Genomic DNA, 144,179 nt, shown 5'->3' on the forward strand with positions numbered 1-144,179 from the left:
AAGTGCTTTAATTGATATAGTCCCAGAGTCAAATGCCCAAACAGTGTTTTGCAGAATGGCAAATGCTATGCTGTGGTTAATGTCCCAGTTCTGTGGTAAAGAACAACTTCTCTCAGGAGGGGTACATCTCCTTTCTCTAGTTAAGAAATTCCTTGGAAGAGGCCCCAGTTTCTTTGAGGCTATCCTTGGTAATAGATGCATAACAAAGGTAATTCACTGAAGCCCACTTAAGAGAATTACGGTGAAAGAATAGAACATTCATCCAAATCAATTCTCTCTGCCCCAAACCTCTAAATTATAACTGTAGCTGTTAAAGGAAGCATTGGTGCTGAATGGATAAAACAGATTTTAACAGAGATCTTAAAAAGCTTTCAAATTCCAGGCACACTCCGCTTACTGGAAAGACTCCACACCATCCTGACTTCTTGGCTCTTGAACTCACTTGCTAAATTGGAATGTGGACTGAGCAGAGCTAAAGGTTGGAATCGTAGAAAATGGCAAGGTTTCCTGTTATTAATGGGTAAGTGGTCTTTCCTGAAAGAGAAACTAAACCTGCTAAAATCACAAGAATAATACTCGTAGCTGTTCAGCAAATCACTTATGATGAGAAATAATTTTTTAAGTATATTTTGGTAATAATATACTCACACATGAATTATGTTAATATTTTAAATGAGTCTTTCCAGCATAGAGGCCTATATAAAATACTTTTAATAGGCCCTGACTACTTCATACACACACACACACACACACACACACACACACACACACACACAAAAGAATACCCCAAAAACAAAGCATGTGATTTGTGGAAAACAGAGGGGGAGAGAGGAGGGAGGGGACTCCACATGTTACTCAGACCCAGGAAGAGGTGGGGGAATATCTTGACTATTCTCAAATAACCTAAAGGGTCTAAGCCTATGTTGCTGCTGGGCCCTTGGGTGCAGGGAATTACTTAGGCCACCTCCGTTTCTCACTGGTCTCCACATCTGTGCCCCATCATGTTTATAGGAACATATAGTGCTATGGATCAAACCCGAGGTGAGTTACTTTCGAGGCATGTGCCTCAATCCCTATAAAATCACTCTGTTCCCAAGAACTATAATAGAACTATAATTTTAGTGGACCCATACAATAACTAGGAGGGCCCGGCAAGCTACCGAGAGTATCCCGCCCACATGGCAGAGCCTGACAAGGTCCCCATGGCATATTTGATATGCCAAAGACAGTAACAATAGCAATCTCATTCTCCTGACTCTGAAACAGCCTCCAATATGGCAGCATTGGGAAAGACAAGTAAGGAGAAGCTGCTAAAATCTCAGGGCTGGGACGAATGGAGACATTACTGGTACCCGCTCAAGTAAACGATGAACAACGGGATAACAGTGAAACGGTGATACAGAATACAATAACTACCTGAAGTTTAAGGTAGCAGTGTAGCACTGTCCTCACATTATTCATCAATTTGCTCGAAAGGGCACCAGTAATGTCTCCATTGTGAGACTTGTTGTTACTGTTTTTGGCATATCGAATATGCCAAGGGAAGCTTGCCAGTCTCTGCTATGTGTGGGGGATTCTCTTGGTAGCTTGCTGGGCTCTCTGAGAGGAACGGAGGAATCAAACCTGGGTCGGATGCATGCAAGGCAAACGCCCTACCCACTGTGCTATTGCTCTAGCCCTAAAGTTTACAGTATAAAGATATATTTTTCTAAGGTTTAAAAAATTACAGAAATTCAGATGTGGGAAATATTAGCCATTATCTATTATTAGGGAAATGGAGACTATATTGGAAGAGACATTATCACTTACATCATTTGTATCAGTTTTTTCTTTCTTGGGACCCCTGTAAAATATGAGAGTTTTTCTGGATTCTGGGGAATTTTTTCCAAAGGTTTAAAATTTCCCATTATTCCATATGCTTTCAAGGACAAAGATGGCCTCTGAAGATTGTAATCTTGTATTTAGATATTCTAAAATTTGTCTCCCAGAGAGAACAAAAGGGAATACCCTGCCAGAGAGGCAGGGTGGGATGGGGGTGATGGGGGTGGGAAGGATACTGGGATCCCTGGTGGTGGGAAATGAGCACTGGTGAAGGGATGGGTATTTTATCATTGCATAATTGAAACCCAAGCACGAAAATTTGTAAGTCTACAACTTTACCTCATGGTATCTCACTAATAAAATTTTTTTAAAAAATTAAATGACTATCACATATTTAAAAAAATAAAAATAGTAAAATTTGTCTCCCTCCTCTAATACTTACTTTGTATCCTCAGACTGCGTGCCTGCTGCCTTCCTTGGATACGGTAGCCGTTTCTCAGGCTCCCTCTCCGGAATCGAACCCTGATTCCCCGTCACCCGTGGTCACCATGGTAGGCACAGCGACTACCATCGAAAGTTGATAGGGCAGACATTCGAATGGGTCGTCACCGCCACGGGGGGCGTGCGATCGGCCCGAGGTTATCTAGAGTCACCAAAGCCACCGCCCGCCCCGAAGGGAGGCTGACCGGGTTGGTTTTGATCTGATAAATGCACGCATTCCCCCCCCCCCCCCCCCCCGCCCTCGAAGGGGGTCAGCGCCCGTCGGCATGTATTAGCTCTCGTTTTCTGCATCAAATACGTTATCTTACCCATATCCTGACTTGGAATAACTGTTAATTAAATCTCTCCACCTTGAGTCTCATTTTTATGTTTCTATCACCCAAGACTCAATATAGTATTTAGATCATAGGAGAAGCTCAGTAAATGTGTCATAAAATAATCACTGTGTAATAAAAGTTTAGCAGTAGACACAAGTCTGTAGAAAACAATGATACAAACCAGACCTTTAGCATAACTATATGTGTCTGTCAGGGAAAAAAAGAACTGTGTTTTGTCTCTCACCACATTCAGATAGTGAATTTAGGTAAGTATATAAATGTAGAATGCTACGCAAAATGTTAGTTTATTTAAAACATTATTTCTCATACTTAATAAATATTCAATGAATGATAAAATTGGCTTCCTTAGGGGCTGGAGAGATAGTATAGCTGGTAGGGCATTTGCCTTGCATGCAGCTGACCTGGGTTCGATTCCCAATATCCCATATGGTCGCCTGAGCATCGCCAGGAATAATTCCTGAGTGCAAAGCCAGGAGTAACCCCTGTACATTGCTGGGCATAACCCAAGAAGCAAAAAAAAAAAAAAATCGCTTCCTTAGGTTTTAAATTGTGTATCTCATATTTTCCCTAAGTCTGTTTTTTTTAAATATAGGAGTATTGCTATTTATTCCCTAAGTAGTTTTACATATATTTCCACCACAAAATTTGGAAGAAGCTATTAGTAAATAAATTGTAATTTTTTCAAGGGTATAAAATATGTAATCCAGTCCAGGGACAGATTATAACAAAGAAGTGTGCTTAGGACTTCAGTCTATGAAATTCTAAAACCTTGTATGCTAGGGACTCAGTCTGGTGGCTGAAGAGTTAGGTCTACAGATTGAATCATTCAAATATAAATTCCAGTCAGATTAGACTAGAATGCCTCTTCCCAGGTAGCCAAAAGAAGCGTGTATATGAGGAAAGTTTCAAGGAGCAGATACTTTGTGGAGTTGCAAGTATCTGATATCTGATCATAAACATGTGTAATCCAAGAGTCAGAAGTTTGTGTTCAGAACTGAGAATCTACTTCTTGGGGCAATAAACCAACCAGTAAAATTAAAATCATAAGAGAAATTTTGTTTCTTTAATTTTTGAATAGGTTCTCAGCTACCCAAATTTCATTTTCAAAGAGATTTTCAGAAGAATGTGACAGAGACTGAGAAATGGGCTAAAAAAATTAAAAGCAATATGAACACTTGAAACAACAGGATAGAGCAGAAGAGATGTTACTTTCTTCTTAGCCTAGACAAATAAGTGAAGGAGATGTGATGAAGGAGATATAGTCCCAGGAATTGAGACCGAAAGGGCACTGGGTGTGGCCCCAAAACCTAAAATTTAAAATAAATAAAAGAATTAGCAAAGCGTGTGTATCATTCCCAACACAACACTGTAAGCTAACTTTAAAGCTAAAACATGAACCAGGGGCTGGAGCAATCAATAGTACATCAGGTAGGGCATTTGCCTTGCACATGGCAGATCCAGTTTTTAACCCCAGCATCCCACATGGTTCCCCAAACCTGCCAGGACTGATCACTGAGTGCAAAGCCAGGAGCAAGTCCTCAGCATAGTCACATATGACCCCCCAATAGAACAAACAAACAACCCCCCCCAAAAGATGAACCTTATGCCTAGTTTCCCAATCCACTGGTGTCCTATCTTGTGTTCGTGTTTCCATGCCACTGGCCTCACTTTATCTCTGATGTGTGTGACACTGACTTCTGGATAAAAACATATGCAAACCCTGACACTTACCTTTCAGCTAAGCAATAAAGTTTGACATTGTTAACTGTTAACCTTTTCTGGTTGCCCCATAGAGGAGGTGAGAGAGGGTAGCAGATGATGAGCCCTTAGGGTTCTGGCGCTCTGCCAATACAATTAGGCTCCTCCAGCTCTTTGAGCTGGCAGCTGGGTCTGAGGTTGACAGGAAGGGTGGGCGAGGCACCCTTGAGCAGCAAACTGTATGAAGACTTCACTCATCCGCCAGTCAATAGGGGCTGGCAATCTGACAATCAGCGTGACCAATTGAGCCAGTGACCCTTTCTCCAAGGGGTGAAAGCAAGACTGACTCACTGGATGACCTAGTCAGATGCAGGCTGCCTTTCTGCATCCCCCAGTCAGCGCTGCCCTCACCTGTCTTTCTTGATTATTAGGAGCAGTGCTCTGGGAATGACTAAGTAGCAATGGCAAGGTTGCCACTTCCATAATAGCCTCTTCTGACCTCTTGAGGGTGGCAATGATTGCAGATGAATTTCCACAACACATTAACATAATGCTTTCCCTTATTCAATGCTATCGTTCATTTACATACATATGCGTATTGAGAAAGATTAATAGGACATACAGATAAATCTTTAATTTTCCAATATGTGAAATTTGAACAAAAATTAGAATAACTTATGTGCAACCCCATATTTTATATTTGAACTCAAAACTGATATTTATATCCTCAGAATAGCTTCAAATAGAGGCAAATAATGTTTGCTAGAAGTTTTGACCTATTCTCAGTGCAGATTCAAAAAATTTATATGTGCTATGTATTTTCCCATATTTGTCATCTTGTAGTGAGTGAATATATTTTTTAAAAAGTGCTTTGAATAATAAAAAGTATTAGATCAATGACTTTTATGAAAACTACTCCATGAAGCACACTCAAAATATACCTATACTGGAACCTAGTATAGGTGGCCAGACACATACAAGTCATAACTAAAATATAACAACATTTTTAAAAGTTAAATACAATATTAAATTTAGTCATATATTCAAAATGCATAGTATTATGAACTAAAAGTAATGTTATAATTAATAACCCATATTTTCCTAAGAGCTTAGTGTAATTATGACCTCTGCTTAAGCACCTTCTCTTCATTAGGACTTCTAGGTAGTAAGACATTAGAACACATTTTTTAAGATTTCTGTCCTAAGAGAGGGCTGGAGTAATAGCACAGGGTGTAGGGTGTTTGTCTTGCATGTGGTCAATCCAAGTACAATTCCTCCAACCCTCTCAGAGAACCTGGCAAGCTACTGAGAGTATCTTGCCCACACAGCAAAGCCTGGCAAGCTCCCTGTGACATATTTAATATGCCAAAAACAGTAATAACAAGTCTCACAATTTGTTGTGAAACGTTACTGGTGCCCGCTCAAGCAAATCGATGAACAACAGGAGGACAGTGCTACAGGGATACAGTCCTAAGACAAATGTTCATGTTATGAGAGAGTGATAAATAACTTTCCACACTTTCCTGTAACTACAACATGATAGATTTTGAACAATATTTTAGTTGTCTGATAATACATCTCACAGATAAAGAATTGTTGTAGAAAGGAATTATGATAAAGGTTTATGTTGACATTGGAAGTTGAGAAAGTGAAATCAATCAACACATATAAAGCACATTTGCCCTCAGTCCATTGCTGTACTAAGAGTACCACAATGCATAAGGAGCATGACGAGTCTCTCCTGTGGCCTTCCCTGATTTGATTCTATATGCAGGGCACTCCAGGACATTATTGTCCAGGGTAGTAGTTTGCTTATTCTCCCTGACTTATTAATAGACTAGTTCACAAAGTGATTCTTAGACAGGTTCATACATTTTCAATGGAATATTTCCATGATAGAATAAAATCAAAGTTTTGAGACTGTTAGTAATATTCTTACTAAACCCCATGATGAAAGTACTATTAGGATGTGGAGAGAGAGAGAGAGAGAGAGAGAGAGAGAGAGAGAGAGAGAGAGATAATAAGAGATAAACAGAGGAAGATAGAGGGAGTAAAGAGAGAGAATATGGCCTATTTGTACATGGTAGGTTTGTAGTCAAGACCCTGAGGCTATAGAAATTCAGACAATCTTTTTTATACATACAAGAAATGCTCTGCAAGAGATGTGGAGTCTGGCAGCATGGCTATGGCATATCCTTCTGTGCTCTCTTCTGAGAGATTTATATTGAGTCTCCGGATCATGGCCATTAATGATTACATGGCGCCAGTGGCAGTCTGAGGGCATGACTGCCATGATACCGGAAATAGAGGGAGATGAGGATGAAACACAAGGCTATTTCATTCAGGGCAACCCAGGGGTGGGAAGGCGGGTGAGATCCCTCCCCACCCCAACAGAGTCAGCCCCAGCAACCGAAAATCTCTAGAACTTAACCACCACCAAGCTCAAGAGCACTCTCCACATGCTTGGACAGGCCTCACCCATGAGAAAATCTATTCCTGAACATCTCATGCTTTACACCACCAATATACCAAGAGTAGCATGCCACAGTTGATGGGGTTTAAAGTAGAAGTCGACCAATCTTAGAAGGAAATATGCTTATACAGAGATAGATAAAAGCACACTAGGCTCAACCTTTAACAACAAGCTACTAATCTCTTGTAGAAGGGCTTAATGGCTCCAGGGTGAAGTACAACAATCTTCACACACTTTCCTCTGAGAAACATTTTCTGTCTCAATTTTAGCTGATTATTCATTAACAAACAATACAAAATAAATTAGTTTGGTTCTGCTTTGGTTCTGCAGAGACTGGAGTTCGAGATGGAAATATGGTGGTGGGAAGGTGTGATGGTGATGGAATTGGTGTTTGAGCATTAAATATAATCAAATAAATATTGTGAATAACTTTATAAAAAATTAAAAAATAAAAATAAGATACATGTCTAGTTAAGTATCAAACTAGAAGCATCATTAGATGTGTATGAGCTGAAGAGCACTTTATGAAAGAAATGTGTATCTTGAGTGATGTGTGGGATGTGGAAAGAGGCCAGAAAAATCAAATTTAGAAGTCATGATGAATCTACAAAGAGTGACTTGTTGAGGTAGTGCCATATCAATTTTCAATAGTAATTTTAGATAACCAGGCTTATATTTTTCCCGGTAAAATATCCTATAGAAAGATTAAGGAACAAATATATTTATTTTTTTACTTTGACACATGAGTAGTTAGGCTGATGCTCAATTATCGAGCTGCAGACCAATTAAAGGGAGATGAGTTCTATGTGTTACATTTAACATCAGCAAAGGCCAACTGGGAGAGTAAAGTCCAACTCTAGAAGCATTCACTCCTTACATATGTGCTTTTATTTATGATTACTTCTAAATAAGGAACAAAGAGAAAGCAAAAAAAGGGACAAAGATAGAATATTAGTTTTATTAAATATTAAAAGATTTTTTAATATTTAAACAAAAAGTTCAATAATAATATGCTTATTTTAGTATTATCCTAGAGGCAATGATCACTCCCCTGCACTTAATACTAGTTGCAAAGTATTGCTACACAGCCCTTCTTCCCAAATGCAGAAGCCACAATCTCTTTTTGTACCATGCACACATTCTTGGCTAGATAGCTCCAAGAGCTTGTGGAAAATAGTTCTAAAGTGGAAAAATCAACCAGCAAAGGATTAATATTCTTTTTTTTTTTTTTTTTTTTTTTGCTTTTTGGGTCACACCTGGCGATGCACAGGGGTTACTCCTGGCTCTGCACTCAGGAAATACTCCTGGCAGTGCTCGGGGGACCATATGGGATGCTGAGAATCGAACCCGGGTCGGCTGCGTGCAAGGCAAACGCCCTCCCCACTGTGCTATTGCTCCAGCCCCCAGGATTAATATTCTTAACTACTTATAAGAGTTTAGACGAAGCAACAGCTTTTGGGTGTTAGTAAACACAGTTGTTGGAAAATTGAAATCTAAGAGATTTCCCAGCTTTAATATTTAACCAGGTTACCTGAAGGATTTAAGTTCCAAATAACTGAATAAATACAAAAGTGCTTTGTATATTCAAACAGGACAGGTTCAATAAATGTTATGAAAATCATCCCATGAAATACACTCACAGCATACTGAAAGGAACAAGATACTGAGAAAAGATTAACCAGATATTCTGTTGACCGCTACATTATTTGCTCCTTGGTCTCAATCACTTGACCTACCTAGCCACGTGTCTGTCTGCCACCCACTTCTGCTTTCTAAACATGCGGGATTGCGTTTCTATGCTAAGATCTAATGCAGCCACAGGGTCAGGCTCTGCCTCCAAAGAGGCCAGAACAGGAGCTCTAGTCACAGAAACCACCTCCTCTGCCTCAAAAACTGCAGAACCCTTCTCAATCTCATTTGCATTTAAAGACAAAAATATAAATTTAAACATCTGGCTACGAGGACCATCTTCCCGTGCCACATCCCACCTCGTTCAGTGCTATCTGTGTCTGTCTTGTCTGTCATTTCCACCATAATGAAGCAGGGCTAACAATACGGGCAGAGTGCCAGCTCCCATGGCTGCCTGGTGCTCCAGTGGGCTCTGGTTGTGTGCACATGTTGCAGGGACATGAAATGATGTTTGCATGCTGCACAGTCGGAGCAGCAACATTTCTGCACTGGTTCCTTTGATCTCCTAAAAGCTAGCTATCATAATACTGGAAGATTTTTAATGGATATAAATAAATACAGGTGGCTCTCATGGACCCTACGAGGCCTCATGGGGTTCCACTGGCTCATCCAGGTTTTTCTTTCTCCAGATATTAGTGGAAGCAGTGATCACATTTCAAGGACTCTTGGGTTCCAACCACAGAGTTAAAAACAAACAAACAGAAAAAATCGCCTCTCTTCCAGAATGGAAAGAGGTTAGTGTTAAGAGTTGAAAGAAAAAAGACAAGCTGAATCACCATTTCACCCATCTGAAAATCCAAGGAGTTTTCTGTTTTATGGATTATTAGCAGCTCCAGGGCAAAACAAAAGATGACCTTGACTTTAATCTGAATCTCATGGCAGTGTCAAAATATAGATAACAACAAGTTGTAAATCTTCCCTAGGTTGCCAAATGTACTTGAAGCAAATTGAGAATAATTCAGAAGGAATAAGAATCAGAAAGAGAAAAAAAAAAATCTTCACACAGGAGGCACTTGAGCTAAAAATCTTTACAGAGGAGAATTCATATGAGAAAATAAAGCAAGCAATATGAAACAAAGCAAGCTATGACATTTTCTTGGTGCTGTGAAAAGAACATAAACTCTGAAACACATCTTACCTGAAATAGGGTGAATAATAGAAAAGGAGGTCAAAAAGTCATACCTGAGTAATGATGATGATTTTAAATATGAAGTTGCTGGTAAGGTTGCAGATGAATTGTGAGAGAGGTATCTGGTGTCTATATGCAGGGTAGTATTAGTAGAACTTGAGTTTTTGTTTTGTTTTTGCTTTTTTAGGTCACACCTGGCGATGCACAGGAGTTACTCCTGGCTCTGCACTCAGAAGTTACTCCTGGCGGTGCTCAGGGGACCATATGGGATGTTGGGAATCGAACCCGGGTCGGTCGCATGCAAGGCGCGTGCAAGGCCCTACCCACCGTGCTTTCTCTCCAGCCCCCTAGAACTTGAGTTTTAAAAAACAAAGTTAAATATCTGGTTAGAAGTATTAAGTGAAATAAAGGACTAATTATACAGGAAAGAAATTGATTAAATGTCAATTTTAAATAAATTATATCTGCCATATACATAAAATGTGGATATAGATCATTGAGGCAGTAGTACGAGATAGAAACACAGATGGGAGGAGAGACAGCGAGGGTTGAAAATACGGCAAGAAGTGCAAGGACTCGACCTTAAAATTGGTAGAGTGTGAAAAGAATTGAAAAGTATTAAAGAGAGAGACACAAGAGAGAGATTGGTGCAGTAGGGGGAAAAGCAATTAGAAATGGAAAACAGGAGTATAGGCAATTAGAAAAGGAAAAGCAGTATAAAAAATAAAACAAAGATGCTTGATATTTTCACTGGACAATTCCCACTGTTGCCAAGAGTTCAGTAGAATTATTAACAAAGGACTATTGGTTTGATAGAGGCTGACTAGATAACAGAAGAAAATATTTAAGAGACATATTTTTAAAAGCAAAATCTCAGAGAGTGAATGGATGAGAACTAGTGAACAAGAGAATTTTATTATAAATAATATTGAAGCGATAGCACAGCGGGTAGGGCGTTTGCCTTGCATGCAGCCAACATGGCCGACCCGAGTTCGATTCCTCCGCCCCTCTCGGAGAGCCCGGCAAGCTACCAAGAGTATTCGATATGCCAGACACAGTAACAACAAAGTCTCCAATGGAGACGTTACTGGGCCCGCTCGAGCAAATCGATGATCAACGGGAGGGCCTTTACCTTTACCTATTACAAAGTAAAAAGAATAGTATGATTATATAACATTTATTATTTAAAGATGAGAGTACAGATGAGGAGATATGGCGAGTGAGAGGCATAGTCAACATATATAACAAGTGTCTATTCCAACCACCAAGTTCAAGAACATTCCTATTTGGGAAGAGAAAATATGAATATGAAGAGTGCTTCTGGATTCCAGTTCTCAGATTGATCCCTTTTTATCTGTTAGTAACTACCTAGAACCCTAGCCCTGGAAATGCTATGGTGAGCTTCTACCAGGTGTTAAAGAAAAGGAAATTATGCATTTTTTCCAAAATGCCCCAAGACAAAGGAGTGAACCAATATTTATCATGATACTTGAGATAATTTGTTATTACATCAGAATTGCCTTATACTCAACAGTACTGAGCGAAAACAAGCAAAAGAAAATAAATAAATCTAAAATGTAGGGAATAGAGTTTACACTAGAAAGGGATTCTGGATCCTAATAAAATATCAGGAATCAGGATGTCTATTAAGAGAGGACACACAGCCAAGATTAAAAAAAAAAAAAAACAAGAAGTAGGAAAAAGTGATGCTGATAAGACATGTAGGTTCTTAGAAAAGGTACAGGAACTAAAGAGAAAGTTGAGTAAGTATGATGCTTACTTTGCTGGTAGCTCACCCCTGTTCAATATCCAGCACTACAAGAAGTGATCCATGAATGTAGAATTAAGAGTAAGTCCTGCACTGCTGGGTCTGGTCCCCAAATATAAAAAAGGAAGGGATTAAATATATTAAAGATACTGACTAAATGAAGAAATAAGTATAAGATTTTTAGGCTTCCTTTTTTTTTTCTTTGTGGAACTGTGTTTGATCAAAACACTAGGAAATAATTTAAAGTTGAATTCAGGAAGTTTATAAAATGAAGAAGTCTTGTGATTCCTCTAGAAGCAATTTAAACTCACCCCAAGTGAGGCGAGAATGGTAGTAAAGACAAAATAAGCAGAATGTGAATTCAGATTGAGATGGATGAACTTCTAATAAATGTCTGTGTTTGTGAACAGTTGAAACAAACATACAATGAAGGCTAAGAGACATCAACTTTGCTTTGTATGTATTTTGTTTACTTGAAATAAAGGTCTTGAAATGATTGGCAAAACAGTTGAATCTGACCTCAATACCTTTTTTGGGAAAAGAAGTATATCCTATTTATTTAATTAAAACTTAAAAAAAATTGTTTAAGATTAAAGCAGTCAGATTGAGTAGACTGATATAAAAATGTATGTATTGCCTATATGTTTATTGTATTTACATATGTCCATACATATATATGTATTTACATATGTATACATTTTATTTGTACATGCATTGTATGTATGCAAACATATGTATTTCTGCATGTATGCATGCTCACATACATATATATATCTTGTTCTTTTATTTTTTCTTTTCTTGTTTCTTTTTTTAGATTAAAAATTAGACAGATTCAAAATTCTACATTAAAGAATAACTACTTTTATTCTCCCATCCAAACTACTTTATGAAAGTTTAAAGTTGGAAACAGAGAATTTTAATAACTGAAATAATTGCTTATGAGAGCTTGATTTGTTTGATTTTTCCATAAGAATTCTCTTCTTTGATCTTTAATCAGTCTAAACACAAGATTAGAAGCTAAGTCACCTCTCTCTTTTCAGTCTTATCTCACCTCTTTCTTTCTTCTGGAGTCTTTTCACTTTTAGGAAAGTAAAATAAAATATTGAAACATTCTATGTAAATGGGTCTGTAAATGTCACTGGTTTAGTTTCTTAGAGTAATAGATCTTCATCTCCGTAAAGGAAATAAGGTGTGAGTTTTGAGGGGAGGGATTGAAGAGACATTAAAAAAGACCAACTAAACCTCAGAGTTTTTTTAATTACTAAAACTAAAAGATGAAGGATAAAAAAAAATATATTAACTGGTCTTTAAATGGTGGAGCCGTCCAGGAGACCAAATAAGTCTTCTATAAACTGATTTGCCTTCCTGACCGTGATTTGCCAGACTGACACCTAATTTGTTCTGAGCACAGTTGATGCCTCAGACACAATGGTGGATGACAGCCCACATAACCTCTCTTTCAGCTTTCATCTTATATATTCCATTTGAAGTTGAGTTCCGACAAGAGAGAAGCACAGAATTAATATTACCTTGGATCAGCTCAGTCTCCAGAGGGAGCAGCAAAAGCTTTTCTGGAAACAATAAACCCTTTAAACATGACAGGGGGAATGGGACCTTAGGAGGTCTCTGAAAGTATCCATTATTAAAGAAAGAGGGAGGGGGGGAATCCTCTGTGGATGACTTTGATTTTTTTTTCTCAGCAATGCAATGATGAACTAGTGCCAGTTTTACATACAAATTTAAAGATTTGGGAAGGTTTGTGTGAAAAAAAAAATCTTTCACCTGACCCTTAACAATGGAGTAGAGAGAAAGAATTCATTTGGAACTGTATTTGTTATGACATTGATATCCCCTTCTTATTTAATCTTTACCAAATAAAATCTAAATAAAAATGATAACTTTAGTAATGAAAAAATACTGTTCTTAGGAAAGATAAAAATAAAATAAAAAATACAGGTTTGGTCATATATATGTAAGTTAATATTTAATTATCAGAAATAATTAAGATATGTGTAAATCTCAAATGTCAATTCAAATTGCATACATTTCCATATTAAAGAAGAAAATATACACATATGTCCATATTCATTGCAATTAAATATTGTATTAAAATTTAAACAAATATAGTTACTCTCTTGGTACAGAGATTTGATGTTTTCCATTCCTTTAGTGAAGCAACTTATAATAACTTTTCAATATTTAAGAGCATAAAATAAAGATAGTTTAAGTACAATATATTTTTATTATACATTATTATACACTGCAATTTGAAACTGGAGACAAAAATCCTAAAGTTCCTACTTTTATAAGTTGTTTTCTGGGTGACACTATAATTTTTTTTCTTTTTGGGTCACACTCAGCAACGCTCAGGGGTTGCTCCTGACTCTGCACTCAGGAACTACCCGTGGCGGTGGTGCTCAGGGGACCATATGGGAATTGACCCAGGTAGACCATGTGCAAGGCAAATGCCTTACCCGCTGTGCTATCGCTCCAGGCCCTGGGTGACACTATATTTGCCTATAAAGTGGTTATGGTAACTTATAAGTCGACATCAAGTGGAGCCATTGATGTGAGTTGTTACTTTATGGTTACCTCAGGAACTCTGGCTCAGGATTAGGGCAACGGGAACATAAATTTGAGCATAAAATAGAGCAAATGCTTATAACGAGATCTTGAAGTTCAGGAGATTGCAGTTGATGCTGGTACAGAGCCGCAAAGATGGGGTGGGGAGGAGTGTGTTTTATAAGTATGTATTGAAGCATAAATTTACTTCAAAGTTTTATGGCTTAGAACCTCTTGTAATTAGATAGAGCTATGTGGCTCTAACTCATGGTCTTCCATAGCTGTAATCCAAATAAAAGTCATAGCCACAGTCATCTCAGTGCTGAGTAGAGGGACATATATTTACAACTTTTATCACTTGAGCAATAGTCTATCTTAGAAGATTCACTTCTAAGTGTAATTATTCAGATGAAAGTAGAGACTTCATGTCCTCTATCAACTCAAAATGAAAACCTTAGATAATTATCTATATCAGCCTTTCCATAGGCCTCTCACAATATGGCAGATTGTTTCTCTAAAAGCTGTGGCACAGAGAATAAGGCAGGTTTTGCTAATGTTGGGCTGGAACGATAGCACAGTGGGTAGGGCGTTTGCCTTGCATGCGGCCGACATGGCCGACCCGAGTTCAATTCCTCCATCCCTCTCAGAGAGCCTGGCAAGCTACCAAGAGTATCTTGTCCGCCCGGCAAAGCCTGGCAAGCTACCCTTGACGTATCCATGACGTATTTGATATGCCAAAACACAGTAACAAGTCTCACAATGTTACTGGGCCCGCTCGAGCAAATTGATGAACAACGAGAGGACAGTGACAGTGACAGTTACTAATGTCATCTTCAAGCTGAGATTCGTTATTTCTTATGTATTGTTTTTGTTAGAAAAGAACCACCAGATATATCCCATCATCAAGGGAAGGGAGCTGTGAGGAACATTAAAACCAAGATGGGTATCCTAAAAACATACAAAATGAGGCATCTTATGGAACACATTTTACAAACTATAAAAAATATGCCATTTCAATGACACATGTATAGATTAGGAAGAAGGATTCATCAAAGCAATTTTAGAGCTGTCTGCCATATTGGTAGAAATGGAACCATTTGAAAGAACCTGATGGATCCCATCCCTGGATAGCCTAGAAAGGCTTACCCACAAAGGAGAAGGCAAATCATATCAATTCAGATGTTAGGACTAGAGCTTTTATTTGTCCCCTCACTACACAAAGGAAGGGAGATGATCTGGGCCTTGGAACTCAGAAAGAGCTCTTAAGGACCTCACATTTTCTAGAGTCTCTCACTGTAACTAGACCATGTTGATACTGGGAATGGAGAATGTTATTCAGTTTTTGTAAAATAAAAACCATGAATCTATGACCTCCCTAATTTATATATATATTTTTTTCTTTTACTTTTTTTGGTCACATCCAGCAATGCTCAGGGGTTACTCCTGGCTCTGCACTCAGGAATTTCTCCTGGCGGTGCGCGATGGAACATTATGGGATGCTGGGAATTGAACCTGAGTCGGCTGCGTGCAAGGCAAATGCCCTACCAGCTGTACTATAGCTCCAGCCCTGATCTCCTAATTTTAAGCGGAAGACAGTGTCCAAGTTGTTCAACCACCAGTCAAAATTCTTGGTCAGTGGTTGAGCTGGTTCCAAAAACCAAATGCTCTGATTTCTATATTCTGAGATTGCCACACTCACAAATAACAGTACTGAGCAGAACATTCCCTGTCATGTGCATCTGTGAAAATGTTTGGAGTTTATTTATTATGGAAATGGTAGAGGTGCTTTTAACATCTCACTACTTTGTTGTCCTCCTGGGACAGGTTATTCACTACAAAGAGTTGCTCTAAGAAAAACTGGAAGTTCACCTTCACTTACCGGCCCAAGGAAACTGCAGTGAACTGAAACAAAACTGAACTCAATTAAAGTACTCTTCTCCCTTCCCCCAGAATTTTCCTTTCAGGAAAAAGAAGCTGATTACTGTAAAGTGAGCTGATGTTAGCGATTTCTTTCAAAAAGCCACTTCCTTGGTATGTCCTGGGGTCAGGGCATACTGACTTGAATTTCTTACATACTGTTAATTGATGCCCCTGGGGAATCACAAGCTTACTCATTTATTCAAGAAAGATTCAGTGATATTCACCACATAGGAATTAATGAGGCAAGAACGTAGAACCACACACTGAAGAAAATGTCTATAACCAAATGGAATTACATGTAATTGGGATCTATGGAGTGGACCTCTGTTTTTCAGGATGAAACAAAATAACCATAGACTACCATAAATAAGGATTTACATGTGAATATATATTCTCTTTCATATTTCAAGAATTCAGCTTCTTTATGTTAAAGTGATACCATTTAGAATTCAAAATTTACCTCAATTAATTACAGTTTTTAAACCACTTAACTCATTTTACAAAATACTTTGATACATTTTCTCAACAAACTTTCATCAGAAGCATTTGTTCATTGTATCACTGCCAAAGCACATTAGAGCTTTCACTTGGTAAAAGGATTTGTCTAGATTTCTCTTATTTATTACCAAACCACCTAACCACATTCTAACATACCTATAGTATACTATACTTATATCTATACTTTATCTGACTAATTCCTTCTGCTATTCCAGGTCTCATCTTATCCCTCATTTCCCAAAAGTCATTCTCATCCTGGACTAAACCATAAAATCACCTGGAAAAAAACATTTCAATCCCAATTCTACCAGGTTTACTTCAGACATGGTCAAGAATCCATATATTTTGAAAGCATAATTTTAATAACTCATAGTACCTCTTGTGAAACATCTGCAGAATTGTTTATTTAGACAGTAACTAGGAAGCAAGGTTACAGTATGTATTTTTTAAATATCACTATAACATACAGTTCTTTTTTTTATTTTTTTTTATTTATTTTTTTTTTACAGTTGTAGATTTACAATTCTTTGTGCTTGGGTTTCAATTATACAATGATCAGATACCCATCCCTCCACCAGTGCCCGTTTTTCACCACCATGGATAATATCCCTCCCACCCCCATGCCCCCATCCCCCCCTGCCTCTGTGGCAGGGCAATCCCCTGTGTTCTCTCTCTCCGTTTGGGTCTGCAAAAGAGGCATTGAGTGGCAAACATGTTCAGTCCATAGTCTACTTTCGACATGCATCTCCCCTCCTGGGAGGATCCTCCAAACATCCTTTATTTGGTGCTCCCTTCTCTATCTGAACTGCCCTTTCCTCTAGGATACCCGGCTGGAACATACAGTTCTAACATAGCAGTATCACCAGCATTATTAGACTCTAATCAAGCTAACTATGGATTAGAGTCTGTGGAGAAATATATAAATTATATACATTCTTAGATTTGATTCTATACCTATGAAGTCAGAATTTTAAAATTCAGGTAAGTTGATACTGTTAAAGGAGGAGACATTGGGGCTGGAGCAATAGCACAGTGGGTAGGGAATTTGCCTTGCAAGGAGCCGACCCGGGTTCGATTCCCAGCATCCCATATGGTCCCCCAAGCACCACCAGGAGTAATTCCTGAGTGCATGAGCCAGGGGTAACCCTTGTGCATCACCGGTGTGACCCAAAAAGCAAGAAAGCAAGCAAGCAAGCAAACAAGGAGGAGACATTGACTTCAGTTTAAAAGGACTTACCTTAAAGTTAAACTCATCAAAATTTTTACTTGTGGTGTCCTCTAATCTAGACATTTTTTGAGCTAAAAAAAAATCACCCTTCTTTTCTGTTATATGAGTCTTTTTTTAAATGTTTGAATATTTATTAATTTTTTGAAACTTTTTTATAGAATCATTGTGAGATAGACCCTTACAAACCTGTTCATGATTGGATTTCAGTCATACAATATCCCTACACCCATCTCTCCGGCAGTGTACACTTCCCAGCACCAGTATACCCAAGTCAGAGCTGTACATAGTGTGGAATGAACTAAAATTTTAATTTAGTTCCAATACCTCTTTTTACTTAGGTGGTTTTAGCAACCCTTGGTGCCATTAAGCATATTCATTATTATATGCAAAATTTTGTTAAGTAAATATTGTTTTGCTATAGCACTGCACTGTAGCATTGTCCTCCCGTTGTTGTTCATCACTGATTTGCTCCAGCAGGCACCAGTAACGTCTCAATTGTGAAACTTGTTGCTATTGTTTTTGGCACATTGAATACCTCAGGGGTAGCAAGGTGTGGGGGCGGGATACTCTCAGTAGCTTGTCCGATTCTGGGGCAGAGGAATAAAATCTGGGTCGGTCAAGACAAACGCCCTACCCACTGTGCTATCACTCCAGCCCCCTAGAAGTCATACGGGGACACAAAGATGGTGACCTTTGACATGTGGTTGGTCTGGAAGGAGCGGTCCAAGTACTCGGACATGTCCACGTCCACCTCCAGCATCTGCGGTCCTGCCAGGGGCTGGACCAGCTCTCTCGTCAGCTAGTCTGAGCACTGCATCACAAAGTCGCTGCAACTGTTCCCACCCATGATCCCAAATCGAAGACTGTAGGGTCCAGGCCCGCCCGGCACAGAGGCCGTGGTGGTCATGCAGAAGAGCATAACGGGAGTTTGCAGCTTGGAGGGCAGGGAGAGGTAATGGAAGGAGATGGTCTTGGGCAAGTGGGTTTCGCTCACACTGAAAGGGAGACGTCTTCACATAGCTGACATTGCTACTACCCTCGGGACACTGTGGGCTGATGCACTGGAAGCCTCCTCCAGTGGTCCCTGGGGGCTGGGGGGCACACCTGCTGTGGACTCACACACTCATCAGTATCTTCACAACTCTTCTCCTCTCCCAGGATCCGGTACCCAGAGGGGCAGCTGCTGCAGTAAGATCCAGAGGTGTTACGCAGGCATGCATGCAGAGCCCGAGCAGCCCCTCCTGTTCATAGAGCTCGCACTTGTTCACATTCTGGCTGATGCAGTCACAGGTGGGGGGCACCGCTCAGGTGGAATCCAGCGTCACAGCTGCAGTGCTGAGTTCGCTCCACCTGCATGCATCTGGGCACACGGATGAAGGTGGGGCTGCTGGCCTCGGGGGCGGTACTCTGGGTCTGATGTTGACAGCAACTTCCTGTCCTTCCCTGAGGACAAATGCATTTGTACTGCCTGATTCCTTCCATACAAGTTCTGCCATTTTGGCAAGGCCGACAGGAGCATTTGCTGATATCTCTGTAGCGGGGCTGCTTCCTGTTCAGGTACTGTTGGGAAGTTTGCTGTATGAAAAAAAAAAACTTTTTTTTTTACTTATGGGAACTGGAGAGACAGTGCAATGGGGCGGACCCTTACTTTGAATGCCCCCAACCTGTATTTGATCACTGGTACCAAGTATATTTCCTCAAACTCTTAGAAGAGTGATCCCTGAGCAGGGAGTTAGAAGTAAATACTGAACACTGTTGGGTATTCCCCCAACAAACAAACTTATCTATAGCAAAAATCACATGCAAAAGTTCCTGGTGATTTTTTGGAAATTTCCAGGAACACGATCTTGCTGTTTTTCCTTTAAGACCACATCATTGCTTAGACTGTTTTGAGATTATCTCAGCCTTACCAATATTGGTTGAAATACCTTCTTTAATAATAATGTTTATATTTTTTGCTGTAATCTTTCAACCACTCAGTGAGTATTGGGTTATATCACAACACGTGATAGAATTGCTGACCATAAGGAACAAAACAGAAAAATAAATTAAGACACTATAAGTCTACAAGGGAATACTAAATATGGTGATGAATTGAATTTGCTGGATGGATCTATAATTTAGTCTTTAGGGAGTCCTGGGGAGGCATTCTAGAGAAACTGAGGGCCAAGACAAATCCTAAAGCAATAATAATGGTCATTCAGTTGAAATACGCATGACTAGAAGTGAGGAGGCATTGTGCAATAAGAGTACTATAGAACAATACACTAGACAAATGGTTTCTTTTAACCACCCATCCTGGTTGACCAGAACTTTCTTCCTGTTAGCACTGCATATATCAGTTCCGGTATACTCCTTCATTGGTTTTAAGGTTTATTGAGGAGATTTTAATCTCACTCCAAATTCCTGGGATGAAATATCTAAAATGATCTCACCAAATGGGATTGTTTACCACTGTTGCTTAGTTACCTATGTGCATGCAGAATTTAAGGAAGGACTTAAGAGAGTATGGAATGAAGAACTAGAATTATTATAAAAATACACTTGACCAACTTTATAATTTTTCCATGCATTATTCTGTTTGTGTTTCCAAAATCAGTGTTAACTTCAACATATGCCAGAGAGAGGGAATTGATTCCTGTGCTAGACAGGTACGCAGTTCTAGTCTCAGAAATGACCTGGGGGAGATGCTTAGGATAGGGAGCTCATTAAACTCAGAAACTCGCTTCACCAATCTCTCCTGACTTAAAAAAAAAAAAGTTAGTTAAATTGCTTAAGGTCAATTTCAACATTTAAGAGGAAAGATTATCAGGAAAAAGAATACTCTGATCTCAAACTCAGAGAGGAGGCAGATGTGATGTGAGAAAGAAGACAGATGTCATTATGATGCCCTAGAATTTCTTGGAACAGTTTAATGAAAAGCTCTCTTTTAAGTGGTCATGCTAGTGGGATTTTTAAAGTTGATTAGTTGACAAGACTACTTAGCATATTAGAATACTGGATACTCCAAAGTTAAAGATTAAAAAGACTTTTTTTTCTCCTACTGTCTCTGACTTAATTGCTTTCCGCAACTTGCTTGAAACAGCTGTCTTCTTATCCTATCCTAATGAGGCTCGACCACTGGCATGGAATATTCAATGCCATTTTTCACAAGGGATAGATAGAAAAATAAAATCCCCCTTTCTGTAACTTGCTAGGTGACACAAATAACTTGGGGACATTAAGCCATGAAGAAAACATGAGTTCATACAATTGGAAACTCTATGCCCTAAGAGAAAACTAGGTCTCCATTAGTTGGTTTAGCATTAAAGTTGTAAGTATTTATCCTATTATACCTTTTTTATGTGTTTTTATCTTAAGTGAGACTTGAAGAAAATTAAAATATTTAATAACTAGCAAGTTGGAAAGTTCTGGACAAGTTACTTAAACTGCATAGAGGAGAGCAGGTATGTTTTGTTTTGTTTTGTTTAATGGTCCAATACAAAAAGAGCTAAATCTAAATTCTGTTATATCTATGATGTCTTATTAATTAATGGTTATAGTTATAATATGCAATAATATGCATTAGTTACTATAATAATTATTAAAATATGAGCAAATTTTTAACCAGCTACCTTTCAAGGATGTAAGAATGCAAAACGAAACACAATACACTAGAGTCCATGTACTTACAAGTGTTTCTGTCTAATAGAAAAGTGACTATAAATGGAAAAATAATCTCCAAACCATAAAAATGCTATCTGGTAGTATAAGTTATAGAGGGGGACTAGATGGTTATTATTTTATTTTTCAAAATATTTTGGTTGCCATAACAAATGATCTTTTCCTTTGGATTCCACAAAGCAGAAAAACTGAAAATAAAGAACGTAATTACCTCAACATCCAAAAAATATTTTAAATTTTATTTGAGGCACTATGATTTATAATACTAATAATGTTAAGGTTTTGTGTAAACACATTCCAATACCACACCCTCCACCAGAGTGTCCATCGACCCCACCTTATCTCAGTTCCCCGGAACCCACACACAAGGCAGGAACCAGATCCAATAGCTTTATAGTGTTGTGCTTCAATGATTCAGATCTTATCTCCTTTGGAACTTATCCTGAAGCTTGTGGGAATAATATGAAACGCCTCTTTCCCCTTTATGACACTTACCATATGACTTACCATATTGTTCATTTTATAATACTTCTCCCACATCTTATTTTGACATAACCTGTCCTTTTAATCTTGACTTTATATATGGCTCTTACTCTAGATGTTAATTCTTAACAGAGATAGTTTTATTCTCCATAATTAAAGTGTTCTTCATGATAATAAATAACCTTGCAATTTCCCATTCCAAAATACAACTTTAAACTATTCATTTGCTCTGCTTTGTTGTCTAATAATGGTCAACAGTCTCTCTCCTAGCTTCTTAAACTGTTGGTTGCAGAACTCATTATGGGGGTCTTTCAAAAAATTTGTCAACACTGAAAAGTTACTGACTGCACAATGATTAAAAACTAATTCAAAATCAGTTGTGTAATGAATTCAAGTTATTTCTGTTACTGTTATCCCACGTTGTAATTCCCTTATTAAGAGGGATTGCAAATAGGATACATTTAAGAATCCCTCTCTAGGGGACCAGAGGAATAGTACAATGGGTATAATACTTGTAACGCCTGGCCTACCTGGGTGTGATCCCCAGCATCCCATATGATCTCTCAAAATTTCCAGGTGTGAACCCTGAGTGCAGAGTCAGAAGTAAGCTCTGAGCACAAACAAACACACACACACACACACACAAACAGACACACACACCAGATCCTTCTTCAACACCCCAGTCCCACATGACCCCATAAAGAACTGTCCTTATAACCCTGCAGGTTTCTGGGCACTCCAGGCAGCTCTGGAGGCCCCTGCTATGGCAGGATAAGAGCAGGAGCTTATGCTAGCTTATTCTAGCCTTTGCTTTGAATTGTAGATCTAATTAGCCAAGAACACCAATGGTATACCCCAATGTCTCTGAGCACATCTTAGCATCTCACACCCCACTCCCTGAAAAATAACTGGGTATACAGTTTTTTCCAATATCTAGTGATTTGGAAAATGTATATGATACACATATATTTATATAAGAATATATATTTCTCAAATATGTTTTTACATATTCCTGGAAACTCATCACCCCCTGAGCACTGAAAGGTGTAGCCTTGGAGGTCTATGAATACCACCAGAGTGATACTGGTGCCCCCAAGCCCCACACCCCGACCAACACTATTCTAGCCAGATGTGGTAGCAACAGCTTGAACTGTGTGGTCTAGTTAACCAAAGATTGCTGGGAATGGCATCCAGGTTCCAAGAGCACTGCTTGAGACAGACCACCCCCCCTAATAAATAAAAGATTTTGTCAGTGTTATTAGTATCCCAACTGTAAGATGTATGTGTATATATATGCATCTTGTGTATAAACATTTTGTATATAAGATATAAACACACTTCCAGTGATTGATTTGTTTCAAATACACTAATTATGCAATATTTTACCACTAAATATTAAATCAATATCACTGTAAATGTGAAAACATTTTTAATGTGTTATATAAATATGATAAGAAATTTGGCATCACTCATTTCATCACCTAGACACCGCTGTTTCAGTAAGATTGAGTTAAAGCTAATAGGAGGAAAGTGCAGAAAGAATATAAAGTTGATCCAAGATCACCACTTACCAAGAATGTTCATTCAGTGGCCAAATAGTGGCCTACATTGCTGCTTAAATTATCTTTATGGATCTTTTAAAGGCATTTATCTTTGTTTCCCTCTATTAAGTATAGAAACAGAATCCTTTAGACAAAGAGGAAATATTCTCCAAGGGAAAAAATTTTACAAACCTCATAAACTACTTATATCCCCTCAAACGCCTACTCAAGTGTATTAGTGATCTAATAACTTTGTCTCTCTCTCTCTTTCTCTCTCTCTCTCTTTCTCTCTCTCTTTTGTGCACCATTTCTGGAGGTACTGCAATACCAGGTTGATGTGTTAAGTGGGTAGAGAAAACTCTTATTCCTACTTCCTGGTCCAAAATTCAAAAATCCACTGAATATATTGTCCTCAGAGAGAGGATGTATCAGATATTACATTGACTAGAACAAATACTACACTTGATCTTAGATAATAGGTCAAGAAATGATAGTGATGACTAATTTCTTAAAAAACAAATAAACAGAACCCTCAGGTCTCAATTTCAGTCATCAACTGGGCTCAACATCCTGACTGAGCCCTTCTTATACCTGGTCTAGTGGCATGATTGACATTCACCTGAGGGCATGAGGGGCACCTACATAGATTTGTCTTTTCTTTTATTTCCTCCATTTTTTGACCATGTTGTAGCTCTTTATTGTGAATCTAATGCAGCAGAACAACTTTTCTTTTTTTTTTTTATTAGTGAAACACCATGAGGTACAGTTGTAGATTTACAAGTTGTTGTGCTTGGGTTTCAGTTATGCAATGATCGAGTAACCATCCCACCACCAGTGCCCATTCTCCAACCCCACCAATCCCAGTATCCCTCCCACCCCCCTATCATCCATCCCACCATGCCTCTGTGTCAGGGCACTCCCTTTTGCTTTATCTCTCCTTTTGGGTGTTGTGGTCTGCAGAAGAGACATTGGGTGGCAGTCATGTTTGGTCCATAGATTCCTTTCAGCAGCCATCTCCCATCCTGGGCAGATCTTCCCAGCACCCTTTATTTGGTGCTCCCTTTTCTATCTGAGCTGCTTTACCCCTAGAGTGTGTGGCTGGCCTCTAAGCCATGGAGTGAACAACCTGGTATTTATCACAGCTGTTCTCGGGTGTTAGTCTCTTATTTTGTTACTTTATGTTACCCAGATGAATGCAATCTTTCTATGTCTGTCCCTCTCTTTCTGACTCATTTCGCTTAGCATAATATTTTTCCATGTAGTACCACTTGTATGTAAATTTCATGACTTCATTTTTGCTAACTGCTACATAGTACTCCATTGTGTAGATGTAGCAAGGTTTCTTAATCCAGTCATCTGTTCTCGAGCACTCAGGTTTTTGTCCATATTCTAGCTATTGTAAACAGTGCTGCAATGAACAAACAAGTGCAGATGTCACTTTGACTATACTTTTTGGCCTCTCCGGGGTATATTCCCAGGAGTGGTATTGCTGGGTCAAATGGGAGCTCAATTTCTAATTTTTTGAGAGTTGTCCATACTGTTTTCCAATCCATAAGGTACATTGAAGACAAAGTTGGCAAAACCCTCCATGGCATTGAAGCTAATGTTATCTTCAAAGATGTCACGCCACTGGCCAAGCAAGTGAAAACAGAGATAGACAAATGGGACTATCTTAAACTAAGAAGCTTCTGCACCTCCAAAGAAACAGTGACCAAAATACAAAGACAGTCTACAGAATGGGAAAGGATATTCTCCAAATACACATCCTACAAGGGGTTGATATCAAGGATATACAAAGTACTTGTTGAACTCCACAAGAAGAAAACATCCAATCTCATCAAAAAGTGGGGCAACGAAATGAACAGAGATTTTCTCAAAGAAGAAATCCGAATGGCAAAAAGGCACATGAGAAAATGCTCTACATCATTAATCATCAGGGAGATGCAGATCAAAACAATAATGAGATATCATTTCACACCACAGAGACTGGCCAACATTCAAAAGAAAAAAAGCAACCTGTGTTGGCGTGCATGTGGCGAGAAAGGGACCCTCCTTCACTGCTGGTGGGAATGCCAACTGGTTCAACCCTTTTGGAAAACAGTATGGACGACTCTCAAAAAATTAGATATTTCCTCCATTTTTATTGAGGTATCATGATTTGTAAAACTGTTAATGATAGTTTTGTGCATACATGGTCCAGACATATGTTCCAACATCACATCTACCATAAGAGGGCTCACTTTTTTGCCAAAATGTCTCTATCCTCACCTCCCCACTCCATCACCCACCTAAGATAAGCTCGCTTTTTTAGACTAACAATCCATTTCTGTTTCCTTTGTCCATTTGTTGTTTCTTTATACATATATGTGTATATCTATATATGTACACACATATACACAGAAACACACATATATTTATATGTATATATTCCCACATGAGTTTTTTGTACATCATTAGTTTCATCTGTACAGCAGCAACTTGCAGGATTCCATTTTTTCTTATCACTGAGTAGAGTCCACTGTGCATATATACTAAAATTTCTTTATCTAATCATGTGTTCTTGGGCACTTGGGTCATTTCCAGATCTTAGCTATTGTAAATAGTGCTGCAATGAACATAGGCACAAATGTCTCTTTCAAAATAATGTTATTAGACCCTTGGGACAGATGCTGAGAAGTGGAATTTCTGGATCATACAGAAGCTCAATTCTTAGTTTTTTGAGAAGTGTCCATATTGCTTGCCAAGGAGATTAAGCTAGTTCACATTCTACATGGCTTTTTTTGACAGTGTATTTTTCTGGTTGAGAAAAAGACAGTAAGAAAGAAAAATACATATTTTGGAGACAACAGGTTTTGAATTAAAGTGTCCTTAAGGGAAAGAAATTAGATTTATTCACTGGTGTTTTATTGATGTCTGGTCTGATTGCTCAGACTATAAGTCCCTTATGAGGAAAACAGGCACAGAAAATGTGGATGTTATTAGAAGGAACCAGAGAATTGTGAGGGAATTGGTGAATTCACAATCCAAAAAACACAAGAATCAGCAACTTCCTTCAGGTGACATTAGACTGATTATGACATTTCCTAAATGCTTAATGTCACAGATGGGGCAATCAACTTATAAAACGTCTTAAAATGCTATTTTCACCTTCTGTTCATGACATGGGCAGAAATACCCAGATAGAAAATACGTCATTTAAAACACTGATCAACTTGGTGCTCTGTGGATTTATTTTTTTATGTTCATTTTAGAAAATGATTTCTAAAAAACAAAGAAAACAAAGTTTCCTGTGCAGACCAATAATCTAAATATATATTGTGTTTACACACCCACCTAAAAGGTAGACTAAAGGTAAACAAGAGAACTGTGTTGGGATGGGGATAGTTGAGGAGGGTCCAACTGTATTGTTACCAAATTTTGGGAAGTCTTGGGGATGTAGTGTAAGAGAAGCAATAGAGGAGGGATAAAAAGGGCTAAACTAGACTCCTAATTTTCTCTCATGTTCTGGGAAGTAAAAAGCCGTGAGATCTTCAGAAACTATGCAAAGTGAGAATAGTCTTAGGCATAAACATGGAGCTCTTATTTTTGATCAGATTATTAGCATCCTTTTATATCCTGCACTAATGTTGCAAATTTACCTGATTCCCCTGGCCTCCTAGAGGTTGAAGTACATTTAATTTGAGATTAGTTATAAAGTTGCTTTTTCCCATGGAGATTCTTAATTTATCCTGAAAAGGTGCTCTGACCTAGTCAGAGAGTCGTGTTAAATAGCTGCTTCTTGCTATGAGAAAAAGCATTCCATGGATAACTGCACAGTTTCCCTATAACCAGAAGCCAAACTACATCTCATCTTAATGTATTAAAGTTCAATTCACTCTGTACACTCGCAAAAATGAGTGTTCACCTTTGCTAAACATTGAAGATTGAAGTGTTTTTTTTTTTCTTTTTGTACCACTGACTAGTAAAGATGTTCAGTTAACTGGTTTGAAACTCTCTAAGTTTTTACAGCAGATCTTACTTCACTTTCTATATGCAAGAAAGATAACTGTTAGAAGCAGTGCGAGGTACCTCCCTGGGCAATACAACTGAAAAGCGTAACAATATACATCACATGGTTTTTGTGAACTGAGAAGCCTGAGGAATATCAATATAACACTTATAGATTGAAACTACTGCTCTTTCGTTTTTTTTGTTTGGAGACCCCACCCAGTGGTGTTCAGGGCTTACTCCTGGCTCTGCACTTGGGAATCAGTCCTGATGGTGATCAGGGCACTTACTGTTCTAAAATAAATTCTGAAATTGGTGTTATATTAAGCTCTAGAAAGCTATTAGACTGCATTGAACTTCAAACTTAGCCAGTCTTCAAAATTTTACTTTTAGCATTTAGGAGCAAAGGGAACATTTAGTTTACTTAGAAGGCAATAAATGAATGCAATGAGGTAGAGTCAAAATTATGTCAACCTTGGAACCTTATGATGATCAAAGATTTGATAGAACAAAAAAATAGTTGTTAGCAGAGATTAGTGATTAGAATAACGGAGACATTCAACTCAGGGAAAAAATTCAGAGATGTAACCTATATTGACACTTGTGTTTCTGATCAGTTTTTACTATTCTATTCTGTTTCTTTTGTTAACTAGTACATCTAAATTGTCATTGCATAAGTAAATTGACTGGTACTCTGCTACTTAAACACATACAGACACACACAGACACACATACACACAAACCTTTGTTGTTGAACCAGACAATTTGACTTAAGAGTAAAACTGACAGTTGTGTTTGTATTTCTATTTCCAATATATTTTGATTATAAAATAATGTATTACATTTGCTAGAATTTTCCCTGTGAGTGGCTAAGGGAGCTTTTTATCTCATTACAAATGGGACTAATTTGTTCCAAGGGCCGCTCTTGGTGAGTGAGTCTGTGTGAGTTTCTCCAGTATCTAATCCAACCCAAAATTGCAGTAATTTCGTTTGGGTCTCATCCCAGAACTACATGCCATTTCTAGAAGAAATGGAGAACCCATTTCGAGGAGATAAAATGCTTAGAAAATCCTCTTTAATTTATTCCATGTTTTCCCACTCAGCAGACTGGAAAAACCCACCTCCATTTGCTAGTATCATTCATCCTTTAATTACAGTGCACTAATTACCACTTCTCTGTGGTATACAAGCTTCTACCCCTCTCAAAGCAGACTCAAAGCTAGGTCAAGGCAGGAAATTTGACCCTGTAACTAAATTAGTCTTTTAATTAAGGGTGGAGTACTAAGAGGAGAAAGAGAGAAATTGCACAGACAGCCTATAGAGTATAAGCACACCCTATGGGTTCATTTGCATATCTAAATTTAGCCAACTTTAGGCTCCTAACAAGTTCTCCTCCTTCCTTTAACTCAGTAATCCATTAAAAGGATTTGCAAGAAGGTTCCCTGAAGTGAAATTTAACTTGCGAGTAAACAGTGAAATGTGCTTAAGTTTTCCCACTTGAATTTTCTTTAAACATATATCTAGCCTGGATTTTTAGCATATAAAGTACTCTACACAAGGATATTTAATAATTTGTATAAATTGATACTAAAATTTAGAATTTATTGCTAATAACGGGCCTGGCTGAAATATAGAAACCGTAAGATATATATCACTGGTATACAGTACATCACTGTGGCAACTGTAATTTAGACGTTACAGCCTGAATTCTTCACTAGCTTAATTACATAATATTTCAGACAAAAATGGCCTTTATTACAACACCAAAGTCGCAACCTATAAAAATTATAGTTAGGGCGAGAGAGCTAGTACAGGGGCATAAATCTCTTGTCTTGCTTGCAGCTGACCCTCATTCGATCTCTTGAGCATTACCAGGAGTCACCTCTGAGTGCAAGGTGAGAGTAGCCCCTGAGCTCTAGTGGCTATGGCCCGAAATCTCAAAATAAGTAAATTGAAACTGGACTTCAATAGAATTGAGAGTTTCTTCACTGTCAATGGTGCTGCCAAAGGAATGAAAAAATTTACTGATGACTGGGAGTAAACATTTGCAAAAACACATCTTGATGAAGGATGCTATTATCTGATACTTTCTGTACTTGGAAAACAAAAATCAAAATATGAAAAGAACTCTTAGAACCCAATAATAAGTCAAAAATAAAGCCACCCCAATTTAACCAGGGACTATATCAGGAATCTTACCATAGATATATAAAAATAATAAATCAGCTTGTGAAAAATGCTTCACAAACTACATACACAACCTATTAAAATGGTCAAGATCCAGAACACAGAGAGCAGGAAAAGCTATCAAGAAGGAGAAGCAAGAGAAATTCATTTGTTGCTGGTGTGAATGCAAGCTGGTGTAGTCTCTTTGAAAACAATTGGAACAATTGGCAGTTTTGGATAAAAGTATACTCTTTCCCACGATCCAACAACTGTACATTCTAGTATTTACGTAGTTTACATAGTTTTGAAAACTTGAGTCCACACAAAATCACACAGATGTTTATAATAAACATATGTAAACACATAGACATTTATTCATAATTGCAAAAGCTTGGAAGTGGCCAAGATATTCTTAATAATCAAGTCGATTAATAAACTGCAAAAGTAGTTTGACAATAGAATAGTTTTTAGTGTTGAAAGACATTTGTTATCAACTCATGGAAAGAAAGGGAGGAAGCTGAAACATTTGCCAAGTGAAAGAAGCCAATATAAAAAGGTCTCATATTGCATAATTCCAACAATTTAACATCTGGAAAAGAGAACTCGATGAAGACAGTAGAAAGATTAGTGGTTGCCAGGATACAGAAAATGGAGGGAAGGATAAGTTTATGAAGTAGAGGATCCAAAGAGATAATACAGAGGTTAAGTCACTTGTATACAGCCGACCCAAATGTGCTACTCAGCACCATGTATGGTCTTCTGAACACAAAGCCAGGATTAAGCCCTGAGCACTGTTGGGTATGAGCCAAAAATCAAAAGCAACACACAACACACACCAATGTGGAGCAAAAGTACAATTTATAGAATTGTATTTCAAATGGTAGATGGGGTATAGTATATACACATGCTGATTTTTAAAGACAAACCTTGAAATTTATTTTGCCTATATTTGACCAATATTACTAGTAAAATCTTACTACATTTTGTTTATTACAATTATTTTCAGTTAATTGAGTAAATAGTTTTTATAAAGTATCATAAATAGTCAAATATTTTATTTTTTATTAGTGATGCAAATAGGTTTTATTAAATAAAACTTACTTAGATGTGAGGGATAAGTCAATGATGCATGGAGGGATCTTTACCCATGGAAGGTGTGGGCTGAAAGTAGATAATGGACCAAACACGATGGCCTCTCAGCATCTGTATTGAAAACCATAATGCCCAAAAGTAGAGAGAGAGTAAAAGGGAAATTGTCTGCAGGGGGAGGGGTGGGATGGCGGGGGAAGGATACTGGGGACATTGGAGGTGGAAAATGTACACTGGTGGAGGGATGGGTGTTCAATAATTGCATGACTGAAACTCAGACATGAAAGCTTTGTAACTGTATCTCATGGTGATTTAATAAAAAAGAAGAAGAAGAAGAAGAAGAAGAAGAAGAAGAAGAAGAAGAAGAAGAAGAAGAAGAAGAAGAAGAAGAAGAAGAAGAAGAAGAAGAAGAAGAAGAAGAAATAATAAAGGGGCTGGAGTGATAGTACAGTGGGTATGGCATTTGTCTTGCATGCAACCGACCCGGATTTGATTCCCAGCATCCCATAGGGTCCCCTAAGCACCGCCAGGAGTAATTCATGAGCGCAGAGCCAGGAGTAACCCCTGTGCATCGCCAGGTGTGACTCGAAAAGCAAAAAAAGAAGAAAGAGAGAAAAAAGAAAGAAAGAAAGAAAGAAAGAAAGAAAGAAAGAAAGAAAGAAAGAAAGAAAAAGAAAGAAAGATTCAGAGAAAGGAAATACATGTTCAAGAGAGAACATGGGCTTAAGAGGGCAAGTCAGAGTAAAATCTTTAAATATAAAAGACCAATCCCAAACTATTCTATAAAAGATAAAGTTATTGTTTTAAATATCCCTTAATCGTGATTTTATAAATCATGGTGTAGGGAATTTATTAATAATGTTGTTGTTGTGGGGCTATACCAGGTAGTGTTCAGCCCTTCCACCTGGCTCTGCACTCAGTCACCTCTCTTGGTGAGAATTGGGGTACTCTATTGGGTACCAGAGATAGAATCTGGGTGGGCTGCATGCAAGACAAGAACCCTACTCACCATACTATCTCTCCAGCTCCCATACAGGATCTATTATATATGATAAGTTCACCCCCTCTGTTTTTTATCTTCTGAGAGCATCTAGAGAGATTTCTTTCATGGAATTATGATAAATAAACCACTGAGGGGAGTTCTAGCATCCTTGGTGCTTATTCTCTGCAAGTCAGACTAAAAATTAATGTGAAAGATGCTGTCAATTGAGAGTTACTGTCAATTGCAAGATGCTGTCAATTGAGACAGGCATCCTGATTGTAGGAGAAATGATGGAATTCCTGGGAGATAGAAAGGAGTAGCACTAAGTTGTCAAAAACAAGGTAGGAATGACAGTCAGAATGTTTTGACACATATAGCTCTTTGAAGACATCTCACTGATTATGAGATCTCTAGAAATAAAACCTAGTTTTTCTGATCTGAGACATATCTCTTGAACTAGTCTGTATCTATACCTTAAATAGAATAGATCAAATTTTATTGGATATTAAAAAGAAATGTTAGAGAAGCATAATGAAGATATTGTAATAATGTCACAGCTATATTTAAATATTTATTATTCCATGGTTATCTTCAGAGTATTTATATTTTTATTATCCTAGACATAACAGAATAACCATACTGGAATAATAGAAATAACCAGATACTTTGGGAATATTTCAGTCATTTAAAAAGAGAAACCTATAGTACTCCACAATCACAACTAAGATAGTAGTACTACTTTGGGTATAGCTATTAAAAGTTTAAATATATAATATAAACGTATAATATAACTTGCTCTTTGGCTTTTTACTAATTGAATAGATGTTCCCAAGCTAGCAACACTCAGTAAGATCTACAAAATATGTCATTTATTTACTTATCGGTCATGTGGCTCTTAAGATGCCATTGCAGATTAAAATAAATGCTCTGAGGAACCGAAGCCATCATAGCACTGCTACTAGGGCATTTACCTTGCATGCAGCCAGTCCAGGTCTGATTTGTGGCAACTCAGAGGTTGCCAGCACTGTCCTGTTGTTCATCGATTTGCTTGAGCTCAAAGTCAGGAGTAAGTCCTGAGCACAATGAGGTGTGACCCCCCAAACAAAACAAAAGAAGATCTCTGAAGTTCTCTGATAGAACTAAAGCATTGATTCCTAAGCGGAGAAAAACAGATGGTCTTTGGGTATGCTGTTACTTTTTGGTCTTAGGAGCCCATTCCAGTCCCAAAATATGCTGAATCCCCCAAAGATCTGTTTATAAAGAATGTATCTTTTTGATACTCCCTTTAAGGATAATCCATTCGTTTCTCCATTTATAAAATTGAAAAAATATTAACAATAAATGCAACAACAATAAACCTATTATATAACATAAATGCTGTATGTTTACAAAGAATAACTGCATTTTAGAGAAAAAGTAAGAGAAGTCTAACACTGCACTGTAGCACTGTCCTGTTGTTCATCGATTTGCTTGAGCAGGCACCAGTAATGTCTCCACTGTGAGACTTGTTGAGACTTGTTGTTACTGTTTTTAACATATTGAATACAACACAGGGAGCTTGCCAGGCTTTGCCGTGCAGGCAGGATACTCTAGGTAGCTTGCTGTGCTCTCTGAAAGGGGTGGAGGAATCAAACCTGGGTCGGCCACATACAAGGCAAATGCCCTACCCACTGTACTATCACTCCAGCCCAAGAGAAGTCTAATCCTTTAACATTTTATTAAATATTTTCAGTGAATTAATTAAGACAGTTGAACTATTGTTATTTTTTTCTATCCAAACTGTTGCAAATGAATCTTTTAGTAGAAATACGCAAACATGATTTTATCTCAGAGATATATGTAGTAGAGAAGATAAGAACGTTTTAATATCCATTTAAGACTACCATGATTGGAACTGGAGAGATACTATAGGAGGATAGACTTGCCTTGCACACAGCTGACCCAAGTTCAATACTGCAGTGGTCTCCTGATCATCACCAGGGCTGACCTCTGAGCCCAGAGTCAGAAGCACAACTGGGTGGGACCCCCAAACAAACAAAAGTGGACTTTCATTTTTATTCTTCTCTGATACTAAACCAAAATGCAAAAAAAAAAATAGGTAAATGCAATGTGGAAACTTAAACCATATCAATGAACAGCATAGCACAGCGGGTAGGGCATTCGCCTTCCACGCGGCCAACATGGCCGACCCGAGTTCGATTCCTCCGCCCCTCTCGGAGAGCCCGGCAAGCTACCCAGAGTATTCGATATGCCAGACACAGTAACAACAAGGTCTCCAATGGAGACGTTACTGGGCCCGCTCGAGCAAATCGACGATCAACGGGAGGGCCTTTACCTTTACCTTTACATTAAACCTCATTGTTTACTTTGGCTTGTTAATATACTTATTATTCATGTAAACTTTAATTAACATAAATATAGGATTGAAATTAATGCTAATTTTTAGGAAAATAATAAATTGATGAGACATGGGTTATTCCATTTGTCAGAGACATTAAGTGCATCATCATTGGTTTAAGAAAGACTTGCCTTATCTCAGGAGGTAGGTTGTTATTGTTCATTATCTGAAAATCAGTATGAGTAGAAATGTAGGGGATCATCTTAATACATACATAGCTTGGCATATGACACATTGGATTCTGTTGGTGTGTTAGAGAGATTGAGATTTTATGTATTCAACTATCAATGCAAGAAACTTGGAAATGCACAGTCCCTCGTTTACAAACTGAGTAACAATATAAACAGGATAAAGCAAAGCACAGCACGACTGTAGTCGAATTTAGGATTCCTTATTCAGCAGAAAGGCAAACTTGAACAGAGATTTTAGGATTCTAGCGACAGTGGTGAGACTATCAAGGGTATGCATCATAGTGTCTTCACATTCTATCTCTCTTCCTGTGGTGTCTGACTCCCTGGGTTGACCCAGAAGTCATTTGTATGGAGACTTTGATGACCCATCAGAGAGGCAGGCTAAATACTTGGGGCTAAACACATCTCACACTACACATTTTTCTCTCCAGCCCAAGTCACTCTTTCACTTTGATCAGTAGCAATGGGAGTAGGTCTATCAAGACTTTATGTTTTTTTTCTTTCTTTCTATTTTTTTTTTTTTTTTGCTACAAGGGTGGACCAGATCAAACCAGCTATGCCTCACCACTTGGGCTATTCTTAATTCAAGTTTAGAGCATAATTGGGGCTCCAGGAAATAGCAAATACTTTTAATTTGCTTTTGCTCTTCTCTGCTGCCTGCTGGAACAGAGCCTTGGGTGAGAAAAAGTAATTCAGAAATCACAGGGAAAGAAAAAGTAATTCCTATACACATGACTGTACAGGGCTGTCAGTTTGACTCTTATGCAGCATTTTAGGCATTATAAGAGATTTAAAGCATTTATTGTATAGCCACATGTTTCTGCTTCATGCCCTGACTTTCCTGATTGAAATGTACTGGGCTTGGGAATGAAGTAGGAGACTGACAGATTTGGATTGTTTTGATTTAACTCTAACAAGATATTGAGCTTTTCTTGACTGATTGCATAACATTATTTTCATCTTATTGAGACTTAATATGGAGTATGTTATTATTAAAAGTATTATTATCAAGATAATTATTTGCAAAATATGTATCGTAAAAGGATTGCCACAGGAATCTTTTTAATATTCATCACTTTATAGGTATATCGTTTTTGTGACAGAAACTTTTTTTTTCTTTTTGGGTCATACTCGGCGATGCTCAGGGGTTACTCCTGGCTCTGCACTCAGGAATTACTCCTGGTGGTGCTCAGGTGACCACATGGGATGCTGGGATTCGAACCCGGGTCGGCCGCATGCAAGGCAAATGCCCTACCCGCTGTGCTATTGCTCCAGCCCAGTGACAGAAACTTTTAAACTCATTTGCCAACAGCGCACTTGTCATTAACTTTCAAGTATGCAATATAGTACTGTTAACTATATAGTCAACATTGTGAATATAGCATGTCTAAAATTTATTTACTTTGTAACTGGAAGCTTATACCTATTGATCATCTTCACCCTTTTCCTCCAACCTTCACCAAATTGTTGATTTTAATATCATACCAAGTGATTCAAGATTTCAACAAAGAAAAATCTCAATGATCAAAACTATATGCAGACCTTAGGAAGGTGATAATTTTTTAACTTTATAATCACATAGCAAAATATTCTGTAAAAGGAATAAGGATAACCATCATTTTTGTTCTTAAATAATTTCCTACTAATAAGATAGAAAATGTAGACAAATAAAGTCATCATGACGCAGGGTATCAAAACTAGAAAAAAATATTAGAGAACATTTGTTCCTAATTTAATTGCATTTACCAAAGGAATGAACCCTTGTATAAAATGGGTCAGTATGTCCCAGAAAAAAAGTTATGTTAAATCAGAAATACAAATAATAATGATAACTACTGATACCCAACTATCTATTTTAATTTTTAAGGGATTTTTTAGAAGGACATCATAAGCTAACATAAGATTCTGTTTCTTATGATGGCTCCTCAGTAGCTGTATTGCAAACCATAATGCCCAAAAGTGGAGAGAAAGAGGAAAATTGTCTGCCATAGAGGCAGGGGGAGGGGTGGGATGGGGGTGAGAGGGACACTGGGAACATTGGTGGTGGAAAATGTAGACTGGTGCAGGGATGGGTTTTTGATCATTGTATGACTTAGACTCAAATATGAAATCCTTATTACTGTATCTCATGGTGATTCAATTAACAACAAAAAAAAAAGATTCTGTTTCTTGGTTTTATCCCAGGCACAGGCACTGCATGCTCCCTCAAGCACTATCAGGAGCAACACTCAAGTGAAAAGCAGGTAGAAGCTTCTTGAAACTCCATTTGCACCCCCTCCGCCACCTCCCTCCCTACACACATACAAGAAAAAATGATACATGTCTTTTTTATATATTGATCCCAGAGAAAATTGATTGACACTAAAGTTTATGGTAAATATTCTATAAAACATATAGTATTATTAGAAAATAAATAACATAAATATGTGTAAAATATGTTTACATATTATATATATAAATTCATATATAAAATTATATATCCAGGGATATATCCAGGGGCCAGGGGCTAGAGAGACAGTAGAGCATGTGTAATGCTTGCCTTATATATACAAACAGAGTTAGAGATCCTGACTCCATATGGTTCCATAGGTCCCTCAGGAGTGATCCCTGAACACCATCAGATGTGGAAAAAAAATAAAAACAAACAAAAGGAGCCAGAGACAGTCCAAGGATAAGGAAGGTTCTTTCCTTGCATAGCACCATGGTTTGACCCTCTCTACTACGTTTGGTCACTAAGCACTGGTAGGAGTGACCCCTGAGAATCGAGCAAAGAGTTAGCCCTGAACATGGCAGTGTGGTCCAGACCCCTAATTCCCAATAAATAAAAGTAAAACCAGAGACTATCTCCTCTTAAAGTTACCTAAAAACCTTGTGAACTTATACTATATGAGTTAAAATAAAGATAACTATTAAGTTTTCTTTTTTAGCATATAAAAGAATTTGCTAGTCTATGCTTGTTCTATTTCCTGGCCCCCAAAGCTACTTAAAAAATATCTAAATTATTTTGGTAAAGAAAAGAGAGATATACAAGCAGCATTATTTTTCCTCTAACAGCTGGGATTTTCACAAAGGGATTCAACTTCCTTGACTGATTTAAAATAATACAGGGGATGGACATGGACTTGAGTGAAATTGCAATGTTTTGCATGATTTCAAATCACATGCTAAGCCAAGTAATTCCCAAAATGCCACATTGGAATGTGATGTCTCTATTGTTTATGACTTTGTATAATAAGGAATGACACATAAAAAGACCTTGTATCATTCTGAACTTAGCTGGACATTGTTCAGGGGAAATAATATATAGATTTGAAAATTATTACTAGAATTCATCTAGGACTTAAAATAGAGTTTGGTAAAAAAACAAAAATACTGAAGGTAGAAAAAATTGAACTACAGTGTTTAAAATCCTGACACAGAAACTCAACATTCAATTATACCAGAGTTATAATAACATTTTAATTAAAATACGATTAATAGCATACAAAAATAGTTCCCTTGACAAAGAAAAATAAATGCTAAACGTATAAAGAAAATATACCTGAAAAATCCCCGAATATTTGGGGAAAAGACCCAGAAGACTCTAATTACTATTGGTTGAAAAATGACATGCATGAGGAAATACTAAAATATATTTAAAACTGCATTACAGGGGAAAAAGCTATGTCAGTTTTTCTTTGGAAAAAAATCCTTTACTTAGGGGACTGGAGTGATAGCACAGTGAGTAGTGCCATGCACGCAACTGACCCTGCTTTGATTCCCAGCATCCCATATGGTTCCCTGAGCACTACCAGGAGTAATTCCTGAGTGCAGATCCAGGAGTATCCCCTGTGCATCGCCGGGTGTGACCCCCCCCCCAAAAAAAGAAAAAATATTCCTTTACTTAGGAGAATTAGATAATAATTTGTCATGTAGGAGAAGAGGAATAATTAGGGTGTATTATTTCCCACCACTCAAGCAAGAATCTTCTGTTTTTTGACCCAACACACTGACAATCATGAATGTGTCCAGAAAGTATTCTGAAAGAAAGCATTATTCTCTCACCTGTTGTCAACATCAGACAAATTTCCTTCTATAGTTTTCAGTAGTTTCCTCCCACAATTCACTAAATAGCCTCCACTAAATACCTGAGGAAAGCTCCCTGTAGACCTCAAGAGAATTTTCTTGGAATTCTCTTTCATCTAGTGTGCTGACAACTTCAGCCACCTTATCTCTCTGGATTTAGTTCTACCTCCTAATCACAGAGAGTCCCTGGAGTCAGTCTATATATCCTTTCATATGGCCCAGCAACTCTCCCAAGGTAGTAGGTTAGGGCTTACTTCATATTGTTTTCTATATCATAGAATAATATCTTTCAGCACTAATACACAGTATCCTAAGAGCTATTATTTCACCTACTTACCCTTAAGGATGACAAAAGTATAGTTGCTTTAGCAGACAGGGTAAACTTAGTTCCTGTTACATTACTTTAAATTGGTCAGTAGCAAAACTGTACTCTTTTGCCAATTTTAACAAAGTAAAAAATAAATTTCTAAATACATACAACATTCTGTATCATGAGCTGCTGATGTGAAACAAGTTTAAGATCCAGTTGAAGAGCTTAATATTCACTTATAAGAAAAATCAAATAACTAAGGTAAATAATTGTAATAAAAAGTCCAAAAAGGAAAAGCACCATATCAATAATATAAAGAAATATGCAACTTTGATTTTTGAAACAGTAGGATTATTTTAAGATTGTTGCATTAAAGAACATTTAATAGAATGAAATACTTTTGTGTCTTATTAAAACTTTAGAATACCTAGGGGAGGGGAAATAACAGTAATTGCAAAGCAACAATATAAACAATAGTATAAAGCTATAAACAATAGTATAAAGCTAGACTCCTGGCAGAATCTCCTGCCCCCACACCAGGCTGTCTTCACTGGGACCTCTTAGGTGAGGAGAATTGAGTTTCCCTCCCTGCCCCAAGTAGAGCCCCAGCAGCTGAAGACCCCCGGAACCCAGCCACAGCCATGCTCAAGGCCACTCTCCACACACTCAGATGAGCCTCAAGCATGAAGGAACTGGCAGAGGAAACCAGGTGTGCAGGACCTGGAGCTGAGATCTCCAAGCCTGCTCGAATCAAGGACTGGGACTCCTCCAACCAGATCCCCCATTTTCCAGTAGCTAGGCAGTCACACCCACAAACTGCCCCCAAGCCATGCAATCCCATTAATGGCCAAGATCCAGAGACTATAAAACAAAGCTCCCAGAAGCGTATGTTCACGTTTGTGGTCGCAAGACCTCTTATAATCTAGTTCTCCCTCTCAGAGAACCGGGTAAGCTACTGAGAGTATCCTTCCCACACGGTAGAGCCTGGCAAGCTTCCTGTGGCATATTTGATATGTCAAAAACAGTAACAATAATGGGTCTCATTCCCCTGACCCTGAAAGAGCCTCCAATGTGGCCCCATTGGGAAGGATGAGTAAAGAGAGGCTGTTAAAAATCTCAGGGCTAGGACAAATGGAAACGTTTACTGTCACCCGTTCGAGGTTATTGATTAACAATGGGATGATAGTGATACAGTTGTTACAGTGATAAAGCTAGTATAAAGAATATTGGATAGAAGAATATAAAGGATTTTGGATAGAAGACAAAAGATCAGCAAACTATAAGAAACATCCATGAAAGAAATAATAGAAGTCTTTATCTTTAACAAACTCTTAGCAAAATTACAAAGAGATCTCTCAATTCATTTTATGACATGATCACAAACTGCCTACCAAAACTTGGCAACATCATTGCAACAAAAGAATGCTACAAATCTACATACATCATGAATATTGGCTCAAAACCCATCAACAATAGTAGCAAATTGAACCCAATGTGAAGAAAAGTCTGATTCCTCTACCTATTTTATGAGGCCTGGACTCATTTTAATGAGGGGAGATCTGATTCCTATGAAAGAGAATTCTTCCTGCCTTTTGTTCATTGTTGTAACACCATTATCAGGGAATCCTGATTTCTGCATGTTCTTTTACCTTATCTGTGTACTATGTCACCCTGACATCTTTGTGTATACTATATCAGCTTACCGTGTGTAACTCTGTCTGCTTTTTCCCAGGGCAGACCATTTCCAAACCCAGGAACTCTGTAGCACTGTAGCACTGTCCTCCCATTATTCATCTATTTGCTCAAACAGACCCAGTAATGTCTCCATTGTGAGACTTGTTGTTACTATGTTTGGCATATCAAATATGTCACGGGTAGCTTGCCAGGCTTTGCCATGTGGGTGAAATATTCTCGGTAGCTTGCCAGGCTCTCCGAGAGGGGCGGAGGAATCGAACTCGGGTAGGCCGTGTTGGCTGCATATGCCCTACCCACTGTGCTATTGCTCCAGCCCTTAGGGAAGCTCAAGCCCAGGAACTCACCCTGTATAAATGCAACCTAAATATTGGACTGAGCACTCAGACTTTGGAGTGACTGCTGGGCCAGCATTCAGTGCTTAATAAATTTGTATTTTTGTTTCTTATTCCTCCAAGTGCATGTCTTTGTCTCTTTCTTTTGTTGGGTTATTCCATAACATAGCAAAATGTCAGAACAATAGTTCATGACCAGTTTTATATAGCTCTGAAATACAAGATTTAGTCAATCTTTTAAAATCAATAAGTGCAATCCACTGCATTAGCATAATAAAAGAGATCTTGCCATATCCAGATAAAGCAAATGACAAAAGTGAACAAACATTCAATGAGGAAATTCCTAAGCAAACTATCTTGATTTTTTTAATTGATTTTTATTATTCTTTAGTTCAAACTTGAGTACCAAATGACATTTTTTGTCTTCCTTCTGCCATGCTTCCATTTCTATTCAAAATTTCAATCAATTATTATAATACCCTAAAGTCTAACTTTCTCATCAGCTTGTGTAGCTTTGTGCTTCTCTATTTTTAATAGATTATTGAGAGTAGACACAGCTAAGAAAAGGAGTACCAACTAATTAGTGATGCATGAGGAAACTTTTGATCAAGGAAGCAGTTATATTATTAGCACTCCTGGTTAAGCCTGTTTTTTAAGTTTTCTTCTAAGTATATGGCAAATATGTGCTTACTGGAATTTCATACTAGTACTCAGTAAACAAATAGGTATAAGAAGAAAAGAATAACTTGTGTCATAGTAAATGTGTTCAGTGTACAGTATTTAACCTCTATCTTTTTCATAGGCGTGTTTATTGAGTCACCATGATTTACAAAGTTGTTCATAATAGTTGTTCAAATATTTTGGGCACACAATGTTCCAACACCAATATCACCACCAATGTACCCATCTCTCCCACCCACACAGCCTGCCCCCTGGGAAAACATATAACAAATTTACTTAATATTATTTGGTCCAATAAAATGTAAAAAAATGGCAAGTTGAATTTTCCAAAAATAAATAAGTTTGATAAGATGAATTGCTATATGTTTTTAACTGTGCTTAACCTAGTAGAGGACAACTTCACTCGATCACTTGACTTCCCATTAATCATTGATTTGTTCAAGCGGGAGCCATTTGTCACTGTCACGTGCTAGTGTAGCCCAATGGTGTCTGTTCATTCTAGGAACATAAAGAGCCTCATACCGATCATTCAGGATCTTGATGAAGAAGTCTAACCATCTGGTAGGTGGGGGGGCCACGCGGTCTTTTAATTATCCATGGAATAGAGTCAGTAATGGCTCTAGTCCAGCAGTCATCTACAAATCTCATTATGTGTCCAGCCCATCTGATTTTTGATGCCTTGGCAAACGAGACAGTGTCCCTGATTCTTGATCATCAACAGAGGTCAGAACTCCGGATTCTTTCTCTCATTTGAGTGAAACGTGATACTCCACCCATAGCTCTTTCTATTCCTCTTTGGGAGACCTGAATAGCATCCTCATCCTGTTTGCGTAGGGCCCAAGTCTCTGAGGCATATGTTAATGCAGGAAAAACAGTGGAATCTAAGAGATGTGCCCTCGACGCTCTTGAAGGTGTTCAAAGCCGCGCTCTTCCTCCTGTGCAACTCAGGTGCCAGATCATTCGTCATGTTGACTTCTCAACCTAGGTACACATAACTGTTGCATTTAGAGATGGTCATTTCGTTGAGAGCGAATGGAGCATCAGTAACGAGGCTGTTTCTCATAAACATTGTCTTCGTAAGATTTAGCTGTAGTTCGACCTTTCCACACTCAGAATTGAAGTCGGCCAGCATTTGTGCTGCTTGGCTAATGTTTGATGTTATTAGAACAATGTCATCAGCAAAGAGGAGGTGGTGTACTTGCCGACCATCTATCTTCACTCCCATATGAACAATCAAAATATGAACAATCAAGGGAAAGGAATGATCAAAACTCAAGGAAAAGGAAAAAACAACCACATTTTTTTAATTACTAAAAATACGAAGAATCTGAGACTCTACCAATGGTAGAGTTGTAACTACAGGTAACAGAACCACTTTGGCAAGGGGTGTGCTTGTTTCTTAAGCAGTATTACTTACTCTATGAAACCAGCAATATCATTCACATATATTTATCATTGAGAATTGAAACTGTATATTTTCTGAAAGATTTGCTTACATATGTTCACAGCAGCTTTGTTTACAATAGCCAACACTGGAAAAAACTCAAATGTCCATAACAGAGTAACAGGGAAGCAATATACAGTGTATTCTGCAAAGGACAAATAAAAACAAAAATAAGAGCCTGGTGATAAATGAAACGTGGTGAATAAATACACTGAATGAAAGCATCTGGACACAGATGGTATGTATTTTTATAATGTATAAGTATGAAGTTTTGCACAACAAAACTAATTAATGATTATAGAATTCAGAACAGTAATGCTGATATTGAAAAAGGAGGAAGAAATTTCTGAGATGATGAAAATGGTATTTTGTTGGCAGTCTGGATTTTAGGCTGGAGGTATTTCTCAAACATGCATTGATTTATTTAGTTTAGATATAGTATCTCAGTCTTGAAAATTATAATTCAGTTTTTAAAAACAGTGTGAATGATGACACAAATATTTTCATGGGTGTGGCACAGATTTGATCTATTCTCTGGAAAATGAAGAAGCCCAATGTTCAACAGAAGTATGTGACAGTACTCTCCCGAAGTACAGAAATGTAAGAATGATAGATATTTTAATAAAAATTAAGAACCAAATACAGGATATATTTTTATGTATTACCAAAAAATTCACTGAGAATTTTTGAAAAGAAAGTATCACATCATCACATTATGACACTTTTTAATGTAAATAGATGTATTTTTGAGGGCCTATGTAGAGACTAGAATTATACTGAAACAGAATGTTTTCTTTATTCTATTAACCCACAGCACAAGGCTGGCAGAAAAGCAAGTCAGGCTGATCCACCATGGCAAGATGAAAAGTCAAAGGTCAAGAGAGCAGTACAGTATCTGAGCAGCACGGAGCATAAACAAGTCCAAAGATGTTTTTTCAGTGAAAGAAGTACTCTATTCATTACTGGAATATGGGGGAAAGGATGGGTAATGGACTAAAATCAGGCAGTATTCACACAGGAGCAGCCAGTTTATATCTTAACAACATAAGCATTGAATTAGCCTGAAGGCATTGAGTCAACACCCAATTACTAAGGAAAGTGCCAAGAGAAAAAAACTTTGCAGTGCAGTGAATTTAAATGCCTAATAAATAGAGATGTCCTTGCCTTTTCGAAAGATGCAATTAAGGGTCTTCAGTTCCACAAATCCCACACTTGAATTAAAACGGTGTATTTTTTCCCATAGATGGTAGATGTTCCAACACAAATCTAATGCAATATATTTGAAAAGGATTGCTATTTTCACCAATCTACTGGTAAGTATTGAATGTTTAAGACGACTCTATAGAGTTAATTCCAGGCTATTTGAGAATCAAAATAGTTCCGAAAATAATAGCAATAAAGATGGTAACTAGTTATCTCGCTCACTGATAACTAGAACTGTAGGTTGGAGTTGAAGTGTCAACTCATACAATGCTGCAATTTTCAGAACAAATCAGCCTCAACAAATTTATCTCTTGAAGTTGCATGTCTCTCATTATGAAATACCTTTAATCATTGAGCTTAGAGTTTATGACCTCTAGTGTTAATGAATATCACGAAGAGCAGTAAGTTTTGCTCTGTCCACCTCCCCCTCTGACTCTCCCTCCCTTCTTCCCTTCCTTCCTTTCATTTTTTCTCTTGTTCTCTCTTTCCTTCTTGTTTTCTTTCTTCTTTGTGTCTGTTCATTTGATCCCTTTTTTTGATCACCGAAAAATATATTTTTCTTTTTCCTTTCTGGTTTTGGGGTCATTCCTGGCAATACTCAGAGCTTACTCTTGATCCTGACTCTGTGCTCTGTGCCCATTCCTCACGGTGCTCAGGAGGTCATATGTGGTGCTGGGATCAACCCAGGTCAACCCATGTATGCAGCCCTGTGCTATCTCTCCAACCTCTATATTTAATTTTTAAATGAAACAATTGAGAGATTTTCTTTCAAATAGATATTTGCAGCAAAGAGTGTAGACAAAAAAAAAAGATGTTGACAGAAACCAGTTTCGTGATATGGAATAGAATACTCTCTCTCTTTCTCTCTCTCTCTCTCTCTCTCTCTCTCTCTGAAGAGGAATCCATTAAAAAGAATAAGGAACTACGCTATCAAATGTCTGAATGTTTCCAAATATCCAGCTGTTTGGCATTATGCAGTTCCTTTATCCTGCTGATTGAACAGTGAATGTTTCACTTTACATCTGCTTATTTGCTGCTGTGTAAACCCTACCATTAGCTTGTTATAATCACTGTAACAATCTGACCATATAAATAAATATTCTCATGCAGTCCATTACCATTTATCCCTTTCCAAGGGTTACTTATCTGCAAACTTGTTGGATGAGTGTGTCAGGTATGATATCCACTTTCCAAACGAGACACACTGTGAGAACCTCAATCACTGACTTCTGTTGACTGCAAAAGAGGCAACAAAGGCATTGTAGGTGGGGAAAGGAAGGAGGCCTGCCTTCTTTCTGGTTTCTATTTCTCCCTTGGACTGACATTTAGGGAAGATCATATCTGAGTGTATCCTTTCCCCCACTTGTGTTCGAGTATTGTTCTCCATCTGTTGACACCTGATCCTATTCTTTATAAGAACTACTTTTTCTCTTCGTGTGAGAAGGAGCAGGACACACAAAAAAATTTCATACCTGTTTCACAAAGGCAGTTGAGTTACTGATAATTTTAATCTCTAATTTTATGTGTCCTTTAAATCTCTCCTTAATTTTGTCATAAAATGGCAAAAAATTATTTTTGGCATAGGGATCCGAATGAACTGTTACTCACATCACTTTATTCTCTAGAACCTGATAAGATTTGAATTTTTGGTCCATTTTTTTATTCCTAACAAAAATTACATTTTCTCATCTGATTTTCAGACATTTCCTTGGGAGCCTCTAATCCAATACCTGATAGTGCTTTGTAAATCATTGTTAAAAGCAGAGATCTCCTGCATACAGACTAGTGGGTCATTATGTAGAAGAATACTCCTAAATCATTCTTATATATTGATTAAAAGATTTACAAAAATATCAATCCTTTTTACACTCCTACAAAAAAATTGTTTTCGGTGCTATTTTTCATGAAAAATAGCCATTCATAAATTAATAATTCACAAAATGTATTAATCTTATTACTTTTGTATGGATTTGACTGGTGAAATGAATAATTAGCATATGTATAGAAATACAAAACTTATGTGTTTATGTATTTAACCTGTGTATCCTGAGAATTCTTATTTATAATTTTTGTTTATTACTTTTTGCTATTTTTTTGCTACTGGCCTACAGAATGTCCATACAGAATCTGGACTAACACTTCATCTTTAATAGCTACTTCAAATATATATTTTTCTCTGTATTATCCATTTCCACATTGGTTTTAATTTTTTCTATCAGAAATTATTTCCATTTTAAGGTCAAATAAATCATAATACTCCTACGATTAGAGACTTGTAAGTAAACATTATGCAATTATTCTGAAATTATTTGATTCACTATATATTTTCTCAAGCTTTGATAATATACTTATACTGAGGATTTCACTCAACTAGATTTTACTTTGTTAAGGTGCAAATTTATTGATTTAAGGAGGAGAAAGCAAAATAGAAAGAGAATGCTGCATTTTGGTTAATTTTACATAATTTTACATTAATACATATCTCTGAGAAGATTTTTTTTAATCATGTTTTTGGTACCAGTATATATTACTTTTATTATTTTAATAAATGAATGTAAGATCTAAACATTCATATTTTTTCTCATTTTTTCTGTCTTTCTTTTTTTTCAGGGGCCGGGGGTGGTATTGTTTGGTTTTTTTTGGTTTTTTTTTTTTTTTTTTTTTTTTTTTTGGTTCACACCAGCAAGGCTCAGGGTTTACTGGATCTACACTCAGAAATTACTTTGGGTGTCGCTCTGGGGACCGTATGGGATTTGGGGGATTGAAACTTGGTTGGCCATGAGCAATGAATGCCCTGTCTGCTATACTATCTCTCCAGCCTCTAAACATTCATTTCTAACATGAGCAGCAATCAAATACATCAGATAGTTGATACTTGCTGTCCTGAATAGGAAAAAAAAGTCTAAATTTTTATAATCATTTCTAAAAATGTTATAACTGCCACAAAAACACTTTGAGAAATATCACTTATATTTCCACCACTTGAGAGGGGAGCAAAATCCATTAGTCTTCCTCAACTATCAGTGATAGATTAAATTATAATCAAAATATCTAAATAAGGGCTGAGAAGATAGCACAGGATTTTGGTTAGATTCCAGACACCACAGGCACCCAACCCCATTGTCACTGAAGATAGCCATAGAGGCCACCACGCATTTGATTCCAATAGTGCACAGCACTGCCAGGTGTGGCCCTGAAGGTCTCTGTGCTTGTAGAACCCAAGAAATGCCACATCCTTGGGACCTCAATCAGGGAAGTTCACTGAGTATCTGTGGGAGAGGTTCTGGGACTCCCTGGACTCTACTTGAAGACCTTTCCCACAAAATATGTAAAAAAATTTGGTAAAATACGGTATCATGTTGAAATGCATGCAATTTTACCAAATTCCTCTGGGTTTAGTGTGTGATGAATGTGTCTTGGAGAGGAATGATCCAGGCAGCTCAGTACTCTCTTCTAAAGGCTTAATTTTATTTTTTTTTATAATTGCCTTCACTATTACATTTCATTGTATTTGAGAATAGATACAACCAGTTCAGCATCTTTGGAAAAGCCCAAACTCAGAAAAATTGATTGTACAGTAAAGGTAAAATCCTGGGGAGCCATAAACATTTGATGTAGGAGGATTTGGACAGATAAAGAGTTATCTCAAACGAAAGTTATAAGAAATATAAGAAATGATCTATTGGGACTTGAGAAGTAGTATTGTGGGCAGGGCACTTAGCTATACATGTGGCCAACCAGGATTCAATCCCCTGCACCCCACAATTGATAACACAAACCCCACCAGTGGTGATCCCTGAGCATAGAACCAGAAGTAAGCACTTCTGGTGCACCTGAGCACTTCAAGGTGTGGACCAAAAATAATCTCCCAAAAAGTGACCTGTTTTTATTGTTTTATAAATTCATGTTTCCCCTTTGTGTATATTGGAGTTCTTTAAATTGGAAATACCTTCCCCACTTGATTTTCTCAATACATCTATAATTTTTCATTCTGAGATATTTTTTATTCATTTTTTACCTAAGCATGAAGGCTTGAAATTTACTGGAATGATGGATCCCCACATGCAGATGCTTGACTATCTCTGTTGTAAATACGAGCTCCTCCTATCTGTAACCTACAATAGGTAGAACAATTAGGGGAAAGTTAGTTAATTACACTAAGGTCTCCTGGATCTAGGGTTTGTTCTGCTTAGCAAATATTTTCCAATTACACGAGAAGAAAAAAAGAAAGATCTATTGATAACAGAATCTTTACACAATTAAAAAAAGAAAAGGGAAAGAGGGGGAGCTCACTGGAAATTCTAGTGGTGGTTTGATTGTGATTTGGTAATTTATCCTTTGAAGGCCTCATTTTACATATTTGTATGTAAGCAAAATCTGGACTATTTAGCATTTAAGACCATTTATAAAAATAATATTCAATTGTAGCCATTCATTTACTAATTTTCTCGATAATGATCTTGATGAAACATTGTACAAAATTCCGAGGGCAGCCAGGGGGTGGCCCCGACAGCTCTTCCCCTGGTTGCCCAGGTTCTGGGGGAACCGGCCGCCCACCCAGCTGGGGCGGCCCAGGACCTGGGGCGGACAGGGGATGAAAGGAGAGCCAGGCCGGTTGATTGATCAGATGCCATTTATTCCATTCTCATTCCCGTTCATTTCTGTCTCTCTCTCTCTCTCTCTCTCTCTCCTCTCCTGGGCCCCAATCTGGAGCGCCTCTTTCCTTCTGGCTCTGACTCTGGATCTTCATCTGATCCCCCAGCCCACTCTTACAGTCTGGTTAAGTCCCCACAACCTTTAGTGTCTGGGCTTACACTTAGTTGTGGTCACATTCAAAAGGGTTAAATTTCATGCCCTCAGGGGATGTTTCTTCTAGGACAGATTGTCTTTCAGCAGGACCATCCACCCAAGGATGGAATTCCATGGGTGTGTTTCTCCTCTCCTTGTCCAACAAACATAAAAGCATTCATAATATTAATCATTTTGTATGAACACAGTAAGAGATGCATTAAGTTTGTAGAATTGCTCACCTGGGGTCATCTCAATCTCAGACTACAGTGCTCAGGCCAGATTAGTCTTTCCTCTCCCTAGCAGGGTCCTAGTCTCATCATTACTTTTGGATCATGACAGCATTTGTCCATGATCAAACTCTTAACTTATAGTTAAGAATTTTGGCAGTTTGGCCAGGCCCATCTCGATGACAGAGTAGCACATAGCTTACCGCTTGCCCTTGTTGGACCCTGCTTTGGGGGGCACTAGGAAGTGAGGGCAACTGAGGCTTAAGTTGAGAAAGCAGATGCCCGGGAGTGAATAATATTTGAAGCCAATTAAATCCCATGTTACAAAAGCATATTATTAATTGTCTTCTTGTGTCTATAAAAAGTAAAATACTCAAAAGACATAAGGAGAGGAGAAAGGCAATATTAACTTACAATACAGGTTCAATGTTCTAGAAAGATCTGACCTTACAAATTAACAGAAACTGGTCAGGGGAATAAGCTGTTTAACTGTTTGGGGAAGAGAGCATAACGTGGCTACAGATAAACAAAAGAGAGAGCACTTTGATGGGTGTGACCCGATAAACCTAAGTTCCTTATAGCAAGGGAGAAAGGACAAAGCAATGTTATCCTACAAAACATGTTACATTTTATTGCTCTTTTCCTCAAAGGTGTCTCTTTAAAAATGGTTTCCATGATAAAGTATAGAGAGAGTAAGAAGGAAGGTGCCTGCTACAGAGGCAGGAGTTGGGATGGGGTGAGGATAGCAGGAGGGATACTGGGGACATTGGTGGTGAAAAATGCATACTGGTAGAGGATGGTCGTTCGATCATTATATGATTGAAACTCAATCATGAAACTTTTGTAACTGTATCTCATGGTGATTCAATAAATAAATAAGTAAAATGGTTCCCTTAGTAATATGTGCTATTACATGATTACTAATACTTTCATTTCTTAAAAAATAATACTTTCATTTCTTATAATATTATTTATATAGCCAAATAGAATTTTTCTTTCAAAAGTCAAACCTCTATTGAAAGATTATTTCATTTCACAAATATATTAGTATATAAGTTCATATATAGACAACATTACAACAGAGCTAAACATAACAGAACAGGATATTTACAATTTCACAGTTATTAAGAATAAGTTATCTGCTTTAGTATTGGGCATCTTCAGATGTTCTCCTATGAATTAGCTCAATAAATAATTTTATTTTAAATGTTGATAGCTGAATTTGAATTGCACATCAATTTATAAACAAAAATTGAATTTATAATATTTCTGCTTTTAAGTAGGTCACCATCCTCTGTAGAGTATAAAACCTTAGGGGAAGAAAAATAAACCAGGGAAATATTATACACAATGAAACACTTCCATAAAACACTTTAGGATTCCTTAGATATTTTTGGAAACATGGATGAAATGGATGTTTTTTCTATTTTATGGATTTGAATATTAAAATATATGATAATTTTTATGATAAAATATATCTCTGTATTTTATACTACTAAAGTGTTATAAAAAGTTCTACAACCTTTAGCATAAGAAAGTCTTTACTTTCTTTTTGAGACCTCCATTACCTCCACTACCTCCACTACCCAGCCGCCAACACACTCCAGGACACTTTCCGGACACTCAGGCCAAGATTCACACACGAGTGAAGCCCCACAGATTGAGGGAAGTGGAACTCTGTAACCTCAGACTCCAGGCTCAATGGACTTGGGAACAGAGATCCTCTGCCTGCTCCCAGCATAAAACACTTAATACAAGATTACTGCACTATATTTGATTGTATTGAAATATGGTCTGAACCATAGGAACATCTGCAAGGACGATTAGAGGCTTCACTAAAAGACTCTGTCCCTCTCGGAGAGCCTGGCAAGCTACCGGAAGTGTTCCTACCACATGGCAGAGCCTGGCATGCTATCCCTGGTGCATTCGATATGCCAAAACCAGTAAATACAATGGGTCTCATTCCCCTGACCCTAAAAGAGGTCCCACTACAGCAGCAGTAAGAAGTTATGAGGAAGGAGAGGCTGATAAAATCTCAGGGCCAACCTAGGCTGCCACAATGAAGAAAGACAAAAATAACTGTCTGTACTTTCAATGCACATATGCTGGTATTGGATGCATTCATCGAGGACCTGATGGTGCAAGCGCGAAAGATCAAGTACGACATCATTGGTCTGACAGAGATGAGAAGGCATCAATCACATCACGCCATTTTTGACACTAGGGAAGAACTGTTCCTTGGAACATGCGACAAAAGAGGCATCAGTGGTGTCAGTGTCCTTATCAACACGAACTTGGCCATAAACATTGATTCATTCGAATGCCTAACAACCCAAATTGGACAATTACACTTGAATAGATGTGGCTCACTGCTGGCAGTTTCTATCTTTATTGTCTATGCACCAACATCCAGTTATGATGAAGGAGAAATTGAGAAGTTCTACATGGAGTTGAAGAAGTTCTATAAAGAAGACCACACCTTCTTCAAGATCATTGTCAGTGATTTTAATGACAAGATAGGACCAGGAAGATCAGCTGAAGAACTCCACATCAGGACCCATGGCACAGAATGGAACGAACAGGGTGACAGACTGTCCAAGTTCATCATGTCGACTAAGACCATCCATGGTAACTCATAGTTTCAGAAGGCCGAATCTAAATGTTGGACATGGGAGTCTCCCGGTGGATGGTTCCCCAACAAAATTGACCATATCATATTCAATAGATGGTCTTGCCTGACCTATGTCATTGTTGTCCCAAAATTCCAAACAGGATCTGACCATCGTCTCCTTCATGCAAAATTCTACTTCACAGATCGGGGAGAAAAGGCTGCAAAGTTTAAGAAGAGAACTCCCAGAACGACCACCAACTGGGAGCTCTTTGGCACTATTGCAGCAACATGGGAAGATGCCAAAGTTGACAATATCGATGAGAAATACGATCAACTGGTTCAGCACCTTCAAGATTGTGTGAAGAGTGCCAAGAGAGAGATAGCCACAAAAAGACTCCTGTCTTCAAAAACTCTCTAGCTCATTAGCCAATGTGGCTTGGCGCAAGCCTCAGGCAACTGCAAGCGAACATCCGAACTCACAAAGCAGTGCAGGAAGACCTCAAAGAGAGAAGAGCAGCAGTGCTGGCAGATGCGGCAGAAGCTTGGAAAAGCGTTCGCAAAGCCCACCTGTCCTTTGCCAACTACAAGATCAAGATTATTGTCCTCTGACGTCCTTATGGATCTATCACATCTTCCAGAAAGGCAATGGAGAAGATTATCAATGACTTATACTAGGATCTCTTCAATTGCTACATCCACCTGCCCACATACCAAATTCCGCCAGATGGATATGTCATTTCCAAAGTTCTCCCTTCTGAAATCTGACACACCATTTTGTCAGTAAAGAGGTGAACAGCACCCAGCCCGGACAAGGTCAGACCCGAGCACCTGAAGAACCTGCCATCAGTACTCATCAATATGTTGACTTGGCTCTTCACGCGCTACTTGTCTGAATGCAAGGTTCCATCCCAGTGGAAACCCAGCTGGACTATACTACTGTACAAGAAGGGAGACATCCACGACATTGGCAACTATCGCCCAAACTGCCTATTGTCTGTCGTCTATAAGCTGTTCACTCGAGTCATCCTGAATAGGACTGGCAGAATAGTAGATGAAGGACAACCATGCAGGCAAGCTGGTTTCCAAAAAGTGTTTAGCACAATCAAACATATCCACATGATAACCAAGCTCATTGAGGTTTTTTCGGGAGTTCAAGATGTCACTCTGTCTAACGTTCATTGATTTATAGGCGGCCTTTGATTCTGTTGAGACTGAAGCAGTTATCAAGGCCCTAGCCAAACAGGGTGTTCAATGTCACTACATCAGGATCCTCCGTGAGCCGTATTGTGGATTCACTACCAGGATCTCACCATTCTACAAAGAAGTGATCATTGACGTCAAGAGAGGGGTTCGGCAAGGTGATACCATTTCACCAAAACTCTTCAGTGCCACCCTCGAGAACGTCATGCATTGACTGGAATGGGAAGGAATGGAAGTGAAGATAGATGGTCGGCAAGTACACCACCTCCGCTTCTCTAATGACATCATTTTTCTCTAATGACATCATGAACCAAACATCAGCCAAGTGGCACAAAGGCTGGCCGACTTCGACTATGAGTGTGGAAAGTTCGGACTACAGCTGAATCTCACAAAGACAATGTTTATGAGAAATGGTCTCATTCCTGATGTCTCATTCACTCTCAGCTGGATGAACATCTCCAAATGCAATAGTTATGCGTACCTAGGTCGAGAAATCAACATGACGAATAACCTGGCACCTGAGTTGCGTAGAAAGAAGAGAGTGGTTTGGGATGCCTTCAAGAACATCAAATTAATAGCTAAGAGGACAAAGAATCTCTGGCTCCGGGCACATCTCTTTGATTCCACTGTTCTTCCTGCATTAACATATGCTGCAGAGACCTGGGCCCTACGCAAACAGGATGAGAACACTATTCGGGTCTCCCAAAGAGGAATAAAAAGAGCTTTGCTTGGAGTATCATGTTTCACTCAAATGAGAGAAAGACTCCAGAGTTCCAACCTCCATCAATGGTCAAGAATCAGAGACACGTCTCGTTTGCCAAAGCATCAAAAATCAGATGGGCTGGACATGTAATGAGATTTGGCAATGACCACTGGACTAGAGCCATTACTGACTCTATTCCACGGGACATCAAAAGATTGGTTGGCCGACCACCTATGAGATGGTCAGACTTCTTCGTCAAGACCCTGACCATTCAGTTTGAGGCTCTTCATGTTCCTAGAAAGAGCAGGCGCTTTGGGGCTACATTAGCATGTGATAGGGACGAATGGAGACGTTACTGGTGCCCGCTTGAGCAAATCGATGAGTAACGGGATGTCAAGTGGTCAAGTGATCAAGTGACTTTCTTTTGACAGAAAAATAAAAGCACTTACTTCCCATGAATTTATCACATGAATGGATGAACTATACTGTGTTCAAAAATTAAAAATGTCTTAAAAGTTTAATCTTTATTAAACTCACATGTGGTTTTGATGCATGTCAATAACACTGATGGATGTATTTTTTTTTTAGTTTTTGGGTCACACCCAGCGATGCTTAGGGGTTATTCCTGGCTCTGTACTCAGGAATTACTCCTGGCGGTGCTTGGGGGACCATATAAAATGCCGGGGATCGAAGTCAGGTCAGCCGCATGCAAGGCAAAAGCCCTACCTGCTGTGCTATTGCTCTGGCCCGTGGACGTATTTTTAAAAGAAATCAAACATATGTACAGATACAAAATGTATGAAACATACAAAATAAATGAGACTTTCTAATGCAGAATTCTTTCTAAAACAATGCTAAAATTAGTGGGTAAAAGAAAAGTAATTATTTTAAATAGTCAGAACATATCTTTCTCAAAAACATTTATTAAATGTGAAGTGGGAGTAATTTTACTCACCCAAGCACAGTTGGGTGAGTCCCAAAAGAAATCCACACAAATACTGCTTTAAGCAAACTACCAAGGTTAACAACACTATTAATATATCCACCTCAAGAATCCCTTGATACTATATGTCAAAGACACATCACCCTGTAGCAGTGTTTTCAAAACAAAACAAAGCACGATTCTATTTCAATAATGACAAACAATTAAATTAATCCAAATTAAGGAAAATTTTTCAAAATCCTGGATGGTTCTTCAAAAAACCATCAATACTTGAACAGACTGAGGAGCTAGTATAGATTTGAAAATCTTGAGGAAAATTAGGAACTAGATACAGCTAAATACAATGTGGATTATTTAGTAGGACTCAGAAGAGAAAGGGGGAAAAATGAGGAAAAACAGGAAATTTGAGGTAAGGTCTAGAGTTGTAATTTTCCAAGGTTAACTATCTGGTTTTAATAACTGAATTTTGTGATGATTATATAAGATCCTCACAGGAAAGGAAGCAAGATCAATAGGCTCACTGTAGCACTGTCCTCCAGTTGTTCATCAGTTTGCTGGAGTGGGCCCAATAATGTCTCCATCGTGAAACTTGTTACTGTGTTTGGCATATTGAATACGTCATGGGTAGCTTGTCAGGCTTTGCCATGCGGGCGAGATACTCTCGCCAACTTTCTGAGGTCTCTGAGAGGGGCGGAGGAATTGAACCGGACTCAGCTGGGCTGGCTGTTTGCAAGGCAAACGGCCTACCGCTGTGCTATCGCTCCAGCCAAAAATATTTTACAATTTGCTGTAAATCTAATTATGATTTGACATTCAATTCTTAAAAATAAATAGAAAAAACAGTAACTTCTGTTACAATTAATTTTAATCTTTTTTATTAAGACAGAATGATTCACAAAGGTATCAGAGTTGCGTTTTTGACATACCATGTTCCAGCACCAGTTCCACCACCAGTGTGAACTTCACTCCACCAGAGTCCCCAGAGTTCCCAGGTTCCCTTCTACTACTCCCTCCCCTCCCCCACTTCCTAGTGTGTTCCCTTGAAAGGCTTGTGTTTGTTTGGTTGTCACATAATTGTTAGAGTTTTATGAGTAATATTTTTGCAAACCACAACACCCAAAATAAGAGAGAGAACAAAAGGGAATGCCCTGCCACAGTGGTAGGGTGGGATGGGGGGAAGGGAAGTGGGAGGGATACTGGGACTGGTGGTGGTGGAGAATGGGCACTGGTGGAGGGATGGGTATTCGATCATTGTATAACTGAAACCCAAGCACAAAAATTTCTAAGTCTACAACTGTACCTCATGGTGTTTCGTTAATAAAAATTCTTAAAAAATATTTTAACTTAGTAAAAAAAAATTGTTTGGTTTGGTTTTAGGTTCATACCTGGCAGTGTTCAGGGCTTAGTTCTGTCTTTGCACTCAGGGTTCGCTCCTGGCAGGGCTAAGGGAAATTATCTGAGATGCGGGGGATTGAACCTGGGTCATTCTATGCTATTATTCCAGCCTTATCCTGATTCTTATGTTGAGATATCTCTTTCCTCAGAAATAGGACTTTATATTACTCCATAACAATGGGGATTTTCCCCCCATATTCTAGAGGTATATTAGTTAAAACCTTTGATTCACTAATAAAAATTTTAGTTATTATTTCAGAACTTTGCTGAAATATCAAATTTTAATTATCTTTAGAAATAAATGCCATGGTATTAAACATACATATTAATAATAAAATATATTCTCCAAAACATCAGAAAAACTTTAAATAGTACACTAGAACTTTTGTATTGAAATTGCACTAATTATAAATATAAATTGAAAATTAACCATCAATATTTTGGGGGGGTTATACCCAACCTGCTCAGGGGTTACTCCTGACTCTGCACTCAGGAATTACTCCTAACAGTGCTAGGGGGAACCATATGGAATGCTGGGGATTGAACCAGGATTGGCTGTGTGCAAGGCAGACACCCTCCCCACTATGCTCTCTCCAGCCCAACCATTATTTTTTAAAGAGTCAACAGAGTCATGTAATAGTAACAAATATAACTGAACTTCTATGTATGTAGAATAAACCAGAACATTTGTTGAGCTATTGTAACTCCCAGGTGTAGTGATAGCACAGCGGTAGGGCATTTGCCTTACAAGTGGCCAACATGTCCAACCCAAGTTCGATTCCTCTGCCCCTCTCGGAGAGCCCGGCAAGCTACTGAGAGTATCTCGCCCGCATGGCAGAGCCTGGCAAGCTCCCTGTGATGTATTCGATATGCCAAACACAGTAACAACAAAGTCTCACAATGGAGACGTTACTGGGCCCGCTGGAGCAAAATCGATGAACAACGGGAGGACTGTGACCTGTGACACAATTGTAACTCCTACATGTTAATTTAAATTTCTCTCAAACCTACTAGTAAATTTCCTAGGTGGTACTAGCAAATAGATATTCCTTCCTTTCAAGTTGCCAGCTGTACATGATTGGAAACTCTACAAGCCCTACTAGACAATGGGATTCCTAAGCATATCCGTTTACAGTCTAAAAGCATTATATCTTGAGAAAAAAGAATGAACCAAAGCTTAAATATATGAAGTTTAGATATTTTCTTGGGCTTATAGAATTCGGTGACCCTTGGACAAATGAAATAATCTGGAACATATATGATTTAACATTCAACTCAGAATATGCCTATTATTACCTAATCATATCATATATGTTATGGATCTGTGCTTCAAAAAGAAAACAACATAAATAAAGATTCATTTTGTGGGGGGAAAAAAGAAAAAGAGAAAAAAAACAAGTCTAGACTTAGCTTTCCCTAGGCATTGAAATATACAGCAAATTACCAGATATTTCCGGTCTGATGGTCAGACTATAGTCCTCAATGCCAAATGGTTGCTTAAGTTCCTGTCTTGACATCAATATTTAAGGAAGCATAACAAAGTAAAAACTAATAAAAATGTGCAAAGTAATCCATCTATACTTTCATGTGGTTTCTCAGAAACTTCCACACAGATTTTCTGCTTACACTGTTCTGTCATTTTGCCATTCCATTTGCAATTAAATTTTGTACTCTTGGGGGTCACATATTTTACTGAAATTCAGGTATTCTTTCTCTAAGAAGGGAATAGGAGATCTAACTGTTAATAATGAACAGTGGCAACAATATGAAAAAAAATCTTAAGAGTGAGAGTAAGGTATAACTTCCACATCTCAGAGCTATAATTCTAAAATCTTTGTCTATACAGAACTGAAAAAAAAAACTCCTTACCATATGCACATGCACACATATATTTAACCTGCCTGTCAAATTTATGAATATGAAAATTCAGCATAAGATGCAATCTTTTTGATATGCACAGCTTTTTAAAAATAACATTTCCATGAGGCACTAAGGCTTTAATATCTACAACATTCCTAAAAGGGGGGAAAAAACCCATACACACACCACAGTGCTTAGAACCTGCTATCAATTCCATTCACAGTGGCAGAATGGCTCTAATAGCAAAGACATTTATGAGTCATAAATTACCATTTATAAATTCAGTGTTTAGTGTTCATTTCAATGGACGACATATGGTCGCAACATTTCCAAATAGCTTGAACTGATAAATAGGCCACTGAAGTGGTTCAATTTGTTAAAATGCTAACACATTAACTCCTGCAGGAGTCAGGCTGCAGGTTTGCATGTGAAATGCTGAGCTACTGACTTTGATATTGCAAGGTTCTACCTTCGGAAACTAGGTCAGGATATATGAAGTGGGCCTTACAGTCCATTTTTCATTATGATTTATATGATTCTAAGTGGAGAGACTTAGTGATCCATCAAGAAGAATCCCACTCATTCGCCTTCACATTTCAGAATCAAACTGCCCCTAATACATACTAGGTTCTACTGTTTTAAGTGGCTACCTCTGGGCTATTTATAGTAGTGATAACTGATTAGGGACAGGATGCTTTCAGATATTTTAATACAAATTAATGAAATTATTTAGGCTGGGGGGGAGGCAAGCGGAAGTGAAGAACAACAGAGAGATAGCTGGACTAATGTTAGCAGAATTATATTCAAAACATTATAGAGGGGGTGGCACATAGGGAACTTAAAAGTCAGTAATCAAACTGGGGGTGGGGGTGTGGAGTTTTTAGATTTATCTGAGAATTTAGGTCACAAGGAAAACTACTGACCTGTGTCAAGCAGATACAGATTTGCAAATTTTGACAGAGTTGAGAATGAAAAGTAGAAACCACCAAGAAAGCTGATTTGGAGGCGGAACTCCTGAGCTGTAGTTGACGAATGGGATGGCCTCTGAACCTGGTGAGCTGCAGACTCGCACAAATCTCACACACTCTTGTGAGCTTTACCTCAAAAACTTCTAACATATTCACAGTGAATTCCACTCCCTACCCCTCCGTGGGGGTGCCCTATAATTTGAACAGAAAGACAGGATTGTAACCATTCTAATATATCCTAAAACTTTCTGTTCTCCTTACTGAGATCTTGTCTAACATGGTCTACACTACCAGACTCTTGCCTATGTATGGTTTGTAGGAGTCCAGTCGATTCCGGCTTTGCACAAAGAGAAAGAACAAAATCCAAATAGGCTCCCTCTAGCCATTTTGTCCAATTTATGTTAGGGAAAACTGAAAAATACTTGTGAGATTTATCATCCAAGGTCATGAGCTCACAAAAAGACAGAGACCTAATTATAGGACAATAATATATTTGTCCTCTCCCCAACCCTAGCTTACATTTATATTACTAAAATCCTATTTACTGCAGTTCCTTTTAAACAATAATTATGCATGACTTCTAACAATAAATTGAAAGTCATACTAAAAATAAAAAACAGTTTGAAGAGACAGGGCAAACATCATAAATTAGACTGAGATACGGCAGAAATGTAATATCAGATGCATGTATTTTTAAATATCTGTGTTTCAGAAGCAGTATAAATAATAGCCAAATACACAGAATCAACCAAAAAGCACATACATAGATAGCTGGATAAAGAAGCCATGATATATATCCTCAATAAAATATCTCTGCTATTAAAAAAAAAGAGATTTTGCATTTGAGGGTCAAATGTTTGGATCTTGATATACCTGCTAAATGAAGTAATAAAGTGAAATAAATTACCAGATGGTTTCATTTATATGTGAACAATGGATAATTAAAATAAGCAAAGTGACACAATCTAACAAAACTCTGAGACAGTGAAAACTACAGTGGTCAACAAAAGGAAAAAAAGGAAGGTCATAAGCAGTGCACTATTTTAGTGGTGAAATTGCACTGGAACTTTGTTGGTGGGTATGGTATTATTTAAAGAAGTGTGAAACCAAACCTTTAAAATCCATAATATTTTAAGTAAAACATAATAACGATTTAAAAATACCTATTATTAATTTCTCTTTTTTTTTCTTTTTGGGTCACATCCGGCAGTGTAAAAGGTTACTCCTGGCTTTATTCTCAGGAATTGCTCCTGGTAGTGTTTTGGAGGTGACCATATGGGATGCTGGGAATTGAACCTGGGTCAGTCGTGTGCAAGGCAAACGCCTTACCCACTGCACTATTGCTCCAGGCCCCCTATATTATTTCTAAGTATACTGTTATCCCTCTCCCCCAATAGCAGTGCTATTAAGGGGGTTTGACGGTCACACAGTCCTCCCGTTGTTCATCAATTTGCTTGAGCAGGCCCAGTAACGTCTCCATCATGAGACTTGTTGTTACTGTGTTTGGCATATCGAGTACATCACGGGTAGCTTGCCAGGCTCTGCCGTGCGGGCGAGATACTCTCAGTAGCTTGCCGGGCTCTCCGAGAGGGGCGGAGGAATCCAACTCGGGTCAGCCATGTTGGCCGCTTGTAAGGCAAACGCCCTACCACTGTGCTATCGCTCCAGCATGAAAGGAGAGAAGGGGGTTTGACAAAGAAATAAATTCTAGGAAAAGAATCAAAAAAGGATTCTAGAGATTCAAAATACTATTTTTGAATCTCTAAAAGAAAAAAAATTCTTTAAGGGGCTTCTTTGTAGACTGGATTTTTGAAGTAGAGAATCTCTGACCTTAAGAACATATAAATAGGGCTGGACTAATAGTACAGCAGGCAGGGTGGTTGTGTGGCATGTAGATTTGATCCCCAACATGCTATATGATACCCCCAGCTGATCACCAGGAGTGATCCCAAGAGAGCCAATGAACACTGCTGGGTGTGGCACAAACACAAAAACACCACCAACAACAAAAATATCAATAGAAATTTTCAAAATTAGAAAGAAAATAGCAATAATAGCTGGGACTGATCACACTGCACAAGAGCTGAGCATCAAAAAGTAGGTAAAGCAATATTCCTGACAACCTTTCAGTATTTGTATTGCAAACCACAATGCCCAGAGAGAGAGAGAGAGAGAGAAAGAGAGAGAGAGAGAGAGAGAGAGAGAGAGAGAGAGAGAGAGAAAGAGAAGAAAAGCAGCACCTGCCTTAGAGGCAGGCTGGGGGGCCGGGGTGTGATGGGAAGGAAACTTGGGACACTGGTGCACTGAACACTTGTAGAGGGATGGGTGTTGGTACACTGTATGACTGAAATCTAATCATGAACAACTTTATAAGGATCTATCTCACAGTGATTAAATTTAAAAGGTTAAAAAAAAACAAATAGCTTATCCCTTCAATAATTCAACTTTTAGAGTGGAAAATAATAGCCAACCCCTGATAAAAAGCATATTAAAAACAGGTAAAATTGACAAGTATATCAAATAAACATAAGCAATATATAAAATATGTTGCATATGCATAGGGGCCACACCAGACATAAGAAACAAACAAACAAAAATGTCTTTTAAATACCAGTGTTTGAAAGTCTTCCCAAATAAATGGCTGATGTTAAAAAGTCACATAAAAGAGTCTCATGACAATATCAATAGGTGAGGGAAAGCACTCGTCAGAAGCTTGCTCATTTAAAATACTCAGCAAAGTTGTACTAAAAGAGGAAATACCTCAATTTGACAAAGAATATCAAAAGAACATCTATGCATCAAGAAGCTTAACCACTAAGATTAGGAACAGGTCAAGACTGTCCTTTCTCACCACTCATTGTCAACTTCATACTATTTAATCAGTGTAATAGGGCAAGAAGAGAAATAGAACTAATCAGATCAGAGTGTAAGACAGGACTGTCTTTCTTCACAGATGGCATGATCATCTATAAAGAAAATCTACATTAGTCAACAATATGCTCCTAAACAACTAAGGAATGATGACAAGATTAGAGGACACCAAATCAGTACACAAAATTCAAAAGCTATTTTTATACTATCAATGTGCAGGTATATCCCCAAATTAAAACCATATAAGGACCCAAAAATTAAAATGCCACAAATCTAACAAAATGTGTACAAAGTACCTGAAAAACAGTGGAATTTTAATCAAAATAAAAGAAGTACCAATAAATAAATATTCCCATGATCATGAATAGGAAGAATCAACATTGTCAATTGTTCAGTTCTTCCTAACTTTATTTATGGATTCAAAATGATACAACCAAGTTTCCATCAAGGTTTTTTATGAATGCTAACAACTTCATTCTCCAATAATTATGTAGAGTTAGAATACTCAGAGCAGTCACAATATTTATGACAATATATATTTAGAACAAACAAAAACACAGAAGACTGATGCTACTTAAAATCAAAATCTATTATAATCTATTGTGTTATAAAAGGGGACAAAGAAAAATCTGAAGTTGTCAAGCACGTGACTAGCATGTATGAAACCCTGTATTTTATCTATAGCAACAAACCTGCTTGTTGCTGAGTGTGGTACAATTAAGCCTCACTACTGTCAGCCAAAGTACCTAGTCATTAGTTATCTCCAGGAGTGCTCCTATTGTAAAATATAATACACTGTTTAAAAAACTCTTTTGGGGCTGGAACAATAGCACAGAGGGTAGTGTGTTTGCCTCGCACGTGGCCAACCCAGGTTCGATTCCCAACATTCCATATCGTTCCACTAGGAGTGATTCCTGAGTGCAGAGCCAGGAGTAACCCCTGAGCATTGTAGGGTGTGATCTAAAAGGCAAATAAAATAAAATAATAAAAAATAACTCTTTTAACTAATAAAGTGTCATATTGGTAAAAGAAAAGGCAAACAGAATGGGATGGAAAATTAAGATGCAGAAACATACAAATGTAGTTAACTGATCTTTTATAGAGTAGAATGAGGAGAAAAACCAATTTTAGTGCTGGGAATTGAACCAGGTTTTATGAACATAAAATATCCACTTTTACCACTTTTAGCCACATCCGAGGCTCTAACTTCTTTTAAAATTGGTGTTGGAACAATTGGAGATACGCCTGCCAGAAATAATTATCAGAGGTATAATCTTTCAATAAAATTAGTTCTAAATATGTCATAGATCAAAAGGTAAAATACAAAAATATGAAACTCCTAGAAAGTAACATAAGGAGAAGACCTTGGGTTTGACAATGACTCTAGAGAAATAACAAGTAGACTAAACATTAAATTAAAATATTGATTAAAGTTAAAACCACTGTCAAGAGAAGGAGATAAAAATTCATACAGCCAAAGAAAGTACTCATGCAAGATATATCTCACAACAGACTATATCCTAAATACACCACTCTTTAGAACCCATACAAATGGAAAAAATACAATTTAAAAGTGAGCAAACTATCTCAACAGACACCTAACCAAAGATGACGGACAAATGTAGACTATGAAGGCCAGACAGATAGTACATATGTTCAGGTGCTTGCTGTGTGTGTTAGTCAATCCCATTCTGATCCCCCAGAACCAGATATGGTACACTGAGACATTCCAGGAGTTTTTTATTTTAGAGTCAGGAAGTGTTGAGGTGAGTAAGGTGTGGACAACAAAAAAAGTATAAGAATAACAAGTTTGTACCAGAGATACAAAGCAGCAGGTATGGTGCTTGCTTTGAATGTGGTTGACCTGGATAAGATTCCTGACAGCACACATGGTCACCTGAGTATAGACAGGAGTGATCCCTAAGCACAGCTAGTAGTTAGTCCTGAACACTGCTTGGTGTCTACCAAAAACAAAACAAACAAATGAAAACCCAAGTGAGTGAAGAATGGAGAATATGCATATAAAAAGATACGCAATGTCTTTATCAGCAAATTGAATATTTAGTAAACAATGAGATACTATTTTCACATTTCTGAACAGCTGAAATTTAAAATACTGATAACACAAAATACTGAAAATGCTGTGGAGCCATGGAAAATGTCCTTAACTGCTGTGAATGAAAACTTTGAAGTCAGAGTGGGGAGGCATTTCCTCAAGCACTAATGACCAGGTGGGTCAAACAGGGAGGTGGATGCACTTTTTTCTTTCATCCAAACAACTTGTTCTTTACTTTACCAAGCCACCAGCAACAGAAACAACTGGTACCAGGTAATTTTGGTGATAATTATTAAGCGAGTCTTGCCCTATCACTGAAACAATTTACTCTCTCAGCTACAACTACCTCTCCATTTAGTCTCCCAGGGAGGTATCTGATTCCAGTTTATTCTACTTATTTAATTGTTTCTGTTCAAAAGCCTTCAGTCAACTTCACTGTAATTTTTATCATTTCTTATAAATGCCTATTTTTTTCCTTGTAGAATCTGTTTTTATCAAGACCTAGACTATGCTTCTCTTCCCATCCCCTTAGAGAAAGGTACAGAGAGGAGTGTTTAAGCAGAAAGAACTGATCAGATCAAAATTGTTCAGATTTGAAACCCAGCTTGAGTGCTCCTAAATGTTATGATGCTCAGCAAGGCATTTAACTTTTCTCTGCTTGTCTCATCTGTATGAGGAGAATGATAATAAAATCTGCATAGGAAGTTGTTGACAAAAGTGAGGTCATAATAATTGCCAAGTGCATCCAAGACTGAGCAGTATATAATCAGCCACAGAGAGAGATCTTAGCACATGGCCACAATAGAACCCTCCCCAGGAAAAGTTAGAATGGCATTTTTTCCTCTTTAGTGAAAAGGAAGGTCTTGTGCTCAGAGAAAAAGATTATATGTATGTGATGAAGAACATTTGTGAGGTAAAGGTCTTTCTCTACAATCTTGAAATCATTTTATAGGAAAGATGTTTCCTAGCTTCATTCTTAACACACAGACTCTATGCTCACCTGAAAATTTGAACAGAGATTAAATTCCTCGCAGCCTAGTATTCTTTTTATGTTCAACCGAAAGTCAAAATTGTTCATAATGGTCTCCTCGTGCAGCAAAGAAATCGCTTTATACGTTCTGATTTCATCAAGTGGATAGATATGGTTGCCTCCAGCTGTCACTGTGAAGCAAGAAAATAGTAGGGGAAGAGAAAAGCCTGCAAGGTTACAGAGCAAAGAAGCCCTTTAATAAAATATCGCATGGCTGCTGCTTTCAGACCTCAGGACTCAAGTCTTCAGATGACCATGGACAAACATAGCCAAGAAAGACAGCTCCCTAGGTCCAGGAGAGACTGCAGAGTGGGTAGGGGATTGCCTTGCGTGGGACTGATTGGTTCAATCCCTGGCACCACATATTGTACCCCAAGAACCACCAGGAGAAAGGTGAGCAGAACTGATTGTGACCCCAAAATAAAAACAAGTGAGATACGTCCCTAACAACAGGGTTTACAGAACGATCCAGGCTAGAAATGAAGATAATAAGTTGTAGTCTAGAAACAGTGCATATCAATTAGTCTTTGGTAAGCCAATTTAAATATTTGAAATGGATATGCGCAGAATGGATTTCCAAAAGGATCAATTAATGATGATATATATAGCAAACATATATATTGCAAATACATGTCAAATCATAATATATGTATATATACATATATATTAGGATTTATTAGCCATACAGAATAAATTAATCTTTCCCATAAGTAAGTAAAGTAAAAGTAAGTAAAGGCCCTCCCGTTGATCGTCGATTTGCTCGAGCGGGCCCAGTAACGTCTCCATTGGAGACTTTATTGTTACTGTGTCTGGCATATTGAATACATCACGGGGAGCTTGCCAGGCCCTGCCGTGCAGGCGAGATACTCTCGGTAGCTTGCCAGGCTCTCCGAGAGGGGCGGAGGAATCGAACCCAGGTCGGCCATGTTGGCTGCGTGCAAGGCAAACGCCCTACCGCTGTGCTATCTCTATCTAGAAAATGGGCAAAGATAACATTGTAACTAGATAGACCTTCTCTGCAGAAGAATAAAATATTACTTTGCCTTTTTTTCAGAGTTTTTTAAATTTGATTATTCACCCCACACCTATCTCAAATGCATTATGTTTCCATAAATATCATTTATACTGTAGGGTTACCTCTATCTATACAGTTGTGTTATCTGAAGGGATATGGGATAGTTTTTTTTAAAAGGATATTCTTACACAGCCTTGAGTTCCACTGGGTTTGGCCCCAAAATAAAACAAACAAACCCCTCCAAAAAAGTGTATTTCTGGGAATAGTGTTACATAGTGCCTCTAATTTTTAATCTGCTCCAGGCACTTTCATCATCCCTTTTTTTGGTGTTTCCTAAGTCCCAGTTTGTAGCCTGAAGGTAATTTGGAAAAATTTAACCATCCTGTCCATCAAGAAGCTGATCGTGTAGCCAGAGTTATGTTGTTGGCTAGTTTACTTCAAATGTTGTAATATTCTGGTGGTTAGAAATGTCTCATTTTATGAATAAGACCCAAGAGAGGACTGCTGTGCAAAATTTAGCTCTTCGTTTTCTCTTGAACGTATTACACTATCCTTGTATCTATAACCATCTTTGTAAAGGAATCAACAATTTAAAACCTGATAGATTACTCAGGTAATCTATCCTTGGGGACCAGGATGGAACTGGGGTCTATGCTGAGTCATCATGAAAAGCATGTGTCTTAAGCCATGTATTATCTTTCTGGTCCCAATACCATTGCTTGTTTATGAATTTCAGTAGCTTGGTTATAATATATCAAGATATAATGTTCTATTTGCTTACTTGCAGTGGCTGAATTTTTCAGATGAAAAAAGTGTCTATGACTTAATACACATGATTTGGGGGTATTCTGTTAATTTTTTTTTCTGTAATCTACCCTCTGTTATCACTATGCAAATTTTAGATCTTTTGAGGAATGTGGGCAGAGCCTCCAAATCAGTGCACAGGCAGCTAAGGGGTCACTCCCAGCACTTTTTAACTAATTAATTAATTAATTAAACAGACCTGATGGCTCAGTGCTGCTGGGCTCTCCCTTGCCTTCTCTTGGTAACTATAGCGGCCTCCAGAGCAGGATCCAATGATCTTTAGTAGCGACCCAGTAGTGCTGGGGATTGATCAAATTTGGGTTTTGTTGGGTTCATGCAAAACATGAATTTTGCTGCCTCTATTACCTCTATTTCGTCTCATGGGTCCTTGAAAATCTCTTCCTTTGTTTGAATATTTTTATCACTGCTCTTAATGAATCATTTATATCCATCAATCTTAAAGTTCACAGGTTCTTTCTTCTAGAGTTTTACTTCTGTTAAGTCATCTAGTGTGTGCTTTTAATCCAGTGTGTGCTTTTAATCCAATCTTTATAATTCCATTTCTTTTCAGCATTATTTTTGAGATTATTTTTCAGCATGGCAAAGATAGCTAGACTTTTACATCACTAAGCACAGTTTTTTCTTTGATAATTCCACCATCTGTATTATCTCAGAATTAGTCTTTATTGAACTGTATTTTCTCATCAGAATGTGTTGTGTTCTCTAAGTTCTTTGAATAAAATACTTTTTGACAGCTTATTAGTGAATGATATGCTCTAGATATTTTGTAATACTCCTCCCAAGAGGACTGAATGTTGAGTGTTGAGTAATCTTATTTTTCAGCAAGCACTTAAATTGGCTGGATTCATAGTGCAAACTTTCATTTTCCTCTCGCAATGGTCAGCTCAGTCCATCTGGATTCAGACATTTTATCTTCAGTTGTGTTGTTGTGTTCATGTCACTCCTGCAAGTTTCTGTTATCAGCAAGAGGCTGGGGGTGAAGGGTGACTTTCCACAATAGATTTGGAGATTTCTCTCTCTAGATTTCTTTTTTCTCTAATTTCCTACCTTTATTTCCCCAAAACATATCATCACACTGAATTAAATTTCAATAATAGTTAGTTTCATTCTTTGAAACTGCTGTTTCTTCCTTATTAGACATATATGATTATGCATCTCAGATGAGTTCAAGATATATGTAACTTTGCTATGTTCTTTCCATGATTAACATTATACAATAAATAACTTAATTTTTGAGCAGTTCTAGAATCCAGTAGAGCAAACATGTATACACAAAAATAATTGTAATGAAAATGTGTAAAGCATTAATTAAGATGGCATGCTTAGCGAATCAGAGGCACTAGGTAAACATAGAATTTTTCATTAAAAAAATGGAAAAACTCTAAATGAAATGAAATCTGAAAGACTGAAAATTAAAAAAGGAAGAATCCTACATCCCATCATTTTTCTCTACATGGAAAGTGATGTTGGTGGCCCCACGGGTGGCTTGTGTGAAGCAGGGAGGAGAGAGGTGGTCACTTTTTCCCAATCTGCTTCTGCCACCTAGGACAAAGGGTTTCAGGGTTCTTGTCTCTCCTCGCAAAAAAGAATTTCAGGAGTAGACGAGAAGTGAAATAAAACAGATTTTATTAGGAGGTTTTTGAAGAGGAATAGGGAGAGAAAGTGGGGGAGTGTGGAGAGTAATGCATTCAAGAGAAAGCTCAGATGTCTCCAGGGGGAGAGAGAACCCCTACACACACATGCCAGCATTAGATATGGAATCATGAAAGTACACATCTTGAAGATGCAGGAGACACCTGTGCTCGGGTGACACATGTGCTCAGCCACGTGGACACAAGCAGCACAAGGGCTTGGCTTGGGCAGCATATGCCCGCCCTTCTTTTTTTCAAGGTGGCTTGGTAGAGTTTCTCCAATCTGCCCCCTCGTGGGGCTTCTACCAACGTCAAAGTCCATTACTTGGGAGGTTGCCAAAAGGAGTTGAGATGGAAGTGCTTGATGTCTTTGAAATTTCTTTCCTGGCCTTTTGTTCCCGCTGGAACTTCTCCTTAAGGTGTTCCAGTCTTCTCTGGGTTTGTTGCAGGTGCCAGGTGAAGCCTTATCAGACATTAGTTCCTGTTTTCTGCAAAGTTAGCTTTTTGCAGCTTCAGGGCTATTGGTATTATTATTTTCCTGGAAATTCATTGCCATTGCCTGGGGCAGGGATGGGGAGTGGAGGGGTGGTGTTGGCTTCTCTACCTGCTGGCCTACCTCAAGAGAACTGCACTCTTTGTTCTTCTTGCCAGGTCTCTCTGTCTCTGTCTCTCTCTCTCTGTCTTTGTCTCTGCATCTGTGTCTCCCTCTCTCTCTCTCATACACACACATGCACACACACAACACATATTTGACAAGTACCATGCCGTTTTCGAACTTTTTTATATATTTTTATAAGCATCACTTTAATAATGAAAAAGTGCTAATTTACTATGATGTAATAATAAAAATGTATTGTACTCAATCATCCTGCTGTTGTCATTCAGTCAAATAAATATTCGCATAAATAAGTTGAATAATAATAAAAATTTTTAAAAATAAGTTGAATAATTTGAATAATTAATTTTACCCATACTTGTTTTTAATTTCTAATTATTAGCCTTATTTCTATAACCAGTATTACAGGGTTAATAGCAAATTAAATACAAAGATGCCAGAGATACTGGAAATTTTAGCTTAAATTTGGAAATAATTTTGCCTACATATTTTAAATCGCTGATGTGAAGATGCTGAATATTTTTTTTAAAAATTCCAGATAGTGTTTTTACTTCTTCTTTTATGTCCTTTACAGTGCTTTTTTTTTTTTTTTTACTTAGTTGCAAGCCAAACGCCTTACCCGGGTTGGAGCAATAGTATGGGCTGGAACAATAGTACAGCGGGTAAGGTGTTTGCCTTGCACATGGCTGACATGGCCAACCCAGGTTCGATTCCTCCACTTCTCTCGGAGAGCCCGGCAAGCTACTACCGAGAGTATCTCGCCCGCACTGCAAAGCCTGGCAAGCTACCCGTGACATATTTAATATGCCAAAAACAGTAACAAGAAATCTCACAATTTGTTGTGAGACGTTACTGGTGCCTGCTCGGGCAAATCAATAAACAACGGGAGGAACAACAGTACTACAGTGCTTTGCTTAGTGTCATCTGGGCTACCCTGACTTGGTGATCAGCAACATCAGCAATATATCTTAACCATTAGTTGACAGACCCTGCTAATGGGAGCTTCCACTGGACTCAAAGAAGAGGACTATGCTTCCTGCTCAATGATTCTAATACTCAGTTTAAACATTCTACAGCTCAGCATGGTATTATGCTATATCAGAGAAAAATATTATATAAATATATGTGATGGAGAATATATATATATGTATATGTGTGTATATGTATACATATATATATGATGGAGAACATTTCTGAGGTAAAGGTCTTTCTCTACAACCTTGAAATCATATTACAGGAAGATAGTTACTAAGGCCAGTAACTATTCTAATATTCACACAATGTAAGATGCTCTTTTTGTTTTCTAGATTGTTAGATTTAGTTTTCATAAAACCCTGCCCTTATTTCAGTGTTACAAATTAAACCACAGAGGAATTAAGAATTTTTTTCCAGACAATTATTTGGACTCTTCAGAAGAAAACATAACCTGTGTGCAGAAGTTGAAAAGGGCAGAGACATCTCACCTATTAGTAAAACCCAAGTATCCCCTGAAGAGAAAAAGGGGGAAAAAAAAAAGAATCACCAGGCAAATGAATGTTGCATTTCTGGCAAGAAAATAACAAAATAAACTTAATCCCTGTTTTATTTTCGAGGAAGTATATTTTGTTTATTAAAAAAAATTGGAAATAGAAACATCCCAGCATCCAGATGACTAAAGGAGAAGCTAGCATCTATCATCCTTTCCCCTGCCCATTGCCTGAGGCAGTGGAAGGTTTCTTGCTGTCCTTTTGCCTTATCTCCCCCAATTTTCTATCTCCATTCTCAATAGACCTCAAGGCCCACTGTAACGAATACAAATGTAGTTTGTGTATTAGGACTATGAAACCACACTTTACCAGTCCCCCTACACTCTCTGCCCCAGTGGAACATATCTCAAATCAAAACATTCATTAAAGAGTTATCTCTTTAATAGTTAAAAAAAAAAACAGCCTGGACTTGAGCCATCTTTCAACTACTAATAAAATATTTGTATATATTCTCTCCAATACTAAGGTGGTCTAATGAAGGTCTTCTCTGCAAAAGAGGTTAATTCCATTTATAATGTATTTGCTCAAGATAACAGCTTTCATCATTTCAAATAATGGAGCATGTTTATTACTTTGAAATTATAGAACTTTATTCATTGAATTTTTTCTGGACTTTTGATCATTTAATCATTAATTTTTTGCCAATGTATGTAGCACTGGAAGGTGAAAGAGGAGTATGAAATAAATCCCAAAAGAAGAAACACCAGGGGATGGAATGTACTTCTGTAAATTAATCTTCTAAGTAGGATTTTTAAATCTCATTCAAGTCCCCAAATCCATTTATCCATTCAAAAAAATTGAATGTTTCTAAATGTAATGTACTAGATCTTGAAAAAATAACACTTAAAAGACAAACACAACCATAAATGAATTTGTATGCTGATAAGGGACACATGTTATCAATCAGAAACCATCAATAAATTAAGTACTTTATGCTATCTTTATGATTAAATGTAAAATAAGTATGAAGAAAGTGTATAATAAGAAAAGTTTATTTGATGTAGAAATGTTGGAAATGAAATTCAAAGTATGTACACTTAAATGAGGAATATCATATCCGAAATTATAGCATAATATAGCATAATTTTATAGCAAAATCATAACATTGCACTGACCATAAAATGTTCCCCAAAAGCACAAATAATTCAAGAATGAAATGTCACAGAAACAAGAAAATGGGTATTCACATTTGCATTCTAGATAATTATTCATTAAGCACTGAGTGTTCATTAAAAAGTTTTAAGAATGTCAGTAATAGTAACATTTTTCTATCATCTCCATTAAAATATCATCCTACAGCTAGAGAGATATTATAATGGGTAGTGTGTTTGCCTTGCACAAGGCCAACTTGATCCCTGGCATCTTAATGGTCTCCTGTGCCCAAGAGGAGTGATTCCTGAATGCAGAGCCAGAAGTAAGCCCTGAGCACCACTGGGTGTAGTCCCAAAACAAAACAAAGAGCTAAAAACATTATCCTGATCATTTATGAGTAACAGAGTTTGATTAGTTAGACTCATTAAATTATGGCATGAGACAGAATAATTTATTTACATGATGATGGTGCAGGAAAAATGATAAAATGGATACATGGATACGCTTGACATAATTATTTAGAAATACTTGTGTTTCTTGGTTAAAGAGGGTGGAGAACTAGTATTTTGACTTTCATAGTCACATGAATGGAGATAGAAGTACTTACTTAATACTGTCATCAAAATGGTGTCATTTCCTATGATAGAGCCCCAAATCAATCATTAAAAGGTAGAATTAAAAATATTGGGACTACAAGGCAGTAATAATTAAAACAGCATGGTACTGGAACAAAAGCAGAGCTGCAGACCAATGGAACAGAGTTGAATATACTGACATTTCCTCCCAAACATATAATCATCTAATCTTTGATAAGGGGCAAGAAAAGTAAAATGGAGCAGGGAAAGCCTCTTTAATAAACTGTGCTGGCAAAATTGGACGGCTACATGCAAAAAACTGGGTTCAGATCTCTGCCTAACACCATGCACAAAAGTAAGATCAAAATGGATTTATGACCTCAACATCAGACCAGAATCCATAATGTTTATTGAAGAAAAAGTCGGCAAAACTCTCCATGATATTGAAGCTAATGGTATCTTCAAAGATGTCACGCCACTGGCCGAGCAAGTGAAAACAGAGATAGACAAATGGGACTATCTTAAACTAAGAAGCTTCTGCACCTCAAAAGAAACAGTGACCAAAATACAAAGACAGTCTACAGAATGGGAAAGGATATTCACCAAATACACATCCGACAAGGGGTTGATATCAAGGATATACAAGGTACTGGTTAAACTCCATAAGAAGAAATCACCCAACCGCATCAAAAAATGGGGTGAGGAAATGAACAGAAACTTTCGCAAAGAAGAAATTCGACTGGCAAAAAGGCACATGAGAAAATGCTCTACATCATTAATCATCAGAGAGATGCAGATCAAAACCACAATGAGATATCATTTCACACCACAGAGACTGGCCCACATCCACAAGAACAAAAGCAACCAATGCTGGCGCGTATGTGGTGAGAAAGGGACCCTCCTTCACTGCTGGTGGAAATGCCGGCTGGTCCAACCCTTTTGGAAAACAGTATGGACGACTCTCAAAAAATTAGAATTTGATCTGCCATTTGACCCAGCTATTGCACTCCTGGGAATATATCCCAGAGAGGCAAAAAGGTATAGTTGAAGTGACATCTGCAATTGTTTGTTCATTGCAGCACTCTTTACAATAGCCAGAATCTGGAAAAAACCTGAGTGCCCAAGAACAGATGACTGGTTAAAGAAACTTTGGTACATTTACACAATGGAGTACTATGTAGCTGTTAGAAAAGATGAAGCTATAAAATTTACATACAAGTGGTACTACATGGAAAGTATCATGTTAAGCGAAATGTGTCAGAAAGAGCGGGATAGACACAGAAAGATTGCATTCATCTGGGGAACATAAAGCAACAAAAAGGGAGACTAACACCCAGGAATGGCTGAAATTAGTACCAGGAATTTTGCTCCATGAATGGAAGGCCAGCCACACGTTCTAGGTGAAAAGGAAGCTCAGATAGAGAAGAGAGCACCAAATTAAGGGTGTTGTGAGGACCCTCCCAGGGTGGGAGAAGCATGCTAAAAGTAGTCTATAGACCAAACATGATTGCCATTCAATGCCTCTCTTGCAAAACACAGTACCCAAAAGAAAAGAGAGAGAACAAGGGGGAATACCCTGCCACAGAGGCAGGATGGGACGGGGGGGGGGGGGGGGATAGGGGGGGTGCTGGGACCCGTGGTGATGGATGACAGGCACTGGTGGAGGGATGGGCACTTGATCATTGTATAACTGAAACCCAAGCACAAAATTTGTAAGCCTATAACTGTACCTCATGTTGTTTCACTAATAAAAAAAGAAAAAAAAATAAAAAAATATGTATTGGCTTAAACAATTTTGAAAGAATACAAATAGAATCAGTTTTATGTTTGATTGGGAAACTATATTGTAACACACTCAAACATTTTTCTTTTAACTTTATCAATGACTGTCAAACTGTTGAGTTTATCTTTTTCTTGTAGCTTTTTTTCTTTTTCTTGTAGTTTTCCTCACATTGAAAGAGATTCAGTTAGTCATCTCATTAATCGAGAAAGCCTTTAGGCACAAGGATAAATTCTACCACTTTAATTAGGTAAATATCTGGAGAGAATTTCTCTATCTTTTTCTATTTACTGTGTTTTCTGTGTGTGATCAGAGGTGTAAAATAGATATCAGTGATAGAAATTAGCAGACAAGGCCACTGAATAGTCTCTTTCAAATTTAAAGTTACTGTATCATATTTTCAATGTAAGATTGGCAAAAGATTACATTGGAGAACTAGAGCTTTTGACTTCAGTAAATAATAACTTTTAGTTGCCTGTAAACATTTAATTGAAAATGCGCACTAGATAGATAATTAGGGCTTTAGCTCAAAGTTAAGATATAAACTATAGATAATGGGCTGAATAATAGGTGAACAACAACTGAAGCTATAACATTTATGAGATAACAATGATATATCACTTAATCACTTAATCACTTAATCACTTAATCCCCGTTATTCATCGATTTATTCGAGCGGGTGCCAGTAACGTCTCCATTCATCCCGGTTGCGTGCTAGCGTAGCCCAATGGTATCTGTTCGTTTTAGGAACATGTAGAGCCTCAAACCGATCATTTAGGGTCTTGACGAAGAAGTCTGACCATCTTATAGGTGGGCGTCCACGTGATCTTTTGATGTCTCGTGGAATCCAATCAGTAATGGCTCTAGTCCAGCGGTTGTCTGTAAACCTCATTACATGTCCAGCCCATCTGATTTTTGATGTCTTGGCAAATGAGACAGCGTCTCTGATTCTTGAGCGTTGACGAAGATCAGAACTCCGGATTCTATCTCTCATTTGAGTGAATCGTGATATTCCAAGCATAGTTCTTTCGATTCCTCTTTGAGAGACCCGAATAGTGTTCTCATCCTGTTTTCGTAGGGTCCAGGTCTCTGAGGCATATGTTAATGCAGGAAGAATAGTGGAATCAAAGAGATGTGCTCGTAGTTGGAGGTTCTTTGTCCTTTTAGTTATTTCTTCAATGCTCTTGAAGGCATTCCAAGCCGCTCTCTTCCTCCTGCGTAACTCAGGTGCCAGGTCATTCATCATGTTGATTTCTCGACCTAAGTATATATAACTGTTGCATTCGGAGATGGTGGTTCCGTTGAGAGCGAATGGAGCGTCAGGAACAAGGCTGTTTCTCATAAACATTGTCTTTGTAAGATTCAGCTGTAGTCCAACCTTTCCACACTCACGGTCAAAGTCCGCAAGCATTTGTGCCGCTTGGCTGATGTTTGGTGTTATTAGAACGATGTCATCAGCAAAGCGGAGGTGGTGTAGTTGCCGACCATCTATCTTCATTCCCATGTTTTCCCATTCTAGTCGTCGCATGATGTTCTCGAGGGTGGCACTGAAGAGTTTTGGTGAAATGGTATCACCCTGCCGAACCCCTCTCTTGATATGGATGATTACTTCTTTGTAGAATGGTGAGATCTTGGTAGTGAATCCGCAATAGAGCTCACGAAGGATCCTGATGTATTGAGTTTGTACGCCCTGATTGGCTAGGGCTTCCATGACCGCTTCCGTCTCAACAGAATCAAAGGCCTTCTTTAAATCAATGAACGTTAGACAGAGCGGCATCTTGAACTCCCGAGATACCTCAATGAGCTTGGTTATTGTGTGGATATGGTCGATGGTACTGAATCCTTTTCGGAATCCAGCTTGTTCACATGGTTGTCCTTCATCTAGTGTTCTGCTAATCCTATTCAGGATGACTCGAGTGAATAGTTTGTAGATGACAGACAATAGGCAGATTGGGCGATAGTTGCCAATGTCGTGGATGTCTCCTTTCTTGTATAGTAGTACAGTCTTGCTGGTTTTCCATTGGGATGGAACCTTGCATTCAGACAGGTAGCGTGTGAAGAGTCGAGCTAATGTATTGATGAGTACTGATGGTAAGTTCTTCAGGTGTTCAGGTCTGATCTTGTCTGGGCCAGGTGCTTTTTGTTTCTTTACCGACGAGATGGCATGTTGGATTTCGGAAGGGAGAACATTGGGAATGACATATCCATCATGTGGTATGTGGTATGTGGGCAAGTGGATGTGGCTATTAAAGAGATCTGAGTACAAGTCATGAATAATCTTCTCCATTGCCCTTCTGGAAGATGTGATAGATCCATCATGATGTCGGAGGGCAGTCATCTTGGTTTTGTAGTTGGTGAAGGACAGGCGGGCATTACGAATGTTTTTCCCAGCTTCTGCTGCATCTACCAGTACTGCTGCTCTCCTGTTTTTGAGGTCATCCTTGATGGCTTTTCTGCACTGTTTTGCCAGTTCGGACGTTTGCTTGTGGTTGCCTGAGGCACGTGCCACGCCACGTTGGCGAATAAGTTCAAGAGTGTTCGAAGAAAGACGGTTTTTTGTGGTTATCTCTCTCTTGGCATTCTTTGCACAATCATGGAGGTGCTGAATCATTCGATCGTATTCCTCATCAATGTTGTCAATGACGGCATCTTCCCATGTTGCTGCAACAGAGCCAAAGAGTTCCCAGTTGGTGGTTGTTCTGGGAGTCTTCTTCTTAAACCTTGCATTCTTTTCTCCTCGTTCTGTGAGGTAGAATTTTGCACGAAGAAGACGGTGGTCTGATCCCGTTTGGAATTTTGGGACAACAGCAACATCGGTTAGGCAAAACCGCCGATTGAATATGATGTGGTCTATTTCATTGTGGAACCGTCCATCGGGAGACTCCCATGTCCAACGTTTAGATTCAGCCTTTTGGAATTGTGAGTTACCATGGAAGGTTTTGGTTGACATGATGAACTCAGACAGTCTGTCACCTTGTTCGTTCCATTCCAGGCCATGGGTTCTGATGTGGAGTTCATCGACTGATCTTCTTGGTCCTATCTTGGCATTAAAATCACCGACAATGATCTTGTAGAAGGTGTGATCTTCTTTATAGAATTTCTCCAGCTCCATGTAGAATTTCTCAGTTTCTTTTTCACCATAACTGGATGTTGGTGCGTAGACAACAAAGATAGAAACTGCCGGTAGTGAGCCACATTTATTCAAGTGTAATCGTCCGATTCGGGTTGTTAGGCATTCAAATGAATCAATGCTTGTGACTAAGTTTGTGTTGACAAGGATACCGACACCACCGACGCCTCTTTTATCAATGATATATATAAAATAAAAATAATGGAGTGTAGATGAACCAAGCTAAAGGAACTTAGGAACAGAAGGCAGACTATACGGCCAAAAACCAAAGGAGCAATCCATTTTCAAATGTAAAGTCAGGGCTAGTGTTACAATACAGGGGGTAAGGTGCTTATCTTGCACAAGGCAGACCTGGGTTTGACCCACAGAATTCCATACAGTACCTCAAGCCTGGTAAGAGTGATCCTTGAGCATAGAGCCAGGAGTAAGTCCTGGGCACATCCAAGTGTTACCCAAAAAACAAAACAAACAACCAAAAAGCTCAAAAAAAATGTAAAGCATGAAACAAGTGAATGCTGGTAAATATTACAAAAAGTACATATGAAACATATCCATAGAAAATAGTAGAATGGACGGCATTGTTGACAATAAGAAGCATCATTTTGTTAGAGATGTAACAGAGATGTTCACAGGAAGTAGAAATATTGAGAGTAAACGAGGCAACAGGTGACTATATAACAGAATATGGAAAACTAGATTTAACGGAAGTTGATTAGAAATCAGGAGATGTTTTTGTGATTTTTTTTGTACTAGACATAGATGCTTGTTTATACTTTAAGGTAAGGCACATGTTTGTCATTGCTTTTAAGTTTGTATGTATTTTGTTCTTTATTTAAAAGTTTACATTAAGAGTGTCAATATTAAGTGGTACAATCAAGAAACTGGAGGAAAAATACAGAAAAGATTCACATAAGAGAAATAGATTTTTGTGTGATGATTCTTTGGGTGGGAATAAATGATTGAACACTTTAGTACAGAAAGTCTTCAGGTCTATACTTCTAAAATACAGAATAATCTTTAGAAATTGCAGCATTAGAGCTATAAAAGCTTAGAGGAGATTGCAGGTTGAGATTCAGGATAGAGTATAAGGATTAGAGATATAGTTAAAGATGTGTTGGTAAATGACATAGCTCTAAATTTTCAGTTATCTCTGGCATAATCTCCTTTATGGCTATATTGGTATATAGTAATATGTCAGTTAGGTAATACATCCAAAATATTCCCATCCCTATCCACTTACCTACACACACACACACACACACACACACATATATATGTATATATATATATAAAATTACACACTTATATTGAGACATACCCCAACCCCCACCATACACCATGACATAATGCAGTAGTATTTTAGGTTTGAAAGAGCAATTTAACATGAGTTAAAACAATATATCTACTATAGTATACAAATACATGTAATGCATATGGATGGCAGAAAAGAAGGTGGAGAATGTTCTGAGTGAGCCAGACTTCTTTATGTTGTTGAAATAATGAATAAGAAAATCATAATATTCATGAATACAGACAGGATATCATATGTTTTTATATAAACTACAGGGAAAGCATTTGAAGTATTGACTGCTAATTAAAAGTTCCTTTTCTGTAAGAATTTCAAAATCTCATAATCCTACTCCATACTGTTTCTTCCCAACACTCACCCCTTCATGAGCAATAAACAATAGAAACCAAATCAAACTTATAACAATCGCATGTTCCTTAAATCAAAATCTTTCCAGTGGCGTTTATTCAAGGCATTGGCTTGTGATACTTCCCACCTCTACAACTTGGCCTTCTTCCTTTAAGGTCTCTCCAGCTCTATTTGGAAACCTAAGTGTAAAAGAAATTCCAAAATTTCCACAAGACACTGAAGTTCTGTAAAAGAAGTGTGTGAATTATCCTCAGCCTTTTCTTTGGTTTCTTGGTATTCAGAAACAATAAAGAAGAAATCAGAATATATTCGGATGACAGAGTTATCTTAGCCTCTGTCAACTCTATTCCCACTGATATATAAGCCCATCCCTTCCTTCAGAGAATACATTTGGCTAGGAATATTTCTCTTCTGAATCTGCGTGGTAGAAAGGATGCATCTTATCATTTCTAAAATAGATATAAACTAAAATGATATGTATGAGGAAGGATGAGGGAAGTTTTCAAAGAAAACAGATTATATAATCACAAAAGATCAAACTTAAAAACACCAGATTATATAATCACAAAAGATCAAACTTAAAAACACTGACACTAAAATTTTACACGAGACGCAAATATAGAACAAAGGTAGAATGGAAAAAAGTGTGGGGAGGGAGTAGGAGGTTAGAGCAATAGTATAGAGGGAAGTTGCTTGTCTTGAATGTAGGTAACTTGGGTTCAATTCCTGGCACTTCATATGACCCCCCTGAGCCCACCCGGAGTGATCCCTGAGCACCACCAGGTGTGCCCTCCTAAAACCCCCAAAAGTGTGAGGCTGAGCAAGGAAAGTTTTTTAATAATGTGGAAGCAAAATTATTACCACTTATTGCACTGGAAATATTGAAAAGGAAGTTGTCAAATTATGCAAGTTGACAAGCAGAATTACAAAGAATGGTTAGAATTATAGGGAGTTGTTCTTGCCATCGGACCCTTCTCAAACATAAGAGCTGAAAAAAATTGTAGTGGTTTGGCTGCTTCTTCAACCTTAACACCTGAACTTGAGGCTAAAGCCAGAAATGGCAGGTAGGAAAAAGAATGACAGGAAACAGGCATCGTTGGAACATATGTCACGTACTTGTTTTGCCAGCACATATACTATCACTGGAAGATATGTCAATCTCTTACCCAACCAACGCATGTTGGCCTTGTCTCATCTCCAAGGCTCCAATTTCATTGCCACGAGAACTTGCAGAAATAACTGGCACCTTTTTAGTGGAGCAACACTGGTACCCGGCCAGAGAGTGGAGAAAACTAGCTCTCAAGGAAAGTGAAGGGCTCCTGTTTCCTGCTCTTTCTCTCACATGCAAACAAACCAACCAATAAAGCTGCAAAACCAATATGGGAGCTACAAAGTGGCCTCATCTACCTCCTGTATCCCACTAAGAATAGACATGACAGCTATTGACTTTTGCTTTGCTGTGCAAATTATCTCTTGTGGTCATTATGGAAACAAACTCTGGGAAACATTGTTCAGCTCAACCAAATTGAAGCCTCACACAGGCTATGTTGGCATCGTACAGAAAACAAATTTCACCATCATGACTTGTTTTCATTATTTTTGTTTTAGTTCGGGGGCTGCTCCCAGCTGTGCACAAAGTTTTCTCCTGAACTTGCTAAAGGGAACATAAATATGTCATGCCAAGAATTTGAACTGGGCAGGCCTCATGCAAAGCAAGTACCTTAACCTCTGTACTATCTCTCTAACCCCCATGGCTTAGATTTTTTTTGGTGAAAAAACAAGATCAGTTCTTTCCTGCATCATTGTTTCAAATGCATATAGGACCCAAAGTCCTCCTGCCTTGACCTCCCTAAGCAAGTAAAGTCTTGAGGATTTAAGGCCAAGATAGGAAAACAAGTCTCTTTTAGGGATCCTATGTTTTTCTAGTTGTTATTGAATTACCTTGAGACACACAGTTACAAAGCTGTTTATGACAGGATTTCAGCCATACAATGTTCCAACATGCATCCTCCACCAGTGTACATTGTACATTTTCCACCATCAATGTCGAATGTCCCCAGTTTCCCTGTCACCCCCCCCCACCTGTCCCCTTGGAAGGAACTTTCCTTCCTCCTTTATCTCTCTCTCTCTTCTTTCTCTCTCCTCTCTCTCGTTCTCTCTCTCTATCTCTCTCTCTCTCCCCCTCTCTCCCTCTCTCTCTGGTTTGCAATACAGATACTGAGAATCATCATTTTGTTTATAAGGATCCTATCTTTAGGAGACATTTCAATGACTAGCTTTGTAGTTTACTCAAGAGGAATTCAGTTTTTGAAATCTTTAGTTATTTTTTTAATGTTTAGAAATATTAGAATAGTAGGTATTTACCAAACTAGACTATTTCATGTTGTGACTTTATAATTTTATTTCCATTTTACCTTATGATAAGAGTTTTAAAGCATGCAATAAAATTGTTAGAGAGATAATTATGTAGCAAGTTCATAACTATACAATAACGGGAAATGGCAGTCAGTAGGAAAACTAGTCTTATCTATGAATCTTCTGTAGTTTAAAGTTTCTCTCTATATAAGTCTCTTTTTTTCCCTAAGAACATTATTTCTTCAACTTTCTATCAAAATATGAATGGGTTATACAACAACTTAGCAAAGTAGTTTTGTTTGTTTGTTTTTGCTTTTTGGGGTCATACCCAGCGGCTCAGGGGTTACTCCTGACTCTGCACTCAGGAATTACTTCTGGCAGTGCTTGGGGGAACATATGGGTTGCTTGGAATCAAACCCTGTCGGCCGCATGCAAGGCAAAGGCCCTACCCATTGTGCTATTGCTCCAGTTCCAGCAAAATAGTTTTGAATATTTCATTATATGAATATTTTGGGACTGGAGCCATAATACAGCGGGTAGGGCATTTGCCTTGCCATGCAGTTAACCCAGGTTCCATTGCTCCATCCCTCTTGGAGAGCCCGGCAAGCTACCGATAGTATCCTGCCCGCAGGGCAGAGCCTGACAAGCTCCCCTGGCATATTCAATATGCCAAGAACAGTAACAGCAAATCTCACTTAGTGTTCCTAGAGCGAGCAGATGTCATTGGGCTACAATAGCACATGACAGGGACGAATGGAGATGTTACCGGTGCCCACTCGAGCAAATTGATGAACAACTGGATGACAGTGCTACAGTGCATAAATATTTTGAACTAAAACTGAAACAAAAATATAAAGCCACTTGTGTAAGGGTGGAGGGAGAGATAAAATTTAATGATGTTAAAGCTACATTTTCCTAAATTCAGATATTTCCTATGCCAAGTGTTATGTCATCAGTAATTAAAAAAAAAAAACTTTAGTGTTCCAGCATATAATCAGTTTACTACCAGTAGTAGTATTCAGTCCTTGAGATTACTTAAGATGTGCTGGGTACTGGAGCATCATTTGGCTTTTAACTCAGTTATTACTTGTACCAACCCTTAAAAAAACCACTGTAATTTGCCTCACCTAATAGACTACAAAACTAAGTCAAAAAGTGGAGTATCTTAGATAATTTTATATGCTGGTAACATGTAGAAGTGGAATTTAAGTTTAGGAGAGTCAAAGATTGATTAATAATTTGTGTAAGCAGTAGTAAACCAAGTAAATTTATACGATCGCCTTCAAAGAATATAAAATGTTTAGTTCAAAGCAATTAGAAATGAAGTAAAGCGTTTTCATTTCACAATGAAAAGATAATGAAGAGTCGCATGCAAATATAAGTGAAGGAGCAGGGAACCAGTAGAATGGTTAGGACATATGCCTATATCCTGGGTGCTGAGTTTCAGCACTACATGATCCTCCCAGTATCCCTGGGTTGGCCCAGGTATCTCCTGTACCACAGGTTCCAACAGCTATCTCATCCTCAGGTGTTTGAACACTGAACCCATACCCTGGTTAACTGATAATTGCTGGTGGGGATATTCTGGGGTTCCTGAGCACTGCTTGGGAGACTCTATACATGTTAGGAAAAGTAAGTTATTCTCAAATGTTTATGAAAGTAAGCCATCAAGTATAAGGGATAGGGATTTCAGTGCCATGTATTTGACCCTTAGTCTTTCTACTTGAAATGTTTTAACCTGTTCCTAAACCTTTCCAAGTTTCTTTCACTTACTAACGTCTAGTTTGCAGCTGTGGATGCAAGCCCAATCATAAATATACTGGCCATCTTAACAAAGTGAAAAATAAGCAGAGTTCCCAGTTCTAAAAATTAAAATAGAATAAAGATAAAAAGAGATAGATATTTGTCTAGAAATATAGTGTCAGTACTGTTAGTTCATCAGTCATTTTCTCTTCCAGACAGTAGAAATCCACTTTGTCCCAGGCTGTTTTATGCCCAATACCCTATAAGGTCAATTTTTCCTCAGATCTTTGCTAGACAAGAATGTTGTATGTTTTCTTATAGTCAAGAAGGTATAAGCAGGCATCTACCAGGTGGTCTGTATTTGATTTTGTGTCTGTTATTGTTAATTCAGGGAAGAAAGAAGACATTTCAGTTTGTAATTGTCACTTTTTCCTTGTCTTGTCTTGGAGCCAGGCATTCTATCTGAAATGGCAACAACCTTATTTTGATTACGTGGCAAGGAAAAAATTCCAATATGTTAACAGCTGCAAAAATGAAACATAGAACTTGTATTGCTAATCAAACTAATTAATATCTAAATCAGTTCCTACAGTATTTGAGGATTATTTAAAAGGAAAAACATGGCTCCTATTTCAAACTTATTTTGTTAATATTTAATGGCAGTACTAATGAAGGCATGCCCAGCTTCTACTTTCAAGGAGTTTCAGACTGAACTGAGGCTTTCTGGAGGGCATAGTCCTGGGATGCTAGAAATGTTATTTTCCACCCTAATTTCACTCCCAGTCATTTTACTGTGCAATAGTTGCATTTTACCTTTTTTATGTAATTGTTTGTCTAAATGTCAGGTTTACTGATTAGAAACTACTTGAAAGCATTTAATGGCTGATTTCTAGTTTCCCTTCCAGCTTTAAAAATCCCAATTTCTAACACCTTTCCTGAAAGCTCTCCTAAGTGATCTTTATTATCAACAGAGCACTGTACGTATTTTCTCTATGAATTTTTGGTAGCTCTTAAATTTAATAATTTATATTACACTTTTCTACTGTATCACCGTATCACTGTCATCCTGTTGTTCATCGATTTCTTTGAGCAGGCACCAGTAAAGTCTCCTTCATCCTAGCCCTAGGATTTTAGAAAGTACCACATTCGAGGCTATTTCAGGGTCAGGAGAATGAGACTCATCATTGTTACTGGTTTTTGGCATATTGAATATGCCACGGGGAGTTTGCCAGACTCTGCCGTGGGGCAGGATACTTTTAGTAGCCTGCCAGGTCCTCCAGAGTAAGAACTAGATAATAAGATTCGCAGCCACGCGCACTTTCAGGAGCTGGGTTTTTACAGTCTCTGGGTCTTGGCCACTGATGGGATTACACGGTGCCCCCAGGAGCAGTTGGTGGGTGTAACACCTACATCCTGGAAGATGGAGGAACTGGGTGGAGGAGGCCCAGTCCCAATCCAAGCAGGCTTGGAGATCTATGCCCTGGTCACTTTTTTTCACAATGTCTCAAATAGGCATTCTTCAGACTTTGAAGTAGTTCTAGGCATGAAGTAGGAATCTGTATAAACACATACATTGAGAAGGTACACTATATGTGAGTCCAGTTAAATTATTTGCTTTCTGACAACCTCTAACCTTCTTAGCTATAATAGCTATAAGCAAAAGATTTCAATAGAATTATTTTTTTTGTTTGGGGGCCACAGAGGTTACTCAGGGGTTACTTCTGGCTCTATGCTTAGGATTTACTCCTGGCAGTGTTCAGGGGACCATATGGGAATCAAACCCTGGTTGGCCACATGCAAGGAAAATGCCCTACCCACTATACTATCTCTTTAGCCCCCTGAAAAAATTATTTATCTCTTCAGTGCATGTACATCCAGTGAAAATTACAAACATTTGAGAAAACATTTCCTACCAATTAGATGAGGCTCCTCCTTGAAGAAAACACTTCTCCACAAAACCTTTATCTAGATATCCTACAGCCATTAAACTGACCTTGTGTTTATTCCTGACATACTAGGATTTTTACGCATAGAAATACTAAGAATATTCTAGGAGGCTGACTTTTTTTTTTCCAAATTGCAAGCTTAGTGTATCTTTTCTCCTCATAGTTCCTGACAACTTCTATTTCTGTTGTTATCATTTTACAAAGAAATTCATCTTAATGAGTTAATGGGTTTCCACCTTTTTGCTGATAGCACAGAAGTCAGGATCAGATAGGCAATGTCAAGTATTTGTAATAAGCAAATAAAGAGATCAATACACTATGCAAATAGTTGTATGCAGCATTTTATTGTATATGTATCTTTTCTTTTGTTGCTGAGTTAGTGCAAGCAAAATTGTAGGTCACTACAAAGCCATTTACAGTTAGTATGATTCATAATATCATTTTGGAAAAGATGCTCAAAGTTCACAATATCCCTCCTCTCTTAGAGTTTACACTTTCATTCGTTTGTGTATCCGAAGAATGTTTGCAGAACGCCTGCAAGGTCACAGCTTTGATTGGTACAATTTTGGAGAGACAAAATTGATATTGGAGGAAACAATTCTGCCTTCTAAAAATATGCAGGGAGAATAAATCATGTTATAAAATAAGGCTTTTACTGAGGTAATGTGTCCAACACAGTATAGTACATGATAAAAATTTCAATAAAGCCTACTTAAATGTATTAAATAGTAGCCAAAACAGACCAAACTTTGTCCACCCACCGAAATCTACAGATGTAGTCATCTTCTTTCAAAGAAGAAAAAGCTCTAATTAGTATGCAATGTGTTTCTTAGACTTCCAAATATTATAAATGACTAATTAAACAGAAGAACATAAATAGAGTCACAGACAAGAAAGGTGGAAAGATGAGAAAAAAACTAACAGCAATGGGATATAAAAAATTTACAAGTCTGCAAAGCAATAACAATAAACAAACACAGAAAATACTAGAACATTTCAAATCTCTTCAGCTTGGGGAAAAGAGGACTGCATAGTCTATGCAAAGTAGACTAAAAGGTGAATACATAATAGAGAAGCATCAACCAATATATGAGCTCTGTAGGGTTTTTGTTAAACATTTCATTTATTTATTCTTCACAAAGACCTTGCTGAAGTAACTCGTTCTAGTTAACAAATGAGAAGATGAAGTCTCCAAGTAATCAAGAAACATATTCAACATAAATCATGAATATGAAGTTCAAGATGTTAAATTAATTTAAATATCTAATTTTGATTGCATCTTTGAGTTTCAGAACTGTTTGGGAGCCACTCCGTTGAGAGGATACATGATTATAAATCTCTAAATGGCATTAAAGAGTTTCCTAATGCACTAATCTTATTAGAGGTAGATACTTGTAATTGAGGGAATAGATAATATGGTCAAATTTGAATGCATAAAGAGACTAAGAACTTTCTTCAACAACAGTTACGTCAAATATATTGCCAATCTGCTCAAGGGCAGAAAATTCTACTGATTTCTCACCTAGATCCTTAAGACTCAGCAGAATACTAACTAAAATTTTAATATTCAATTAACATAATTTAGAAATGGCTGATTACTTTACATTCTGTTTTTGGTTTAATTGTCTCCACACCCAATTGCTTAAAGTAATGAAAAGCGATCATGATAGATTTCCCCCCCCCTTTTTTCTTTATTTTAAACACTTCCTCTTTTTCTGCTTTTTCAACGCTCACCCACCAGACTGAGTGAGAGACAAACATTGTATTTTCCTGGTGACTTTTTGGTACCAGCACACTACTATACAGTGTAGTCACAGTGAGAAAATCGACAACCTACTGCTATAGGCAGCAACTAAACTTTGGACATCTTTCCACCCATTCTTTTTAAAAGTTTAATCAGAATAATTTCTCAATGCTTAACATGACATGATGAAATGTTTCTTCTGATGCAAAATATCATCTATTTTTAATGGTTTAGTTTATTAAACATTGAAATTCAAGTGAACACGACTGTGTATGGATCTTCTCTATTTTTGCCTTGTATCTATTTTATTCCTTACAACTTGCAATGAGATATGGACTAGTTTGAAATTCATATGTATATCTTAGAAACCAAAAAAAGTAGGCACAAATCCTTTATATATTGAAACATTTGCCTCTGCAGTTAAGAGCAAGGGCATCAGAGGTTAGAATGATTTATACTGTTTATTAGACTAAGACCTGAATGTATTCTTGTCATTTCAAGTCTCCTATTTTCATTAATGAAAAGAGAATAATACTTACCTCATAGGGTGGCCACATAAAACAACTCAGATAAAACAGATATTGAGACTTAAATAAAAGTATTAATTTTATCATATTTTATTATCTAATGGACAAACTTGCAGGCTATCGAATGTAGCCTGCCCACAGGGCAGAGTCTGGCAAACTCCCCGTGGCGTACCAAATATGCCAAATACCAGTAACAATGATGGGTCTCATTCTCCTAAAGAGCCTTGAATATAATCTCAGGGCTAGGATGAACGAGACGTTACTGGGGCCTGCTCGAGGCAATCGACGAATAACAGGATGATGAATGAATGAATGAATGAATTATCTGATGAAGTAGCTACACTAATAAAAATAAAATTTTTACTGACGATAAAATATCAGTGTTTGCTATTTGATTGATGATAAAATAGCAAAACTAAAATCTCATGATTTCATGATTCTTTCCATATAAACCAGAAATTGTCTCAATTCCACAGAACATTTTAGATTTACTTTTTAAATTCTATGTGATCAGATTGGTTAAGTTTTAAAAAGGATGACAGAATTCAGCTCAACTTATGTTTCTCATTTCATCTACTTGTATGTTTCTTCTATACTCCTAACAGCTATCTTTCTGAAATAAGGTGGTTGCCTAAGGACCACTCAGGCATCATGCGTAAAAACGATATTGAGTTTAAAATAAAAATAATGTTTTTGATTGTCATCTCTGCCATAAACTGCTTTATAACTTTAGGTAATATTTGTAGCTTCTCTGTGCCTTAATTTATCTAACTACAAAACAGATGTGGGGGGGAAAATTCCTATTTTACTCATGAGAAACATGTTAAAGATTGAATGCAGCAAATTTGTGTGTGTTTATGTGATGAAATTTACTTGACCTCTCTATTCACATGTAAATTGTTGGTATTTTATAATATTTCATGTTCCCAGTAATATCTTTGAAAATATCCTTTCAAAAATGAACAATTATTTGAGAATTTCTCTCATCTCCATTTGTTTTGTCTTTAGCATGTTAACTTTACATTTACTTTTAGTGAAACTAAGATAAAATATTGATTTTGATAGGTTTCAAGCACAATAGTTACTATTAGGAATGACTTGTGAAAACAATAGTTATTTCTACGCTCATATTCAGAAATTCTGGGAACTACATTAGATATAAATTGAACCATTGGTCTTATAACATAGTTTTATTGTCAGTTTTCTGTAGACAGGATTACTTTCCTAATAGGAATAAATTCTGAAACATTCTCCCTTAAAATTAACCTTTATATTTTTCCATCATCCAGGAATAGGCTTCTGATTTCATGGTTGTCTGTTTTATAATAGATGTAGTAAGAGGCACACTGTGACAGAAAACTTCAAATCTGACAAATACAAAGTATAAAAAAAAGTTGAATGTTTGGTACATGGTAATTTATTGAACATGTTAATTGAAGTGAATTGAGTGGTAGGCAACACAGCCACTAGGGGTCAGAATTACACAGCACACTCAGAGAACCTGGACACTGGTGGGCCCAAAAGGAGGGACCAGAAATCCCCATTTGGAAATGGTTTTGAACATTGTGTGCAGAGTGTACATTGAAAAAGCCTTTGCCATATGCCTGCCAGGTCTAATTATATGTTAAAGGGTAAGAACATGCAATTGGCACATCGACTTGCTCCAGTCTATTTTTCTCATTTTTTTTTTTTTAACTGCATAAAATAGTGCTTGGGATTAGATTTGAATGAGGTTCTCCCAACTCTAGGGGTCAGATATTTGACAACCACCATGGCAGGACAATTTAACATTGAAGAATTTAAAACCTTCTGTGGAAAATAGGATTAAGAGAAGCAATATGTGTGATTAACTTATGGACAGTTTTCTAAATATATTCCTGCTCCTAAAAGCAAGACAATAAAATATCATAGCCAAGAACAATTAAACATACACAATAACGTTTTATAAAAAATAATACTGGAAAGAGTAGTATAAATATCTAACAATTATCCTCTAGTTCCTTAAAAGCTTTCCTTGACTCCCTACAATTTCTAAGAGGTCCATATTACTGATTTTTATTTTTTGCAAGTAAATTAGACATGATGGCGTGAGGCATACTTGTTTGCCTGATGCCCAGTTATCTTTCGGTTTTAACTGCTGTTGAGTAATTCACTGCGGAGTCTAACTCTTGGCTCCCACATGTTTATCCAGTTCTCTCTCTCCCCTCACACACATCACAGAGAGCCTTTTAAGACTTTATTTCCACCATCTTCTTCTCCCTTTTCCAAAACTTTTTTGGTAAAATTTAATTTTTTTGGCATTTGCTTTACCTCCCTTTTCTACTAAGAACTAATAATTTCCTTTTTTTCTAACTGCATTTAAATGAATCATATTTTGTGTATACTGAACCAGAAAATTTCACAGTGGCCAAAAAGTTTTTCAGGCATAAAGTCATATAAACAATTGGGTGGTGCTGTGACTGGGAATAAATTTGTTTCAAAAATTTATGTAAAAAAATTTGGAGCGTATTATGTTCAGTGAAATGAATCAGAAAGAGAGGGACAGACATAGAAAGATTGCACTCATTTGTGGAATATAAAGTAACAGAATGGGAAACTAACACCCAAGTATAGTAGAGATAAGGACCAGGATGATTGCTCCATGGCTTGGATGCTGGCCTCACACTCTGGGAGAAAAGGCAGTTCAGATAGAGAAAGACCACACTCTGGGGGAAAATGCAGTTCAGATAGAGAAGTAAAGGATGCTTGGAGAGCCCTCTCGGGATGGGAGATGTGTGTTGAAAGTAGACTATAGACCGAATATGATGGCCACTTAATACCTGTATTGCAAACCACAACACCCAAAAGGAGAGAGAGAGAGAGAGAGAGAGAGAGAGAGAGAGAGAGAGAGAGAGCAAAAGGGAATGTGCCTGCCACAGAGATAGGGGGTGGGGTGGAGAGGGGATTGGGTGGGGGTGGTGAGAGGGATACTGGGATCGTTGGTGGTGGATAATGAGCACTGGTGGAGGGATGGATACCCCATCATTGTATGACTGGAACATAAGCACGGAAGTTTGTAACTGTACCTCACGGTGATACATTAAAAATAAGTAAATAAACAAATAATAATAATAATAATAAAAGAAAAAGAAAACTAACATGACTAAAAAAATCATGTAAAAAATATGTAAAAGTGTTGAGGCATACCAAGTGTGTCATTTTAGACTAAACAATGTGATCAGAGTGTGAGAAGTTTATAGAAAAATGGAGAGAAGAGGCTTGCAGTTTAGACCACACCCTATCTCTTCTATCTGCCAGAGATCTATATAACCATCTTGGAAATGTGGAGGTCACTAAATAAGCCACTCCCAAGAAGGCAACTTAACCAGAAACCACAATGGTGATTTCATGTAAATACATGCACATATATACAACTAGATATATACCTATTTGTATATGTATATGCATGTATCTATATATCATGTGCTATTATATATCTGTCATATGTTACCTATATAATATATTATGCATAAATAGATATATATGCTTTGTATATAATTTTACATTAATGACTGTTTTATGTGATCTTCACTATAAACCAGTAAATATGGATGGGAAAACTGGAAACTATTTTTATTTTCAGATAAAAATAGGACTTTAAAGAGTCAGTCAACACCAACAAGAATAGCATTTTTATAGATACATAGGCAATGAGCTACCATGTGGTGGAGGTATGTTCTCTCTATGTGGGAGCAGGTAAAAAAAATCAGGTTAAAAAAAAATCCCCATAGACTTTTCCACACTGCAAAAATGTGTGGAGAAAACTTTTCTCCAGAGTTGTAGAAAATAAATAGTTCATTATTTTGCTTCACTAAAAAAAAAAGTAATCTATTTTGCTTCATTAAAATAAATAAAGAAAAATTTCAAAATTTATCATGAAAAAATAATCCCCTGAAAATCACTAGTACAAAAAAATCTAAAAAGAAAAAAATAGCCCAGTAGTCATGGGGGGGAGTGGGGGGAAGGTATATAGATGCAATATATGTCAATATATTCCTTGCATAGTATTGTAAAAAAATAACTTTATTGATAATTGAGAAAAATCAGAGAAACCATTTAATAGAACTATTAAGGATTTTCTGTGATTCCAATTACTGAAGTAATCACCAAACACTCCAAATACAAAATAACATATTCTACAGTTTTTCCCAGAGTTAACTGCTTTAGTAGCACTGTAGCATTGTAGCACTGTCCTCCCATTGTTCATCAATTTGCTCCAGTGGGCACCAGTAGCATCTCCATGGTGAGACTTGTTGTTATTGTTTTTTGGCATATCGAATATGCCACAGGGAGCTTTCCAGGCTCTGCCATGCAGCCGAGATATTCTCGGTAGCTTGCCAGGCTCTCCAAGAGGAACAGAGGAATCAAACACGGGTTGGCTGTGTACAAGGCAAATGCCCTACCCACTGTGGTATGGAAATTATTCTACTAGACACCTATGTCTAGTAGAACATGGATCTTCTATGTCTATGAACAAAAATATATACAAGTACACATGCATATCACCAAGGATAATGGAATTGTGGTGATGGTAGTTATTCTTTATCTAGGGGAAGTCTTTGTTTCTTTTCTTCTCTCCAAGGTAATAGAGAGCTTTCTACCCTGGGCATTTTATGTCAACATATACAAATATTTTCACTTTTTTCTAAAGCTACAAAGCACTATTCCATCTATAACAAACTGTTTATTGATATTTATGTTTTTCATAACATTTCGTTGTAACATACTGAGAAAACAACTTTTATATGTTACCACTTCAGATAATTTTTTTTACCCTTAAAATTGCCAGTTAAAGCAAGTAATTGATGATGTCTGGCATTACCTGAACATAGACAAACAAATACCTTCTTACACTACTAGTAGGAGAATAATTGGCACAAACCTTTTTTTAAGGGCAATTTGGCAGCATCTAGAAAAAGAACAAACTTGGAAGGGAATACCAAACTTTTAACTGAAGCTATTTCTGGGAAGAGGAGTTAAGTTATAGGAGAGGGACTAATTTATGAAGAACTTAGCTTTTCATTCTGTATAATGTCATATTTCTGAATTTTTACAATAATTATACAATCTTTGCAAATATAAAGCATAATTACATGCTAAAATATCATTTAGTCCATATATTCCATGTATTATACTTCCTATTTGTAAATTTATAATGTTCCCTACCTACCATATTTAATTACTAAAATTTTCCAATTATATCAATACATAGTTTATCAAACAATTCCTATTAATATGATCTTAACCAAGTACTTATATAAACTCCATCAGAAAACCAAACTGATCATTGAAGAATAATAAAGAAGGTTTACAAATAACATATTGCTCAAAACTAGTCACACTGAAGATTTTTTGAATATCAGGTTTGTGTCTATAGATTCAAAGTCAAACAACCTCTCTGGGCAATGTCAGTTCTCAGGCAGACTTTAATAATTCAATCTGTGCTCAATGAGCTTTATAATTCAGAGAAATGTGTATGACTAAATGCAAGTTTGTGGTTCCTACCTGAAGTCAAAAACACCCAGAGTCTACTACAATTAAAATTACATATTCAAATACATTTAAATGTGGTTTATATACAGTTTTAAAAATGAATAAGATAATTCATTCATTTTCTCAAACCACACTTCCTTTTAGCTTGCCTCCCCTACCTCAGCTGCTGACATTCAAATTGACTTTTCACATTTATAAGAGCAGTTTCTGTCTTGTTTTTACCATTGTCCATTGACACTACTGCTGTGATTTTCTGCTGATGCACAAGATGGGAGAAAGTGTCCCGGAAAATGCACCACTTATTCCAATCATTTTGCTAAAGGACACTCAAGTGTGGGCTAAATCGTCAGAGAAAATGACAGAGAGATGTAGTGCTGCTGTCAGGAATTGCTTCCTCATCAGTGGCCCAATTTTCAGAAACTGGACCCCAAACCCACGTGGTCTCCAGCTTTCAGACAAGTGAAAAAGTGAACCTAAACTAAAGAAATGAGCATGATTTTAAAGATAAAAAATAAAGAAAAGATAAGGAAGGAAGGAAGGAAGGAAGGAAGGAAGGAAGGAAGGAAGGAAGGAAGGAAGGAAGAAAGGAAGGAAGGAAGGAGAGAAGGAAGGAAGTAAGAAACGAAGGGAACTGATGCTAAACCCCAGTCAGAAACATCAATGTTTTAAAAGTCAGTATTAAACTTGATACAAATGTCAATCAATACTACTGAAGTATTCACAAGTGCTTTGATCTCAATTTGTTTTAGAAAATAAGAAAAGATGGAAAATGGACGTAGGAAGCATAAGCAGAATAAAAGTTATGTTGTTCAAATGAGAATTGTCACCCAGAAGATAAACACAAATAAGAGAATATGATAGGGAAAAAGATAGCTCTACCATTTTCAAACTATCCTTGAAATGATAGTTTCATGGATTCTAATAGTTATCATAGTCCCCCAAATAGAACAAAATAGAACCAACCAAAAAATGAGAAATAATTGCACATTAAACTTCTTAGAATTCACACTGTGGGCTTGTGTTCCCTGACTCATCAAGGAGATATAGTTTACTTCCTTTTAGAATGGAAATTGCTTTCATTGACAGCAAGTTTATTGACAATAGAAAACTCTCCTTTTGAGTGGGTTTTTTTTATGTTTGCTTGTTTGGAAGATTTAGTTTTATTTTGTTTTTGCCTCTGAGACATCAGAAATCTCTAATTCTGTTGCTATGTTGTCTGGTTATATTATGTTGGACAAATCTCCATTATTTTCCAAACTTCAGTTCTCCTATCTGTGAAACAATGAAGTTGTCCAAGATAGTCCCAGAGGATTCACTACCCTAAAACTCAAGCATGGTAGTACATTCCCAGACCCTCATGCTTGTTAAACACTACAGTAGTACCTTTCTGTTTAGGTAATTAATGCTTTTCTAGGCCACACTTTCATAAGGGTTATAAGATCATTTATATGCAATTTAAATTTAAATATAATTTATATGTAGAAATAGCAAAAAGGACACACTCTGAATTGTAATTCTGTGAACTTGAATTTTCAAAAAAAAATCAACGTTTCATATTTGATGGTCTTTAAAGTCTTCTGGTTGTACTTGTCAGAAATCTCTGTTCAAATCTTCTGTACACAATAGGTCATACTGAGGCCATGTAAACGTCTAAATGTTTTGAGCCTCTTCCTGTAGGGCATACATTTATCTTTACTCTAATGGGAAATGTCAGCATAAAACATTTGGGACTTCAAGTTTTAGATTCAAAATATAAAGACCTTGCAAGTTTTTACCCCTTTCCTTACAAGAAAAGGCTCTATACATAGAAAATTATCTTTTGAATTCATCAGAGAATTGATTTTGAAGAACAAGTTGTCACCAGGAAATCTGTGGTTATAGATAGGCTCAACTAGAGAAGCAAATTAGCTGTTGAAGTTGCTAGACTCGTAAACTGGTAAGAATACTATAATAATTTTTGACAAATTATAACCTGACAGTTGAATTTAAACCGGGATCAGTAAATAATATGTGGAGTCCTAGTCATCTCCACATCTTCATTTGCATCACCAGCAGAAACCTATTACCAGCAAAAACAACACAAACAAACAGGCCACTCGTGGTTCAAAATGAGTCCTTCAGGTTGACCTGAAAATGAGCCTCCATAACACTGGTATAGAATAAGGAAGAAGAATCATTAGGAAACACAAGAAGAGATTCTTATGCACAAACAAACAAACAAACAAAATTCTATTCTTTACGGGGGAAAGAAATGATCTGCTTTATTATTTACCTGATTTTATATATATATTTTAGATTACACAACACCAGGTTTTTTTAAATTCTCTTCCATTCCAACTCAATCCAGGCTTCAAGTGATGAGTTGATGGTAGAAGGGAGAGTCAACAAGAGACAAAATTTCAAGGATAAAGGGTTGGAACCCATAGTCCAAAAAAATCAGTAGGTGGTGGGCATGGGGTAAAATTATGCCTATTTAGAAACACTTGTGAAAGAATAAAACAGTAATAATATAAGTGGGGGGAGCAATTAATAAAGCTGAAATTTATTACAAAGATTATTAGGAGCTGGAACTATAGCACAGTGGGTGGGGTGTTTGCCTTGCACGTGGCCGACAAGGGTTCAATTCCCAGCATCCCAGATGCTCCCCCGAGCATCACCAGGAGTAACCCCTGTGCATTGCCGGATATGACCCAAAAAGAGAAAAATATATTATTAAACACTGTCCTTATTCCACATGGTGCAACCAATGGGAATTCACTATAGTAGCATTACACTAGGCTACAGTACAAAGGTCGGCAAGGGCTTTATATGAGGAGTCTTAGGGAACCTCAAAGATAAGAGGTGAGATAATGTAAGTGCAGTACAGGGATTTGAAACCTGCGTAAATCTAATTATAATAAACATTAAACACAATTCCTTTATAACTATATTTAAACATTAAACCTTACAGTAAATTGCATATTTTACTTTATTTCCTATTATCTGATACATTTTTTGTTCCCCCCACTCCGCCAAAAATTAAGCAGAAGCATTTCAAAAGATAAGGAAAACATAGCCTAAAGAAACAAAACCAGTAATGGAATCAGACTGAAATATAAAAGCAATGATGCAGTGATTGGACTGGGAATTTAAATGACTATAATAATGTTTCAGTTTCTACTGAAAAAAGTAGAGATGATACCAGACAAGGTGGCTAATACAAGCGGAGAAAATGTGATTTGTGAGGAATAAATTTAAAAAATTAATGCTCAAAACTTAAGTACTATTAAAAAAATAAAGAATGTCTTGGGCTGGAGCAATAGCACAGCGGGTAGGGTGTTTGCCTTGCATGCAGCCAACATGGCCGACACAGGTTCGATTCCCAGCATCCCATATGGTCCCCCAAGCACCTCCAGGAACAATTCCTGAGTGCATGAGCCAGGAGTAACCCCTGGGCATCGCCGGGTGTGACCCAAAAAGCAAAAAAAATAAATAAAAATAAAAAAATAAAGAATGTCTTTTGGTATAAATAACATATCAGTTGATTGTGTAAAAGAAACATGTCAGCTAATTGAACACAATTAATAAAAAATCAGGAATTTATAAAGATTTATCATAGAAAATACTCAAATTGAAACAGAAGAAAAAGATAAAAATGACAGAAAGGAACGTATAATAAATCTGGAGCCTCTGGAACTGGGGCTGGAGAGATTGTACAGAAGGTAAGGAACTTGCCTTTCATGCTGTGCTTTGACTGAGCCTGGTTCGATCCCCGGCACTGCATATTGAAATTCCGAGTACCACCAATGGTGACTCCTGAGCACTGAGCCAGGAATAGCCCTTGAGCACCACAAAGTATGGCTCTCCCTCCCAAAAGAAGTCAGGCAATGAATCAAAAAATAACAATACAAGAAAAACAGTCACAAACGATATATTAAATTAAAGATGGCTCTGAATGTTCTAAAATTGGTAGCACACATCATGGATTCACAACTTTTAGAGAATATGAAGCAGCAAAACTACCAAAGATTCTGCTCTTGCAGTATTATATGTATTCTAGCTTCTAGCTATAGAAAACAAAAGAGAGAAAATTGCAAAAGATGTTGGAGGATTGTTTTCAAAAAAGAAACAAGGATACTAGAGTGATCAATAGAATTATGTAAGCACAGTTAGACTATAGCAATATAAAATGTTGAAAGTAGGAAGTAGGAATGTGGGGGGGAGGAGTCCTTCAACTCTATCCAGATAAATAATCCTACCAAAAAATTAAAATAAAGACACACTGAAGCCAAAACAAAAGGAATTTGTCATCAGACTATTTTGTTACCTATGAAATGTTAATGGAACTCTTCAGGCAGAAGAAAATTGGCATAAATCAGAAATTTGGACCTATGGGGCTGAAGAGATAGTATAGTGGGTAGGTTGCTGCAGTTGATCCAGGTTCAATCCTTACTACCCCATATGTCCCCTGAGCCCATCAGGAGTGATCCCTGAGCACAAAATTGGGACTAAACCCATGAGCACTGCCAGACATGCCTTTCCGTGTGTGTGTGTGTGTGTGTGTGTGTGTGTGTGTGTAGTGGTTGGGTGATGGAATTATGTGTAAAACCATCATTGAAAGAAAATTTTATTTATAAAATGAAAGGCATATTTGAGAAAATAAAATGTAAAAATAAAATAAAATGAAATGTAAAAGAAAATAAAATGTAAAAACAGTAATGTAAGCTTCCATTTTAGGAAATTAAAGAGAGAAGAGTTTAAATTTAAAGTAAATGAAAGATCTACTCCATTACATCATAAGTCAGTGAATTGAACACCTGAAAACAGAACAGAAACATAAGCAACATCTAATGTGTTCAACAATTTAGTAGAATTGACATGACTCTACAGATGGATAGATGTGGTAATTAAGTAAAACAAAATTATTTAAAAAAAAACCCACAACCACCCATAAAATAAGGCCTATAAATGTAATCCATAATTTTAGACAATATATTGAAGATTACGTTCCTCTATTCTAAAGTCTGAACTTAACCATTACAGGTAAATATGTCAGTATAGTATAATTAACATTCATTAATTCAGTCAGGGAGAAGTTGACTACAAGTTAAGCATTGCACCTTGAATAAAAATTGTTTAAATATTTAAGAGATTTATAATTTTGTGTATCAACATATTTATAAAGAAATGCTAGGTGTGGTATTTCAGGAATGTGCTTTGTTGTTGCTTATTTGGATCTATGGTCATTCATATGTAGTTTCATTCTTTAGCATCAGGTGACTAAAATTAGATAAGATAATCATATAACTAATTATAAAAACAGAGGGGGAAAAGGGCCCTAAAAAATAAATCTCACTGAATTAGTTAAGAACAAAAAACTTTTTCTAGAAACATCCTAGTATCCACTGTTGCTGCTTTGGGCAGAATTGAGTTATATGCCTATCCTAAACCAATTACCAGAAAGGGGAAAGGAAATTAGATTACATGACTACTTTAAACTAACTCATTTTGAGTATTGTGGTTTTTAAATACCACCTTGATCACGACAAAACTACTTGCCTTTTGTCCAAAGTACTCACTATATTATGAAAAAGTTCAGACACCAAAACTAATGAAAACTGGTGAAAATGTATGGAATTTTTTATGCATGATTGACACAACTATATAAAATAGAATGTTTGCTATTTATACACAATCATGTTATCTAATACTTGGAATACTCATTATAATTAATGTTTTTGAGGAAAACCTGTCAGTATAATACCATTCTAAACATCAGTACTATACTCCATTGTTAAAATGTCTCTTATGAAGTATCTGACAATTAAACTATAAATACATATTAATATGAGAAATTTCATTATTTACCTCAGTATTCATATTTTGAAAATGATGTGCTCCTTACTGCATTAAGAAGTTACTGTGGTTGATAGAACAAAACTACTGAAAAACAAGGAACAGTAGCAATAGTACAGTGGGCAGTGAGCTTGTCTTGCATGAGGCCAGTCTGGGTTCAATCACTGGCATCCAGTCTGATCTCCTGAGCTTGCCAGAAAGGATCCTGAACTCAGAGCCAGGAGTAATCCTGGAGCATCGCCAGGTGTCCTTCCCACAAATAAATACATAAAATATAAAACTTTTAAAATAAATAATAACACTAAATATTATGTGGCATGTAGTAAGTAACAAGTGACATAATGTACTAAAGTCTCTGTCAAAAGTGGGAATCACATTCAAAATGAAATGATGCACAAAATTTTATATTTGCTGTATTATAAATATCAGGTAAGGTGTGATGTTAGGTTAATCACACATGCAATAAAGAAAAATTCTTACATCTGTTATTTTGCCCTGTAAACTATTCCTTGTGCTATTTTCCTTGGTAGCTAGAACTGCTTATAACCTTTTTTTTGGTTATATAATTTAAACATGTCCGATTTAGAGAGGTATAGCTTCAAGGGCCAAACAATGTCCCATAGGAAATAAGAATAGGTAACTGTTAACAGACTGAAATTCTAGATAACATTCATGATCATTCCTGATTTCAAAAATTAAAAAAAGGCTATATAAAAAGAAATTTATGAGATGAAATCAACATGGTAGGAAGCTGAGTAATTAGGCAAAATATCTATCCTCTCAGGATGGTTATGAAACCATGTTCACAGTCTAGAGAAGAGGTCTGAACAAACAAACCATGGCTTATAGCTACATTTACCAGAATAGATTACATCTATTTTTTCCTTTTGACATTCCAGAATCCAAATTTGGAGAAGATATGCCACAAAAATGGTTTTGGGCAGGTATCTAGAGTTGAGCTGTGATGAAAAATGGAATAGTGAATACTATGTGTATTGAATCTTTGCCATAGGAAGCAGGCTTAGCTGTTTACCTGGGGAACCCTTCAAAAGAGTGGAGTTGAATTGTTTTATGTCCAAGAGCACTGCAAGTTGCCACATATATTGTAATTTTCATTAAGTATATAATTACTTTCAAAATGGTTAGATTAGCAGGCTTTGGGTGTAGCTCAAGCTGTAGAGAACACGCAGAACATGCTTGTGTTGCCTAGGTCCATATATTCGGTCCCCAGCACACAAGATCCCAAAACATTACTGGCATGTCTACATGTGATCTAACCAATACAGGGTCTGAATGGTATGAAGCTGAAATGAATATGGTTAGGAATTCACTCTTTCCCAAAATTAAAATATCTAAATCACCTACTTATATTAAAAATGAACGACAACTATAACACACTGTCTTCCTGTTGTTCATCGATTTGCTCAAGCATGCCCAGTAACATCTCCATTTTGAGACTTGTTGTTACTGTGTTTGGCATATTGAATACAGGTAGCTTGCCAGGCATTGCCATGCGGGCGAGACACTCTTGGAAGTTTGTCAGGCTCTCCAAGAAGGGCAGAGGAATTGAACTCAGCTTGGCAGGAGTGGACAACTATAACACAAATAGAAAATTATATAAGTTCATGAAACATATATCTAACTACATCCACTTTGGGCTGGAGCAATAGCAGGGCAGGTAGGGCATTTGCCTTGCATGTGGCCAACCTGGGTTCAATTGCTCCATTCCTCTCGGAGAGCTCGGCAAGCTACTAAGAGTATGCCAAATACAGTAACAACAAGTCTCACAATGGAGAAGTTACTGCTGCCCACATGAGCAAATCGATGAACAACAAGAGGACAGTGCTGCAGTCCTACATCCACTTAATATTGACATAGATAATATACATAAACTACTAAATTTATATGCATTATGTACACCTGTGTATTGCATGTAGGTTACCATACAGATAACAGAGCCCACTATCGTTGGAGCTAGTTGAGTTTTGTTCTTGCCCAAGCTAGAAAAATTCCTGTGAATATGAAGAACCAGATACCTAATGCTAATTAATCAGTTAGCATTTAAGATAAAATCTACTTGCAAATATTAAACTACATTATTGTATGAATGGGAAATCAGAGATCTTAAAGAACATTCTCAAGTTACTTACCAGGACAGAAAGTTAATGGAAAACTCAGGACTAATGGCTAATAGCTATCGTTTATCTGACTCTTCAATCTACCAGTAAGTCACTGTTCTGAGAGCTTTCTGTGTAGTAATGCATTTAATCCTCATAACAACCATGTAAGATAAGCATTATTATCATTCTCATTTTATAGATGGGAGAACTGAAGCAGAAAAATTATTTGCAGATACAGAATATGAATTCAGGTGATTTAGATCCAGAATTCATGCTATGCCATAGGCTAAAATTCACAGAAAATACTTAAAACAATACTTAAATTTAGACATGCTGACTTTTCCCCACACATACACAAATGATAGTATCTTCTGGTACTTGTTTCTTGCTTGATTTTTCTAGTATTTTTTTTTTTTTTACTAGTGAACCATATTCAGTTTTTACAAGTCACTTCCACAACAATCCCAGGTATATTATTTCATTTTGCTTTCACTATTTACAGACTACTGGATACACAAAGTACAAAATAAAGTTTTTCTTCTATCTCTGAATTGACATGACATTTCTGCTCCTTTTTAATTCTTACAAAATCTGGCTGCATTAAAGAAGAAAAAGAAAACTTGTGACATAAAACTATGACTTGTGTTACCTTTGGTCATTTTTTTTTATTTGTAAAATTAGAAGACATGCTTCCAAAATACTTCACATTTTGGGGCTGGAGCAATAGTACAGTGGGGAGGGCATTTGCCTTGCATGTGGCCAACCCGGCTTGATTCCTGTCATCCCATATGGTCCCCCAAGCACCGCCAGGGGTAATTCCTGAGTGCAGAGTCAGAAGTAACTCCTGAGCATCGCTGGGTGTGACCCAAAAAGGAAAACCAAACAAAAAAAAACCCCAAAATACTTCACATTTTATAAACATGCTCTTAGAAAAGACAGAGTGCAAAAATTCCATTTTAGATGATCGAAACTATTACAAAGTAATTCAATATTCGGTGAGAGTATAGAAAACATCCAGGACAGCATTGGATGCCAAGAGAACTCTTCAGAGGTGGTGTGAGTTTCAAAATAAAAACCTGCTGGGGGAACCGGGGCATTCGGTGGCCGGTGGCCAGTGGCCAAGAACCATTCCCCAGGCAGTTTATTTCTCTCTCCTCCCCTGCTAGTTCCACCTTCTTCCCTTGCAGCGTAGGAATTTCTCCTCCTTTCTCCCCAGCCTAATTCCTTCTCATCCCTTGTCCCTGGCCTCCTCCTTTCTTCCCCCATAGTACCCATAGTTAGTAGCCGCCGTCTCCGCCTTCAGCGTCGTCCCTGCCTCCGTAGTCCTCACCTTCCTCGCTGACTTTGTCGCTGTCGTCCTCACCTTCGTCGCCGTAGCCACCATCGCTGCCGTCTCCGTCTGAGCTGCCACCACTGTCCTGGCTGTGGCCGCTGTCGTAGCTGCTGCAGCTGTCGTGACTGTTGTCGTCGCTGCCGTCGCTGCCGTCGCTGCTGTAGTTGTCCTGTCTGTCGTAGCTGTCGTAGCTGCCGTCGCTGTCGTAGCTGTAGAAGTTGCCGTAGCTGTCGTCGCTGCTGTCACTATCGTAGCTGTCGTAGCTGTCGAAGCTGCCTCCGCTGTCGCTGCTGACGCCGCCACCGTCCCTGCTGCCGCTGCCACCGTCGCTGCTGCCGCCGCCGCCGTCGCGTCCACTGTTGCTGCCTTCGCCTTCCTCGTCTTTGCCTTCATCATTGACACTGCTGTGGCCGCCGCCGCTGTCGTCTTCGCCTTCGTCCGCATCCCCTTCTTCACCGCCACTGCCGTCACTACCATCGCCACCGTCGTCTTTATCCTCGTCTGCAGCAAGCTTTACTCTTTTTTGTAGAAGCTTGCTGCCGCTCGTAGGAGCAGAACGTTTTCCAAATGCGCTCAAGAGCCTCACATCGTCGTCCTCCTCGTCGTCTTCTGTCTCCGCGTCTTCCTCTACGGGGACCAAGTGCTGCGCAGAAAGATGCACAGGCCCCGAACCGCACCTCAACCGCAGAACCAGTGGGGGGGTGATGGCAAAGGCTCCGAGGGAAACCGTTGGCTGCACGGACCTTTTCAAAGTTGCCAGTGTCACTTTAATCCGTCGTCCTTCATAATTCGTGGCTTCTGCTTCAATAACGTGCAACTCATCCTTTGCACTAGCCCCCAAGCTGAACGTTCTCAAAGACGACCGGTGCTTATTTTCATCATTGTCCACTTTAAAATGATAATCTTTGCCCGCCTTTAGCTCATAACCGTAAAGGTAGTTCTGGGGCCTCAGGGGGTTCATGTCCATGTCCATCGAATCTTCCCTGGGGTGGTGGTACGGCACTTAGGTGGCTGAGAAGGAGAGCATAGACATGCAGCAGCAGAGCTGGGCGGAGGGTGGAATCACACCAGGTAATTCTCCTTTCTCACCAGAGTAGTTACTTATCTTCCCTTGATCCCTTTACATCATAACAATTGCTCTTCCCCCATCGTTGTCTTGTCGTAGTTGTCATCATAGTGGAAGTCCCCTTAATCCCCATAGTCTTCATAGCCTTCATAGTCCCCTCTCTTCCCCTTACAGTTATATAGAAATCATGAAGGGTGGGAGCCCACATAGGTGGGGTTGAACGTTGTCATAACAACAAACAAATGCAAAGCCACTTCTTCAGGGGAAGTTCTAGGAGATTAACTCAAGGACAAAATCTCATCTCAGCACTCTAGATTACTAGCAGATTCCCTCAAGCAATACATCCCACCCCGGGTGTATTGCTTTCTCCTTAGCTAGTAATCCATTTAAACAATCATAGTAAATTTACTTCTCATAATATTTCTAGTCATTTTGTATAAACACTGTAAGAGATGTAATAAGCTTAGAGGTTGGCTCTTCCTGGGGACATCTCACTATATAGGCCACCAGACTATAGTCCTCAGGCGAGTTAGTCTTTCCTAACCCCAGTTTGATTCATGAGAGTTTGTTCCATGACCATGCTCATAACTTACTTCTTATGGCTCTTAGCTTGTCCCTTTTCCGATGCCAGGGTAGTTTACAGCTTGTCCTGGGTCTATCTTTGTCCCTTGCTGGGACCCTCCTTTTGGAGGTGTTAGGAAGTAAGGGCAACTGAGACTTAAGTCAAATAAATAAGATGGATTCCCAGGAGTAAATATGATTTGGAGTCAATTAACTCCCATGTTACAAAAGCATAGCAAGAACTGTCTTTTTGGGTCTATACGAAAAGGCCATTGCTGAATAAACCATGCATATGATGACATAAAGGAAAGAAATAAGCAATATACAATTATTATTGCCTGATGGAATTGGGTGTGCCTCAGAGTCACTGCTGTGGGAGTAACTCAATAAACCTAAGCTCCCTGTGGGAGGATCAAGGACAGCCCAATGTTATCCAAAAAGGTGGCAGTAGGTTATTTGAGTTCTGAGGGAGAGCTGAAGGACAGCACATGATTGTGTGGAATCATCATAAAATGTGGGTTTGTAGGTGAAAGCAACATTAGAACGTGTAAACGCAACAGTAGCCAAATCTCACAGTGGTCAGATATAGTAATTTTTTCCCCATTTCAACATAACATATCTCATAATTCAAAGGAATTTGGCTGAAAATTTGTAAGGTCTTGCCTGGTAATTGAACAATAATTATGCTTTCACTAAATGAGGAATTTATATTGCTTAAAACATAAAAGACCCAAGATTCAAATTGTTTTCAGATAACTTGACTGTGTACCAAAGCAAAGTTCAATAATATTTAAAGCCATATAAAAATATCCAGTACTATGTACAATAAAATTTGCAATGACTATTTTTGACTCAAAATTTATTGGACACAGAAAGAAAAAAATATTTACTCATATTGAAGGAGAAAATCAATCAAATCTGACCCAGATGTGAGAATTAGAAGACTGATATTATTATTGCTATATTTAATATTTTTCAATAAGCTATGAAAGATTAAATATGTAAAAGAGATACAAATATGAAAAATACTTAATTAAACCTCAATATATGAAAATAAAATATCTAATATAAAAAATACACTAGATGGAATTAATACAGATTAGGGATTTCCAAAGAAAATATTGGTGAATTAAAAAATAAGTGATTTAAATAAAAAAAAATAAGGAGAATAAAGAAAATATAACACTATTAAACTCTGTACAGAAAAATTTCAACCACTTGTAGGAAGGCACGATCACGACCACGATCATCCTGTTGTTCGTCGATTGCCTCGAGCAGGCACCAGTAACGTCTCCTTCGCCCTAGCCCTGAGATTTTAAAAAGTGCCACATTCAAGGCTCTTTCAGGGTTAGGAGAATGAGACCCATCATTGTTACTGGTATTTGGCATATTGGGTATACCACGGGAAGTTTGCCAGACTCTGCCATGTGGGCAGGTTACATTCGGTAGCCTGCCAGGTTGTCCAAAGTAAGTCAATTCAACAATGTGGGTATATAAATGTAAAATAATCACATAAAATGATGTCCAGCACCATTAGTAGTTAATCAAGCTCTGTGCTCAAAATCATTCCTAGTAGGTCTCAGGGAACCATATGTGGGGTGTCAGTGCTAGAAGTCAGGTGAGCTTGACGTAAGCAGGTAGACAGGGAAGGAAGCTCGGCAATGAAACTTAGGTCAACAAAACTTCTTGGAAGGAAAATTTTACGACTGATCCACTCTGTGGATATAGAAAACAAAGACGTGATAAGACCTGCAGGGGACCCTGAGGAGATTGGACCCCTCCCCATGGAGCTGAGCTCCTCTCGAAAGTCCTCAGACTTCTCCTTTAATCCGATTAACTTTAGTGATTCAGCTCTGAGAAGATACCAGGACTTCCAGATCAAGACAACCAGGGAAGAGCCTGTTAAATCTACCATGAACAAAGAACTGTGTGCATATGCTGCCCAAGTCCATGTGCTGTTTGTGCCCACATGGCCGAGCACATATGGTGCCCAAACACATGTGTCACCCAAGTATCCCCTCTTGAGATGTGTACTTTCATGCTTTTGTGTCTAATGTTGGGGCTCTCTCCACCCTTGGAGAAGTCCGCATTTTCTCTTGAGGGCATTACTCTCATTCTCACCCCTTTCACACCTTCAAAAATCCTCCATATAAAATCTGTTTTACTTCATGCTTGTCTACTCCTGAAATTCTTTATGCGAGGTGAGACAAGAATCCAGTAACCCTGGGTCCTGGGTGGCAGAGGCAGATCTAGAGAAATTGACCGTCTTTCCTCCAGACTCACACGAGCCACCTGTGGGGTCCATAGACATCAAGCTATTTGCAAACCCAAGTTCCCTACACACTGAACTTGCCAGCCAAGAATGTAATGTGTGTATATGTGTATGTATATGTGTGTGTTTGTGTGTGTTTGTGTGTTTCACATGAATCAAGACCTATACTTTCATCTTAGTTCTATGAGTCATCAGTCGAACATGTCAATGTTTCTATCTCTAATGACTTTTATCCTCTTGGGTGTTTCCCAACCCCTACTGCTTACCTTAGTGGCTTAAGTCAATGAAGTTCAATATGTAAGAAGTATACAGGAGTTTAGAGATAATTCATTTTACTGAGAAAATCCTTCAAGAAAAACAACAAAACAATACACTGAGATGTTTTGTTGTTGTTTTGCTTTCTTTCAGTCAGGGTGGGGTAGGTGACTCCTAGATTATTCATTTAAGATTCCTCTGACAATCCCCATGATAATTTTAGTAACTCTTGGAGGAGAATTTGAAAAAAAACATCATAGAATATTAGTAAGTAAGTAATTTTATAAATTCAAATAAGTGACTTTGTTTGTTTGTATGTTTGTGTTGGGGCCACTTCCAGTGATGCCCAGGATTTACTTCTGGCTTTGTACTCAGGAATCATTCCTGGTGGCCTCTGGAGACCATATACAGGATCAAGTTATGGTTAGAAGATACCCTACCCTCTGTTCTATTTTTTTTTTTTTTGGCCTGGTAAATGACTTTTAAATGCTTGTGTGCTAGTGAACACTTTTCTAACAGATTGTTTCTGTAACCAGGATTTCAGCAGAAACTTTCAGTACGGACACTTGCTTCCTACATAGACTTTCAAGATTCAGCTCTCTTAGCTCGGTTTCTGAGTGATTCCTGACACCAAAATAACATATGCCTGCCCCTGTAAAACAAAACACCCAATTTCAAAATAAAACATAAACAACAGCAACAACAACAAAAAAACCTTCACTCAAGTTGTGTTTAATAAAAGAATCTCCCTACCACTCTTTTTAACAAAGGGAATGTTGGGATATTCGCATTTCTAATATCCACATTATTATTGAGAAGAAAAACAAAGCTGAAATATATTTGGTTCAGTAATTTTATGAAGGATTGTAGGCTTAACTGTCTTTTGTTACAGTTGAAACCAAGAATGTAAGATATATAGGGGAGAAACAAGACTTGATAGGAAAGGGGGAAAATCCTGAGAAAAGAAATTAAGGCAGAAGATACTGACTGAGTTCAGGGCCGTGTATGCCTGGGCACTGCATAAAGACCATGTAGTTAGTTCCCCTTTGGCCTGAGAAGTTCCAGGACCAAGCCATCAGAGAAAGGGCCATGTGAGTAGTGCCCAGACACTTGGTCTCATAGATCAAGACAAATCTGTCACTTTTTTTTTATTAGTGAAACACCATAAGGTACAGTTGTAGACTTACAAGTTGTTGTGCTTGGGTTTCAGTTATACAATGATCGAGTACCCATCCCACCACCAGTGCCCATTCTCCACCCCCACTAATCCCAGTATCTCCCCACCCCACCCCCGTCCCCCATCCCACCCTGCCTCTGTGGCAGGGTACTCCCTTTTTTTCTATCTCTCCTTTTGGGTGCTGTGGTCTGCAGAAGAGACATTGGGTGGCAATCATGTTCTGTCTGTAGACTACTTTCAGCATGCAACTCCCATCCTGGGTGGACCTTCCCAGCACCCTTTATTTGGTGCTCCCTTCTCTATCTGAGCTGCCTTTGTCCCTACAGTGTGTGGCTGGCTTCTAAGCCACGAAGTGAACAACCTGGTTTTTATCACAGCTGCTCTTGGGTGTTAGTCTCTTATTTTGTTACTTTATGTTACCCAGATGAATGCAATCTTTCTATGTCTGTCCCTCTCTTTCTGACTCATTTCGCTTAGCATGATATTTTCCATGTAGTACCACTTGTATGTAAATTTCATGACTTCATTTTTTTCTAACTGCTACGTAGTACTGATCCTGTAGGCATCCTAGACTTCACAGAGCTGGGAGTTTACTGGTCTTCACAATCTAAAGGGTGGAGAATGGCACCTCTGCCGCCACCTCCTGCTTGCATTAGGGAAGCCTGGGAGGGCAGACCTCAGACCTCAGGGTCCTCTGAGGAGCTTGGCATGGCCAAAACCTGGGGAGATGGGCGCTTGACACAGGAAAGGAATTTGCCATGAAGTGATCTATTTTAAAGGTCGGATTGGGGAAAAAGGGTAAGGAATGGATCTGCTCTATTTTGGTCTTGATCCTATTCTGTGTCTCCACCCCAAGGATAATGTTGGATATAAACACTAAATACTAATTGGATGATCTAAACAACAGTAACATTAACTGGGGATTCTTATAGAGCTAGTCATTCCCACTTCTGTAAGGGGACCCGGAGCCATTTGAGTCCCCTGGGGCTCCCACCCCATCTCCTCAAGAGGCTGAGGCTAAAGAAAAGAATCCCCCTCCTCTAAAACTGAAAAAGAGAAGTCACTTATATCCATTTCTCCCAAATTCCCAGGTCTCTGGACCAACTCCAGTGGGAGATGGAACTATAGGGCTTGGTCCCTGGCTTTAATCTTGACCTCAAGTCTGCCTCAGTCTTTTGTTGACAGTCTCTGAGGACCACTGACCCTTTCTGCCCCATCCAGAAACTTCAGTTTCTGGGTTGGAGACTTGAGAAACCATGCCATGATAAGCCAGGGTTTGAACCCAGGGTGTGAGGCCTTGGGTTCTATTACAAGCACTGCAAAATGAAAAAGCAGAATAATCTGATACTTCAACGCTGATGGCTGCCTCAGGATGATCAAGAAGGGGAGGGTGAAGCCCCTTGTGGAAGGTCCTGCTTCTGTGAACAAGATAAAACTAATTTCTTACTTGGAAAAAAATCTAATAAAAAACCACCAGTTTCTTTTTATTTATTTATTTATTTATTTTTATTTATTGAACTAGCGAGTCTCCTGCCTCAGCACCTGGCTGTCCTCACCGGGGCCCATTGGAGGAGGGTGGGTTGAGTTTCCCTCACCACCCCGAGTAGAGCCCCGGCAGCTGAAGACCTTCAGTTCCAGCCACAGCCATGCTCAAGACCACTCTCCACACGTTCAGACGAGCCTCACGCATGAAGAAACCCGCAGAGGAACCCAGATGTGCAGGACCCGGGGCGTAGATCTCCAAGCCTGCTCAGATTGGGACTGGGCCTCCTCCACCCAGAACCCCATCTTCCAGTATGTAGGCGTTACACCCACCTACTGCCCCTGGCGCTAAATAATGTCATCAACGGCCTAGACCCAGAGACTGTAAAACCCAGCTCCCGGACATCTTATTATCTAGTTCTTACTCTGGAGGACCTGGCAGGCTACCAAAAGTATCCTGCCCACACGGCAGAGTCTGGCAAACTCCCCGTGGCGTATTCAATATGCCAAAACCCAGTAACAATGATGGGTCTCATTCTCCTGACCCTGAAAGAGCCTCGAATGTGGCACTTTCTAAAATCTCAGAGCTAGGATGAAGGAGGCATTACTGGTGCCTGCTCGAGGAAATCGATGAACAACAGGATGACAGTGACAGTGATTGAACCAGCAGTTTCTTGATCTAAACCACTTGGTTTCCCATTGAAGCCACCGACCCTGTGGGATATACACTCAAATATGTGTATGCTAGGGACTATACTAGGGGTTGAATATAAGATCTTGCATTTTCCTTGACAAGAATGGAGCACCTTAGGTAACCTTAAGTTGACAATAGAGGACAGTGCTCCCTCCTATTGGGAGAGGTGAGCTAACTCTGTGTGAAAACTATTCTGAGGGCATTTGGCCAAATCAAGCAAACCTCATCATGCCAATGATCTCACTCTATAGTTAGGCTCAATGCAAGTAGAACCTTTGAGTAGAAGGGTAGCTATACTTAGGTGAATAGTTATCACTTGAAGAGTAATATATAGACATACAACGTGTGTGTGTGTGTGTGTGTGTGTATGTGTGTGTGTTGGAGCGATAGCACAGCAGTAGGGCGTTTGCCTTGCATGCAGCCAACATGGCTGACTCGAGTTCGATTCCTCCGCCCCTCTCGGAGAGCCCAGCAAGCTACCGAGAGTATCTCGCCCGCATGGCAGAGCCTGGCAAGCTACCCATGATGTACTTGATATGCCAAACACAGTAACAAGTCTCATGATGGAGATGTTACTGGGCCCGCTCGAGCAAATCGATGAACAACGTGAGGATCGTGACCGTGTGTGTGTGTGTGTGTGTGTGTGTGTGTGTATCAAGGGTTCAAAACTGACAGAGTTATATTATTTAGGCAGCACAGTATTCATGGCAATTGTGTGGGGACCTATTCTAACAAGCATTCTAAACTCAGTTTGGTCTTTTTCTATGACCATAATCAAATTCTCAATAGTTTTCAAACAAATGAAAAATGTTCATTTTCTACTGGACCTAACAAATACCAAAGCTCACAATTCTTTTTTTTTTTTTTTTTTTTTTTTTTTTTCCCCTTTATTTTATTTTATTTTTTTTAAAGTTGTAGATTTACAATTTTTTGTGCTTTGGTTTCAATTATACAATGATCAGATACCCATCCCTCCACCAGTGCCCATTTTCCACCACCATGGATAATATCCCTCCCACCCCCATCCCCCCATCCCCCCGTCTCTGTGGCAGGGCAATCCCCTGTGTTCTCTCTCTCCTTTTGGGTGTTGTGGTCTGCAAAAGAGGCATTGAGTGGCAAACATGTTCAGTCCATAGTCTACTTTCTACATACATCTCCCCTCCTGGGAGGATCCTCCAAACATCCTTTATTTGGTGCTCCCTTCTCTATCTGAATAGCCCTTTCCTCTAGGATACCCGGCTGGCCTCTAAGTTATGGAGTAATCCTCCTGGTGCTGATCTCAGCTATTCTTGGGTATTAATCTCATACTTTGTTACTTTATATCCCCCAGATGAATGCAATCTTTCTATGTCTATCCCTCTCTTTCTGACTCATTTCGCTTAGCATGATACTTTCCATATTGTACCACTTGTATGTAAATTTCATGACTTCATCTTTTCTAAGAGCTACATAGTACTCCATTGTGTAGATGTACCAAAGTTTCTTTAACCAGTCATCTGTTCTTGGGCATTCAGGTTTCTTCCAGTTTCTGGCTATTGTAAAGAGTGCTGCAATGAACAAACAAGTGCAGATGTCACTTCGACTATACATTTTTGCCTCTCTGGGATATATTCCCAGGAGTGGTATTGCTGGGTCAAATGGGAGCTCAATTTCTAATTTTTTGAGAATCGTCCATACTGTTTTCCAGAAGGGCTGAACCAGTGGACATTCCCACCAACAGTGAAGGAGTGTCCCTTTCTCGCCACATCCACGCCAGCATCGGTTGCTTTTGTTCTTTTGAATTTGGGCCAGTCTCTGAGGTGTGAGATGGTATCTCATTGTGGTTTTGATCTGCATCTCCCTGATGATTAATGATGTAGAGCATTTTCTCATGTGCTTTTTTGCCATTCGGATTTCTTCTTTGAGAAAGTTTCTGTTCATTTCATTGCCCCATTTTTGGATGGGGTTGGATGTTTTCTTCTTGTGGAGTTTAACCAGTATTTTGTATATCCTGGATATCAACCCCTTGTCAGATGTGTATTCGGTGAATATCCTTTCCCATTCTGTAGACTGTCTTTGTATTTTGGTCACTGTTTCTTTGGAGGTGCAGAAGCTTCTTAGTTTAAGATAGTCCCATTTATCTATCTCTGTTTTCACTTGCTCGGCCAGTGGCGTGGCATCTTTGAAGATACCATTAGCTTCAATGTCATGGAGGGTTTTGCCAACTTTGTCTTCAATGTACCTTATGGTTTCTGGTCTGATGTTGAGGTCTTTAATCCATTTTGATCTTACTTTTGTACATGGTGTTAGGCAGAGTTCTGAGCCTATTTTTTTGCATGTAGCCGTCCAGTGATGCCAACACAATTTATTAAAGAGGCTTTCCTTACTCCACTTCACATTACTTGCACCTTTATCAAAGATTAGATGAGCATATGATTGAGGAGAGATGTCAGTGTATTCAACCCTGTTCCATTGGTCTGCAGTTCTGCCTTTGTTCCAGTACCATGCTGTTTTAATTATTACTGCTTTGTAGTACAGTTTGAAGTTCGGGAGGTTGATTCCTCCCATTTTCTTTTTCCCAAGAATTGCTTTAGCTATTCGTGGGGGCTTATTGTTCCATATAAATTTCAAGAGTGTTTGCTCCATTTCTTTGAAGAATGTCATGGGTATCCTTATAGGGATTGCATTGAATTTATACAATGCTTTCGGTAGTATTGCCATTTTGACAATGTTAAGTCTCCCGACCCATGAGCAGGGGATATCTTTCCATTTCCTCATGTCCTCTTTTATTTCCTGAAGTAGCGTTTTGTAGTTTTCTTTGTACAGGTCCTTTACTTCCTTAGTTAAGCTGATTCCTAGGTACTTGATTTTCTGGGGCACAATTGTGAATGGGATTGTTTTTTTCATGTTGCTTTCTTCTCTCTCACTGTTTGCGTATAGGAAAGCCATGGACTTTTGGGTATTGATTTTATAACCTGCAACTTTACTATACGAGTCTATTGTTTCTAAGAGTTTTTTGGTGGAAGTTATTGGGTTCTCTAAGTAGAGTATCATATCATCTGCGAATAGTGAGAGCTTGATTTCTTCCTTTCCTACCTGAATGCCCTTAATATCTTTTTCCTGCCTAATCGCTATTGCAAGTACTTCCAGTACTATATTGAACAGCAGTGGAGAGAGTGGGCATCCCTGTCTCGTCCCTGATCTTAGAGGGAAGGCTCTCAGTTTTTCCCCATTGAGGATGATGCTTGCTGTAGGCTTGTGGTAGATGGCTTTAATTATGTTGAGGAAGGTCCCCTCTATACCCATTTTGGCTAGGGTTTTCATCATAAAGGGGTGCTGGATCTTATCAAATGCTTTCTCTGCATCTATTGATATGATCATATGCTTTTTATCTTTTCTTTTGTTAATATGGTGGATTATGTTGATTGATTTCCGAATGTTGAACCATCCTTGCATCCCTGGGATGAATCCTACTTGGTCATGGTGTATGATCTTTTTGATGAGTAGTTGGATTCTATTTGCTAGTAGTTTGTTGAGGATCTTTGCATCTGTGTTCATCAGGGATATCGGCCTGTAATTCTCTTTCTTTGTGGTATCTCTGTCTGCTTTTGGTATCAGTGTGATATTTGCTTCGTAGAAACTGTTTGGAAGTGTTTTTGATATTTCAATTTCGTGGAAAAGCTTAAAGAGTATTGGGAGTAAGTCCTCTTTAAAGATTTGGAAGAATTCACTAGTGAATCCATCCGGGCCAGGACTTTTGTGCTTGGGGAGACTTTTTATTACCATTTCAATTTCCTTGATGGTGATAGGTCTGTTCAGGTATTCCAGGTCTTCTTGGTTCAGCCTTGGGAGTCTGTAGGAGTCTAGGAATTTATCCATTTCCTCGAGGTTTTGATGTTCCGTGGCATAAAGCTTCTCAAAGTACTCCCTGAGGATCCTCTGAATTTCTGTGGTTTCTGTTGTAATGACCCCCTTTTCATTTCTGATTCGGTTTATTAGGGTTTTCTCTCTCCCTTTCTTTGCACTCACAATTCTTAAAGATAGTGAATTAGGAAATTCTAGTCTGACAGTCAAGCCCAATCATCATAGGATTGGAGCTTTGAGCAGTAATCTCATCCCAGTACAACACAAAGTAGAAGAGATTTATTAATTTTTAAAACTTGACTTGCACAATAGCACTGTAGCACACTGTCCTTCCGTTGTTCATCAATTTGCTCGAGTGGGCACCAGAAACGTCTCCATTGTGAAACTTCTTGTTACTGTTTTTGGCACATTGAATATGCCACGGGGAGCTTGCCAGGCTCTGCTATGCGGGTGGGATACTCTCGGTAGCTTGCTGGACTCTCAGAGAGGTATGGAGTAATCAAACCCGGGTCAGCCTCACGCAAGGCAAATACCCTACCTGCTGTGCTCTCATTCCAGGCTTGCACAATAAGGTCAAATAATAGGATATATTTGGTGGCTTTAGGATATGAACAAATTCACCCAGGACTCATTACACAAAAGACTAGATGCTACAAAATGAATTCTTGGTTTTCTCTGCTGGGAAGATGACTTGTGATAAATTATCTTTTCTGGTTAGACTGCTATAGAAATTTCATATGGCTTTGAGTACAGATAATAATAGTATAAAGTCTTTGAAAATGAGCAATATGTCTTAATGTTCTATAATGATCACTGATATAAACCTTTACAAAATTTTAGCTAGACCATATTTACCTATAAATCCATAGGTTAACATAAAAAGTCTATCCCAGAGAAAGTCAGCCATAAATGGAAATAATGTGAACTATAAGGTATCTTCAGTGGCTATAGCTCTGTAGTTCGTGTGTAAGCAGCAACTTGCTCAATAGACAAGACAAATCTTATTTATTCCAGTTATATAAATAGGAAAATTAGGCTTTGACTAATTATGGATCCAGTAAAAGCACCTTCAATGATATTAGCTGGCACCAAAATACAGTTTTCTCGATTCTGAACCAATTTTGTCATGCTACTCTTAAAGTAATGAGTTTTTACTGAACTGAATCTCATCCACACAAGACTCATTTATTGTGGTATTGTGGCTGTGACCACTAACATTGGCTCTCTGAGAAGAAACTCAATGAAAGCTAGAGTCATGTATCAAAACCAAGAAAGGTTTTGGGGTCTTTATTTCTGATGATTCCAGTATCTAGGATATAATGAGCAGGGAAATGAGCTATATGATGTTGTCTTCACTTCATTTCTTTCATTATTGAGCAATTGAAACTCATAAACTTCTCTAGGTCAGAACATTTCCAGGATATAGGAATAGCTGTGAACATTTTTAAAAGTCTAGGTTTCATCATTTTGTCATATTAATCAATTAAAACAATAGTTTCACTGCAATTTCTTTTTTCCTTATTGTACATTACCAATCTTTTAAAAATATAGCCTTTCTTCTAAATGGCTTAAGATCCTGTCTAGTGAATTGAACAACTGAATAATTATTCAGTTAGTTGAATAAGGATAGACTATTGATCTACTTAATATTGCCTGAAATGTATATTATATTAAAACTGATTGAGAGTCTGAAAGCAATTTGGCTATGTGAGAACTGTGGTAAAATTTATACCTCTAAAATTTATATCTCTACCAAAGATAAAGTGTAATTTTTGCTCGAGGAGATTCGTTCTTATGAAGAATGGGAAGAGAATTAATTGGAGTTGGCCTTCCTTCCTTCTAGATTAGACCTTGGCTTCATTTTAGAATTGCCAGGAAAGATCTTAACAAACGAGAATGTTCAGACCACATACAAACCAATGAAATGAGAATAATTTTAGACTGGGGCCAGGAGTAAGCACCTGTTAAGGTCTAACGCTGATTCTAAAAGACGTAGCTAATCACTGTGTAAGTTTCATTGAAGAAAAAAAAATCTTGTAATTTTTCTTTCTTCTCGTAATGAGTGTTCCAACATAAATATACTGAGTAAGAAACATTTAGTGCTGTAAATGTGGGGTTTTAAACAATTTTATTGAATCACCGTGAGATAGTTACAAGCTTTCATGCAGGGGGAGAGTGGGAAAGGGGGGTCATACTGGAGATATTGGTGGTGGGGAATGTGCACTGGTGGAGGAATGAGCGTTTGATCATTGTGTGTAAATGTGTTTAGTAAAGTACATAAGCATGTACACTTTGTTGTTATTGCTATTTATAAAAATCAATGAATTTTCAGCTTGGTAGTCTGTGAATAATTGCTTAGACCTATCCAATAGGATTATAAACCAAGACAGACGAAACAATGACACCAAAACTCAGCTTTATTTTTAGTTCCTCTTTACTATTTGATTTGATCTCTTTTCAACCTGCTTTTATATTTTCTCCACTAGGACTCAAGGTCCATATCCTTTAAAAAGCCATGGTCACCACCTTTGCCCTAACAAGACTTGCTGCCAGCTCTGCCCTTTATAGCATGGACAAGCTTTTGTGCTCTGGCATTTGTTGCGATTCCAGTCACCTTAATCTATTGTCACCAAAGATACAGATCCTTCTCAGTTATGTAACAATGAGAAAGTCATAAACTGAAACATATTTCAAGTCAAAAACTTTCAACTCAGAACACTGACTACCAACTCAGAGTACCTTTGTGATTGCACAACCAAGTGGGAACTGTTGCTCACTGCTGTTCCAGTATCAATAAGTATCCAAAATTCAAAATTTAAGTAGGATTTATACAGAACTTGTATCCATTTCACACCACTTAACGTAAAAAAGAATAATTCAATCCACTGTAAATTATGGAACACCTGTAGTTTTTTATTTCTTCCCTGTTTACCAGTAGAGACACCTTAACCACATAATCAGCATTTATTTAATTCCTTTGCCTAGAAATTGTTCAAATTCAATCCAGTCCAAAATCCAGGCACTCATTTATTTATTTATCTATCTATCTATCTATCTATCTATCTATCTATTTGTCTGTTGGGGTCACACCCGACCATGATGGTCACACCAGGGTTACTTCTGGCTCTGCACTCAGAAATTACTCCTGGAAGTGCTCAGGGAACCATATGGGACACCGAAAATTGAGCCCAAGGGAGCTGAGTGCAAGACAAAGGCACTACCTGCTGTACTATCACTCTGGTCCCTTACAGTCAATCTTTAGAGAAGAGAAAAGTAAACAGAAGAGTAAAATTAGTTTAATAGATGACTCCTAGCAAAGTAACTTTGAAATCTCTTTGGAGTTCTTACTTAGATAGAAAAAAAAAAGTAAATCCCGCTATATCATCAATGATCACTTAGTATAAATTTAGATCTGGAGGGTTCTTGTTCCATAGGTTTGAAAGGCTAAGCAAGATTTCTATGTCAAAATAAGAAACCCCTGCAGCAGTACGCCTAATCCACAAGAGCTAAAATTCCTAGGTTCTTCAGGGCCCGAGGAATAATACAGTGGGTAGGGCTTTTGCCTTGCATGTGTTGGACCGGGTTCAATCACAGGCACTCTATATGGTATCCCGAGCCCTGCCAGGATTGATTCATGAGTACAGAACTAGGAGTAAACCTTGAGCACCTATGGATGTTTCCAAAAATAAATAAACAAATAAATAATCTGTTCTTATCTATAAAAACATAGCAGAATTTAAACACCACAAGCCAGTGGAAAAAAGAAAAAGTATAAGCTAAAGACTGTCCCTTTTATTGGGTCTCTAAAATAGCAGTATCCTATAATTCTAAGATAAGGGTTACAGAGAGTATAGGGGTAAGATGTTTGGTAAAATCATGCAAATGATCTTTCTGAACACCATCAGGAGTGAACCCTAAACACAGAATCAGGAATACAGTAAGGTATGACCCCAAAACCAAAAATCAAAATAACAAACCAAGATAGGTTTCTGAGGAATTTGTGAGATTGGTGTCAAGCTTAATGAGGCTTAATAGTATTCATATGAAATTAATAAGCCAATCAAAACTGAACTATATTTAGTTTATTCCTTCAAGTTGAAGAAAATAATCTTTGAAGTTTAATTGGTAGAAATACTGAGCCGAGTCCACTATAGTCAGCCTTTATTGCATAATGCTCTAAGATATGCCTGTTGAGTCTTTGGTATCAGGACACTTTTCTGATATAAGAGAGAAAGATATAAGATGCAGATAGAAAAGAGAAAAGTGGCATGTCCTCAGTGAAGTCAATTATGATCCAAAATTATGACAAACATTTCTAGTAGCTTCCAGCTCCCACTAGAACAAAGGTAAAAAGTGAAAATGGACTCAGTCCAGTGTAGTTAACTCCGGATTAAATCAGGTGATTAAATCTCCTAATGACCTCAGTGCTTCAACATTATTTCAATCAGCCTAGAACCTACATGCAGCCTTGGTGCCTCGACAATACCTGTTGAGAAATTGATAATACAGTTGTTCATCATTATGTATTGACTTACTCTTTCTCTCCACATTAAACAGATTTTGGCTTCTCTTGTATGAATGTGAGCAGATTTCCTTGGACAGTCATAGAAATAGAAGTGTATTCACATTTCATTAGGTACATAGTGTGACAAACATTTCTAGTAAAATTTTTGATGTCATACTACTTAATCCAAAAAGAGATTCTTTACACAGTTATTTCTATATTACACAAGAAAGTGCTGAGGCAGAGAAATGAAGTTATATTGCCCAAATGAATGGTTTTAGGTACTAGGGACAAAATCTCATCACATAAATTAGACTCCATAGGAAAATGTTATGGTGGGAATTGGGGGATCGGGAGGATGTCTACAATCTGAAGACAATATTAACAAAATTTGTTTCTCATCTATACATTGTGAACTTCATTACATTTTGACTTTGTTACAAATGCTTTGGTATTTTTGCTATCAGCTAGCAACAACAGATTGGATAAAAATCCAAGCTCGAATAGTCATAAATACCACCTTAGAGAATATATAGCATAAGCATGTATAATGTTTAAATTATAAGTAAGTAGTAAGACGTAATGCTTAAGATAGAGGGTAGAAATGCAGATTTATGAGGCACAAAAGGACAAATGCAGAATCGCTATTTTCTCCAATCTTCATTGAAAGGAGGAAACCGGAACACCACCCAAGAATAAATTCTAATCCTGGCTACATAGATGTTGTTTTAAATTTAATTATAGTTTAGGCACCAACTTTCTGAAAGACAATATGCTTGGCATAGATACAAAATTTCAGCTAAATCTATATTCTATTCTCATGATATCTTTGATCTAATATGGAAGGCAGAATCTTAAAACAGGGTAAGAATTATGACTATATATATATATATACACACACAGTCATAATGTGTGTGTGTTTGTGTGTGTGTGTGTATGTGATTGGAGCTTTGCCAACATCTGTGCAGATCCAAAGAAGACATCATGTTGGAAGATTAAGAAAATTAAAGTTTCATTGATGAGTTGCTTAGGAAAGAGAGTTGGATGAATGAATTAATGAATTTTCCAGTTTCACTTTGAGAAATGGTATAGGGGTGGAAAATATATAAAAAGAATGTATATTTATGAAGATACAGAGTTAGAAAACCATTACTATGTTAAAGAAAAGTGAGATGTCTAGGCAGCACTCTTGAATATGTACACAAAAATTAGATGTGTCTTAGACCAATTTGACTGCTGCAACAAAAATATAAAAATCTGTATGGCTTATAAAAAACAGAAATGTGTTTCTCACAGTGCCTTAGACTAGAAGTTCAGATCAGAGTGTCAACTTAGTTGAAAACTTTACTGGGTTGCACGCTTTCTTTTGTATTCTCACATGGTGAAAGGCAAACTAGTACCCTAGAGTTCTTTTACATGCATGCAAATCCTCTTTATAAACATTTTAACCTACTTAACTCTCCATATCCCTTTGACACCAAGATTCTTATATAAATCTACTGGTTTAGATTTAGGACCATTGCAAGCTTTAAACAGCCATGTAAACTATGATGTCTAAGTAAAATTAAAAAAAAAATAAAGTAAATGCTTATATAAAGAGGAAAGAGATAAAAACAAGTCAGACCATGGAAATATAGATTCTTCACTTGATCACTTGATATCCCGTTACTCATCGATTTGCTCAAGCAGGTGCCAGTAACGTCTCCATTCATCCCTGTTGCGTGCTAGTGTAGCCCAAAGGCATCTGCTCATTCTAGGAACATGAAGAGACTCAAACCGATTGTTCAGGGTCTTGACAAAACGTCTGACCATCTCATAGGTGGGCGGACATGCGATCTTTTGACATCCCGTGGAATCCAGTCGGTAACGGCTCTAGACCAGTGGTCGTCTCCAAATCTCATTACGAGTCCAGCCCATCTGATTTTTGATGTCTTGGCAAACGAGACAGCATCCCTGATTCTTGAACATTGATGGAGGTCGGAATTCTTTATTCTTTCTCTCGTTTGAGTGAAGCGTGATACTCCAAGCATAGCTCTTTCAATTCCTCCTTGAGAGGAATATATAGATATATAGATAATATATATAACATATAATATTTAGAGAAAGTATAGATTAAGGCTAAAAATATATGTAATTGAATTTGTTGTTCATCCTAAACATGCTCCTATCTCAAGATCTTTTTCATTGTTGATCTATCTGCCTGGAATTTTCAGCAATTATATGTGTCTTATTTCCTCTGGTTCATTTTAGATGTATTGAAGCTTTCAGATGATTTCCTATATATTGCCCACATGGAGATTCCTTTTCTGACTTTCCCTCCGAAAATAAATCTATTGCTATTTTCAAATAGATTTTTTAAAAAATGTAGCCTGAGTTAATACTTTATTGTCATTTATTCATTCTAGTTTCTTCTCTCAATGAAATATAAACTTCTTAAAAATAAAACAATATCTGTGAACTCTTTAATCTCCAAGTTCAATGCCTGAAATATACTAGTTGCTTAGAAAATGAGTTTGGGAAGAACTAATCAGGATAGAAAAAGCATACATTATGAAGTGAAAGATTGATATGCTTAGTTGCATAACAATGAAAATATTGATGCTTTAAAAACATCTTAATTTAAGAGACAAATTATTGTAGAACATATATAAACATACACTTTTTACCTAAAAAGTCAATAAATAATTGTCATAAAATAAAAATGAAGAGACAAATTGATAACAGGGAAATTGAAGCAATTTATGAAAAATATATTATGAGAAATCAAGAATACATAAACATATTAGATATTCAATTTCACTAGTATCACTGAATAAAAATTAAGATAGTTTTGTCCCAATTGAATTGGAAAGTGTATGTATCTGGTATACAGTACATAAATAGAGAACATTGATAAGGATATGAAGAAACATACTCAGATAATTTATGATGGGAACAACAACATCTAGTGGCTCAAGATGATAAGCTTAGAAATTAATTCCAAACATATATTGCAGCACCTAACATAATAACATTGCAGCAATTTGAAGATTCAAAAACAGGGGAATAGATACATAAATCTCAAGATATTCATGTCCATGTGTTGGAATTAAAACAAATGTCAAACAGGCAAAACAAGCTAATGACTGAGTAAAGTGCTAGTTTATTAGCATTTCTGTAACAGTAAAGTATCTCAAAATTAACAGTAAACATTTTATTTACGCATAAATATGTAGTAATGTTAAAAATATTGAAACAAAAGGTAAATAAAAACATCTTCAGAGATTTTCTGGTAATGAAGATTAAATTCATGAAAATATAGATGGACCTAATTATTTAGAAGAGGTTTGAAGAATATAGCAATGGACTTATTTTCTGTACCTTTCAGTGGGTTTGAAATACTTTGTTAAAATTATACATATATGTATAATGGACTGGAATTATAGCACAGCGGGTAGGGTGTTTGCCTTGTGCGCAGCCGACCCAGGTTCGATTCCTTCGTCCCTCTCAGAAAGCGTGGCAAGCTACCGAGAGTATACTTCCCGCACAACAGAACCTGGCAAACTACCCATGGCGTATTTGATATGCCCAACAGAGTAACAAGTCTCACAATGGAGACGCTACTGGTGCCCACTTTAGCAAATTGATGAAAAACTGGAGGACAGTGCTACAGCACAATGCTATATGTATGATAAATTTTAATTAATTGCATATAATTAAAATATTATTGACATCATAGATCACATCCAGTCTTTTAACTCCACTTAATTTTCTGTAGCTATCTGGAACTATGTACTAGCTAGAATTGTGTACATGGTCAATATTTAGACTTTTCCTATACTTACATTTATATTTAGAACTCAAACCACATGTCTATATTTGATGACACTAAATTCTTTGACCTCTATGATAATTGAAATCCTCCTTTTGGAGTGGACTCTAAGAGTCAGTTATCTATAGTGCGGTTTATAAGTTGTTAATACTACAACCTGGAGCAAAAATAATCTTCTTTGTGATGCCTGAAATGCCAAGAGTACTGCTTTATTTCTTTAAGGTAATTGGTATCATCCTCTTCATTCTTTTTCATTGAAATGCAAATCTTTCTGGTTAGGATTTGCATTTTAATTAAGTTCCTAATACTTCAGTGTTAATGAGTTTATCTGAGATTTTCTTCTTGACAGAAAGGTACAAGGCTAACTGAAAGGCCTTTGATCATTTTGGAAGAGTGTGGTATTTACATGTGTTATTGAAAATAGTGACACAAGCTCAGATTAGGGACAAACTATGCAAAGGATTTACTCTAAATTCTCTTAGAATTCTGGATGAGATCTCTTATTTTCCTTCTATATCTTATTTTTCATTCTCACACTTCTCACTCTTGCTCTGAAAGGCCTAACAATTCTGACTCAAAACTTATTAACAAAATATTGTAATAAATGATCCCCACTAACGATTTTAAAAAGCTAGTAGCAGTTCTTATTTTAGCAAGATCTTTCGATTCCTTTGAACTCCCAGATTCTCATCTATAAAATTAATAAAATAATATCTGCACTTGCAACTCCCAGACTACTCTTCAATTTTAAAATAAAGCCCATCGATTAATTTATAAAATATAAACTGATATACATATACATGTTAATTTAGATGCTTATTATTTTAGGTAATAATATATCCACATAAACCTATTTTAAAGAAAAGGGTAGGGACTGGAGCAATAGAACAACGGGTACGGTGTTTGTCTTGCATGCGGCCAACCCAGGTTCGATTCCCAGTATCCCATATGATTCCCTGAGCACCACCGGGGATAATTCCTGAGTGCAGAGCCAGGAGTAACCCCCGTGCATTTCCAGGTGTGTCCCAAAAAGCCAAAAAAAAAAAAAAATAAAAGAAATAAAGAAAGAAAAGGGTAGCTTTTTGCTTTTTTCCCACATATTAATAGTAAACTAGATTTCCAAGCTTAAACTCAATACCAGCCATTGCATTCTGTTCCTCTGCCTCTGCCTTCTTACTTAGCTTCCTCCTCAACCTGCTACTTTCAGGACAAAAAGTGGCTGCCAGTAGCAAACTGATCCACTTCCTTTTTCAAATAATCCCCAGGCAGATAAAGAGAGAAGGTTAAGTTCCATGACCTAAAATGTGTTTCTATATAACATGTTGATTGTCAGCTGTTGAAGTTCACTGATCATCTCTGTAAGCAGAGCGTCATATGATGGTTAGCACAGACTCTAACTGTCACTGTCATAGAAGAGATGATATCATCCCAGTTTCCTATATTACTCGCCCAGATTATCTAGTATATCTAGGTAAATCGACCATAACCAGCCTATGTGACAAGGTAAGTGAAATGACTATAATATTAACAATTATATAAACTGAAACATATTTTTATTATTTTTCACAAACAGAAATTACACAATGACTATTCACATCATTATCACTGTTGTTTATACTATAATGTTTATTTCTTCTATTATGTTTATTTTGTCTTTCTAGGAACTAAACAGTAGTTAAGAATGTGCAGCATTGTCACTACTTTGTTAAGGACAATGAAAATATATATAATTTCATCTCTTTGCAATATGAAACTTAACTATTGGTGTTAGAATAGGATTTAAAAAATCAAAGTACTTCTTGTTCTCCATTTTTCATAATTTACCAGCATATTGTCTTGTGATGATATCTTACCACAAGAGTCCAATTTGTTACTTTCAAGCTAATCTTGCCCTTCTCTCCATTGACACTGGTCAGTTAATCTATACTGAAAATTCATTGTAACTGGGTTAGCAAACACAGTCAGAGTTATGATAGTGGAGAATTTGTGGAAACTGAAAGAATTGGTTCTGCTTTCATTGAGCAGAGTACCTTTCTTAATAAAATGAAAGATAAATAAATCATAATTTCTAGAAAACCATTTGTACAAACATCTGATTTTAAGATGTCACAACTTCTATATCAGGACATTTCTAGGATGACAGTTTTGAGTTCACATTCTTATGAATGTAGCTATGGGATAATCTTTATGAAAGCCTGCAAAGCCTGCAATGTTCCCACTTCTCTATGTTTTATTTCCAGAGAGGGCATATTAAACTACTTTCAAACTGTCTATTGTCTTGGGCTTTTAATTGAATCAACTGTATTAAATTCTATTATTTTACTAACTATTTAGACATTTGCTTTGATTAAACATAGAAAGCATAGAAATTACAGCATCTTTATCCCAAGGTTGAAACATAGCCTAGTAATAACGGGATGTCAGTTCTTGAAATCACTAAAATAAAATTATTAGAATTTTTTCAAGATAGGTGACAGAAGTCTATGGATATTAAAAATACTTAAGATAACTGATGGTCTTGGTCGACATGATGAACTCTGACAGTCTCTCACCCTGTTCGTTCCATTCTAGGCCATGGGTCCCGATGTGAAGTTCTTCAGCTGATCTTCTCGGTCCTATCTTGGCATTAAAATCACCCACAATGATCTTGTAGAAGGTGTGGTCTTTTTTATAGAACTTCTCTAGCTCCATGTAGAACTTCTCGATTTCTCTTTCATCATAATGAGATGTTGGTGCGTAGACAACGAAGATAGAAACTGCAGGCAGTGAGCCACATCTATTCAAATGTAAACGTCCGATTCGGGTTGTTAGGCATTCGAATGAATCAATGCTCTTGGCCAAGTTTGTGTTGACAAGGACACCGACGCCTCCAACACCTCGGGGTACGTAATGAGATTTAAAGACGACCGTTGGACTAGAGCTGTTACTGATTGGATTCCACGGGATGTCAAAAGACCGCGTGGCCGCCCACCTACCAGATGGTCAGACTTCTTCGTCAAGATCATGAACGATCGGTTTGAGGCCCTTCATGTTCCCGGAGCGAACAGATGCCATTGGGCTACACTAGCACGCGACAGGGACAAATGGAGATGTTACTGGCGCCCGCTCGAGCAAATCGACGACTAACGGGAAGTTAAGTGATTAAGTGAAGTGAAGATAACTGAAGACTGTATCTGTACATACCATCCATTGATCTTCACACAACAGAAAATACTATAATAAGAGAAGTAGAACTTTAAGAGTATTTGCAGTAATATTTTATAATCTTGGCTAATACCCAAAATAAGCAATATCCAAATTCTAAGGAGATTTACCACAAGTTAATTAGATTAAGAGGAGTTTCAATTGGGCAAGAGATATAACTCAACAGGCTGAAACATATGCTTTATATTCAGGATCCCTGGATTCAAATCTGTGTGCATGGACCCTGAGCACTACCGGCACAATAACCAAGCATTGATATAGGAGAGGATACCTCGGCACCATTGGGAATCAAAAAAATTGAAGAAGAAATAAGGAAGGGAGGGATGGAGGAAAGAAGGAAGGAAGGAAGGAAGGAAGGAAGGAAGGAAGGAAGGAAGGAAGGAAGGAAGGAAGGAGAAGAGGAGGAGAAAGAAGAGGAGCAGAAAAAGCAGAATTAGCAGAAGTAGAAAATGAAGAAGCAGAAGCAGAAGATGGAGAAGCAGAAGATGGAGGAGGAGGAGGAGGAGAAGGAGGAGGAGGAGGAGGAGGAGGAGGAGGAGGAGGAGGAGGAGGAGGAGGAGGAGGAGGAAAGAAGAAGAATTTGAGTAAATTAGCAGTTAGCAGGTAGAAAGTTACAAGATTATGTAACACATTTGAATAAAACTTTGAAGATTTATTCCAATTTAAAGAGCACAATCAAGGTGTTAAATCATATAAACAATAGCAATTATTTAACTTGATGCTAATCTTATAAAGTAGAAAATGTATATATATATATATATATTTATTCTACATTAGTGAGGTTTGGCTTCAAAACAGACCTTATTCATTTACAATCCAGAGTTTACAGAAACTTTGAAGATGATGATGATAGATGTGAAGTTGAAGATGACACATGTGAAATGTGCTTAAATGTAACTATTAAAAATATCTAAAACTAAATAATAGAGTGTTTTGAAATGTGAAGAGCATAGATATAAAGACATGTTATATAGTATATGTAACTTATAAATAGTAATGGAGGTTCAAGTAGAATTTTAGAAGTTTAAAATAAAGAATTAAATTTCAAGTATATTGTTGGTGGTTAATAATAGATTACAGAAGGTGACAAGATGGGAAAGATTTGAGGTAAAGAAAAATAATCGGGGCTGGAGAGATAGCACAGCGGGTAGGACTTTTGCCTTGCATGCAGCCAACGCTGCCGACATGGGTTCGTTTCCCAGCATCCCATATGGTCCCCTGAGCACTGCGGAGTAACCCCTGAGCATTGCCGGGTGTGACCCAAAAAGAAAAAAAAAATCAATGACTGGATCTGAGAGATAGTTTAGCCGGTATTGTATCTGCCTTACTAGAAGCTAAACTGTATTCAACCTTTAGCACAAAATACAGTTTCCCAAGCCCTGCCAGGAGTATTCTTGAATGCAGAGCCAAGAATAAGCCATGAGCACCCTGGGTACTCCACCCTCCTACCCACAAATAAGGGAATAAAAAGGTTCAGTAATGACTAGACAGTAATGAGGGAGTGAGATAATGGTACTTTCTCATACAAATTAAAAAATCAAATTTAATACAGAATTATAATTGCGAATTTTAGTTGAGCTATCTTGGATAACAAAGGTATATTAAATAATTATAGCAAGTGGAAATTTCAATAGAGATATTATTTGTGTATATATAAATATGTGTGTGGGTACACCAATTAAAAATTGTAATGAACATGAATTTTGAGCAGCAGGGAACATTTTCTCTTTTACTATTACCACTTTTATGAGAAATGACCATTCACGTATATGAGTTCATAGCATGCCTAGGGTATGACATCAATTATACATTAAATTTAACTGGCTGAAGAGCAGGCAGCTGACAAAGTTTGGCTGATCAATTTTTCCCCCAGAAATGTGGAGTTGTGTCTAAGCTGTGCCAGTGTAGCATAACCGATAGCCCTGAAAGAAGAGATTAAAATAGTCAGTGATGTCTATTTTCTGTAATAGGCATTGATAAAAGAAAGCTTTCCTTCAGCAAAGGAAAAAATGAAGCAGCAATATAAAGAGAAACAGAAATAAAAGTCAGGAAGAACTTGATGCCCTCAATCACTATTGTAGTCTATTTCTAAGGTCAAGCTGTAACTCTGCCCTTTGAGTTCTTGGAGACATCCTTCATCCTAATACTAAACGGCATTCTTTACATAAATAGGTTTGTCAGAGTTTTGAAAATATAAAATACAAAACTTTTAGTTATGTTTAGAGAGGGAAATGATATATTTTTGATATGATATTTCCTAAGTAAATTGGGGCATATAATTATATATTTATTGCAAATACAAAATTCTTATAGTTAGCATACTGAAATATACATGTATATGTATAAATATATACATATAGTTATAATACTGAAATATATCTATATGTGCAAATATATACGTATATATATTTCAGCATGATAACTATAAGAGTTATAGTAAAAATTGCTAGTTTATTAAATTTTAGTCAAAAAGCATCCAAAGTAGCAGACAAAAATGAGCTACAATATGTTGGACAGAAAGACTTATAAGCAGAAGTGGGAACAAGGAAGTCATACCAGACAGGAAAGTAGATTGGCTGTTTGCATTGCAGGAGGTCTTCAGTAAGATTACCTAACTGGTGTTGATCAGGAAATACCAGATTGACTAGTTTAAGATTACATGTCTGTTAGAGGCGAACTATAATTAAGTCTCAATTTGGTGACTTTGGGCTTACCATAAGTGACTCTACTTGGGGATTGTTTTCTTTTTTAACAACCATTATTTCACATTTAACTAGCATGCATTCTATCACAATATACACAGAAACCACTTAGAGTTAGATACTATTTTATTGCAACCAAAAATATTCCTAAAATGTGATTACTGTAGTTATGAATAATTGTGGCCTTTTCAAAGCAGACATAAGTAAAATCTAGAATAGAATAGAATCTTAGGTGAAACTCTTTTTTTTTTTGCTTTTTGGGTCACACCCGGCTATGCTCAGGGTTACTCCTGGCTCATGCACTCAGAAATTAACCTGGCGGTGCTCGGGGGACCATCTGGGATGTGGGGAATCAAACCCAGGTCGGCCATGTTGGCTGCTTGCAACGCAAACGCCCTACCCGCTGTGCTATCGCTCCAGCCCCCTAAGGTAAGACTCTTAATCCATCCTTAATCTAATTTTTGTGCTCCCAAAACATAGGAACATTTATCATTGGTCAGAATATTATGCCTTCAGTTTTTAAAACAGCTGTTTATTTTTCATATAACATTCTCCAATTAGTCAGAAAAATTAAAGGCCTAGATAATAAAAACCATACGTGTGTGTGTGTGCGTGTGTGTGTTTGTGTGTCTCCCACAGCACCTGATTCATGCCTGGACACACAAGGGATACTGAATTAATACTAGCTAGATAGACATTTTCATCATATAGATTGCAGGTATAATTAGCTCTTTTTTTTTTCTCTCCCAAGTCTGTTTTGCTCCCTATACCCTAAACTATGTTTGAGATTCTTTCAAAATTGAGAAGTCTTGGAGGACCTCACTGTATTATAAAAGCCTTAAAATGAAGAGGAAGAAAGAGGCCTGGGGAAGGGTGAGAAACAAAAGCTCCAAGAAAAATCTGAAAAGAAAGCCCAGCCTTTCCTCTAAACACTTCAAGCTCTCTGGCTTCAGCCTCTGCAGGCAGCAATTACATTCCGAAGGAAAATGTTTTACAATTGTAATTACACATAATAGGAGGAATGTATTTTTCCTTCATCTTACTCCCATGGCGAGTCAATTTAATTTTTAAATACAAGAGACATAATTGATTTTAGCCCTAGATTAGCGCTGAAAATGATCTATATGTGTTCTCGCTAATGGAACGAGAGAATTGGTCCTCCTTGGAGACGTTTACCCAAACCTATTCAAGCAACAATTACTAGAGTCTGACAGGTTAGTGTGTGGGGAGAGGGATGCAAGGAGGGAAACACCCTACTGATTAACAATTGAGCAAAATAATTAATATTGTGCTCTACCCAGTTAATTATGGATTAGGCACAAATATATTATCATAGAGGCCACAAAGTGATAAAACTGCCTGGAAGAGGCTTGTCCTGTTCACCAGAAAATGAACCTTCTCGGAGCTTCAGGGCAAACTCAGGTGGGGCACCCAGGGAAAGATCAGATGTGGACTCATTCTTTTCTAGTTCAAACAAACCGGCCTCTTGCCTTGCAATGCTTTTTCCATCCGCTTACCTCCTGGATTTCTCAACAGCTGATGGGTAAATGGAATAGGAATAGCTCACAGCAAAACTATGAAATAGGTTGTTTCTAACCCTGTCATTTCACCATCAAAATATGTCTTTTGAGGACCACTTTCAGGTTGAATTCTTATTTTCCCTCAAGTCGTCAACTAATCCCCTCGAAAGCAGGATTAGTGACTGGGATATTAGCTTCTAAGACTGTAATTCTCAGGTGTATTTGCATTTTAATCAATGACTCCAGGGAGGCAAATTTGGCATGAAACTATCACTGGAAAAGGAGTATGGAAATCTAAGATACAGTTTCTGTACTCCTTTCATTTACCAGCAAGGTTATTCCCAATATATAAAATAGGATTCTATTCACTCTAGGAGATAATTGTGATGATTAAATGTACACTGTCTTGTAAAAGTCTCATTACACGCTGCTCTCTACCTTTGAATGTTTCTCAGGTAGATAACTCAAAGGAATGGAGTTACAATGTTGTTGCTGTGATCTTGGAAAGATCATATTACCTGTCAGGGTTTTGTTTGCCTTAAAAAGAAAAGAAAACAAAACAAAACAGTCCTTATCTATATGATATATAAAATCCTCCCCTCTTCTAAAGCATCAATATGTTACCTCTGAAGATTAATAATGTTCTCCCTAGAAGCACATAGAAAAATTAGACACCCAAAGGCAGGGACCCAGACCTCCATGATGAATGAAAACAGCTTTTCAAAGCTTGTATTCAAATATGACTACCTCTTGAATATAGACTGTGTTAGAGCTCAGGGCACTGCAGTTGGCAGTTAGAACTAGTGTGAGAAATCGCCCTGTGTGGTTTTCCTGTGGGGAAATGGAAAAGGGAAAGGGCTTGAAGTAACAATAAACTCTCTCATCATCAATTGACTAGAAAAATAATGTGTAAGCCCTGTCTCTGTCGCACTGCTTGACAACCCAAACTCAATGGATGGGAATATATGGTAAAATTTCACAACCAACTGACCTTTCATCTTGGGTGTCTCATGTCAGAGCTGTTTTTACATCACTCAGAGTCTGTCACCTCATAGACAACCTTAAAGAAAAAGAAGAACAGTGTGTTTCTATTTGTGTGTGTATGTATACATTTCTCATAAACATGTCTGTATATAAGTGGCATATTACTGCATGTGCGTGTGGGTGTGTGTGTGTTTGAGTGATAACTATTGCATTCTAAAATAAACAATATTCAGTAGGATTAGGATGAGTAGTTTGTCCTTAATAATAGTCAGTGAGCAATATATGGGGGAATTGAATTCCTAGGAAAGCACTGAAGCTACAGTTCACTGATTAATTAAATGGCATATATTTGATTTGGGGCAACTTTAATGTTCAAATTCTCAAATGAAAACACACACACTAGAATTTTATATAATAGTAAGCTGCTTCTATGAAATTGACTCCAATTATGAAGGACAGAGGAAATTTGCTCGAGCGGGCCCAGTAACGTCTCCATTGGAGACTTTGTTGTTACTGTGTTTGGCAGGCAGACTTGAATGTTGGTGGGAAAATTAGAGCAAAACATAATGCCCCAAAGTAGAGAGTATTGGAGAAATTGTCTGTCATGGAGGAGGATGAGGACTGGGATGGGGGGGGCGGGGAATCTTGAAGATACTGGTGGTGGAAAGTGTGCACTGGTGGAGCGATGGGTGTTCAATCATTGTACAGCTGAATCTTGAATGTAAAAGTTTTGTAACTGTATCTCACAGTGATTCATTAAAAAAATAGTAAATGAGAGTGACAAAGAGGTACTGACATTTTGCAACACTAGATTAGATGGGCTGGAGCAATAGCACAGCAGTAGTGCGTTTGCCTTGCACGCAGCCAACATGGCCGACCTGAGTTCAATTCCTCCGCCCCTCTCGGAGAGCCCGGCAAGCTACGGAGAGTATCTCGCCCACACGGCAGAGCCTGGGAGCTCCCCGTGACATGTTCGATATGCCAAACACAGTAACAACAAAGTCTCCAATGGAAACGTTACTCGGCCCGCTCGAAGGACAGAGAAAATTTATATTAAAAAAAATGTTTCTAAGGACTAAGGTGATTCAAGTCATAGACCATATGCCTTTCATATGTGAAACCCTGAATTTGATCCCCAGAACCATGTGCTTCAGTCCTCCATGTACCAATAGGTATAATCCTGTCGGCCCCTGAGTACTTTCCTAGATAGACCACCCCCCCCACCAAATTGAAAAAATAAAACACAGATTATTCTGATCCCAATTCACTTGACCAGATTCTTTCAGTATCAACTGACCAATCAACAAAATGTTTTATTTATGCTTCTTTATATAGGTGAATTTCTAAGAAACTCAGAAATTTTGAGGATTAAAAATTCTCAGTCTGACAATTTTGTATATTCTAGTCAAACTAAAACTGGGAGAAATTTTTTATTAATGTATAAAAAGTAAACATTAAAAGAATATTAGAAGCAATTATTCCCTAGAAACACACAAATTCTGCATTTTTTTTCTCATGTACATGAATAGGATTTAAGAAAACAATGTATTTCTAACAGCCTGGATTTAAAATTGTATTAAAATGGGAATTATTTCAAAGAAATTAACATTTTCCATCTTGCTGAAGGGAAACTTAAGTTCTAAATAAATCAATTATAATCTTCCTTCTCATGAGTATAACATATACCCTTTTAACTATGGAGTCTTAAATAGAGAATGAAATACCTTTGACAAACTGAAGCAACTATAGTGGAAGAGCTTTATATCACATTTAAGAGAATCAGAGAACACTTTCTTTAGTTTTTGTTTGGGGATCCAACCCATTGTGCTCAGGGCTTACTCCTGGATCTGTGCCCAGGGATTACATCTGGTGGGCTTGGGGTACCGTATGAGGTGTCAGGAATCAAACTTTGGTTAGTCACATGCAAGGCAAGCACCCTATTCACTAAACTATCATTTTGGCCCTGGACCAGAGAACTCTTTATAAATAATTGAAGTAGAATAAACTGATAGGATATACTCTCTTTATCAATTAAATCACAAATTAATTAAAACACAATTGCTTTTTAAAGTCATAATTAGAAATTCAGGTCAACATTTGTGTAAAACAATTATTAAATCCACAAATTTAAATTGAAAAAGGGCAAGGTTGTAACTGACTAGAGATGTACACAGTTCTTGAATGCATGCTTGGTATATACAAGGCCTTGAGTTCAATTCCCAGTAACACACACACACACACACACACACACACACACACACACACACACACACCACATGCTTATAAAAGAGAAAAGAGACAAGACTTTCTTAATCACCTATGCTTGTATTTACAAAATAACCACATTTATACTTAAAGGAATCTTTCATTCTCCTCAATATTTTCTGCTTTACATGTTATCTCTTTGACATCCTCTGTACTGCTGTCTTTCTCTTTTTCTAAGAATGAATGTTTGAAGTGGCTAAAACCTCATAGAACCCCAGTAAATAATATCTTTTGTCACTTCTTAATAGAATACAAGCTTCTTGGGAAATAAGACTTGCATCTTATTTTAATTCTCCTTAGCTCTTAACATGATTTTGTTTAGATAATGGGTAATCAATGAATATTAGTTGAATCAATAAATTTGTGTCCTCCGAGGGTAAATAGTTCAAAAAGTCATTGAGAGGGCAAAGGATTGAGAGCAGATCACTTTTCAAATTGGTGAAAACCGGATTATGGCTTCATTAACACCTGAATGGTTAGAAAGATTACTGGCTATCATCATAAGAAACTACTCTCTGCCCCAGGCACATTCTTAACAGTTTTCATGAATTATATATTCAAAGAGTAACCTGAAAAGTAACATATATTTTATAAAGAAGGAAATTCACGCACAAAATTATTAAGAAATAAGACCAAAGTCACACAATGAACAAGTGTCAGATTCAAAATTTCTACCCTGGCCTTTCAATGACAGTGAACTGCTTCTACTATATCTAGTACCTTCAGGAAATATCCATCTAACAATCCCTACCTCAGTTTCCCATATTGTCAGTGTTTCACTAAGATGAGAAGTGCATTTAATTTAGTTTGGGGACTACAAAGGAGGTGAAAGAAATAGGAAAATCATAAGTGATAATGTGAATAGACTCTCAGATTGAAAGCAAGGACTAGAGATTGAGTGGCCAAATTCACAAGAGATTTAACTTAGTGAAAGTGAAAGAAATGCAGGGAAACTCCCAGATTATGGAAGTGGTTACCTGAAGAAGGATTTCAGACAAAGAGAGAAGTCTTCCCACTTTTATACTCTTTTTTTAACAAACGTAGGTGGGTGAACATTTCTTTATTACATTCCAAGAAAGTGGGGCATTATCTTCTGATATCCAGATCACGCAGGGCCCAGATCAGCCAGGTTATCAAGTACAACTGAGGCCATCCTAGTGACATTCCATAACAATGATTCCCATTCTTTGGGGCCATATTCCTAATCTTGTCTTTCCAGTCTCTCTTTGTCCCTATCAATTCAGCCACCTTAACTTGCTGTATCAGTCTCCTCTAACTTTGCTAACAAACAATGAAGATTCAATATGAAGAGAGAGTCTCTGGGACCTAGAAGCAGAAAAGTTTTAAAGAGAACCTCCTTTTCAACTCTATCAGTTCATCTCCACTGCCTGGAGCAGCAGTCAGCAGATAAGCATACATCAGCAACAAAGAAATTAGGGAAATAAACTCTGATAGTCTATGGGTACTTCTCAGTGGTAAAATCAAAGAAGTCACAAATCAATGGGTTCTATTTGTACCTTTCATGTAAGTCAGGAGCTGGAGTGATAGCACAGGGGATAGGGCGTTTGCCTTGCATGCAGCCAACATGGCCGACCCGAGTTCGATTCCTCCGCCCCTCTCGGAGAGCCCGGCAAGCTACCGAGAGTATCTCGCCCACACAGCAAAGCCTGGCAAGCTACCCCTGACTTATTCGATATGCCAAACACAGTAACAAGTGTCACAATGGAGACGTTACTGGACCTGCTCAAGCAAATCGATGAACAACAGGAGGACTGTGACCGTGATGTAAGTCAGCTTCCCAAAGGCAGACAGATTTTTGTTTTTAAAAAGTGTGAGGACTGAATATGAGGTTGCAAACAGAAACTTTGCAACAAAACCATCACATAAAATAAGCAGGGGTGGGGGAAAGCTAGAATTGTACGCTGTTATTTTAGGTCTTTAGGGACAGAAAATCTATAAAAATTAAAAATTAAAAAAAGCACAAGAGTAAGTCTTGCTTAACTTGAAAAAAAGAAGAATCTATAAAGTTATCCAAACAATAATTGCCCATCGCTGAGTTCAGTTCAAGTCTGTTTTTTATTGAATGACTGGCATCAAGAGCAAACTTATAATGCACCCAAGATATTAATTGGAAAGCAGTGGTTACCAAGAATGAGGGCAAAGAAATAATGGCAGCACATTTAGCACAGTGGGTAGCTCTGCATTGTCAGATCAAAATGGCCCCCAGACTGGGAGTGATGCATTTCATTTCCACTTTAACAGTCATGGCACCCTGGAGGAGAAATGGAAAAATGCCAGCTAACATTTTTAATTTGGCCCTCTAGATACCTTTTCTTTCAACTCCTTGACCTTCTGCTCTACTCAACATATAGTCCTGAAATGTTCTTACTGACCCAAATCTTAATTAATATTACTTTCTCAACTGTGATACCAGATTCGTTTCCACTGACCTTAGAATGCCCCTTACTTTGTAACCAGGGAGTCCCTTTAATCTTCCCTATCTACAACCTGCACTCTGGGCTCCCAGCATGGGTCAGAATGACAGGCATAAGTAAGATCCTGACATGATAGAGACATTCCATAAATGAATAAATAGCTAAAAAATTAAATAAGCTGGAAATACCATGTCTCTTTTCAGTGAAAGCAGAGAGGGTAGAAATGAAAGGCAAATAGGAGACAGTGCTCTGGTTTGAGAATTTATTGACTTGTACAGTTTAAAACCTATCTCTCCAAAGTTGACTTTAAACAAAACGTATTGCATTTTCCTGGTGTTACTGAAAAATCAGAGGGCATTTGGGATAGAAACAAAGGAGAAGGGAGCAGTGATGTCACTCAAGGATTGGAGAACGTGCACTACATGTGCTAGGTCCTGTGTTCAAGTGATGGTTGCTATGACCTGGGTCCCTGAGAGCTATCCCCATTTTAAAAAAGAAAAAGAGGAGGAGGAGAAATTGGAAGAGAAAATGAATAAGCATGCGTAGGAACTGAAGGAGGGGGAGGCTGTTTATTTTGGTAGAATCCTTCCTTTCTTATGCATCCATCTTCCCTAAGGTCAGACTCCAAGGTTTTCAGGGTTAGAGAATTCAACTCATGTTTCTTGTGTGACTCCCTTCAGTGCCTATCACTTATGTGATGGTCCATGTAACAGAGGAACAGCAGTTGCCAACATCCTTTGCCTTTCTATCTGATAAGATATATTAGTATACACAACTAAAAATGAGGATTTCAGTAAGAAAATTAAAAAGTCCTTAAAAAGCAAGCAATTGGAAAGGGTTAGTTAAAAAAAATTGCAAATATCCCTCTCTGCCCAGTTTCTTTTAGGACACACAGCGGTAAAAGAAAGCAAAGGGTAAACCCTTGCACAAAGAAATCCATGAAGGGCAATTTATTATTAGAAAATATATTTTAGACTATTTTCAATCTGTACTTCAACAACTGCTGAGATTTTCTTTTAATTTTAGAAACTTTGCAATCTATAGAGAAACCAAAGATTTAGATGGTAAGAGAAAGATTAATTCAATCCTGAGGTTTATCCTGCCCGCTCAGCAATCTGAGGCAACCACAGATTTATATTTCAACCACTGCCTCTGCATAGGTAATTATATTAACAAGTGTTCTTAAATTGTGCCATTGTTTCTCAGAAACATTTATAGCGTCTTAAATTTTTAATAAAAACACTATTTTTAAAATGCTTGCCATTTTTTATGGACTTCTACAGCTTTCTTTTTTCTTTCGATCTATGCATACTTTAAAGAAACAAGTTCTTTATTGTTTGAATGTTTATTGCTTGTTTTGTTCGCCTTCTTCTGTATTCTCTTTTAGGTAAGGTGACTTGGAGAGAGGATGTACAGAACATACTAGCCACTTGTCTTGTATGATAACTAAGGGATCTGAATCAGAGAATGAGTTTGACATGAGATCTGACAGAATTAGCATCTCACCACTTATTTTCATCAGAGTTGGTAGGGAAGCAGGATGGGTTGGGCACTTACTGTTGCTCTTTTAGATCACCACAGGGGGCAAGTACTTCTGGTCTCATAATTGCGGAGCATGGTGACAGACACTGGTGCAGATAAGACCTGACCTTGCAAAGCAGTCCCAGAAGCAAAGCCTCGCAAAAGGGGGTATATGGGCAAAGTTGGCAAGAACAGGGTGTCAGCCAGCACTGGGTGTTTGGCCTTGAACCTCACTTGATCTCCTAGTCACTTGAGCCCTAGACACAGATACTCTCACATATGCTTAGCAAGTAAACCTAACTGCAGCATCTTGATTGGGATGGACTGGGACAAAGCAGAGTTGGAGAGGTGATAGTCCAATAATGCTAAACATTCTGTGACTGGACCATCCTCTTAAGCTGAGATCCCCTATAAAATATGTGTGCATTTGGCAGAACTCGCGGCTCCTTCTCCCATAGGAAGCATAAAATGAGGCCCCTTTAATCACGCCACCGGACTTTGCTCCAGACTATTTTCTCACTCGGAGTGCCCCAGAGGCTGGGGGCAGGTGAGAGCCCTCCTTGCCCCAAGGGACCCAGCCCTGTGAGCCGACCTCTACTACCCAACTACCACTAGTCTCCCACATGCTCGGGCCAAGTCTCACATATGAATGAACATAGTCCTGGACCGCGAAAGCAGCCATTTGATATATCATAACACACTCCCTACCCATTTTCCATAAGTACCACACCATATTTGATGGGGTTCAGATAGTAGGCAACAAATCATAGAGGGAAATATATATAGAGATGCTTCCTGGAGATCCCGGCAAGCTACCAAGAGTATCCCGACTGCATTACAGAGTCTGGCAAGCTACCCCTGGCATATTCAATATTCCAAAAACCATAACAATAATGGGTCTCATTCCCCTGACCTAAAAGAGCCTCCAATATGGCAGCGTTGGGGAATACAAGTAAGGAGAGACTGCTAAAACATCAGGGCTGAGACGAATGGAGATGTTCTCGTTTCTGGCGTCCACTAGAGCAAATCAATTAACAACCAAATGACTATGATACAGTGATATAATGATTTGGCAATAAAGTGAACAGCCATCAGTTGCTCCCAGATGGTGTTTCTCTGTGGGCCTGTTATCTTTTGCTCCATGTCTGCCTGGACCCGGTGCTCAACATGTCCAGGCACTGTTGGGGAGAAAACTGTTCCCCAACAATAATTTAGGTAGACTTGGTCCCCAGAGAAAAGCTCATGACCTCAGCTTCCACTTAAAGACATCGATCACCAATCAATAGCAGAAACTTGTTCTAACATTCTCTCACATAGTACTACAAAATATAGCTTAACATAGAACCTGTTCTAGTTAAATTAAAACTTGTCCTTTTATGGAGGAAAAAATTTAATTTCATAAATAAATTTGAAAATTTATAAGCTATGGTTCTACAAACCCTGTCATGGATGAACTACTGCATTACCCTACATAATCATCTCCACCACACAATCATTTCACTCTGCTTTTAAATAATACTGGCATGATTTTTTTCAAAGCTTTGTGCAATGGGTCATACCACATTCATGCAAAAATAAATGGCATAAAAATCTCAGACAATTATGCAGTGAAATGCAGTACATTTTTAGTAGATATAATTTAGTTAAAGATGTCTTAAACTTAAAAAGATATGTCTTAAACTATGAAAACTTAGAAAATTCTGAGAATCTCTTTCGGAATCTAGCCTTTTCCTTATTTAAAGCTAAACACGACCTACATCTGATAAAAATCAACTTCTTTTTTAACTATCTCTATGAAACATAGTTTTAGTTCATAACTATCATCCTTTTAGGATAATTATTATCACACTTGATTTAGTTCCTAACACACATACACACACACACACACACACAAATACACACAGACATCGCAAGCAACCTAACTCCATATGTGTAGAGAGAACCTAATAAAGATTAGAAATAGAGGCTCATATACTTTATATTTTACTATTTATAGGTTGAAAGTCAAATTAATAAAATACTAAATTTAATCCACTTGGGAAAAAATATGCTCTAAAAATTTCCAGAAAGACCATGTTCAAACTAATAGAGTCCTTCAATTACTTTGATTTTCATAAGAGGGTGACATGAAGTGGGGACAGAGCTTTCTGGTCCCTAATTCAAAACTTTCCTTTCCTCTTTACATCTCCTCTCTCCAAGGATGCTTGGCAGTGGATTTTCAGAAAGTTCACAGACATGGTTGTGCATATCCTACATGCTTGACTAAGCTCTATACTTTTCTTATAAGGAATGGCCTCTTAGTGTTCTTCAAGTCCAGGAGTGAACACATGGGATGGATATTGAAAGGATTCAGAGACTAAGGGGGTATAGAGTCTAGCCCAAGACTACAGTACTGTGTGCAGGATGAACTTTCTTGATCCTAGGGAATCTTCATTTTCTGACACATGTGCCCACTGCTGAGAGCCAAGGTAAATTCAATAAAAACTGAAGCCCTGCCAAAGAGCCCAGATTTCTTCTATCTAAGGGGTCATTTTATAGATTGAGCCTTCACTTGGATAGGTCACTAAATGAAGTGATTTCTTTTTTCTCAAGAAGAAAAGTCTTGATATCCATGAAATCTAGAACTGGATGTGCTTTTCAGGAGCTCTAAATATTTGATGAGCTGTCATACATTGAACATAAGAGAAATTCACATCGTTCTCTTTTGTTGACCTCTATAAGATAATTTACTTTATAGACAAATTATTAGAAGACTTTGCTTCCTGATAATCTTAAACTGCCACTGTCCTCCCATTGTTCATCGATTTGCTCGAGTGGACACCAGTAACATCTCACAACAAATTGTGAGACTTGTTGTTACTGTTTTTGGCATATTGAATACATCACGGGGAGCTTGTCAGGTTTTGCCATGCGGGCAAGATACACTTGGTAGCTTGCTGGTCTCTCCGAGAGGGGCGGCTACTTGATATATAATTTTATATATATATGTTATATATATATATTATATAATTAAATAGTCTATATCCCCTCAGAAGAACTGGATTAGAAAATTGGATTTTACTTAGGTCTGACTCACATTAGCAAATATTGTTGTCAATTTTTAGTGCTATAGCATTTTCTTAAATATAAAGTGGAATGAATAAGAATATCATTTTAATCACCCACAAATTCTTTCTGTACCCTGACCCTCATTATTTTACTTAAAGACTTTCGATATAGCTTAGGGTAATTTTTTAATTCAGTTCCTAATTCATTTATTGCTTATTATTTAAAAATTTGCTCGAGTGGGCCCAGTAACATCTCCATTAGAGACTTTGTTGTTACTGTGTCTGGCATATCGAATACTCTCGGTAGCTTGCCGGGCTCTCCACACATAAAGAGGATTTGATCTTCTAGGCCCAGTATCTGAATGGTAGCAGATAGCATGTCTAATTTTACTGATATTCTTCAGCTTGAATACCAGATTCACTTGAAAAAAATCAAAGTCAGGTTTCAAGTATTTTCAAATGGATGTAGTATTTTCAGATACTTTCAAAACTTCTGTGCCTTCTCAGAAGAAGCAAGAGAAAAGACAGAAAATTCACACTCTAGAGCTTACAATCCTTTCCACAACAGGCATAGAGGAGGCACTCTTCTTCCCTTCAGATGAAAGCTTCAGGGTAAAAGCATTAGTTCAAAAGACTAATCACATGCTTTGTATGCAGGAGGTCAGAATTCAAGTCCTGCCACTATATGTTTCCCCAAGTCTTCTCATGTGGGATCACTGAGCACAGACTTAGGAGCAGGCTCTGAGTACAACTAGATGTGCTAAACTGTTGGAATATAGTAAAAGTAAAGTAAAAGCCCTCCCGTTGATCATGGATTTGCTCGAGTGGGCCCAGTAACGTCTCCATTGGAGACTTTGTTGCTACTGTGTTTGGCGTATTGAATATGTCACGGGGAACTTGCCAGGCTCTGCCGTGCGGGCGAGATACTCTCGGTAGCTTGCCGGGCTCTCCGAGAGGGGCGGTGGAATCGAACTCGGGTCGGCCATGTTGGCTGCGTGCAAGGCAAATGTCCTACCACTGTTGGAATATAGCTCCAAATATTTTAGGCTTAACATTGGTTTCACCTTTCCCTCTTGCCACGAGGAACTCAGGTTTATTACAGTGCTCCTGAAGCACTTTCATTCCATTGTGTTTATCTGTAAATTCTTCCCTATGCTTTCCTCCCCACCCAGTTAATCAGCTTTTCCCCTAATCAGTATCTGTTCATTTGTAAGATCAGATCCTTCTAGACACTGAAATTGTATTGTAAGTGAATATTGCCTTTCTTCTCTCCTTATGTCTTTTGAATAGTTTATTTAAAGGCTGGAGCGATAGCACAGCGGGTAGGGCGTTTGCCTTGCATGCAGCCAACATGGCCGACCCGAGTTCGGTTCCTCCGCCCCTCTCGGAGAGCCCGGCAAGCTACCGAGAGTATTCGATTCACCAGACACAGTAACAACAAAGTCTCCAATGGAGACGTTACTGGGCCCGCTCGAGCAAATCGATGATCAACGGGAGGGCCTTTACCTACCTACCTTTACCATTTAAAGCAATGTCCTTTTTGTATAGATACAGGAAGACCATTAGTATTATGCTTTGTAACTTAGAATTTAACTGGCTTTGAATATTATTCAACCAGCCCCCCTCCAGGGAGTTTCCTTCCCTGCCCTGAGCAGAGCTCCAGCAGCCGAAGACCTCCAGAACCAGCCACCACCATGCTGAGACCACTCTCCACACGCATGAAGGTACCGGCAGAGGAACAAAGGCATGCGGGTCCAGGGGCTGAGATCTCCAAGCCTGCTCAGATGGGGGCTGAGCATCCTCCACCCAGATCTTCCATCTTCCAGTAGGCAGGGATCACACCCACCACCTGACCCCCACACACACCCCGCCCCTTCCTCCTCCCCGGCTCCATGTAATCCCGTCAATGGCCAAGACCCAGAGACTATAAAACCCAGCTCCCGGAAGTGACATCTTATCTCATTCTTACTTTGGACAACCTGGCAGGCTACCGAATGCAACCTGCCCACATGGCAGAGTCTGGCAAACTTTCCGTGGAGTACCCAATATGCCATATACCATTAACAATGATGGGTCTTATTCTCCTAACCCTGAAAGAGCCTTGAATATGGCACTTTAAATCTCAGGGCTAGGATGAAGGAGACGTTACTGGGGCCTGCTCGAGGCAATCGACGAACAACAGGATGATCATGATCATGAATATTATTCACTCCCGGGCATCTGCTTTCTCAACTTAAGCCTCAGTTGCCCTTGGTTCCCAACACCCCCAAAGCAGGGTCCCGACAAGGGACTGAATGGACCCAGGGCAAGTGGTGAGCTACACTGGCATCGAAATGGGCCAGTGTGCCACGATTCTTAACTATAAGTTAAGAGTTTGATCATAGACAAATGCTGTCATGATCCAAAAGTAACGACGAGACTAGGACCCTGCTAGGGAGAGGATAGACTATCTGGCCTGAGGACTGTAGTCTGAGATTGAGATGGCCCTAGGAGAGCAATTCTATAAGCTTAATGAATTTTTTACTCTGTCCATACAAAATGATTAGTATTATAAATGCTTATTCAGGTTTCTTGGACAAGGAGAGGAGAAACACACCCAGGGGATTCTGTTCTAGGGTGGGTCGTCCTGCTGAGAGGGTATCTGTCCTAGAAGAAGTACCCCCTGAAGGAAAGAACTTTACCCATATTGTTTGTGACCACACCTATGTGTAAGCCTCAACCTCAACCTCTCATGCTTTTGGGATTTCATTCATTCATTCATTCATTCATCATCCTGTTATTGTCCTGTCGATTGCCTTGAGCAGGCCCCAGTAACATCTCTTTCATCCTAGCCCTGAGATTATATTCAAGGCTCTTTAGGAGAATGAGACCCATCATTGTTACTGGTATTTGGCATATTTGGTACACCACGGGGAGTTTGCCAGACTCTGCTTTTGGGATTTAACTAGACTATAAGAGTGGGCTGGGGGATCAGAATCCAGACTCCAGAAGGAGGAGAAAGGAGATCCAAATTCCTGAGGCAGAGGAGAGAGACAGGAATGAATGGAGAGAGGATTGGAATAAACTGCAACTAAGACCAACCAGCCAGGTCCTCATTCCTTCCTTCACCTACCCATCACCAACGGTCTCCCCGCGGTGGTAAAAGTGGCTTGAGACTACCGAACTTGGGCAGTGGGGAGAGATAGGAACTTGGGCAGTGGGGAGAGATAGAACGCTGCTGCTGCTATCTTTTTGAGTTTGCACACTAAACAAAAGCAGATAAAGTAAAAAAATAGACCTGATTCTAGTAACATGAACTTTATTCCTAAGAAATAATCTAAGTCTATTGCCATTATTTATAGTGAAATTGTGCAGTAGGGTGCAGCAGTGGCCTCAGAAAAACATCTTTGAAAAATTGGTGAACTTAGAGAATGTGAATAACATAGAGGCAATGGTGGAGGGTTGTGGGCTGTGGCCGGGTGCTCTAATTTTACACATCGAAACCATAATCTTTAACATTATTCTAATCATAGTAAATGAAGTGAAATAATAGTAGATTAAAAGCCCCCAAATATAAATAATGCAATTTCTATTCTCATTTTGCTGCTATTGAGTGTTTTCATACACTAAAAACTTCACAAGTTTCAGGAACTATGAAACTGTGTGTTCTAATGTATAAGGCATTTGTGGGTTACTGAAAATTGGTCAGATTTATGAATGAAAACCTCATGCCATACAGCTTAGTGCACCCATTAATCTGACTTATCTGCTTGTTTTTTTGTCATCATAATATTGTTTTCTTAGTAAACTCTTTCTAGAAAGATAAAAGTTCCAAATCACTTTATTTATTATTATTGAATTGTTGGAAAGATCTATTAAATTTTCAATGAGAAGCACAAACTGATAACTTTATTCCAGGATTCCTTTATCCTGCCTCCTCCTTGTTTGTTTGGTTCGTTGCTTTTGGTCATACACTCAGGGCTTACTCCTGGCTCTTTGCTTAGGTATTAGAGATCATTCCTGGAATACCTCAGGAGACCATATGTGGTGGCTGGGATCAAACATGGGTCAGTCATGTGCAAGGTAAGCTCACTTCTCATTTCTATCTTTTCAGCCCTCCTTAACAATTATTTGAAATGCCTTTCAATTCTTAACTATAATGTCATGATCCTTATCCAAGTCTAATAAGCTATCTGTTCCTAAACTTGACTTCAGTCTCAATAATTATAAAAGCTTTGCCTTTTTAAGGTAGCAATCACTCTTATCCTGGAAGGCAATAGATTTTGTTTATATTAACAAGAGATTTTTGTGTGATATTTGAGGGTGATTATTTTGCAGATTAGGTGAGTTTCTATTTTGGGAATGTATGCTGTTGAAGAATTCAGGAGCTATTAGTTTCCATTGCTTAGAATGACCTAGATTCTCGAAAATTCACCCATTCTTTCCATTAAAGGCTCTGGGATTTTCTCCTCAATCCATTTTGGTAAAAAAACATCTGACTCTCTTGCTTATGTGTCAAGTCTAATGATTGTGTAACCATGTGTTAGATTTTCATCCCCTCAAGCTATTGAGATTGATCACAGATGGACAAAAATACCAGCTTCTCACAAGCCATAATGATTTTGTTTGTGAAAGGAGAAACAAATGAATCCTGAGCCAGCCTTTCATTCAAATGTGTGTGAAGAGATCAGAGGCTATAAGACACTCTCTATCTCCCTAGTCAAACACTGCTCACTCCTCTCTTTGGCGACAGGAAAATAAGTTACTCTTTCTATCACAATTATATTCGAACTCCCTGATATTAGTGATAATTATCCTGAGGGAAAAAAGTACATGTCTTTGTCAACCTCTATAATCTACAACTTGACATGAGTAAATTTATTAGAGATTCACTCTTGACAGGAATAGAAGACTAGACATTGAAAGGAAAGTCAGAATAAGCAGGCTAAGGATTAGAGGAGGATTAATTTGGACACTCAGACCAATGGAGTTCTAGAGAGCCTTGACTAATATTATTTGGAAATGGGATAGATTGGTATAGCTTTCATATATACTGCCATCCTCAAAAAGTTTCTAAAGGTGACTGTAAATCTTTTGGACATCTGCAAAGATGAAGTACTATTATCTATTGAAGGCATTTACTTTGGGTAGATAACAAAAAATAATCTAGGGACTGGATATATAGCTAGATATATAGCTAGATATAGATATGTAGCTATATAAAGATGTATAGCTAAGTATATAGCTAAATAGTGGCTAATGTACATGTTTTGCAATTAAGAGGCTCAGTTTGAGACCCAACACTATATATTCCCCAAGAACTGAGTTAGGAGTAGGTCCCTAACATACTACGTGTGACCTCAAT

At 37.9% G+C, this 144,179-nt stretch overlaps 1 non-coding gene and 1 pseudogene across 1 annotated transcript; both read right to left on the bottom strand.

Moving 5' to 3' along the window:
* Positions 1 to 18,283: 18,283 nt before the first annotated feature.
* Positions 18,284 to 101,425, bottom strand: LOC130045233 (fibulin-7-like; annotated as a pseudogene).
* LOC130045615 (U2 spliceosomal RNA) lies at positions 23,607 to 23,804 on the bottom strand. Its single transcript, XR_008795591.1, has one exon. It is a non-coding gene; the product is annotated as a U2 spliceosomal RNA (small nuclear RNA).
* Positions 101,426 to 144,179: the final 42,754 nt, after the last annotated feature.

This window comes from Sorex fumeus, unplaced genomic scaffold (genome assembly GCF_029834395.1).
Source record: "Sorex fumeus unplaced genomic scaffold, SorFum_2.1 ptg000128l, whole genome shotgun sequence".
Taxonomy (NCBI): domain Eukaryota; kingdom Metazoa; phylum Chordata; class Mammalia; order Eulipotyphla; family Soricidae; genus Sorex; species Sorex fumeus.